Source organism: Acomys minous, assembly GCF_964271855.1.
Source record: "Acomys minous genome assembly, chromosome: 7".
NCBI lineage: Eukaryota > Metazoa > Chordata > Mammalia > Rodentia > Muridae > Acomys > Acomys minous.
The window spans coordinates 49,647,035-49,791,213 of NC_140488.1; the positions used below are offsets into that span (position 1 = coordinate 49,647,035).

A 144,179-nucleotide genomic window follows, 5' to 3' on the forward strand; every position below is an offset into this window, starting at 1 on the left:
TGAGAGTCCAAGGAGCAACCCACAAGCCCTCCTGAGGCCCCAGGCCTAGTACCTTCCTTGGACTCTAAGGTAGTTTTGAGCAGGCATCCAGTTAGGTTAGGGCATGCTTCATCAAGAAATGAGGGTAAGCACCTTGCTTCTGGTTTGGCTGCGGCTCAGTTGCCTTGTTGTTTTCTGAGCAGAGTTGCTGAGGATCATTCTGAGGATGGCTAACTGGGCAGGGCTCACACACATGCTGTCTCTCCAGTGGCACACTCCACACTTCCATTCAAATCCAAGAGCTATATCCTCAGAACTCACACCTACCACTGCATTGAACTCTTGTGTAGCCTGGGACAAAGGATTTACCTTTCTGAGCCTAGTTTCATCAGTGCTGATCACAGGCTGATGTTGAGAATGACATGAAATAAAGAGTGTGGTTAGCACAGTTCTAGGCATGAAGGGAGGAGCCCAGAAAGAGACTCTGGATTAGAAAAGGGCTGGATCAAGACCCATTTCATTCACTGACCAACTGGTCTATATTAAGAATCCTATGTTCCTTCATTCAGGCTCAGGTCTCCCAATAGATCCTTTCCCAAATGAAATGATCGACAAAGGAAGCAGTGCTGGAGCTACTCAGCCCCACATGCTGGAGACAGCCAGGCTCCACTCAAATCCAGCTCTGGGAAGGCCCCACAAAGCCTGTTGTTCTGTGAAATGCATCCAAAGCTGACTGATGCAAGGCAGTGCACTCCCCATGACCTCCAGGGTTTGGCTTTCCAAGAAGCCTATAGCTTTGGATCAGAGCCAAGACCAGGACTTGCTCGTTTGCTCCTCCTCACTTGTTCCATGTGGCTGAGCCAGTTTAAGCTCCAGGACACGTACTTCTCATTCAGGGTCATGAGCAATCTCCTGGCAGAAGAACATGGAAGAACTGCTAATAATTACGGCACCTTACACCAGAAAAAGGAAGTTGAGAGTAAGGGAGTATGGATTAAAGGGTGCATAGAAGACTAAGGTCTATAGTCCCCTGAAAGCTGATGAGGTTATTGTCCAGGAGGGAATCAAGTCAGGCCTTCATCTGGGTGGCAGAGAAGAGTTGAAGAAGAACAGAGGGCGGCCCTGGGAACCTCTGTCCTGGACACTGGCTAGAGATCAGCTCGTAGCACAAGTGAGTGTAGAGTGTGGATCTACCTGAGACACTGGAGACATGAGCAGGTGGCACAAAGACAGGGAAATGTGAGTCCACTTCCAGCACTGGGTTGATAAACTGGGTCTGTGACAGACTGAGCCTTATGATTGGTTATGATTATGTATGGTCGAGGATGTATGCCTCTCCACAACAGGATCCCAGAGCATTGTGAGTCTACAGAGAAGCCTCAGTCTGCTTTCTCCTGAGTGGACCACGATGAGAACTAGTAATGGGTTTCTATGGCAACCAAAATGTTAGTCACTCCCAAGTCTGGTTCCAAGGTGGGCAGGCATAGGAGTTCATTGTCACTTAGGAATTTAGAGCTCACATGTCCATGGCTGCTGTGGGTAACTGCTACCTCCCTATCAGGCCACCAGGAGATCTGCAGCTAACTCATCCCAGAGGAAGCAGGGTCCTCCTCCCTCTGTGGCCAAGGACAGCACCATTCATTGCCCTCTGCACTCTGCATCTATCACACAGGGTCACCTGTCCTCATACAGCAGGAACTAACCCCGAGTCCTGTCCTCCATACCTTATAACAACCCCTCAACAGCCACTGTATCCCCAGCTTTAAAAGAACTCAGTGATAAAGCTAGTTCTGGCAAAATGACCTCAAGTCTCTAGAGTTGTGTGGAGATCTGGAGCTTTCCACATGAAAATAGGGAAATTAAGGGCCCTGGTGATGCTCACAGCACTCTCCTGCACCCTTATACTTGCATGTCTCCCCAGGTCTCCTAGAATCTTCTCCCACAGGATATTAAGGTCCTTGCTTAGGAAACTCACCATTGTGCCCATGGAGAAATAGCACTCTCTGAGAAGCCTACCCCTACCCTCAGCCCCCACATCCCACCCTCTGCTCCCCCGCGCTGACCCCTGCCCCAGATTCTCTAGCCCCTTGGTATAGTGCATGAGCATTTTCCTCATCCATACACTGGCTTGCCTCTCTAACCTTTTGGTATAGTGCCTGAGGATTTTCTTTGAGAAATCACCCCCAATAAGAAGAAGACTCCCATTTTCCCCTTGTCCTAACAACTGCCAGGGCTTCCAGCTTTAAGGCATACCCCTACACTAAGCCACATCCATCCCCAGGTGTAGAGTGCATGGGGTAAGGGACCCTCAGGGTACCTCCAAGCTGTATTCTGGTTTTAGTGAGACAAAGACACAGAGCCCTCGCTGTCTTGCCCAGCTGAACATTCCTGTAGGCATCAAGTTGGGAAAAAACAGAGGACATTTGGCTAACCATTTCTTACCATTGTTGCCCTATCAAGGGCCCTTTGTGCTTGGAGATTGAAGTACAGGGCCCTGTACAAAGGCAAAGAGTATGCCTATAGGAGCCAGACACAGTGGTCAGCTATTGGGATGATTAATGCATGAGTAAGTGGAAAGGTGGATTCTCAGAAAGGTTCCCCAGGAGAGGCCTCCTTTGGAGATGTAAGAAGAAGAGCAGGAGGAAGAAAGGTAACTTAGGACACTTCTGGGTAGCTCTGTCCAGTAACATAAACATACCATACTCAACTCGGGCACAAAACAGTTACACACATCATAAACACAACACTCACCCACCAAACACAACACCCACTAGTCAACATGATAACACACACATACAACAAACAGCACATTCCATTTACCACATAATACATGTCTCTGTCATACCAACACTCAGCAAACAGAACACACACAACACTCAACCTATAACATGCACAACACACACACATATAACAAACAGAACACACAGCCCATATACATGTTTTAGACACACAACACAAACCTCACAACACATGAAAAACATAGGCACGTACAGCCTCTAGTTCTCTGGGGGACAGTAATATTGGACACTCAGTTTAAGATCAAGCTTTGCCTGTGATATCTCCAACTGTTTCCTCCTGACTCAATTTAGGGCAAGTGAGTGTGTGCTCCAGCCAGCTCTAAAATCGTCCTGTCCTAGGTGAAAGAATTCCTAGAACAAACACGGAAGAACTTACAGAGTAAGTATTGAGGAGGCATAAAGGCTCATTTGGATGAATGGGTGGGTGGGTTGGTACATAGATGGGCAGACAGAAAGCTAGATGGCTATACAAATGGATAGGCACATGCTGGCTAGATAGGTATATGTGGTGGGTGAATGCGCAAGTGGATGGATGGCTTCTGTGTAACTGAGTATGTGTTGGTGGATGCATAGATGTGTGATTTGATAGGCAGAAAGATGAGTTCAGAGATGGGTAAGTGGCTTAAACGGTGGAGTAAGTGGACAAGTCAATGCACACATACATGGGTGACTAGACAAATGGGTGTCAACCAGCCTCATGGACCGCAAGGCTGTTTCCACAGACTGAAGGATATGCCAGAGATCTGTGTGGGGAACCAGAGGACTCCAGGCCTTTGAGATCAAGAACAGTGCAAACAATCTCTTCTCGTTTTTCTTGTTCTTTCTTTCTTTCTTTCTTTCTTTCTTTCTTTCTTTCTTTCTTTCTTTCTTCTTCTTCTTCTTCTTCTTCTTCTTCTTCTTCTTCTTCTTCTTCTTCTTCTTCTTCTTCTTCTTCTTCTTCTTTTTACATTTTTCAAGACAGAGTTTCTCTGTGTAACAGTCCTGGCTGTCCTGGACTCGCTTTTGTAGACCAGGCTGGCCTCAAACTCAAAGCGATCCACCTGCCTCTGCCTCCCAAGTGCTGGGATTAAAGGCTCATTTTTCTTATTAAAGCAAGAAAAACATGAGGTCATGCTTATGGTTAGCTTAAGAAAATATAGGTACAGTGAGGAAATATACCTGATGGTATAACTTATCTTTGGTCATGTGAAAAATGCCAAGAATATTCCTTCCAGGCCTTTGCCTTTCCCACAGAGATAATATGGACATCCCAGGGCGTTCTGTTCAGGTCCTTGATTTCAAGGGCATTCACTTATCATAATTTATGCAGTTCTTTAAAGAAGGCCACCTCATGGGAAGAATACTCTGCACGGTGCCCATCCATAGTTCACAGTAAGACTACAGCTTTCTTTACACAGGCACCCACAGATGGGGAATCTGATGAAGCTATGGCTGGTGTGGATGGATGTGTAGATGGATGACCTGGGGATGGGTTGAGGAGTGGGAAGGTGGGAGATTGTGGGTGGTGGTGGATGGCTAGAGCTCGATCTGTAAGTCTTGGTTCAGTAATGAGACGCTTGGCAATGGGTTTAGTAATGGCCCAAATTGGATTAAATCCTGTTTGTCCATCTAAGAATTATGTGTGGCCAAAGAGCAGGGACAAGATCACATAGCTTGGGTATGGCTACCCAGCGACTAGAAGCATCTCCAGTCAAAGAGAGGCATGGGACAGAAGAAAAACATAGACTGGCTGAATCTCACTTGCTTTTGTTCACGTTTGTGTGGGCAGGGGGCAAGGAGCAGGTGAGTGTGAGTTCATGTATGTCTCCGACTCTGAATCTATTTGTGAATGTGTCAATGTGCTGGGGTATGTGTCTGTGTATGAGTATATCTGTGTTTGGGGAGCATGTTTGTGCCAGGTCACATAGGCTTGTGCATGTGTCTGTCTGTCTGGATGTCTTTGTGAAGTATTTAGCTGTGTGTCTCTGTGTGTTGCGCGTGTTTTCCATGCCTTGTGGCTGGGACTCTTACCTTCCTTATTTTATCCCTGCTCCCTGCCATTTGTTAAATATTTAATATATAATGTTTAACAAATGGCTCTGAGGGCAAGTTTTCCTATTTTGTCATTTCTGTGAAAGCAAAATCACCATAATTGTTTTCTTCTTTGCCAGCTCTGAAGGCAGGGCTGGTCAGAGATACATGGGCAAAGGCAACTTGCCAGAATTAGCACTAGCTAGCTCCAGACAGGATGCCTCACCTATGATTGAGTCTTCACTTGTTAAAATTCCTGCCGCCTCATTCCACCTCCATTCCTTGACCCAAGGACTGCTTCCGGTATCCTCGTCAGCCAAGTGACTGTGCAGGCTCTCCTGAGCCAGGCTGGAGAACCCTTTCTAGGCCTGCCTGGTCTGCTGAGGTGCAGGATCTGGGTAGGTGCACAGAGGCAGAGCAGGGCTCTACTGGAAAGGGGCCAGGGGCTCCCCTACGATCAGCAGCTGTCCAGCTACAGCCCTGGACTTCATCCTGCTCCCTAAGCGTAGAAGTTCTGCCAATGTCTTCCTTCCTCCTACCCTGCAGGGTGCCGTCTCTGCTACAACAGTTCCGCCTACTATCACAGACAGCAGTGTAATTACCCTCATGTCTCTCACTGCATACGAGCCACAAGGAACTGAGGATCCCCAACATGGTGGGCGATAGCATTCATCTATCCAAGTCTAAACACTGAATGGTTTCTTACCATGTGCCTCACATTCTTTGGGAGATGTTGAACATACAGAGATGGTGACACACCCCTGTTTTCTGGAACGTCCCCACAGAAGGACCAGTCCCTATTACAAACATTTGTTGCTTTGTGGCACAGTGCCTTCACTGCCTCCTAGATCTTGGGAGGAGACATGAGCTCTACCAGGGCTGAATCTTGCATCTAAACAGTCCACATCAAGTGTGTTCAAGTTCCTGCTGCATTTAACTTTGTAGTGAAAAAAAACTAGCCCTTCAGGGTACCCTAGGCTGGACTCTTCTCTCATTTCTTCCACTTTTGTCATGGGGATGTGGCAGGCAGCTCTTTGCTCCTCTACCCAGGCCTGCTCTCAGAGGTCAGGAACAGCCCTCATCTTTCAAACGGAGACATCAGGAAGCTTACTTTCAGACAACAGGTTTGGGAAATGGTGGCCCCAGGGTCTACATAGATGAAGGAAGCCTACTTCCTTCCTCTACATCCATCAGGGTGAGGTGACATTTATTATAGTCTTACCCACCCCCCGCATGTCATACCATTTGTACATCCTTAGTTACCACCTCTGCCCCTTTGATCAGGTTAGCACCAGACCCTTCATGTTCCTACCACAATTACGCCTTCTCCAGTAAGCATACTCTCCAGTATGTGTATGCCCCCCATGTGTCCTGCCTGTGGCTATCTATGGCTCTGTAGTGTCCTCAACGCCAAGCCCAGAGCCCAGAGATTGGTGCTTGTTGTACTCTCCCTGTCCATCCCTCCTCCCTCTCTCCGAGCCAGGTTCTAAGGCCCACGGGGATGCTTTATTTCCCTTGGCTATCTCCTGATTGGCAGCCCACACTTCAGCCCATCTTTGGATAGAACAGTATATATTTATCTATTCCTCTTTTCTATACACACATTTTTAAGTGGTCAATATGTGTCCAGAAGAATTAAGGGAATATGGAGTAGGAGGGATCAAAGACAGCATATCTTTCAAGAGCAGATAAACTAAGGGAAAAGGGAAGCTGGGTGCAAACAAGGACATGGAGAAGATTAAAGTGAAGCAGGATGGAGGTTAGTGCTCCAGTTGCTGTGGAGAGTTGCCAAGGGCAACTGTTCAGTAGTGGCGTCAAAGGAGGCCTTTTTCAGAAGATGGGGTGTGGCTAGAGACTGAAGGTGGGCTAAAGAGTAAACCAATCGCATGGATAGGGGAAATGTGCCCTAGGAAACAAGTGCAAAGTCTCCTTTGTTAGAGTTTTTCAACAAGATCTGAGAATAATCAGATAGATAGTGTAGCTGGATGCAGTGAGGAGGGGGCTGCAGACAGTCACACTGAGGAAATGACAGTCTGGCTGCTTTGCTGGATGGTTGAAATAGCTTGGCAGAGGTTTTAAGAAGCTGCCCTCTGGCCCTGCATGATAACAATCCCTCCCTGTGTGTGTATACTTAGATGCCACACACCATCCCCCAAATTCATATGCCACAGTTATTTAACCCTTACAAAAACTTCCTCCATAAGCCAATATTGCATATAAGTTAGTGAAAGCATACACACACACATATACACACACATGTGATATATATGTGTGTGTGTGTGTGTGTGTGTGTGTGTGTGTGTGTGTGTGTGCCCACCGTGAACCATGGCTTTATTTCCCATGACACTTCTGGGTGCTGGTGCTGAGGTGACAGCCCAGCACTGGGCGTGCCCAAGGACCAGCCAAGACTTACCTAAGCAAGGAAGCTCAATGTGCCCAGTTGCTTATTACCTCACTTATGCTTTGATTTACTCTACTGTACAGGCCAGTCACTATCACCAATTTCAGCATATTTTCCCTCATGTCTCCCACGGAATTTTCATTCACTCGCCCATTCATTTATTCATTTATCCACTCACCCATTTAATCTTTTCTGCATTACTCACTCATTACAGTCTATCTACATGTATTCCATGACCCTAGCAGATAACACTGGCATGAATCAATGCCATCCTCAGGCAGAAAAAAATCAGAGACAATTGGGAGGGAAGCCCCAAGCTTAGAGGAGGACTGTCTCATGGGCAGGAGTCACAGGGTACTCCATTCCTAAGTGGGATGACTAGATTCTTCCTCCTTAAGGTCATTGGTTCCATTCCTGCTCTAGATATCCCAGGAATGCTACAGAACATGGAATCGCCTACCTCTCACAAAGCTTATCCATAGCCTTAGCTGAAAATAGAGGAGGCCACATGATGTGACCTCATGGAGCCATGTATAGCAGCATGAAGTCCCATCCAGAACCTGAGGCTGGGCTAACACTCAGCCCCATAGGCCAGAAGATAGACACAGAGCAGCATTCAGTGGAGCCTGGTGGTCTTACAGTCAAGGCCACTAGGGAGTAGAAAATGGTCACATGTCATGGTCTCAGTGCACTAGGAAGACGAAGATGGCCAAGTGGGACAGAGGCAAGTTTCCCTCCCTGAGAGGTTCTAGACTCAAATTGTGCCAGAAGCCGAAGTCTTATTGAGCCTCACCCCACAGAAAGGTGTCCAGGTTCATGAGGAACATGTTTTTCTAGCCATCTAGAAGGTTGACTAAAAGCCATGGCCATCAAATATTTCTGCTCTCTCAGGATCACAACTTGTGAGGTCTCCCAGGTTCACACACCGTAACCCTGATTCAGAGAGTCCCCGGTTCCCCTTCAAAAAAAGCTCTAAGACTTGCGTGACTGGAGAGACAAAAGCTCCTGACACCTGCTTGGTCTAACCTTCACTGAGATGAGGTAGCCACCAAGGATAATGGAAAATAGGGGGCCCAGAGACAAATGCTTCACTGTGGGAGATATGGGCAACTTCAGCCAGGTTGGCCTTAGAGCTATCCACCCATAAACTGGCTATGTCCAGACCCATGGCTCCTGAATGCCAGCCTGGTAGGGCTGTAGGCACTCTAGATATTTCCCACCTGCCCCCTCTTCCTGCCCCAATGACTTGATCATCCAGGTACCATGTACTTCCCCATTGTTACTATCCAGAAGATTCCAGGCCTCTTGCACATATTCCATAATCCAGTTTCTGGTTCTGGGTCACAAAAAGCCCTTCATGCCCACTTATTTTTTGCAAGTGTTCCAAGGGACCCCAAAGCAGAAAAGGTTTAAGGGGACATTGTAGGTAAAGTTTCAGGCTGCTGGTGGCACTGAACAACTGCAATCATATCCCTTACCCATGAGGTGCTCTCAGCTGGCCATGGTCTCTCATGCCCAACTGCCAGTATTTGCTAACGGCCTTTGGGGAACAGCCCTTATGAGGAGAGGACAGAGAAAGCTGTGGTTCAGCCCCAAATGCAGACTTGCCTGTTCTCATTATCTTTATCCATGTATAAAAGCCAGCTTCCGCGTTCCCCAGGGGCAAGCTGCATGCTGGGTACTCAGTACAGGCAGTGACCTGAGAAAATGTAGTTCCTGCTGCAGTACCATTTGGTCAGTCCACGTCCACCATGGGACCTGGACACCTGAATGCAATGCCTGCAGAACTCACCACATTTTTTTTTCTTGTCCTAGGAGTACCTGGGTTAATTGCTCCAGGCCTTTCTTGGAGACACCTGCCAGTCCTGAGTCTTGACTTGGGGATGACCAGATGTAGTTTCTCAGTGCTGACATGGCCCTGTCATGAAGTAGGGACTTCAGCATCTAAAAAGTAAAGAAGGATATCTATGGATAAGCATAATTTTGTCTTAGGTACAACTATGACAACAGGTGAGGGTGGCCAAATGGGCCAAGCTTCACCCTTAACTGGGTTGTAGCCTGAGTCTCGTGTCCCTGGACTCCTCACTATTATGCACATGGATATGTTGACAAACATGACACTCTAGAGCTTCTGTCCGATAAGTCAAGCATATTAGAGTGAGGCACTAAGAACACAATGTCCAAGTCTCTTCCCTGAGGTTGTTAGAAGCAGTAGGAGTGCTAAAATTTTTTTAGAGGCTGGGACATACATGAGGGCACATATGGTAGACAGCTTTGCCCCCATTCTTTTGCCTCCAGGCTCAAGTAACACAGCTTCCCACAAGGCAGCAAGTGCAAATCACCATGAGAACAGAGTCCTGTGAGGGAGTTGAACTGATGAATGTGTTTCTAAACGAATATGGTTTATATCCAGCTTAGTAGGGAGTCTATGCTAGAAAGTAAAGGGCTCCTTTAGCCTGAGGGTATAGATCAGTGGTTCAGCACTTGCCCAGTATGTTCATGACCCTAGGTGCAATCCCCAAAATCACACACAGAAATTAATTAATAAGGCAGCCAGTCAGAATGCTTGCTATGGCTCTCGACTTCCAGGTATTCAGGAAGATAGGGCTACAGAGTGAGTTCAAACCCAGCCTGAGCAACTTAGTAAAACCTTGTCACAAAAAGTGGGCTCATAGTTTGGTGCCAGAGTGTTTGTGTGACATGCAAAATGTCCCGGGTTCAATTGCCAAGGCTGGAAATTAGCCCTACTTGCTGAGGTGTAGTGTGCAGCCTTGTTCCACCTGGCTGCTCTTCTTTGAGTCGCTATCAGCTCAGGTTTCTTGGGAGACTCCAAAAGGGCTAGGATCCCCATATAGCTTCTGAGCTCTGGAAAAAAAAACACACATAGGGTTAATGTTTATGAGCACCCTACTGCAGATCAAACTGAACTAAAAGAAAATAGAGGCTGTCACATGGAAAGTGTGACATTAGGAAGGCCCTGCTGGGGCTACTGACCCAAGCTGAATGCAGAGTGGCTCTGGGAGTAAGAGAAGCTCCAATTCAAATCTTGGTCCTTGACCAGCTTCTCTTCCCACTGATGTAGATGACCTGGAATGGTCCTTGTCCTCAGTCCTACCAACCTTCATATTCGAACTGTCTTCCTGTCACCCATGCCCTGTCCATGGGAAGAAAAACCCCAACATGCCTAGGGTCCTGCTAACAGGAGTATCTAAAACAATTCTACACACATGTACACACACACACACACACACACACACACACACACACACACACACACCTGTGGACACTGCATGCATGCTTCAGCCCCTGAATTTCATACCACAGCTTGTGGAGAATGACGGGCATTGGTGTCACCAATTTCACCTCTAAGCAGTGTCCTCAGCAACCTCTTACAACACATGCTCCCAGTCAGAGACTCCTAGTGTTGATATGTGGATCCCAGGACAGGTTTGAGTAGGACCCTTGAGTTCTACTGTGTAAGCTGTGCGGCCTTCCTACAGGAACCTGGTGACAACTCACCTAAATCAGTTTGGTGGGACCCAAGAATGCCACATGACTCCCTGGGAGAAAAGAAGAGGATTCTGTGAAAAAGGAAATGGAAAAGGTAATACGCAAAAAGAATACATGAAAGTGGGTGCGGGAGGCTTGTTGGGAAGAAGGATTTGAAAAGGGGAAGGAAAGGACGGGAGAGGGATATGGGGTGAAAACAACTAAAATTTTTATATAAATGTGTGAAAGTGTCGAATAGTAGTAAAATCAATCAATCAATGGCTGGCCAGGTGTGGTGGCATAGGCCTTCAATCCCAATGCTCTAGAGGCAGGCAGATCTCTGTGAGTAGGAGGCCAGCCTTATCTACACAATGAGTTCCAAGCACTACATAGTGAGAAATGTGTGTGTTCTCTCTGTCTCTTTTTCTCTGTCTCTGTCTCTCTGTCTCTCTCTATCTCTGTCTCTCTGTGTCACCCTGTCTCTGTCTCTCTCTGTGTCACTCTGTCTCTGTCTCTTTCTGTGTCACTCTGTCTCTGTCTCTCTCTGTCTCTGTCTCGCTCTCTGTCTCTTCCTCTCTGTCTCTGTGTCACTCTGTCTCTCTGTCTCTGTCTCTTTCTCTCTGTCTCTGTCTCTTTCTCTCTGTCTCTTCCTCTCTATCTCTCTGTCTCTGTCTGTCTCTGTCTCTCTGTCTCTGTCTATCTCTTTGTCTGTCTCTCTCCCTCTCTATCTGTCTCTCTGTCTATCTCTCTGTCTCTGTCTGTCTACACACACACACACACACACACACACACACACACACACACACACACACACAAGAACTTATGGTTACCAGGACAGAATGTTTTAACAAGATGTATTCTGGGGCAACTTTAGTGAGCTCCTATTTCAAACTGAAATTTTTAAAGTGTGTGTGTGTGTGTGTGTGTGTGTGTGTGTGTGTGTGTGTGTGTGAGAGAGAGAGAGAGAGAGAGAGAGAGAGAGAGAGAGAGAGAGAGAGAGAGAGAGAGAGAGATATTTTGTGGAGTTGGTCCTCTCATTCCACCTTTACATTAGTTTTGGGGATCGAACACATGCCGTTAGGTTTATGTGGAAAGACCTTTCACCTGCTAGTCCATCTTGCTATCCTCTAGACTTTTACATTTTAATTATAACTTTTCTAGAATAGATTTAGTTTAGCACTAATAATGTTTCCGGAGCCCACTACAGCTTTTAAGCTAGTTAGGATTTTTAATTTTCTGGTTGAAATACTTAAGTGGGTGGTATGGAGAGTGAAAGGCACCTTTGCTAGGGTGCTTGGTTATTACCTGGCATGAAATCCACCCACAGCTTAAGGCTTTTACCTTGCGAACAAGGAAACTGAGGACCGCTGGGTGGCGCAGGCATATCTAAAGGTGCTTGCCTGTAGGAGGGAATGTGGGACGCTCTGAGAGTCCAGGGCTCAGTGATATGTTTCCCAAATCCCCGGAAGGCCCCTGTGAGGAAAGGGCGCACAAGGATCAAGAGCCTGAGGGAGTTGAGGCTGTTGCCTCTGGCTGCCGAGATGCAGCAAGCGACTGGGTGGACGCCACGTGGGGCTACTAGGAGGTGGTTCCGGGAGCGCTCCTCCCGGATCATTGCCTTTCCCCATCTGCACACTTGCAGGCCAACCTGGACCACTCGGAGGTGCTAGAGCTGATGGCGAGCGCGGAGGCGAGAGCGGTGAGTAGCTGCGCACCCTTAAGGGAACGCACCCGCAAGGGAATGGGCCACCGGAGCCTGCCAGTAGTCTTGGAGTGCATTTACTCAGCCGGCCCAAGTAGTGTCGTCCTCCGGTGTTGAAAGCCTTGGAGCCTAGCTCCCGCTGGATGGGCGGTAGCAATAGCTGCTCGCGTTGCGCGGAGCACTGCTTTCGATCTCCTGTTTCGAAATGCGAGCAGAAACAGCTCCAGGGAGAATCCAAGGAACTCCTTGTCGCCAAATTACATACAGGAGATATACTTGCCCACATACCAGAAGATCGGAACCACCTACTCTGGCCCTGCCACTATGTAAGGTAAGCAGCTTTTAGGGTCTGCTGGGAGACACCCTGGCTAGGCTGCCTGAAGCCCCTGACCTGAGGAAAGGGCTCCTGTAATCCCATTTGCTTAGCCTCCAAGGACCAGGGGACAAACCGTTCTACAACCAGAAGAAAGCCGAGTAGTTTAATCAAGTCAGGAGCGCTTTGAGGCTGGGATTGACGCTTGTGGCTCTGGGCAGTTCAACCACTGGTCTAATCCCATGTCCGGAGGCCCTGATGACCAACATCGACCTAAGGCCATAAGGAGTGTGTATGTCTTCCCAAATATTAAAACCCTATGCCCAAAGTTCAGACCTGGCTAGGTGCAGGATGCCGCTGTGCCCCGCTCCTCTCTCCTCCACCAGTAATTTGGCTTGCTAGACAGCCTCGGCTTTATCCGTGTTTCGGAGGGGTGTGGGTGTCTGTTTACTGGTGTATACCAACTCCCTTTTTACTAGTTGTATTGAATTGGTATACAAAGTAATGGATTTCATTGTTTTTCATACGTATTTAAGTTTTTTTTTTCTCTTCTGTTTTTTTAGTTTTTCGAGACAGGGTTTTTCTGTGTAGCCTTGGCTGTCCTGGATTCTCTTTATAGACCAGGCTGACCTCGAACTCACAGCGATCCAGCTGCTTCTGCCTTCCTGCGTGCTGGGATTGCAGGCCTGTGCCACCTCACCAGGCTACATAGTTTTTGTTGATCATCTTTTCCCCACTGCCCTCTCCTAATTCCTTGCCCCCTCCTCTTGTCATCCAACCCTCCCCTCCCCACCGCTGCTCTTTTGCTTTTATGTTACATGCATTCTGTTACCCTCTTTTTTTTCCTTGTACACACTCCATATAACCTTCTCTTCCCTTAAGACCTTTTTTTTCTGCTTTTATGATCCTCTTTCTAGTTTGACTGACAGACACACACACACACACACACACACACACACACACACACACACACCCTGAAGTAATATATTTATGGATTCTACACCACTGAGGTAGATGGATAAGGGAATCTTGTAGCAAAAGCAAAGCTTCCCACATTTGAACTGACATCTGGTTCAGCAGGTAAGGGTGCTCGCTGCCAAAGCCCGAGGCCTGAATTCCATCCCTGAGACCCAGAAGTTGGAAGAAGAAAAAAAAAACCCAACTCCTAGAAGTTGTTTTCTGACCCTCCACAGGTGCCCCAGACACACAAATAAACAATTATGATTAATTTATAAAAAAAAAGTTCCATCTTCGCCTGTGCCAATGTTAAGTGCCAGGCACTGTGTGGGATCTGGAGACAGGTCACTGGAGTCAGACTGAACCTCCACTGGACTGGGCACTAGTACCTTTGCGGCCAATCAGGTCTTGGCTGTCCTGACCTGAACAGAAACTTGAATTTGTCATTTTGGCCAGATGACTAGGGCAGGCAGGTTTATTCTACAGCATTGCTTATTTGCCAGAAAGGAGAAAGGCTCGCCGTACAACTTGTGTGCCACACACTTGAGTTTGTGTTCTCAGCCAGCTGCCTCCAAACATCTCAACTGTATTAAGTGAGGACTTTCAGATTTAAGTTTGAGAAAAGGCAAAGATGGGCATGCTGGTGCATACCTGTAATGCCAACTTCCAGTATACTAAGCCAGGAAGATTGGGCATTGGAGGTGAGCCTGGGTAACACAATAAGTTTAAGTCAGAAAAAAAAAGAAAAGAAAAGAAATAAAGAAAAGATAGCAAGAGAGAGGAAAGGAAGGAGGGGTCAGTGAGGAGGGGAGAGGTGGCGTTGCACACGTTGAGAATACAAGCATAAGCATTCTAGGTATTCCGGCACTCTGCTATCAGTGCACTAATCAGATAGTGCTCTTTTGAGTTGAACTTTTGCTTGACCTTAGGCTCTTTGTCAAGTGAACTGGCTTTAGGAGTCACTACCAGCCCATCAATTAACACCTTAGATACAACTCTTTTGCATCTTTTCTAGGTGTCATCCTTTGTTCATCTGGAGTTAGAAGAATGGAGGTTGTATTACTTTTGATGCTTCCTTTTGTTCTTCACTTTGCTGCCTCAACCCAGGATCCCCAGACCTTGAATAGGAAGTGACTAAAACTTCTGGGGCTACACCTTAGTTTGAAAATTCTTGCTTACTTCTACAGAATATGAGGCAAATTTAGAGATTCATGATGTTGTTTAGTCAGAACTTCTTAAATCTGTTGTAGAAAAAATTAAATAGACTTAAGTGAAAGAAAAAATACTGTAAATCCTCTGAATTTTTCATTTAGTAAAAATTACAATATTCAAGACCAGAACATTCCAATTTTATGTAAATTTAGCATCTATCAGATCTCCTTGACTGAGGTGTATTCTTTTTGGAATAGTGTAAGAAATATATTAAATTTGTATACTTATTTCAATATATATTTTAAAAATTAAAATATCAGTTATTTTATAGTGGCGAAAGTATTACATATATAAAGTATTTCACTGATGCAAGAGTGAATAGTTCCACACTTCCATAGCAGTGAAATGCAACATAGCTCTTTTTTAAAAGTTTGCTAGTCTTTATTTTGATTGCATAGGTGTGTCTGCACATGTGTATGTGCATGTGAATGCAAGTGCTCCTGGAGGTCAGAGACATCTGATCCTCTTAGAAATGGAGTCCATGGACAGTTGTGAGCTGCACAACATGAGTGCTGAGAACTAACTCAGATCCTCTGCAAAAACAGTATGCAGAAGCGCCTTTACCCACTGTGATGTTTTGAATGAGAATGGCTCTCCTATAGGCTCATATGGTCCCCATTTGGTGCAACTGTTTGGGAGGTGTGTCACGATGGGTGAGGGGAGCTTTGAGGTTACAAAAGCACAAGCCATCCACAGTTAGCATGCTCTCTCTCCCTCCTCTCTCTCTCTCTCTCTCTCTCTCTCTCTCTCTCTCTCTCTCTCTCTCTCTTTCTCCCTCCCTCCCTCCCTCCCTCCGTCCCTCCCCCTCCCTCCCTCCCTCCCTCTCTCTCTCTCTCTCTCTCTCTCTCTCTCTCTCTCTCTCTCTCTCTCTCTCTCTCTCTCCTTTCCAATAAGGATATAAACTCTCAGCTACTGCTATAGTGCCCTGCCTGCCTGCTATGATGGTCATACTCACCTTCTAAAACTGTAAGCCCCAATTACATCTTTCTTCTCTAACTTGTTCTGGTCGTGATGTTTTGTCACAGCAATAGAATAACTAAGATACCTACTAAGCCATCTTGTGGGCCTTATGTTTTCTTTTCTTTTTTTGTTTCTTAAAGGTAAATGAAAGTGGTAGATTAAATGCTGGAGACACGGCTCAGCAGTTAAGAGCACCATCAGCTCTTCTAAAGGTCCTGGGTTCAGGTCCCAGGAAATCTAATGCCCTCTCCTCATGTGCAGGTGCACCTTTGGGCAAAATACTCTATCAATAATAATAAATAAGTAAATTTTAAAAAAGAAAGTGACAAATTAGCATCTATCATACTGCATTTTGTATGGTAGGTATTTATGAAAATGTACACCCATATACAAACAATATGGCTCTGTAGTACAGATTTAAATCAGATATGCTAGCTCCAGTATTTCTCTTTTGACTAACTCTTGATTGCTTTGAATATTCAAGAGTCTTTGATACTTTCATATATATTTTAGGACTGGTGTTCTATTTCTGTAAAGAATGTCATTAAAATTTGGAAGTGGGGTTATTGTATTGAATCTGTAGAACATTTTGGTAATATAGCCATTTTCACAGTGAAATTCTTCTTTCTATCCTATTAAGTAGAAAAGGGTTTTTTTTTAAATCACTGTAATCAGCTGATATAAAGTTTAAATTAGATAATATTTTCTCTAATATATAAGATAATGGCACATGGAATGGAATATGTGAATACTAAAACGATTGTTGTTGTTACAACAATCACCATGTAGTCAATGGCATGGAGAATGAGAGGTCTGTCCTGCTCACCTGAAGACAACCATTACTATATATTAAAGGCCACTTTTATACCCCTTGTTCATTGTGTACAATGTAAGAAACCAGAGTGCATTCAGGCTCTAGTGTAGGGCCCCACAGCAAAGTCCTGACATCTGTTTCTAAGATGTCCTGGACCAAACTCTATTTCAGCCTGGGAAAAGAAGATTCTTTTCTAATCTGACTAGCCGCATGGGCTAGATGGGTTCCTCATGAGAAGAGACTCACTTCTAAGGACACAAATAGATCCTTCAGGGCAATTAATTTATAGTCTATTACAATCTTATAAGAGAGTAGAAAGAAAGGGAGATACATTCAATTTTTTTATCCTAAGAGATCAAAATTATTTTTTTATTCAAGGTTAATTTTTTATTAAGAACTGGAATCAGGCCTTAAAATGGAAAAAAAAAGGTAACATTACGAAACATTTTATATCTTTGCTTTTTTTTATTACTCTGATTTTTTAAAAAATTCCAAGCATTATAAACTGAAAAACAAATCCAGTGAAGATGGTGTGATGTGGTGAAACATAAAGAGAATATGAATTCTAATCTTGGATTTGTTGACAATGGGCCACACAAGTCTGGGAAAGTTCATCACTTTGTTGGAAATCATTTTCAAGGAAACGATAGTGACTGGCTCATCAGTTTGGGTTAGTTTGTTTACTTGAAGTCGTTACTTAAGTTGCCTGGGCATGGATGCAGCTGGTATTTACTATTTACATCTTGTTTGGCTTAGCTTGATATTAATTCTGAAATGGCTTTGAACAGTCATCAATATGTCTTGTATTTATCTTATTTTTGCAGTACTGTGGATTGAAGCTAAGTCCTCACACATTCTCTTCTGGGGCTTTGCCACTCAGTTATTTCTTCTGCCCTCTTTTCATTTTTTATTTTGAGGTGGTCTGTTTAGGTGGCCAGATTGACCTTCAGCACACACTGAGCTCAGATAGACCTTGATTTTCTGATTTTCTTGCCTTAGCTTCATGAGTAACAAGGATTACAAACCTATTACACCAAGCCTTATGAGATGTCCCTTTAAAATTTGATACACAATTAGATGAGTAGTTGAAGTTAGGATTTAAATTATAAGCTAAAATCCAGTTGTTCTTAGAAGCCGCACTGGACCAAAAGTTGTCTCCCAACAAATTAACTGAATAATCTAATGTGCTAACACAGCCAGTCTTTGATTTCATTCATTCATTCACTCATTCACTCACTCACTCATTCATTCATTCGTTCATTCATTCATTTCTATTGAACATGCATATCGGTATTAAAGATAGATCTGGTTTACTTGGACCAAAATTTAGGTGTTCTCAAATTAAAAGTTATATGTGCTGGGAGCAGTGGCTCACGCCTTTCATCCTAGAGCTTGGGAGGCAGAGGCAGGGGGCTCTCTGTGAGTTCGAGGCCAGCCTGGTCTACAAAGAAGTCCAGGACAACCAGATCTCTGTTATATAAAGAAACCCTGTCTTGAAAAAAAATAAAGTTATATAAAAATTGGGTTAAATTTTTTGGTAATTAATATATGTTTCTGAAAGACTTGTTCCAATATTAATCAGAAATTATTCTTGTCATGTGTCATTTAGAATTGTTTATCCTTTTATTACTTAAAGATAATCAACTCCTAAATATATGTGTAGCTTAGAAAGTCCTTGTTATCACGACCAAACTATTCCTGTATCGGCTGTTTGCTTAAGGTGAGTCTGGAATAAGTGAATGTATGGCATAGATTCTTGCTAAAATAAGTCAAAGTGTCATTGACCATGAAGATTATCTATTACAACTCATCTAGGGGACTAGTAGTAGATCATTGTCTTTGGCACTGCTCTCTGCAATCTGGGAGAGTCTTTTAATTCGTGGAGTTTGAATTTCTCTCTCTTTCCCCCTTACCTTTCTACAGAATTGAGCTCTAAACCCCAGACAAGATCAGAGAGGGAGAGGCAAGCAGCTCAGAGTATCTTATATCAGCTTCTCCAAAGTCCATAGGGACTGGGAAAGCTGTTCTCATCTGACAACACATGTGAACTATCAGAAAAGATACCAGAGTATACTTGAGGTAAAAGACAACTTAAAGGTATGTGAATTTATTCTGCCTTGGTTTTTGTACCCATCTTTTCCAGGATCAAGAAGAGCATTTATTTTGCAGTTAACAGTAATTCATTTCTAAAATGTCTCAATTCTTGGGATGATACTGTGTAATGATGGACAGAGCATACGATTTAGCTCTGAAAAGGCCTAATCTGGAGTCCTGACTTCCCTGTGTACTATATATTAAGGTTTAAAGCCACTTAATATTATCATATGTAAACCAGGACTCAAATAATTACTAGATATGATTGTTATAAGAATTGAAAGGGATAATATAGGTAAAGTTGTTGATATGTATTAGAGAAACAACAAACATGGCTATCCTGGCTTCTTGCAGATTAAAATTACATTGTTTGAATTTTTGTGATGGGCATGTGGACTTCTTTTGTTAGTTCTATATCTGATATGGATACCACAGGGTGGGACAGAATGGATACCACAGGGTGGGACAGAGCAAAAGATGGGTGGGCCTGGTTGGGCATGAAGTGTTGATTTGGTTTGGGTGGGCACAGGGGGCTTTGCTAGCGCACAGGATTGTGCGTCCTGGCCAAAACCTTGAGGATGAGGGCAGCTCAGGCAGAGCTGACCAGACTAGGCTTGGCACTGGGTATGGGCATTGGGGAGGGTGCTAGGATGAGAGGATCAGGTGGACTCACCAGGCTGGACCCTAGAACAAGACATGCAGGACCTGGTTTGGCAGAGAAGAGGTTGGATGTGACATCGTGGGGATGATGTGTCGAATATTAGGGGCTCCTGCTCCTACCACAGGGTACATATTAGGGCTAAGACTTTCTTCTGTGAAGTTATTTTGTCTGGTTCTGCTATATCAGCACTATAGGTAATTAAAACAAGGTCTTAACACACAAACTCCTACAGGTATTTCTATATACTTAGCATGTGCACTTCTGAAAATAGCCATAGGAAGCTAGTTCTAGTTTTCTTCCTGCAGAGGGCAAAAGAGAACATAAGCTCCCCTGGAACTAGAGTCACAGATGGTTCTGAGCAGCCATGTGGGTGCTGGCAATCAAACCAAGGGCCTCTAGAAGAGCAGCCGGTGTCCTTAATGTCCTTAACCACTGAGCCAGCTCTTCAGCCCCTTGTTTTAATTTTCTGAGGAACCTCCAAACTGATTACAATAATAATTCCATGAATTTGTGCTCCCATCAGTGAGAATAGGAGTTCTTCTTTCCCCACATCTTCTCCATCTATTGCTAGTTTTCTTGATGATAGCCATTCTGACCGGGATGAGGTGGTAAATGTCCTACCATAGAGATATGTTCACATCCGTGCTTATTGCTACTCTATGTGCCATAGCAAGGAAATGGAACCAGCCTACATGCCCATTAATAAATGACTGTATAATGAAAATGTGGTACATTTATTAAACTGTAAGGAAAAATGAAAATTTCAGGAAAATGGGTGGACTTGGAAAGGATAACATTAAGTGAAATAACAAAGTCAGAAAGAAAAAATTTACATGTTCTCCTTCATATATGGATGTTAGCCGTGTGTGTGTGTGTGTGTGTGTGTGTGTGTGTGTGTGTGTGGTGTTTTAAGCATATGCATAACATAAAACTTAGAAAGGAGACCCAGAAAGGATAAGGTTCAGTGATGAGGAAAGGTTGCAGGCAAAAAAACACATGTGTCATGAAAGAGGATATAATGCTATGTTTTTTTCTAGTTTCAACTTCATCATGTTTCTCTCTTTTTGTGGAGAATATGAATACAAACATACACTGGATAGTTAAAGTTTAAGACCCTACAGGAAGTTCCATGGCTTCAGAATGGCCCTTCTAGCCATACAAAAGCTCACTGAGATGTATGGTGCTTCGACTAGGCAAATGTTGGAGTGGCTACCTTTGTGTGTGTGTGTGTGTTGGGTGTGTGTGGGGGGGGGGTCAAAACAAGGTTTCTCTGTGTAGCCCTGGCTGTCCTAGAACTCTCTTTGCAGACCAAGCTGGCCTTGAACTCACAGCAATCTGCCTGCCTCTGCATCCTAAGTGCTGGGGTTAAAGGTGTGTACCACCATGCCCAGCTTTTTTTTAATGACTACAGGAACTTTTGTCATTTTTGTTTTTGTTTTTGTTTCTTAAAGATTTATTTATTTAGTATTATAGATACAGTGCTCTGCCTGCATGTACACCTGCAGGCCAGAAGAGGGCACCACATCTCATTATAGATGCCTGTGAGCCACCATGTGGTTGCTGGGAACTGAACTCAGGACCTTTGGAAGAGCAGCCAGTGCTCTTAACCTCTGACCCATCTCTCCAGCCCTGGAGTGACCACCTTAACTGAAATGTGTAGTGTTTTTTAATTGTGAGTTCAGTACAGTACAGTATTTTGTTTAATAATGAAATAATTTTAGTCTTCAAGATCATTGGAGATTAGTATTAATAAAGAAAATTTGTGAGACTTGAATAATTCTTGAGTAACAAAGAAATAGTGTACTAAAAATGAACATGAGCAGATTGTAGAATATATCTGTGGTAACAACCAGTGTTGGGCATGATCCACTTGTAAATATAGGAGCCTTTTGTGGCAACTGGTCTCAACACAGATACAGCAAGAAAAGCATAAACAACCACCACCAAAATAGCTTGACTATAAGTTAGCAGAAGGCTAAATAGAACTCTAATGGGTAAAGTTACATGTTTCCTCTTTAGATTCTGTTCTAGTTTGGAGGTCAAATGTCCCCAGAGTGCCATGTGTTTGAACACTTGAGCCTTAGCTGGTGATACTCTCTGGTGATGTTGTGGAATCTTTATGAGTTGGGGTTAGCTGGAGAAGTACATCAGCTGGGACAAGCCTTGAGGGTTATAACCCGACCTTGCTCCCAGTCACATATTTGCTTCACAGAGTTATATAACAAGCAGATGCTATATGCTCTTGCCATCTTAGCTAGATCCCAAAGCACTGTGCCTTCCCTGCTATGGTGGCCTACATACACGCAAACCTCTGAGGCCAATCAAATCCGTCCTTCCTTAAGTTGCTTCTGTCAACTATTCTGTTATAGTGAGGAGACAAGTAAATAGTGTAGAAAATTGGTATCATGAGTGGGGTCACTGCTGTGACAAACCTGGCCCTCTGATTCACAGGTCTCCAGAACTGGTAAGTGAGAAGAATGTGAACGAGTTTGGAGCTACATACTAGACAAGCCCCAAAATGTAGGCAGCGGAGTATAAGAGGTCATTCTAGTGGGAGGTCAGAAGACCAAACTCCAAACAGAATGGCGGAAGTGAAGGCCTGGCACCTGAAGTTTCAGAAGGGAATAAGGATGTTACTGGTAATTTGGCCTCAGGTGATTCATGTTACATTCTGGCAAAGAATCTGGCTAATATCTTAATGTCCTGAAAATCTGAGTGAGGCTAAACCCAAAGACACTACACTAATATATCCTGTGAAGGAAATTCCAAGACTGCGTAACATTCAGCTTACAGCATAGCCACTTATCTGCACTTTTAGCCAGGCTATAGTGAGAATGGAGAGAAAAGAGCTGAGCAGAAAGATGTGAAAATTTATCATTTGGTAAGGAAAGGAGTATGAACATATTTAAAATAGTAGACATGTCATGTATATACCCTGACTATAATTATTAAAGAAATGGATATCATTAAAATGAAACCACACAATTTGCACTTAAGGGTAAGACCCCAACCACCTAAAGTTCTAAGGTATAACGGTGCAAACTCATTTTGAAAACCTTAATTTAATATCAGAGTACTAGAACTGGGGAGATGTTTCAGTAGCTAAGATTACATACTGCTCTTGCAAAGGACCTGAGTTCAGTTCACCGTTCTTCTGTTGGGTGGCTTACAACTGCCTGTAACTCCAGTTCTAGGAGATCCAGTGCCCTCTTCTTATCTCCCTGAGCATCCACATGCACATGTTCCCACCACATAGCCCATCCCACACACCAATTAAAACAAATAAAAGCAGAATGTTTGAAAAGGGAAGAACTCACCCCTGGGTACCCTGCTCAAACGGGGAAATGTATTCCCTAGTTTAGCCATTCAAGCACTTGGAGACCACTAGAGCCATTGTGAACCAAGGCCAGGCTGCACTTCAAGCTGGCAGCAAAACTTGGTAATATCATCCATATGGTGCTAGTTTAACAAGCCTACACAATGTAATAGTTATGTGACCTAGAAGGCTCGATCTAAACCATCAGAGGAAAAAGCCTGTGAAGCTAGGCAATGTAGAAGAGTCATACTCTCTGAAGACAGGCCCTGATAGACTGGTCTATGAAACTGTTAAAGTGAGTCCCAAGATTGAAATGGAGACACTAGGATGCAGGAGATGCCAGAAATGTCAAACATTCGCTGAGGAAAGTTGAAAAAGCTGGGTAGAGTCAGAGAGAGAGAGAGAGAGAGAGAGAGAGAGAGAGAGAGAGAGAGAGAGAGAGAGAGAACACATATATATTACGAGAAACAAAGGTGGAGAGTCAAGGTTCCCCAAGGCATCAGAACCTACATGATGCCATCATGAGCTGAAATGCTGGACATGGAGCTGCAGAGACTAATGATTGTCCTGAGGGGTTCTGTTCTTGCTTTTCTCTGCTCTTACCTTCTTCCTCTTCCATTCCTTACTTTTGAAATGGGAATGTTTATTCTGTGCCATTGTATATTGGAAGTATGTAACTTAGATCTCTATTTTCTTTATTTTTATTTTATGTGTATAGGCGTTTGCCTGCATGTAAATGCACCGGGTGCATGCACTACCCACAGAGGCCAGAAGAGGGTGTTATATCTACCGGAACTGGAGTTACAGATGGCTGTGAGCTGATATATAGGTGCCAGAAACTGAACCTAGGTCCTCTGCAAAATTAGCAAGTGGTCTTAAACACTGAGCCATCTCTCCAGCCCCTGGATTTATTTCATTTCATTTCATTTCATTTCACTTCATTTCATTTGGGCTTATAGCTAAGAGTTTGCCTGAGACTTTGGACTTTTAAACAGTTTGGTCCCCTTATACTGGCATTGAGAATATTAAGACTGTGGGTATTTTTTACATTGGACTGAATACATTTGTATTATGAGATAGCCATGAGCCTATGAAAGATACTGCTGTTTGGATATAAGGCTCGTGTGTTTGAACACTTGGTCCCCAGCTGGTGGTACTGTTTGGGGAAGTTTCAATACTCTGAGAAGGTTGAGCTGAGCCGAGGAAGTCCATCACTGGAGGCAGGTCTTGAGTGTTAGAACCTGGACCTGCTTCCAGTTTCATCTCTGCTTCCTGGCACAAGCTATGCACCAACAAGCTGCATCACGCTGCTGCTGGCATGGATGGAGCCCTCACTGGCATGGATGGAGCCCCCGCTGGCATGGATGGAGCCCCCGCTGGCATGGATGGAGCCCCCGCTGCTATGCCTTCCCACCCAAGATCAACCATATCTCCTTAAACTGTAAGCCAAACTAAACCTTTCCTCCTTTGAGTTGTTTCTGTCAGATATTCTCTCACAGTGAAGAGAAAACTAATACAGATGCTAAACAATTTGTAATATTTGCTCACCATTGTTTATGATTTAGATGCATGGACTGATTCTTTAGCATTGATTGAAAGCAGAATGCTTTTCAGTACCTGGTTCCCCAGTAGATTTGGAAGATAGCTTAAGAACAATCCCATATTCTGCTAGTGCACCCTAGCTAAGACCAGACAGGGAGATAAGGTCTTCTTGGACTTTGCATCTCTATGGGTGACTCCACAGACGCATTTTAGACAGTAGCCATAACTGCTCTTTGAGTCTAAAGCCCTATGGTTGGTGATAACAGAGCTACTGTAGTATTTCTACTTATAAAAGGTAAATAAACCATTTTCCCTTCCAAGATCCTTTCTTTGTGAAGCCTAATTAGCCAAGATCCTTTCCTCTAACACTTTGAATGTAAATGGCTCCTTATAAGGCTGTGGACTTCATCTATGTAAAATGTAAATTTCTAGGAAAGTCTCCCTAGCACCTTGAGAGCTTAACCAAGGTATCAACTCAAGCTGTAATCCTTTGCTTAAAGAGGGGCTGAGAAGCTCTAGTATTCCTTTGTGTGAATCCAAGGACTAAAACACCTACCTCAATTTGCAAATGAATTTAGGAAAACTGTGCCACTCTCTTACAAGAGAAACAAGATACAATGAAATCTGAAAGACATGTTCTATACCGGTTAAAAACTGCTGTATAACATGCGCCAAATGTCCTACTTTATATTAGATTAAAAAAAATTATAGGAGGCCATTGTTTTGGATTCTGAGCTCCTGCATGAAGCCCCCACAGAGCATAATAAATATCAAAATATTGTTACTCATACGAAAGCAAGTTATCTGACCTTCCAAAATGAAAGATAATAGTACAATTTCTCCAACAGGCCTGTTTCAGTAGTCATGATAATGAAGTCCTCCCTGTTTTCAATCTTTATCCCCCAAAGTAACCTGAAGTAACCTAAAGTCATCCAATCAGTGCATTTTCTTTTGTTCTCTCCGTACGTCTTCTGCCGAAGGACCTTGGAACAGCTTACCCAGCTGGTTATTTGTGTATAATTTCTTCAGTTTCTCTTCCTTTATAAATCTGCTCACTTCATTGGAATATTTATTCTGTTTCATGAAATGATGCATTGCCTGATTCACATACCAACAAATCACTTAAGACCTTTAAGATAAATTTGCTGTGCTCTGCCTTTTCTTAGCAGTCTCATTCAAAATGCCTATGTGCACATAACTTGAGTATGGTTATTAAATCATCAAACAATTATTTTCTGTGCTTCATAGGGAGTATTCTGTGTCAGCAGTATTTTTATTTCTTGAATAGGAAGGATACCCATAGATACAAAATAGGGTGAAGAATGTTAGAAGTCATTAGTCTAGGCAGTATATGTAATACCTGCTTACCTAGACTTGGAAGCAGCTAAAAATATGAGTTCCCGTGCAAATCAAATCCCAAGTAGAACACAAAGCTAGAAACCATGCTTGCAAGGAGAAGTCATTGAATTGTAAGGTATGTGGAATGGAGCAAACCTGGTAACAAGCACAGACAGATATGTCAAGGACATTAGGGGAGAATAAACCTGGAAAGACAAGGAAAAGATGGTGGTCAGATATTCAAGCATAGTCACCATTTCTTTCAGGGCCAAAGTGAATGAGGTAACACAAAAAGCAGATATATTGTTCCCTATGTTGAGAGAATAGTGTGTACAAAGATGTCCTGGCCAGAGGATTGATGCATATTCTGTGAGCAATCATAGGGCTGGCTAAGCGCACGATGAGGCAAAGAGGTTATTTCTACCAACAATGTGAAAGTATTTCTGTTCTATTAAAACTAACTCCAATTATTCTTTCACTTTTTTTTTGTAATTTTAGGATGAGATTTCACCAGGCGACATCTGCCACAAATGTGAAGAGAACTCTAGTTTACTTAATTCAACTAAAAAACAAAATAGACAAAGCAATTGGCATAAGCACAGATCTAGTTAAAATATGGTAATTGTATATAGTGAAAAAATGATGTTGCTATTTCAAAAGGATAAATATAAATTTTTGCATATATATATATCATACATAATTTTAAAAATGTGGTCACCACACCATATTTGTATATGACTTGTGTGTTTATTCTCATGATTTTCTGACTTATGCCAGTTATTAAACAATTTCAATGTCTTCTTTCTGTAAACATAGAAAATGTTCACTGAAGATATAGCTGTGATATTGCTCACTCCTGCATGTTTTAGAAATTCTACTTTATTGTCCTTTAAATAATGAACAACAAAAGCACTAAAAAAAAAAGGGGTGCCCATGTCCCTCAATGTGTAAGCCAGTGATTGTCAAATCTTACATTGCATTAGAACTATCCAGGAACCTTAAGAGCTTTTCTTTTAGTTAATCACAGTAGGTATAGACACAAATATATTGTACAAATATTCCAGGTGAGTCTAATATGCAGTCAGAACTGAGACTCCACCAGGAACACACACTAGAAACACACAGACTCCTTGAATCTGAATCTTGCCTCTGTCATTTACTCATATAGACAAAATAGCTAATGCTTTCTGTGCTTCAGATTGCTCACCTGAAAAAAAAACAACAACAACAAACTGTGACCGCTCGTGACAACTATCTCTTAGAATTTCATGAGGTTAACCATATATATATACCCCACGTGCACATATACTGTCCTATAAAGCTTCTTCTGTCATCTGGTAAGTACTGTCACCCTGGACCTGGTAGCAGTTCCTCATTCAGTGCCTGTGATACAGTACAGCCAATATCCTACTTCATTATTAGCTACAAAAATAATTTGGAAACATCTTTCTTCTCTAGAGAATGCACACACCTGAACATGTGGGATCTCCTTTCTGAAGACAGGCACTTTCAGCTAACTGAACTTTCAAATCACCATTCTGGGGAATGACAACTTTCTTAAGCTAAAACAGCACCTTGGGGTAGAAGGAGGTTCTGGATTTTCGGGGCGGGGGCTCTTTTGTTTTATTATCTGTCCTCAACACATGTGCTAACCTCTCATAATTTGATGATGGCTGATGGCAGAATGAGGAGATGTAATTAGTGGGCAGGTGTGCTACATTTGGGTATTGTATAGCTGCATTCATAAATGGGAACTACCCCTCTTATACCCTTCTTATATGATGACAAAGGTTTAAAGAACAAAAAGGCAATTTCAAAAGAAAACTAATAAATAAAAATATGTCATAAAATCCTATTTTTTAAATGTTTGATGACAACCTCAAATTTTTAAATCTTAACTCTTTTTTAAATTATATTTTTATGTTTGCATATACATTTATATTGTTATACCTATATATAATAAACTACATACAGCAAGAAGAACCACAGAACATTCAGGAAATACATTCATGTTACATTCGTAGTGTTTTGGCTGTTGTATTTGGCAGTTTTGAAGAAAACATCTCTCCTATCTTGAGTCTAAAATTGTGAATGTAACTCAATATCTATCATATCTCATCTCTATCAACTTAAAACATCTATTTAGACCTAAAGACATCTTAACCCTAAATGACTAAGCTTAATTGTAAAACTCAACTATTTGGTCTTTAACCCCATCAGAGACTTGAAAAGGAATAAAATTAGTTACCTGAGTAAACAGGAAGTGCAGGTTAGCAGCTTCCAAATTTAATTTTTAAAGATGACAGAGACATTTTGCTGTCTAAACATTCACCTATACTTTCTATAACGTTGGAGCATCATCTTCAGCCTTCTGGCCCAATAAATCTGACAGAAGTATTTGTGAGGCAACTATTGAGGATTTGCTTACCCTGTCTTGGCAGAGTTTGGCCATCGACTCTGCCTGCATCCAAGCTTGCCAAGTTTTAGGTATTTCAACATCTATAAAATAGAAACTAAATTGTACATAGGTAAAGAAACATTTAAATATACATATATTTAGAGGTTTGTGCCTAGCACTTAAGTTCTGAAATTCTCAGCACATGTTCTTTGCAAATCATTAGTCCTTCTAGCTACTCAGGAGAATGCAGATGAGTACAGACTGGGGAATTTTAATCTATTTTGTCTAACGCAATGCCCTCTCTCCTGCCATAATATGAATAGAGACTATATAGATTCTCTGATTTTGCTTAAAATGAATAGCCTAGGAAGTCTGATTGCTCTGCTCTGATAGTAAGTGGTTAACATATTGGCATTTTTGCAAGACCATTTAGGTTATCTCTAAAGACATTGAGGCTTCTTCTATACCTTTCTTCTTAGCTCTCACCAGAATGATTCTTAAAGACATGTTCACAGCAAAGCAGAGTTTTTTGTTTTGTTTTTAGTTGCCTGTTTTTTTTTCTTTTGAGACAGGGTCTCACTATTTGCTCTGACTGTCCTGCAACTCTCTCTCTGTAGACCAGGCTGGCCTCAAATTCACAGAGATCTGCCTGCCTCTGCTTCCCAAGTGCTCGGATTAAAGACACCTGCCACCATAGCTGGTTGTGAAGTAGTTTTGTTTTAATCCCATTATACTGCTTCAAATTATTCCATCTTATACCCACAAAGCAGTTTCCAAGCCCTTTCCACGTTTTAAGATATTTATTCTGTGTATGACTTTGTACCTTGGTCTCTTCAAACTGCGAACACCACAGCCTGAATAATTAATAAACAACAAAATGAAATGCCCACAGCCCTAGGGTTTCTGAAGTGGAGGTGCCAGTGGATTTGGTACTTAATGAAGGGTCATCCATCATTGAATCCACCTTCCAATGGCAGAAGGGCAAAGGGAGCAAAAAGCTATATCAAGTCTATTTTATAAGGACACTAATACCATTTGGTTTCTTGCAAAAAGTCCCAGCTTTTAATACCAGTGAGAGTTCTATTTTAGTGTATGAATTTGGAGGGACACAAACATTCAGATAAAGCATATGCTGAAGAGTCTGTGGACATAGTGTTTGCCATCACACTTCCTTCTTCATTTTGATAACATCTACCCTTTTATCCTACTAACTTTTCATAAGAAATACACAAACAAGTAGTATTACCTTAAAATTGTTTGGTTGCCATTATTAAGTTCCCATTGGTATTTGTAAGAAATGAGTAAAGTATGGTGATTGTGCTATGGGAACTCCAGGGGATGCCGGAGTTGTGCCAGGCTCTATGCTTGGTCCTTGAAAAACTTCTTCCACTTATTCTCTACAGCTTTGATGTACTACATTATTATTTCTATTCACTAGATGGCAGTCTTGGGAAACATAGTAATTGCACTGAAGGATTTATGTTGTAATCAATCCATGGCCTTGTGATACTATAGACAATCTTACTGCCTTTAGAATTGCTCATTAATCTCAAGTGTAAATATTGGAACTGACTACATAAGTCATCTATACCGTGTACTTGAATGTTGGTTATGGAAGACTATTAAGAAATAAAGAAGGTGGTGCATGTTAGTAGGATTTGCTGAAGGAGGGGGAGGTAGGAATTCGAGGCCAGATTGAACTACACATTTGAGCTGGGCATAGTAGCATGCACCTTTACTGTCAGTACTCTGGAGGCAGAGGCAGGTGGATGTCTGTGAGTTTCAGGTCAAATAAACAGATTGGGGGTGGCTGGCTGGCTGGATGATGGATATAGATAGATAGATAGATAGATAGATAGATAGACAGACAGACAGACAGACAGATAGATGTAAGGAGAGGTAATAAGTATTTGAAAGTCATTGGATTCTGGAAAACTAAAACATGGCTTCATTTTGCATTAAAGAAACAGCCGGATAGAAAGGCCGAGTTATCACCTGAGCTCTTGTGACTCTCTGTGCAGTTATGAGTTTTTGAGAAACAAAGCAGATAAAGCCTTGCTGATATGTGAAGTAAAAGAGAGAGGTGATTGGTCAGGCTTATAAAAAGTTGCTAAAGTTCCTTAGTTAGGCCTATAGAAAAAAGGTGTCCTGAATTCACCTTAGTGGCCTCTCTGGCAGTCAAAGTATTTGTTCTTTGCTAAATCCTTTCTTCACCTTCCAGAGACATTCTCTTAGTACATATGCAGGTATGCATAGCAGGGGAGAGGAGAGCGTCACGTTTTCAAAATTCAGTAGTCACAGGATTAATTACTAGAGTTTGGAAGGAAGAAAATAATGCACTTTAAACATTTTCCTTGTGTTTTTCAAACCTCTGGGCTTACTGTTATTTACTAGAAAGTTTCCTTTTGTGTTCTAAAAGTAAAAGATGATGGTTCCAAAAGATTATATAGCACAATGCTAGAATTGCCAGACAAATAAATGCATTCAGGAAACTCATGCTGTTTTTACTCAGCTATGACCTCCATGGTGACTGCTACTGCCAATTCACTTTGTGTACTTGAGTTTTTATTTCTCACACCTTAGTAGACTGCTAATAGTAAACGGATGGTGTTAATGGATTACATTATTCCTTCCATTCACTGCTTACTATCTTTTTGTAGTATATGCTCTTTAGTGAGCATTAGTATACACTACAAATAATTTCAGTGTTTACTGACCCCTATTCGTCCAGTTCCATGCCTTCTTCCCTACATCACCTCGTATCTGATACCCCACCCATTTCCTCTGAAGTACTCTGATCAACTTGATAAGCCATTTTCCACTACCTGTAAATTTACAAACATTTTAGTTTTGCTTTGGAACAAAGTAAATGATCAGATGTTCTGGCGTTAACCTTGTACTCTCATGCTGAGCACTGCCATCCATAAATCAGGTTTGTTCATTTTCCTTTACTATTCACTGAGTCCTCAGGCTCCAGTGTAAGTACTGGTAACGTGGGAATCTGGAACACCGTGCCTCCGACTCCCATAGCTTCCTTGCATATTCTAGAGCTGCATACTTCAATCTTAAAACAAAACAAAACAAAAAGCAAATCTCACAATGAATTGCCATTGGGAACATTCAAACAGATAATATTGTGGGCTTAAAAGTATTCAGTTTATGGTGGGAAATATCTGATCAATACTAATATTTTGCTAAAGGATCAGATGTTCTGTCTCTGCCTAGGCCTTATAACATGCCTTTCTAAGTTGTGTCTAATTCTTTACTGCAGACAGCATGCTCTCATTCCAGACCATCAAAGATTATGTTGTAAATTTCCTGTAAAAGTTATTACAAATTATACATGGAATCTATTTCATCAATGCATAAGAGCCCTTAGATTCATGGTTCTCAACCTGTGGGTCGCGACCCCTTTGGGGCTTGAAAGAGCTTTTCACAGGGGTCACATAATCAGATATTCTGTGTATAATATATTTACATTATGATTCATAACAGTAACAAAATTATAATTTTAAAATAACAATGAAATAATCTTATGATTAGGGTCACAAAGTGAAGACCTGTATTAAAGGGTCACACCCTTAGGAATTTTGAGAACCACTGCATTAGATCATATGACCTAATTAGCAGAATTACTTTCATCCCAATTTAGACCTGCTGAAGGGTCTCTTCTTGATTTTGGTCCTGCTAGAAGCTGGTATACTTGCATGTCACTCACACAGTAAATGTATCTGAGCAACAATTCCAACTTACAGTATTTTACCTTAAGAAAACGAGGTCCAGGTGTGGTATTTTTTACTTAGCGGTGGATAACACCAAAAATATTATAGCATGTGCTGTGGTTTTCCATGCTAGTTGTAGTATATTCTCAATACTATTGGACCCCTCAAATTTCACCTACATGAATCTCAGAGATTTATCCCTCACATATATCCATACATGATTATAACTATCAATTTTTTTTCTCACTGGGTCCAATTGTTGGTGTTATCTGCATTGTGGATCAAACAGTAGATCAAATTGCCCTTCAGAATATCCATATGATCCACTCCTTTATAACAAATTGGGAGTGTTACTATATCCCTGGGACTGAGCCAGCAATTGTTCATGCTATCAAAATAGTGTGAGTATAGCCTACTCCTGTTCGTTTTACATGGGAAATCATTTCATTGGACTGGTGGCTACAGACCCCGCAGCTGAAATCATGTTAATAGCTCCTAGCATACACACATCTAATACCGACAAGGAAGTGGTTTTGAGGTTTTGGTTATTCTCGCCTTTCTCACAATATTGTGGGATTTTTTAAAAAAATGGTCTAGACTGGCTAACTAAATAGGGAAGTGATTGGCACCAACCCCCAAGCATCATCAACTTTTTAAATGATGGCATGCATTTCTGTTGTTCTCCACAGAATTCCGTATAGGCATTTGTTTTTGCTCTGGATTGTACTGTCTTGGCTATAGTAGTAAAATCTTCACAGTTTCCACTTACAGATACTCCCAGAGTCAGAACAAAACTTTTCTTCACAGATTAAGGATGTGCAGGTTAGCATTAACTGTCAACTTGATACAACTCAGAATCACCTGGGAAGATTTGTAATGAAGAATTATCTGGGTCAGGTTGGCCTCTGGGCATGTCGCTGGGGAACTGTCTTGATGAGTACCTTGTATGGGTAGACCCAGTCCACTATGGGCAGCATCACTTCTTAATCTGGGCCCTGAACTGTAAGGACCCATGTATTTATTCGTTCCCTACACTTGACCGTGGATGTGATCCTTTAATTTTCTTCCTTGACTTCTACACCGTAATGGGCTATAACCTGAATTTGTAAGCCAAATAAGCCCTTTCTTCCCTAAGTTGCTTTCTGTCAGGGTATTTTTCACAGTAACAAAAATTGAAGAACACTGCCCTACAATCAGATTCTCAGCACCAGTAAGCTTAAGTTAAAGGAAAGGGTTTCCATATACTTGGAGTTAATGAGTAGAATTTTCTGATGTGGTGTTTACAAACACGGGAAATTTTTGGAATCGATTCATATACTAGACATGTTAAGATATTTCTCTTAAACTCTAATCTGATGTGTGAATGTGTGTGTGTGTGTATTGGGGGTAAGAGCAGAAAAAAATGAGACTATATAAAAATGCATACTATGAGAGTAATCAGGCATATGAAGATATATTTTTATAAAAAGGTCTCTAAAGGGTTGAGGGTACAGTAGATGCTCTGTGGCCAATAGCTAAGTTGGTAAAGTGCTTGCCATGCCATCATGAGAACCTGAGTTTGATCTCCAGAGCCCACATACCCAAAAGTCAGGCATGGTGGTATCTGCTTCTAATTCTAGCAGTAAGAAGGCAGGGACTGCTGGATCGCTGGGCTGCAACCAGCCTGTCCTTCTCAGTGGCTCCTGGCTAGTGAGACACTTGTCTTTAAAAAATGCTGAATGTACCTGGGGAAGGACATCTAAGGTTGTCCTCTGTCCTCTACGCATGTGTGCACACATGTGTACACACACACATGCACAGTACAACTAACTTGTTTTCTTAGTATTTGCCTGGATGTATGTATGTGCAGTAAATGTGTTCCTTTGTCCCTGTGCAGGCCAGAAGAGGGAGTCAGATCCCTGGAACTGGAGTTACAGGTGCTTGTGAGCTGCCATGTGGGTGCTGGGCATAGAACCCAGGTCCTGCAGAAGAGCAGCCAGTGCTCTTAACCGCTGAGCCATCTCCCCAGTCTACCTCCAATTTTATTTTGTAAAAATATTATTTATTATTCTGTATGTATCAGTGTTTTGCACGCATGTAGGCCTTTGTATCATGCGTGTACACAGACCAGAGGAGGATTGGATCCCCTGGAACTGGAATTACATATGTTTGTGAACCACAGTGAGGTTTCTGGGACTTGAGTCTCCATGCTCTGGAAGAGCAGCCAGTGCTATTAACTGTTGAGCCATCTCCAACCTCTCTGTATTGCTAGATTTTAATTACATATTCAAAACTGCCAATGCCAATAAATATCCCTCTAATTTCCTTTCTATAACATCAACTCCTAACCAGATACATCCTGTGACTCTATTATTTTATCTATTAATAATATTATTTTTCAAAATGAAGGAAGATAATTTTTCTCCATTTTTTCTGAACCCTAACTTACCACATATTTTTCTTTATTTTTAGACGCATTTTTGTGCATGTAATTCAAAGTATGTATAGTTCTTTTTCTTTTTGTTCAATGATGAAACATATGTAATGCTAGGTCTAAATGCCCTCCACCCAAATTCATGTGTTAAAACTTAATTGTCAAGTTGACAGTATTGAGAAGTGGCAACGTGGACTGGAGAGATGGCTCAGCAGTTAAGAGGCCTAGCTGCTCTTCCAGAGGACCTGGGTTCAAGTCCCAGGAGGCACTTATGGGCACTAGACAACATCTGCAACCCCAGTTCCTAGGGACCAAACGGTCTCCTTTGGCTTCTATAGGTATTGCACAGATGGTACAAAGATATACATGCAGGTAAAACACCCATACATATAAAAATATTTTTTAATTTAAAAAAATTAGTGGCACTTTTACAACATAATTAAATTATGAGAATATTGCTAGCAGGGCTTGGAGGCACAAGCATACAAAAACATGTGCACCTGTATACACACACACACACACACACACACACACACACACACACACACACTTTATTTTGTATGCTAATCTAAAAATCATTTTTTAAAAAGTCCTTGAAGGAGTTCATTTTCTTCTGTGAGAACATAGTATTCATCCTTTAACCCCTCTTTCATCCTTTCTGCCTGTTGATCTAGAGATCCCAGCCTTTAGAACAGCAGGAAAAAAATCTTTCCTTCCTTTCTTTGCTTTTCTTTTGAGGCAGGATATCGCACTGTATGTAGATTAGCAATCCTCCTGCCTCAGCCTCCGAGGTTCATGGATTTCAAAACTTATAGATCTGTTTTATTAATTATTTATCTGCATAAATACATATACCATTTTATGCATTTCCATTTGTGTACCTCACTATGTCTATTTGACTTCCTTTCAATGCTACTGAACAACTTTAAATGTTTCTATCACTTGAGTTTCTATCACTCTTGAGTCATTTGTTGATAAAAATTGAGCATTTCTATTCAGTGTAGTAAGACTCATTCTTGTCTTTTTAGTTGGGAGTTGTACCTGTAAAGGCTGAGACATCTCTCCAGCACTGGTTATTTTTTTATGCATACAAGTGTTTTGCTGCATGCATGTCTACACACCAAATATATACCTGGCTCCCTCAGAAGCCAGAAAAGAGTTGTTCATCCCCTGACATCAGAGTTATAGAGCCACCATGGGGGTCATGGGACCTGATCCTGAGTTCTCTGTAAAAGCAGCAGGTTTTGTGTAGAAGAGGGAAGCATTAACTAAAGAGGCATAGAATAGGTAACCTGGAAGAATGTGTGATTATCTAAGTTATAAGGAGTATGTAGATTTTATTAGGCAGTTACCTAATATGAAGGCTCTGGGACATGTCAGCAAGAGAAAGGTCAGATTTAAAAAAAAAAAAAAAGCACCACTTTGTGAAATAACATGATTTTCAGAAGGTTCACCCCCTGGGGACTATGAACTCCCCAGCCACAGGTTCTTGGAGAGATTTACAATACTGTGCTTGTGTTTCCTTTTTAAAGAGTTTTTTTATTTGTTTGTTTTTCAAGACAGGGTTTCTCAGTTTAACAGCCCTGGCTGACCTGGAACTCACTTTTTAGCCAAGGCTGGCCTCAAACTCATAGAGATCCACCTGCATCTGCTTCCCAAGTGCTCGAAAAAAAAGGCATGTGCCACCATCGCCTGGGTTTTAAAAAGACTTTTAATTTATGGACCTTTACAGTGAGAATATAAGCAGTAATTTACTTGAAAGAATCTAATACCAAGGATAAAATAGTTTCTTTTAAAATTCATTTCTGGGGTCTGAAGAGATGGTTCAGCTGCTAAGAGCACTTACTGCTTTTGCAGAGGACTTGGGTTTGGTTCTCAGCACCCACATGGCAGCTCATAACAGCCTATTTCCAGTTCCCAGGTATTTGACACCTCTCCTGATCTCCTTGAGATCCTGCATGAGTCACAGTGTCCTTACATACACTAAAACACACACACACAGTTACATATAAAATTAAATATTTTTAAATTTAAAAATAAATCTCATTGCTGGAAAACAGAATCTTTCAAATTTATTTTGGCATGATAATAAGCATTATTTGAAGTCCAAAACAAATTTTGTGCTTAAAAAAATGAAAAAAAAAATTTGCAGAGGTAGGCAGATCATCGTGAGTTTGAGGCTAGCCTGATCTACATAGTGAGTCCAGGCAGCCAGGGCTATTACACAGAGAAATTTTGTCTTGAAAAAAAAAAGAAATTGTGTTTTAAAATGAAAAAAATAATGTGGTAGTGGTGGTGCATGCCTTTAATCTCAGCACTTGTGAGGCAGACGCAGAGTTTGAGGCCAGCCTGGTCTACAGAGTGAGTTCCAGGATAGCCAGGGCTACACAGAGAAACCGTGTCTTGAAAACAAAAAGCAAAAACAAAACAAACATCATTCTATTTTTAAAACAATTTCCTTAAGAAGCACTTATAATTGTACTTACTTTAAATACTAATATGTCTGCATATGTGATCATTTTGCAAAATCTTTAAGATCTAATTCTTGGGTTCAACAAACTGAAATATTATACATGGGGATTCTAAACTACATGCCAGCCAATTAGACTATTTCCATTAAATGCGTAATTATATTCAAAATTTAAAGCAAAAATCTTATCTTGTTTACCTGGTTATAAAAGTCTGTGGGGTTGGTTATAAAAATATAACACTATTTAGGGCATATATCTGTGACACTTTTAAAGGAAGGGAAATAAACATAAAATAATTGAGTTCTGAGGGTTTGGGGTGAAAGTGATATGAGAATTAAATTGTCAGGAATATTTCAGTTCTTCTACTGAGTACCAGACTTACTGCAATTTAGATGGCAAGGGGTTGTTTAAGGGGCTATGGAAACTCAAGTACCAGTTTCTGCTTATTCCAATTCTTTGTGCTAAGGTTTGTAAAACAGGAGAAAATGTCTTTTAGAGATATTTTGGAGGTGGGATTAGGAGATATCTTGGCATTTTTAAAAAATGGTGTGAGATTAACGTTTCAGGCCCCACCATATAAGGACATTTGTTTTTACATCCCGCGCTTTTTGCCCTTTGCCCTTGGCCATCTTTTCTTCCTCTCCAGGGGGAGGTCCATGATGCGGAGCCTCAGGGGGAAGGGGGAGGCGTCCTGCGGGTGCATGGCTCTCCTATTGGCGGACAGGGCGAGCCCAGATGGAGGCACAAGCTGGAAAAGAGGAAGCTAGGGACGAAAGGCGGAGCCAGGGGGAAGGCGGTGCTAAAATAGCCTAACGGAATCCAGACGCCAGTGCAATTGTGCGCGCCAGGCTGCGACGGCGGTGGCGTAGCCGAAAGCTGTAGCTCAGCTGGCGAAGTCTTCCCCTCGGGAAGCTGCCTAGTCTGTCGCCTCCGCCGCCGCCTACGCGGCGGCAGCGGCGGCGGCCTTGCTGGTGCCTCCCTCCTCTGCCACCTCCACCCCTGCCTGCTCACTTGCCGGTGCTGTGCAGAAGGCGGCGGCGGCTTTGGCGGCTCCACTATGGCGGCGGCGGGGAGGGGGGACAGTAGTTTTAAAGTAGACACCTGCCCTTGCCTCAGAGAAGGTGAGTTCCCGTCCCGGGACGCGAAGGCGGCCTGTTCGCCTTCGCCGCCAGTCTGCAGCCGGCCCGAAACCTAGGCTGGGCGCGGTTCGACACCGCCCCACCCCCCACCTGCTGTGGCGCAGTAAAGGCCAAGCTCGCCCCGCCCCGCCCCGTCCCGCCCCGCTCTGCTGGGCTTGGTCCCGTCCCACCCCACCCTCCCCCATCCCACCCTCCCTTATTAGGCCCTAGAATGCCAGGAGGACTGAAGCTGTGAAGGGCATCCCTAACCTCCCCTTCCCCAAAGGTCCTCCCCCCCCACCCCAGGCAAAGGAATGGCAGATACTCTTGAGGCAGGAGTTTGAAAAGGAAAAAAAAATAAACATAATTTTTTGTCTTAGCCAGAGACGCTTGAGTGTGAAGTAGCACTGCGACGCTGAGGTGCTATTGCGGAAGAGGAGGCAGAACAGAAGTGCTGTGGATCTCGATGGCCAGGGAAAGGAAAGGGAGAGCAAAGAGAGACTATCAGAAATTTGACAGGAGCCCCCACCTGCCCACCCCGGTGAGACTCAGCTTATTGCAGTGTAGAAACTCAGTGAAGAAACTCGGCAGTGCGATATTTACAGAGAGATGGAGTTAGCAATTTGCATAGGTTAGCATGTGTACTCGAGCTTTCGAGGAGAATTTGTTGGACGATAGGGTCATAGGTTCCTCTGGAGCACTGAGGCCTGGACTGAAGAGAAACAGTGTTTGACAGAAGCACAGATTTCAGAAATCATTTGGAGAATTTCCTTTGGTATTTGAGGTTATGACCTAGTAAAACAGGGTTTAAAGGGCCCATCTTTAACATTTCTTTCGGTTCAAGTAAGTGCTGTTGTACTTGCCAACACTTCCTGTGCCAAACATGGAGAGATAGCTCTTGACTGTTTGAGTATAAGCGGCCTTCACACAGACTATTCTATATCTGTAAACAGCCTAATATTAGACTGTGAAATTTGCCATTGCAATGTGTTTTAAAGCAGTTTTGGAGATGTTCTTAAATGTTTAAGACGACTTCTGCTGCAGAAGCTCTCAGATTTAATAATTACTGTAAAATATTTGCTGGAGTATCGTATCTTGCTCATCCAAAGTGAAAGATTGTGAATGTGAAAATAGAGGAAGCGGTTTAAGTACTTTTTCTTGGATAAGGACACTCATTAAAATTAACCTCATAAAATAATTTCACACTCATAAATTTTGTACCCTGTGTGCAATTCCATAATATTTCACGCCTTTCACTTTAGTGGAATGGCAAAACAATAAAAAACCGTATTCGTAATAGGCACATTATATTAGTACCACCTACTAAATACAGACAATGGGAATCCACTGTGATATGGTCATGCTTTATTTATCAACAGTCTTACTGAAGACAATTTTTGAAAGACTTCAATCAGCCATGAATTATACCATTGTTTGGAAACTCCTATGCTTAAAATTTTCAAGGGGATTTTTGTGATTGCTATTTTTTTCCTTTTTTTTTTTTGTTTTGTTTTGTTTTGTTTTGAGACATAGTCCCATGTAGTTCTCACTGGCCTCAAATTCACTGTAGCAGTGAACTGATCCTCCCTTCTCCCCTCCTGAATGCTGGGATTACATGTTTATGCCACCAAGCCTGGCTTTAACTTGTATCACAAACTTTTTCCATAACCAGCAAATAGGTGAGCGTGGTTTTATAGGCATCAAACAGTTTGGCTCCGGTGACCTGTTCATAGTAAGCTTTAGATACAGTATTTCAAAGAAAAAATGACTTTTTGCCTCACTGTGTAGCTGCCTTGGTTACAGTGTCTTTGAATATATGCAAATAATAAAAGCATTATACGAGAGAGTTTCAGGGGCCTGCATGATAGCACTGTAGGAAAGGGACCTGTGCCAAGCTTCAGGACCTGAGTTCATTTCCAGGAACCCACATGATGAAAGGAGAGAACAAACTCCTGCAAGTTGTTTTCTGACCTACACACACACACACACACACTGTAGCAAATGTGTCCTTACACAAAATGAATAAATGTAAAAAATGACAATAAAGTCAAAACAATATTGGAGTATGGCACAGTCAATATAGATTATGATGCCTATAAAAACCACTAGACTTCGTGATCCTGAATTGGTCCCAAGTTTCCTTGATTTGGGCTTCCATTTCTGAAATAAGGGACTTTCAGGACAAACTCTAAGATTCATTTCTGATCAGAAAACATGAATGATGACTTTGGAGTTATATTGTTATTTCTTTTGGTGGAATTTCATAGCTGTATATGAAAATAATTCATAAATTATTTTTCTAAAAGCTTAACTGTACTTACCACTTGACACTGAGTAGCAAAATCTATGCTAAAATAGTATTGAGAACCTTTTACTAGAATATAAAAAAACAAATGAAATTGTTAAATTGTGTTTCCTTTCATTTTAGTTAAGTATCTTTCATTAACTCTGAAGTCCAAGCTAAAAATCCCTTACATTTTCACTTTAAAATGGTTAATATTTAACACATTATAATATTCAAAACACTATTAGGCTTCAGAATTTTGTTTAGATATTTATAAAACACTTATTTTTCTAGCTGTAGTGTACAAAAGACAAAAAAATTACTTGGTTGTGTGCCAATACCTTTTTTCTAAATTTTAATTAAGATAGGGCTCTGAAATATGTCAGAGTATTGCCAGGATCACAATTATCACAATTGCTACCGATAAGATCATTAATCATTAAAGTGGTTTTAAAAGGCATTTGCTGGCCCTTATACAACTTGTAGCCAACACTCACAAGGACCTTTTTCTCCCTTAGGGTGCATAATGAGCAAATGGCAATAGACATAAAAATTTTCACATAGGGAATACTAATTTTTTTCAAAAGTTTCTCTGGGATATTGAACAACAAAGTTGAAACAAACAAAAGAAATGCCAGGAAAATACTATGTAAAAATGACACAGAATTTCATGGAAAAGGGGAGTCAGGCTGCCTTTTAGGACTCTTTATATTTCATTAAGTGAAAAACTTCAAAACTATTTATGACAAAATGAATTCTGATCCAGTAATGATTCTACATGTATTTGTAGTTTCATTAACCCTCCTTGCATGTTTGGTTTCTCTTAAAAAAAAAAAAAACAAACCAACAAACCTCTGAGTTTGTATTTTAGATGGGAAAGCACTGTGGATTTCAATTTCATTGTAAAACAGGCTTTCCTTTATCTCCCTATTGTTCAGTAAAACTTTGGGTCATATGTCACTAAGTCCTCCATCAGAAAATCTAGTTAATAATCTTCCCTTCATTTACTAAGTAATTACTGAGTGCCTGTGTGTGTGTGTGTGCACACACACGCTTGTGTGCCATACTGGCTAGTACTAAGAACCTACAGTTGAATTACAAACATTTGTGATGGGCCTGGACAGATGACTCAGTCAGTGATTAAGGGCACCTACTAGTCCTCCATAGGTCCCAAGTTCAGTTCTAGGACCTACATCAGGAGCCTCACAACTGCCTGTAACTCCAATTCCAGAGAATCTGATGCCTGATAATGCATGCATATGACATACATTTATACACCTACACACAAATAAACATAAATAAAAATAAATTTCCAGTAGCTAGAAAAAGAACTCAGTAATGGTCTGTAGACACAGCTCATTTGGTAAGTGTTTGCTTCAAAAGCATAAGGATCTGAGTTCTATCCCTCAGAGTCCATGTAAAAATGTGCACAGTGGTGCACAGTTGTGATCCCAGCACTGGAGAGGCAAATGCAGGAAGACCGCTGAGGCACAGTAGCCAGCCAGTCTAGCCTAACTGGTGAGCTTCGGGCCAATAAAAGACCATGTCTCAAAGGATATGGATGGCATTCCTGAGGGAGTATCGAGCTTCAGAGATTAAGTGATTGCCAGATTCTTTCTTTCTCCTGCATTCAGACAGACATTGCTAGAATACCAGCCTTTATCTGGTAAACCAAACTAACACACACACACGCACACGCACACTCATACCAGCATACACACAAATGCATAATAAACAAGAAAAGAATAAAAAATAAGCTCAGGAGTGCTTGATAGTAAAATTATAACATAAATCAAGAAGTAGCATTTTAACAACTAGCATTCCTTAGCTCTATATGAGTGCTGTTCAAGTGTTTCTTATGTATCTCCTTCTTTGTTATCTTGTGTCTTCTAGGCACACCAAAGCACATTATACTGTGAGTATAATATTAGTGTCTGTCAAAAATGACAAGTAAACAGAATGAATTTCCATTTTCTTCATTTGGCAGCTTGGAGACATCTAGAAATTAATGTCCGTTTATTGGTGTCTGTCCCCTTGAATTATATCACTAGTCATATTCTTAGCCTAACTTAAGGACATTTCTTACTATAAATTGCAAATATACTAGGAGAGAACTTTAATTATTTTCCATCTGAAACAACCTTGCACATTGATTCACATGCATTAAACTGTTGGCATGAATAGTACATAGTTAGTGGCTATCTTATATAAAACACCTGTCATGGGATCAAGAAAATTAATATTACTCAGGGGCCTTAGCTATATTTCTGGCTTCATAAGCATAACGCCTGAGCTCCCTAGCCACAAAGGCTTTTTACAAAGGTCAAACACTTTCTGTGCATAAAGACAGCACAAATATCCATCATAAACATAGTATTCCTAATCATTTTAATTATGTTTTATTTTGGTATTGTTGAGGTACCATGGAAAACCCTGCACTGTGATGACCTGTGTAAAAATGGAAGAACTTCTCAGACAGACTCATAAGGCAGAAGCTATTTTAATCATCTTATTAAAGCCAAGGATGCAAAATAGCACTAAAGACAGGTACATATCCACATTTCTAGTAAAGTTGGTATTTCTGAGTACCCTTTAAATGGAATATGGCCATTAGAAAGAAAGGAGTCTTTAAAACACTGTGGTAAGTCTAACGTGCGTCATTTCCTTCTGCCTCAGGGATATGCTCTGCTGATTTTTTCTATGATTATGATTGTATTAAAGGAATACAAAAGTCACATCAACTCTTGTCAAAAATTCTATTTAATAAAGGATGTTTGAGGAAGATTCACAGAAAATATAGCACATATGTTCTTTGCAAACGCAAAATTGACATTTCACAGATTTCTCTGTGAGTAACAATGAGATCTGTGTATACAGTACTGCAGTTCAATCTTTTGGGATTTTTCTCTACTCTATAGCTATTAAAGGGGAATATAAGCCAAGTGTGATGGCGCACACCTTTAATCCCAGGCAGAGGCAGGTGGATCTCTCTGAGTATGAGGCCAGCCTGGTCTGCAAAGTGAGTCCAGGACAGCTATGGTGACAAAGAGAAAACCTGTCCCCCCCAAAAAAAACCCACAAAAATAAAAGTGGAATATATAAGCTCTTTATAGTGCTATGTTTCTTTACATCAAGATCATTTAGACTATTTACAATTCTGCAAAGGTTTAAAATAGCTAATATTAAGTAATCTTATAAACATCTGGATTTTCCTAAGGATAAAATTTTGGTATTTTGCACAACAAAATCAAGTTATCATTTGAGAAATGCGAAATTGGTTTTATTATATATAGCCAATTATATCTAGATTCGCCTAATTTGAATAAGTTTTAAGTTATCAGACTAACCAAAGAACATTTCATTACAGTAAACAAATTTCTTATTCCCAGAACTGAAGAAAGGAATAACTTTCCATATCCTTTCTTCAGAAATAGTCTGTGGTTTATAATACCATAAGTGAAATGGAAGCAAAACTGTTATTCTTTTCTGACTTCTGCCTTGTTAACTTTTGTTACAAAATTTTTTATTTCATCCAAAATCTCCAGGTATTTAATATTAGAAGAAAGTTTCAAATCATTTAGATTTCATATGCAGTTGCATTATTTTTTGATTCAGAAGTTAGCCAGGCGTGGTGGCACATGCCTTTAATCCCAGCACTCGGGAGGCAGAGGCAGGCAGATCTCTGTGAGTTCGAGGCCAGCCTGGTCTACAAGTCTAGGACAGCCAAGGCTACACAGAGAACCCCTGTCCCGAAAAGCAAAAACAAAAAACAAAAACAAAACAAAAAACAACAACAAAAAAACAAAAACAAAAACAGAAGTTAATGCCATTTTACCCTAACATGACAGCTTAGCTATTTGCAAAAGCCACAATCCAACAGAAAAAGTGTTTGTAGAGTGAATTAATTTTATAGCATTAAAGCATATATTCTGTTATAAACAAAATGAGTAATTCAATCAATATATAGAATTCTATTAAATCCTAAGAGTTGAATACTACCAATATTATTATTCATAATTACAAATCACCTAAAAGCACTTTATTGTGATTACCATTGTCTAGACTGTTGGAATATTTTTTTAAACCAAATCCACATAAATTTACAATCACAAATTCAACATTTTAGCTCTCCCAATACTTTATTTCTTCCATGGCCCCTAGCTTTTTGTTTTTTGAAGTAAAGTCAGAGATTGGACCGGTTCCTAACTGTAGGAGGTTCTGCCCCACAAAGATCATTTGGCAATGTTTTCAGACATACTTGGTTTTTATACTAAGGAATTCTACTGTCAGCTTACTGGTCAGAAACCAGGGATGCTGCAAAATCCCTGCAGTGCATAGGACAACCTTCCAACAATGTTATGTGCCTCAAAGTGACTATACTGTCATGGTTGAAAATTATGCATTAGATTATCTCTTATTAAGTAACATTGAAATGCTCTAGGATAATTTTATCTACTAGTAAGTAAAAATTCCAGAGCTTCTAGATGAGTAAATAATTACACTTTTATTGAGTATATAACATGTGTAATAAACATGTTTGTCAGATCCTGCAATTAAAAATTATGTATTATAGCTCTATATTATTTGATAGAAATAGTTTAGAATAGTTGAATGATTTACTCAAGGTTATAAGTCTTTTTACTAATATAACATTTTTTTTCTTGTTTTCTAACACTACAGATCAAAGTCCCTAACCTCGTTGCAAATTATTTTGAAAGCTGTATTTTCTCAAGTTACATAAACCTTCCATGTAGGAAGGAAACAAAACAGTAAACATCTTCTTGAGGTATATTCTCTCTGTGGTTCCCTAGCTGGCCTAGAACCTTCTATGTAGACCAGGCTGGCCTCAAACTCAGAGATCTGCCTGTTTTCTGGGATTAAAGGCATGAGCCACTAGATACCACTAAAACATTTTTGTTAATAGGAAAATAGTGCTGACCCGTTCTCCAAAGACTGAAGCCACATTTAAGTATAAATACATTACATTGAATGGATGAACTCTCTGATTCGATCCCATTTATGTCACAAAAGTACTGCCTTATTCCTGATAATCCTAACTGTGGAAGCGAGAATCAGTGACATCATGATACCAAAACAGAAGTTTATCAAACAAAGTCAAGTACAACATAAACTTTAGAAATAGAAATCTGAAAGGTTAGTCTTTGTAAACAACTAACTAGTTAATAGAATGAAACTAACCATGCTGTTTCTCTTGGTCTACTGCTTATTAGAACTTATTTCTTTTAAAATTAAGTATCTTTATAAGGCCCACCAACCACTACAATGTTTGTTTTTAATAGTAATGAGGAGGGAAAAGGAAGGGTATAAGGGGGGAAAGGAAAGAAAATAAGATACATAGCCCGCAGGCTTCTTCAGCCATGCCTCAGTTCCTAAATCTCAGTTCCTCTACAAACATTTCGGTTTAGGGGCCCAAGAGTTCTCCAGGAGCTAGTGCTTTCAAGGGAAGGTTTTCTCACACTATGGAGTGCTAGTCACATGGGTCACATAAGAAAGGTGACTCTTCCTCACCCAGCAACTAGCAGATGCCAATAGCCTCTCAGCCAAAGTAGCTTCTCTTCTGAGCCAGACTTGTTTTTTTTTTTTTTCCAAATGTCTAAAGAAGTCTGCCATTCAAATTTCAACCTTTTAAGAGCTAGCTCTCAGGGAACTCTTGGGCAGAATTAGATTTGACTCCTAGCTATAATCCATAATAGATGTGTGGCTTGGAGGGGATCAGTCATCTCTCCACGCTTTACATCTCACATTTGAGCAGCTATAGTCACATCCGTGATGAATATAGGGGCCATGCAGCTTAAGGGGAAATTGGACAGCATTGAATGGGCCCTAAGGAACAATACATTTGTTCTTAGTGAAAATCCAACTCTCACGGTCCTCCTGACAAATTTAAGACAACAGGTTTTGTTTGTTTGTTTTAATTTGGGGGAGAGAGAGCATGTTGACATATGCCACAGCATGCATGCGGCAGTCAGAGATCAACCAGTAGAAATCAGTTCTGCCTTTCCACCATACAGATTCTGGGAGTCCCACCCAGGTCTTTAGGTCTGGCAGCAAGCACCATTACCCACTGTACCATCTCGCCAGTCCAAAAGAGATCTTAAGAGCCTGAAGTTGATTGAATATAGCAAGACAAAATATAAATGGAATATAAATATATATTGGATCTGCATTGGGGTCCAGAAACACTTCTGTCCATATAATTGTGTTCTTAAGGAGTATAGTTAAATCAACTCCAAGTGGAATATAACCATGTGTTTGTCAGAAATCAGCTGAGTATGAGTCAGCAATATGGTATGATATTGTTTTGAACTACATTAGCAGAAGGTATGTATTCAAAATAAGGGTTTAAATATACTTAACACCATATATCTAAAAAGGTTACAATGCTAAATTTTATGTTTTCAGAATTAAAAAAAAAGGATGGAGCAGAGTGTAGTTGTCACACAGCACTGAGTACTTAGGAGGCTGAGGATATAAAGTCAAGGCCAGCCTGAGTTACATAATGAGATGCCCTCTCAAAACAGAAACAAGAACAAAAGGACAGTCCCTTTGGCTGGTCATTATTGTGACATTGTTAAGGGGATTGTGGTTAAGTTCCACACCATTTGAAAGAACTGCAATTAGCTCAAAAAAGAAGTAAAGAGAAAGGGAAAGAAGAAAGGCGTAATATTTCTAAATATTGAAGGAATGTTATACTGGACAAAAGGGGATTTCTATCTATGCTGTGTTAGGAAATCAAAGTAGACCACGGGAAGCTCTAAGTAGTATTCAAAGTATTGTTCCTGTACTAGTACCATTGGTATTACCAGGGAACTGGTGAGCAATGTTTAGCTTGAGCCCCACCCCAGAACTATTGGATTAGAAATTCTATCTGTGTGTTTTCGTGCTGTTTCTTACTATCTCTCTACCTCCTGAGTGCTAGAATCATAAACATTTACCTCCATTTCTGGTTTATTCAGTGCTTGGGATTGAACCCAAGGCAGTATACACACACTGCAGATGACTCCCATTCCCTCTCTTCAAGTCCTGAATCATAATAATTTTGTGTGAGAATGTGTTCCAGAAGATTTGATATTCAGTTACATTTGAATTGATTAGGACAACTTGCTATTTAGATAAAATTAAAGTAAATCCTAAGTATCTATTTTTGTTTGATTCTTTATTGATATTGGTAATTTTTAGTTAGAATACAAAATAATGGATCTCTTAATGACATTTTATAAAATTTATTCCATATCAGTATTTTTAAATTTAATATAATTTATTCAGATTACATCCCAATTGTTATCTCCTCTCTTGTACCTTTCCATTCCCACTCTCCCTCCCTCTTCCACCCTATTCCCCTCCCCTAGGCCTCTGACAGAAGGGGACCTCCTCCCCCACTATATGACCACAGCTATCAGGTCTCATCTGGGTAGCCTGCTTCCCCTTCCTCTGTGTGCCCACTGTGCCTCCCCACCAAGGGGAAGTGATTAAATCTGGAGCATCAGAGTCCATGTCAGAGGCAGTCCCTGCTCTCCCCACAACCATGGAGAATGAACTTTGCATTGGCTGTATCTGAACAGGGGTCTAGCTTTACTGCATGCAATGTCCTTGGTTGGTGCAACAGTTTGTGTAGGCCCCCCTGGGTCCAGATCTGCCTGCCTTAATGGTCTCCTTGTGGGGCTCCAAACATATTTTGTGATATATTCATACTCACCTTTTCTTACCTACCCTTGGTTTCATTCCTTCTTTTTCTTTGTCCCTTTCTTTCTGCCAAATATATATTTAATATTTGTATTAATATTTCCCTCATTCTCTTTTATTCTCACCTTATTATCCCCATTTAGACTCCTTCATCCCTTGACATGGTCTGCCTTTGACTTCCATTTCATACATGTGTATAAATAAAAATTAAATATATGTAGACTAAAAAATATAGAATAAAAGTATTTCAAGTAAGCCAAGTGTATGATAACGTAAGTCTTGGAGTGGAACAAATAATGATAGGTTTCATTAGGGCATTGAATTTAATTCTACATTAAATAGGGAAAAATTAATGATTTAACATGAGTCTTAAATAAAATATTAAATATATATCTGAGTGGTGGAAGTATACGTCTTTAATCCCAGCACTTAGGAGGCAGAGGCACGTGGATCTCTGGGAGTTCAAGGTCAGCTTGGTCTACAGAGCAACTTCAAGGACCTCCAAGGATACATTGAGAAACCATGTCTCAAAAAAACCAAAACAAAACAAAAATTAGATATATGACATATATATATTTAATAAATATATATAATCTAGATTCTACATAGAAGAAAAACATAATATTTGTCAGAGTCTAGCTAATTTTGCCATTCATTTTCTTGCAGAGGACAAAATTCCACTCATGTATGAATCTCTTTGTTGTGTATAAATACTGTATTTTCATTATCTTTTTATCTGTTGATGGGTATCATAATGAGTTCTGTACTTTGACGATTGTGACTAGCATTCTAATAAATACGGATGTGCAAATTTCTCTGGGGTATATTTGCTTTAAGATTATAACAAAGGATTGGGATATTAAGCTTACTTCAAGAGTGAATCATCACTCATCTTCTTTTATAATTTTTTATTTTCATGTATTTCAATTTTTATACACTAAACTCAGGACTTAACATTTTCATACTATATAAACAAAGAAAATTTGCCACTGATGATAACTGTAGCTAGATGGTGAGTTTGAGTCTCCACCTCTTAGCAGCAACAGCATTACTTAAGCTTAAATGTAATAGATATAAATGACTACCACATTAATGGCAAATGCTAAGCTCAGCCTTTAATACCCTTTGGTTTTGAGAGATGGTCCTTTTCTTTATATATCTATGGGCACTTTCTGGTTGAAGCCTCAAGCCTATGACCAACTGCTAATTGAGATACCTGTGTTGAGTCACTCATTTCTCTCTATGTAATGTAAATTCATGTGCCCTAATAGGGATTGTCATCATTTAGCTCAATTTTAAGCTTTTCACTTTTATTTATACTCTTACCTTCCTTAAAATACTTTTATTCTGTTCTTTTTATTGATTTTAAAATGTATGTATTAATATTTTTAGTTAACACACAAAGTAAGTTGTTTCATTTTTACTTTTCTGGTAGATGTATCATTATACATTATTCTATTTTGTCTCCTTTCCACACGGCCCTCCTCGGAGCCCTTGCTTCCCATGGTTTGTTCTCTGCCACCCCTGGAAAGTAATCCCTCTTCTGCTTCCTGTCTCTCTTTTCCCCCACCCTCTAAGATCTCTTCCTTCCCTTTTATTATCCCCTTTCTAGCTTAATGATCTGCACACATACATGCATGTATTTGCACACACATATATACAGGTATATACACATACGTATACTTTTAAATCTACCTTCCACATATGCCACAAAACACAGAGTATTTTTCTTTTAGAATCTTGCTTATGTTACCTAGCATGATTTCCAGTCCATCCGTTTTCCTGCAAATGTCACAATTTCATTTTTACTTATAACCTAGTGAGATTCCATTGTTTCATGTATTTTAAAGCATAGAAGAGACTTCTTATCTATAATTTTATTCCCAATCCCATCAGCAAGATATACTGTACCTTCTTACATCTTTTATCACCTGAAACATTTCAGTCTGGGCCTTATAGTTTTTCCATAGCCACCTTATCTTCCTTATTAAATTGTCATCTCCTTGGAGTTAGGAACTAATCATTTCCAACATGTATAACAGTTATGTATATGTAATGGAAAAAGCCAAGGTAAAACAAAGGTTTATGTACCACCCCCAAAGAAAGCATGGCACTCAAAATGGACAAAGTACTACTTACAGTATACATTTCTGTTAAGATCTAAGAGTTTAACATGGAAAAGTCCTCCTTATATTAATCTTTTCTCTACTTCCTTCTAGAGTATGTAACATGAAGTTAAGATTGTCTATAAAACTAAGTCATATTGGAATATATTGAGGGAATGAACTCAAGTATTATTATGTGGAATTCAAAGGGCGAAGTAGATAGGGAAAATATTGTAAGTCAGAATTGTTAGGAATAAGTGAAGAGAATGGTTGAGATTTTTGAACCCAGGTATATTATGCCATTTGATAAAGAAAAATAGATCAAATGTTGGTTGAGGAAATAAGTTAAAGACAGTAAATCTTGACAGTACTGTTCTAAAGGAAAAAAATAGTGGAGTAAACATAACTTTATTAAGGAAATGTGAAGAAAACTACCAAGAGTGGAAGAGGCTCCTAGATAGGGAATGGCGGTTTCCTCTTTAAGAAAATTTCCTTCAGTGGAAATGTTATTTTGCCACCAAAGTATTGCCTGTTCAAATTATTATGACAGCACATGGTGTGATCTTCAAGAAGGCTCGCTACTAGTGTCCTTGTGCAGCCTTTTCTGCTTAGGTCAGTTAATGCGCATGCCCAAGTTCTTAGGATTTGCCCTGAAATTTGAATCTAGTATGGTAGACTTACTAGTCAGTTATTTAGGGGGTGGACCTAGAACCTGGGTCCACATGATAGTCCTGGGTCTTGTACTTGCACTGACCACCTTGAAGTCTGGAGATTTCTTTTCCTGGTGACTTACTAATTACATCAGGGCTTCGTCTAAGACTTGGAGCTCCAGGGTCCAGTCTGGGAACTGGTTTTACAAGAGTGATGCTAGAACTTGGGTCTGTGGGGAGATGCTCAACACTAAGGACTAATAGGATAGACCTGAACTCTAGAGCATAGGACTGCAGGTTCTAGCATGGAGGGTGATGCCACAGGGAGTAGCCTAGAGGTATAAGATCCTAATTGGCACTGGGGTAAGCTAAAGATTATGTCTACAAGTACAAGCCTGGAGCTTGAATTCACACTAACTGGCTTAGAGGTTGGCTTGATGAACCAGGACTTACAAAGAATCAGCCATTTGTCAGGCTAACCTGGAACTCAAGGTTGTTGGTATCAGTCTGGTGCTAACGGGAGGCTGGCTACATATTACAGTAGCCTAGGCACTAAAATTATTGTACATCCCTAGAGTCTGAGATGCCAGGATCTAGGCAGTTCCCAGAGCTAGCTTGAAAATCCAACCTGGAGACACCTGCTTAAAGTTTGGAGCTTTCAGGGGCCTACTAGGTGCTAGATTTTTTAAAAAGTATGCCCATTATTAGGGTTCAAAGTAAAACATTATTTTCATTACCTGCTTTTTCCTTCACACACAAAAATATCTTCCTTCATTCTATGCCATTTAGGATTTGGGAAGGAATGATATAGGTAAAACAAAAGTTTACATATTATGTTATTCAATATATTTTATTTATTAAATAAAAGCCCGAGTACTATAATCTCTAGCCTGATTTTCTCAACTCTGCCAAGGTATTTTGTGAGTGGAAAATTATTTGAATTGAGGTTCTCACATTTTGGTGATATCTATCCTAACCATATATAAAAAGCCCTACATGCTTTTTACAAAATAAAAGTTATAGTGAATAAAACATTAAGTATTCATCTCTAATCTGCCTCACTTTTGAGAACGAAATGCATTTAAATTTAGTTTATGTAATTCTGTAACTTTCTATGTGTATATGTATGCTAACAGTATTAGCAATGGGGTATATTGTATTTTAATAACTTATTTATTTAGGATACCGTTCATGAACATATGTATGATACAAACTTACTTATTTAAGAAGCCAAATAATAAACAAAAATTTGGTGCTTTTGTTTAATTACCTATAGATAAGTCAGGCAGTAATGGTACACACCTTTAATCCCTGCACTCAAAGAGGCATAGGCAGTCAAATCTCTATGAGTTCCAGGCCAGCCTGGTCTACAAAGAGAGTCCAGGACAGCCAGTGCTTCACAGAGAAATCCTGTCTCAAAACAAAACAAAATAACCTATACATAAATGAATAAATACCAGCAGTAGAATACACTGAAGCTGTGAAGGACATTAGATATACATGCAGACCTAAAGTGTAGATACATAGCTATTTGTTAAGTGCTATTTATTGCTGACACGTGCGCTATATCAATATATATACTGTATTGATTGTAACATGTGAATATTATTTTATATATCTAGAGGGACACTTATGTGAGATCTGTGTGTACAAATAAGTACCTTGGTATTTTTAGAACAATAGGACAGATCTGCCTATCATAGACAATGATGATTTTTAGATAATACTGGGACTACATCTAAAATACGTGACAGTCTTGCATACCTTAGGATTGTCTTACATTTCTTAGAGTTGTTTTCTGTAAAACAAAATATCAAGACTATTTTTTTTTCATTCAGCCTTTCATTATTGATTCCTTAAATCATTCTCAGAAGTTCATCAAGTTACTGGTATCCATTTAACTATTCCTTTAGAATGTTATTGCTTAGACTTAACCATTTTAAATTGGTAACTATTGTCATATATGTTGTGGTATGTATGTATATATGTAGGTATTATATGTACATTGAATGGAATATTTGAGGAAAAAGCTGTTACTACATACTACCAAACATGAAATTTTTATAAATTCAGATATCATTGATATGATAGATCTTTTTCTTTATTGATAGATGCCACCTGTGATAGACAAGAAAAGTCTGCCCATTTTACAGATGACTTTTGTCAAGCATGTGGAGTGGTACTACAGCTTGAATCAGAAAAGATTTCACATTATGAGGTTGGTTAATACAGTGGGAATAAGGATAAGAAATCACATTTTTAAATGGAGCAAGTCAACTTCATATAAATCATCTTACTTCATTAGTATAAGAACCTGAAACATGACAGCATTTCTGTTTGACAGATGAGAATATTGGCTCAGAAAAGGATAGTCACGTACAAATTTAAGTTTAGAAAATCTAAACTAAATTCAGTGGTTTTGACTGCAAAGCTTCTCTTCTCTCCTTCACACCATTGTGCCTCCCTTTGTCTTTCCTGATATTGTAGTAAATGTAATGTAGGTGTAAGCAAGGTTGAGAGCTACTGTAGACCTCCTGGAGTCTCCCTTTATAATAAATGTGGACGACAGATTTGGTTTGACAGCATCCTGCCATTGAAGTGGAAGACACTTGTAAGCCCCCACCCCCAGATCATTGACAGTTAATAGTTGCTGGGAGGCAGGAGATGAGGAGGCCTCATCACTCCCCGTGGATCTTTTAGCAATTGATAGTTGCTGAGGAAGGGAGAGATTGTCTGCAGTTATGTTGTCCTACCATTCAGATGCTCACAGTCCTGGCAGTCTCTCTTACATCTTTGTGGAAACAGTCCTAATGAGAATCATTGTGTCACACATAAAAGGATGTGAAAGTAGAAGGGGTAATGAGTTGGAAAGAGGGAATTAGCGGGCACTGGAGAAGAAAAGAGACAATAATGGGTACTATATAATTAAATATATACATGCATGAAAATGTCATAATGAAACCCATTAAATGTATACCTAGCATGATAACAAAAATACAAAATATTGAGTTCTAAGTTATAGAATCATTTATATTTTAATGTTAACTGCAGTTTAGAGATTTGAAAGAAGTGAAACTCTTTCATAGTTGTTGCAGTCATGGATTAAGGGGGTAGAGCAACAGTATGTTACTTACCTAAGCCTGTTCAAGGCCCTGGTTTCAAACAATTTAATGCAAAGTCCGCTAACTCTCATGTCTCCTGCCCTCACATTCAGAGAGGTCTACATTTTAGGTGTCTCTATTGTTAAATAAACAAAGCCATATCTTTTTTCAGAGTGAAATGCATGCTCAAAATGTTAAGTTCTATTTTCAAGTGCATGGGGAACAAAACGAAGTGCCTGGTAGGAAAGTGAACGTGCATGTTGAGAATTCTCAGGTGAGTTGTCTATGTCGAATGTTGCAATTCTGAACTGTATGGTTTTGAATCTTTCAAAAGTAAGAGGTTGTGCTTTTTACAGGTGTACAAAAGTGGAGAAGTCAACAGAAACACATTTAGTGGTCTTTGCAACATGAGTTTTGACTCTTCAGCTGCTGCTCAGTCTCCCTATGTGGGAAGGGGCCATATGCAAAATCAGAAGCAGTTACCAGAACAATATGACCGAATGTCTCCGTCAGGATGTCAACCAAAGATGGGTAAGACTCTCTTCATCTCTATCTCAGATGCATAATATAGCTTTTTCCCACACCATATCATCCCTTTAGGGAACTAACTTTTACTACAGCTTCAACAACTTGCTTATTCTGCTTGGTGAATCTCTTTCTGTGTCCTGGTCTATGGAGATAATTGCCAACTAAATTTTAAGAAATATTTATGACCGCTATTCAGTTTACTAAATCCAAATATAAGCATGTGATTTCTGTATGTTATAAATGATATAAACAGCTAGTGAAATAAAAAATCTAATATTTTTATTTTTTATTATGTTTTCCCTCATTGACAGCATATTTTGATGTACTACTCTCTAAAACTTTTATCTCACTTGTCTATTCAGAACACTGGTTTCACTATAATATAGTTATATACTACACTATGTATATTGTATAATATGCTTATCACCAAAGGTTTCAAAACAAGCTAAATTGCTGAATTTCCTCCAATCCTGATAACATATTCTTTTATTTCTATAAATATGAAGTACCAGTTAATAATTAGAGTATGCTTAATCCCAAAAGTACTGAGATGCATAGAGCATTGCCTCTTTATTCCTTCTAGTAGTGTTCCAATGAACAAATGAAGGTGTTTCCACTGAATTACCTGGACTGGTGGAGTACATTCTGGAAAACATAGCTCATCTTTTGAAAAATGTACATGCTACCACACAATTTCTGAAAAATATTCATCAGCATTCATGTCTAGAACATCATATAGATATTGTCCAGAGCAAAGTTATTGCCTCATGATATTATTATGATTTATTTTTCTTAACAAGCTAAACTATAATTCATTTTATATTGTATTCTCTCAAATTTTCATGTTAGTGAAGAAAAATATTAACTCAGAATTTCATGCCATCTGATTTAGCCTGTGAATTGCATAGAATCATCTTGAAATTGCTCCCATGCTTCTGTTGTTTTCTTAAATGAATATGGTCAAACAAAATTAGATGTAAAATATTCCTTCCTTCCCATATCTTAAGTGTACAACTAGGAGAGCTTAGTATTTACATTTATCTCACAGAAGAGCCTTTGTGATGGTTTCCTTAATCCAGAAGCCCTGTACAGAAAAAAAGTGCAAAGATTGTAGTTTTTAGAGAATTTCTTTAAATACTTTATAATGGGTACAGTTCTAATATCTGAACACATGATAATAACTTCTCAGTATAAATTATTTCCGCAGATAAACCCAATACTACTCCAGCAGCACCAACCTTCCTGAAGTCTGTTATTGTGAAGCCTCCTCCAGGTAGGAATAAAAACAAAACTCCCCCTTTTTCCTCCAGCACCACTTTGGATCAAGACAATCTAAGCAGATAGGAAGCTCTTCCCCGCTTCTTCAATAACCTGCCAATGTTCCACAGCATTGTATTAGGGGCACAAAGAAACGAAGCTAGGAAAACACTTACAGCTGGATAGCCGAGAAATGTCTTCCAACTAAATCAAATGCAAATGGCAAACAGGGAAAGCACTCTACCCTCTTTCATAGGGAGTTTGTATTTTATAAAAGATACTAGTTTACTTATAAACCACTATCTTTTTATTGATTAGAGAGCTGATAATATTCGAGCAATCAAGAATTTGTAGTTTGATTTGCTTTTCTAGGACATAAGAGACAGAAAGTCCTTTAAGCCTTTTAATTTCAAAATCATACATGAATGTGTGTGTGTGGTGTGGCTCCATATTATTTTAAGGAAGTACTTCACATTAGTATGCTATAGTGACATTCATTTGGGGGTTAAGCTAGTCGTTCTTGGTAGTATAAATAGGAATATACTTTCTATTTCTTCTTCCCTAAAGAAGAATATATGTAAGCTAGTTAATAAGACCTCACTGCAGAAGAGTACAGGTAAATGTTTTTTATGCACACATTTTGCTACCAAAGGAAATGAAACATTATAGCCCATAGATTTCTATGATTTTAATTGATGGAAGTGTAAAGGTTAAAAAAATAACTAGATGGCTTAGAACTAAGAAAGTGTAGCAAAAATTCAGGGACAGCATAGAGACTGGCCTTTACCTGAGCAATATATCTGCTTTTCTCTCATGTTTTTTCATCCCCAGCACATCCAAGCACCTTCTCACTACTAGTGTGTCGTACTGCCCTTTATTCTCTCTTCTACCTTCTTTTCCTCAGTTCATAATGTTTCACCTCTTAATCCTAGATAGACTCTGCTCCGCATGAATATGGTCATTACTTTTGACTTCTTTTTTAATATATATATATATATATATTTCCAATTTATTAAAATATAAAACAGGATGTCTGTAGCTATCAATGTAGTCCTGTCACTGTGAACCTTGTTATTTCCAGTTTCAAGGATTTTATGAAAAGTTATTTGAAGTTATACATCTTTTGTATTATACACACTTCATTTCAAGAACTTTAAAATCACAAATTAACATAATTTGTGGGTCACCTAGTGACTTACTCTTGACTTCTTACTATTCTATTCTTTAATGCACAGCCCCTCACAGCCTGGTTCTTCTTTATGTCTGTTTATTTGCTTTTGAATATCAGCTGTCAGTTCATTGCCTAGATTTAGGTGTTCCTATGTTCCATTATTGACCTGACTCTACAAACACAGTTCTGTGTAGTCCCCTGGTTTTACCTGTCATCTAGACTCTCACAACCTATCCATCAAACTTTAGACTGTCAAAATGGTATATATTATTTGACTTGGACACCTCCAAGCCATTTTAAATCAATACTCTTCCAAAGTAAAAACCTATAGTTAACTGTCAACTCCCCAATATCACGTCATCATTAGTTTCTAAAAATAATGAAATGCCAAGTTGTGTTTGTTTTACCTCCTGAATTATTACTGTCCCCTTACCTCCATCCCTAATCTTTCTACACTGTATCTTCACATATTCCTAGAGCTTTGTTAGTCAGACTGTACTGTATGGACCAGCGTTCTTGGCATCATTTGAGAGCCTATTAGCAAAAAGAATTCAGCCCTATTTAAAGATCTACTTATTCAAAATCACTTATTTAACAAGACCTATAAATGATTTGTACTTAGGAAATTTGAAGACACAAAGTGATAGTCTTCTAAATATATTCCCTCCCACTGGTTTTGTCTCCACAAACGCACTCTCAGTTTAACTACTGGAGTGTTTTGATCAAGATACAAATATTTCCAAAGCACTGTCTAACTAGAAAATTCTTCACTCTCTTTCCAACTTCTAAGTATGAAATCTAAATGCTACAGTTCTCTCCTTTCCCCTCTTTCTTTTCTTCATGCTTGCCCTCTGCTACTGACCCACTGCTCTCTCTGTTGCAAGGTGTATGGCTTCCAAAAACCATCACCTTGCTTCTTTTATTTATGTATTTCCATAGCCTGCTTCAGAGTAAACTCATACTCATTCTTAAACATACTGCGGCTGACTGGAAGCCTTTTTACTTCCCTCAAGGTCACCTACCCACCTTCTGTATGTCTTTAACCTGTGTATCTACTTACCTCTCTATGTGATTTTTCTTCCAGTTCAGTTAGGTCTTTTTTGGTTTGTTTGTTTTGTTTTGTTTTGTTTTGAGACAAGGTCTCTGTGTTAGCCTTGGCTGTCCTGGAGTCACTTTGTAGACCAGGCCGGCCTCGAACTCACAGCGATCCGCCTGCCTCTGCGGCCTTTCTATTTCTAGTGCTAGACATCCAAGCCAGCATAGAATTACTCCTACCTCAGTAGAGACTAGTTTAATGTGTGAAACTTTATCTGAAGTGCTTTCCCTTTATTTGTGCTATTTCAGTTTCTTACACAGTGTGGTTCAAAGTGCTAAGAGATTTTGTAGGGGCATGTAGTTTTACCTAGGATTATTGACCTAAGTAAGTATAAAAGTAGAAATGGCAGCTGATTTTAAAATAAACATCTGAAGAAATGGTCAATTACCACTTTTTGGATGTTTTTCCTACTAGAGAGCTGAGGGTATCTGAACTGTGTGGCTTCTGAGTAAATTTGAGCTGAGTCTGCATGAGGAGTGCTTGGCCTGTTGTTACTGTGGGAGACAGCGTTTGAGCAAGTCTGCGGTGCCAAGGTTCTTCTTGCCGTTCCCCCAAGAGGGAAGAAGAATGTCTTAGTTTGCTTTCTGCGATAAAACACCACAACCAAAAACAACTTTGGGAGGAAAGCTTACCATTTATAGTCAACCATGAAGGGGATTCAAGGCAGGAACCTGGCTTGAAGCAGAAGGAATATTGAGTACTGGCTTGCTCGCTGTGACTGGCTCAGTCTGCTTTCTAATACCAAATAGGACCACTTGCCCAGGGGTGACACTGTCCACAGTGGGCTGGGCCCTTCCATATCAGTCAGAAATCAAGAAAATGCTCCCACGGTCCAATCTGATCAATTTTTTCAATTGAGGTTCCCTTATTCCAGAGGACCCTAGCTTGTGTCAAGATGACAAAAATTTTACCAGCAAAAAGGAATTTTGGTGAAGTTCTTATCTGATCGTAAAATGTCATCAGTATAATTTAGTCTGTTTATTGAAATGAAGCATTTAATGCTAATCTCTGAAGCTAAAAGAATAGATGTGCCCTGATATAACCCCTGTCTCCTGAGCAGTAAACATTTGAGCATTATGAAAACAGCTGGTTCAGCTGGGCATAGTGCTGCATGCCTATAATGTCAGTGCTCAGGAGGGAGAGGAAGGAGGATTACTGTATACTATATGTTTGAGGCTAGCCTGGGCTGTGGAATGAGTTCCACACCATCCAAGGCAAAACCTTTCTCAAACAAGAACAACAACAAGAAAGCCAGCAGCAACAACAAAAAAGCATGCCTAGAGAAATTAAATTAGCTAATGAGAATTTCAGAGAACACAGACAACAGAATTCTGTGTTACAAGTGAGCCAGTGTTTTTTGTTTTGTTTTGTTTTGTTTTTAAAGCAATTATGTGGTTGTAGAGATAGTTCAGGAGTTAAAAGCCCTGGCTGCTCTTGCAAAGGACCTGAGTTCAATTCCCAGCATGTACAGTGCAGCTCATGACCATCTATAACTCCATTTCCAAGGGATCCACACCCTCTTCTGGCCCCTATGGGCACTGCATATACATTGTAGACAGACATACATGCAGGCAAAGATGCGCATTACATAAAATTTTTTAAAGAAAAAGGCAGCTTAATACCATATGCCACTTTAATTATTCCACTGTTTTTATTTTCTCTTTTCTATCTATTTTACCTCTATTTGCCTTTATTTATCTACATGCATATCTACAAATATGCATGTCTCTCCATATATGATCTTTTTTCTTCATCATTATCACTGCTTGCTTCACTCCCTAATCCTGGTTAGCTCTTAAAGCACAGAATTGACTCCAATACTAACATAGAACTAAAGTGTACGTATGTATGTATGTATGTATGTATGTATGTATGTATGTATGTATGTATATACATACACTGTGTTTGTTTTAATTATCTTACTAATTCTAGCTCCAATATTGCACTTAAATGCTTCAACTTTATTTGTAAGCCAACATATCTACTATTAAATGAATGATTTCTAAATCCAACTTAAACTGTAGAACTTTTGACTTTTCCAGTATTACTGTTATTTATTAGGCACCTACACTTGAATCTTTAACTGTATGCTTTCTATAAGCAAGTATCATCAAATCTGTTTCTCTTTTCTGTACTTTCATTACATCCATTACATCTCTTCACGTGGTAACACTATTGGAACCATTAGTGCAGGCTATCTTCTGCCTTTTAAACTCCTTTGTGTATGATAATTAAAAATTAAATTGAGATTTCTTTAAAAGATTCAAACAAAGCTGAGTTTCCAGGTGAACTTAGAAACAATTTCAGCAGATGGAAGTATAGCAGAGCTAAACAGCCCCAAGGAGATAAGGAGAATATAAGAAACATTAGAGACAGGTGATAAAATTAGGCCAGGGGTCCTACCTTGGCTCATCAGGCAAAGATGCTTGTTGCTAAGCTCAACAACTTGAGTTTCCTTCCTGAAACCCACATGGTTGAAGTAGAGAACTAACTTTCCAAAGTTGCCCATGCATGCCATGGCATATGCATACACACACACACACACACACACACACACACACACACACACACACGTGATGACTAGTGATGTTCTGTAGTTTTACATACTTGTTGGACATTTGAATGTCTCCTTTTGAGAAATGACAAGAAGGTGTTTGGTTATTAAGGTTTTGGATTTCCTTATGTATTCTGAATATCAATATATAATATTTTTGTCATTTGTAGATTTCCTGTTAACTACATTGTGTGTTTCCTTTACTGTGCAGGAGCCTTAACAATTTTTAAAATCCTATTTATCTGTGTTTGCATTGGCTTCCTGAACTTTTGGAGCCTTACCCAAAAAGTCTTCATGTTTTACAGTGTCCTAAAGCATTTTACCTTTATGGTCTTCTAGTAATTTCATAGCTGCCAGTCTTTTTGCTGTTGCTTATTTTTGAGATAGTATTTTAGTTACATTTCTCCCTTCCCTTTTCTCCCACCAAGTCCTCCTATACGCCCCTCCCCACTCTCCTTGAAATTTATGCCCTCATTTTTAAAAAATTGTGATTACCTATGTACATGCCTTTGCTGTATACCAATGTTAATATTTAATCACTTACTCCGTTCTGAGTTGATCAATTTAACTAGTGAGAGACCATTATTTGAAAGACTGTTCTCTGTCTAAAGGATGCTTGAGTACCCATATCAAAGCATTCAGTCAACTTTTAATGATACCTTTTGATTGCTGGTCATTAATCGTGTGTATTAATAGTGAACATGTTGTCATTACTTTTATCCTGTAAGTAGTCTCTAGTTTCTGTAAATAATTCTTGTTCAGCAAATTTAAATACAATTAATTATGATTAACTTATCTTCCTTTAAATGATCAAACTGCTGTTTGATTTAGAAGAAGGTGATTCTGGTTATCCTTAACCTTTATATGGTACCAATATATTGTTTCATCTCTAGAAGAGTGCTGATTTTTCAGTTGTCTCATGAAAGTTGTTGATATTCTGATCAGGAAGAGAATGGAAGGATGAAAAAATTAAAAATATGTTTATCAGCTGCTTCTAATTCTAATGTAGAAGCAGGATCATTTTTAAAATTTAAATTTAGTTTTTAAAATGTATTCACTTTATATCCCAATCATAGCCCCCCTCTTTCATCCCTGTCCCACCCTCCCCTCCCCCTATTCCTCTCCCCTAGTCCTCAGAGACAGGGAGCCCTTCTCCCTACCGACTGACCCCAGCCTATTAAGTCTCATCAGGGCTGCCTACATCTTCTTCCCCTTTGGGCTAGTAAGGCACCCTGCCAGGAAGAAGTGATCAAAGAGCAGGCAACAGAGTCCATGGCAGGGACAGCCCCTGCTCCCCTTAATAGGGGATCCATATAGATACTGAGCTGCTTATCTACATGGGGGGCTTAGATCTTCTCCATGCATGGTCCTTGTTGGGTACATCAGTCTCCACCGCAGGCCCCCATTCCTTCCCCCCCCCCCACCCCGTGCCCAGATTTGTTGGCTCTGTTAGTCTTCTTGTGGAGCTCCTGCCTCCTCTGGATCCTTCTATTCCCACACTTACCCATAGGACTCCCTGCACTCTGTCCAAAGTTTGGCTGTGAGATTCAGCTTCTGTAGAAGCAGAGTAGTTAGGCAGTTGTTATTCAACTTCTTTTTTATAGGGTTTTTTTTTTTGTGCCCATTTTAAATAGCAACTATTATTTCGGAAATTTACTTTCACCTTTTAGCCTATGTGTGGGGCTCACTGGTTCTCTTTTCTAAAATTTGTGAGAACTTTTTGGGTAACTACAGTGATTGGTGAAATACAGTGATTGGTTACAGGTAAGATAATGAAATTTTGCAATTTTTTATTAGCATTTTGAGACATTTCAGTGTTTGGTAGGGTAGAAAAATAACTAACAGCAAACAAAAAGCCTGTTGAAGAACTATAAATAATAAGTATTTTAGCCATGTTAAGTTTGAGGTCCCTGCTATATAGTATGTATAGCAACAGAGAGCATGCAGATACCATATTCTTAGGAAATTAATCAAGACTATGAATATATTATATAGTATAAGGGATTCTGGGCATTAAATTTAGAGCCATGGGCATAAAGATTCTAATTCTACTATCTGCTCCTATGACTATCAGCAAATGATTTTGTCTTTTGGGACCAGTCTTTCCTGGGAAGTTTCAAGTAGATTCCTAACAAGTTCTTCCTTGTCACTGATATTATATGATTGTAAGTGTTTCTGTACTGATCTTTATAAATTCTATTATTTTTATAGCATACAGAATGAGAACCTATGTGTGCCACATCTGCAGGATCACCTTTACATCATTACATATGTTCCGGTCCCACATGCAAGGAAGTGAACATCAAATTAAGTAAGTAATTTTCTTATTTAAAAAAATACATTCTTGTGTTGTCACAGACCAAAGCTTCTAGTCACACACTCTTTAATATGTTTTATAAACTTTCTAGATAGTCATTTTCCTATGACCTGAACCTAGAAATGGTAGGTGGTATTTATAACATAGTACCAAGTATATTTTCTCACCACAGTAATGAACTGGCAGATCTGTCTGGCAAATTGGTACCCCTTCTGAATAGACAGTATTATTTTTCTTTATAGATGTTTTAAAAGATCATTTTTTTCAGGCTAGCCATACAAAGTCAAAGCATCTCAAAAAGATTTTCTTAGCTCCAAGAATTCAGTGATTCAATCATCATCTTTATAGTGATGTATAATGATTAAGAACAAAAGTCATGCTGTTATACTTAGAATACAGAACCCAGATCCATTTTTAGTAAATATTAATATATGTTTATAAGAGAAGAAATTGGTGGACAGTTGCATAAGCAAAGTGTCGTTATATCTTGCATATTCTGGTTAGCTGATTTTCAAATAAAAACATAAGATTTATTATTTTATTCTGTAAAAAATTATTTATAGTGTTTGAGTTTGATTATGTAGGAACTGTCTTATTACTTTTCTGTTGCTATGACAAAGCACCATTATCAAGACAACTTATGAAAGAAAATGCTTAATTGGGCTTAACGATTTCAGAGGGATAAGAATTCATGATGATGAAGCAAAGGTCTGGTGGCAGGAACAGCTGAGAGCTCACGTTTTGATCTGCAAGTAGGATGCAGTGAAAGAGGGACCACTGGGAATGGCCAGAGTCTTTGGAAACCTTAAATTCTTCTCTCAGTGATACACACCTGCTCCAACAAAGCCATACCTCTTGATCATTTTCATACAACTCCACCATCTGTATATCTATATAAATAACTTATTTTAAAAGCACGCCATTCAGACGAGTTATTAGGACATTGTTTACTAATTTGATTATACCAACATACATTAACATATGTGGTATTACAGTAACATGAACTATTTCTACTTTTATGTCCATCCTCCATTTTCCCAAGTCTGAAATTTTTTATTAACATCTATTTCTTATGTAAAATAATTAGTTTTGTTGTGACATTTTCATGTACTTATAAAACACACTTGGATCATATTCATTCTCCCGTTATCCTAATATGCTCCCTCTTCTGTAATGGTCCCCCTTTTACAGTGATGAGAACTTTTAAAAATATTTAGATACTATATATATATATTTAAAAATTCAATACTTGTCTTTCTTAATACCATGATCTCCAGGTCTATCCTTTTCCCCCTGGAAAACAATATGATTTTTATTTTTCTTCATAAGAAAACATTTAATATCTGCTGGTGATCATCTAAACTATTGTGTAACTCAGCTATTGTAAATGGTATTGCATTAAGTATTGCTGTATAGGCATCTCTCTTGTAGACGATGGAGGATTCTTTTGGGTATATGTCTAGGAGTAATATATTTGGATCACACCTTTAGTTTTTGAGGAACCTCCTCCATATAGATTCCCATAGTGGTTGCACTAATTTAAATTCCCACAAAAATGTATATTCATTTTTTTCTTTGCATTTTTATCAACACGTGTTGTCTTGTGTTTTCCTTTGTTTGTTAATTAGTAAATTTTGTTCTTTAACAATTTTGTGCACTATGTATTCTTTTTACTCCCTCTCCCTCTCCTAGTTCCCTTCCACCCTACTATCCCCATGTTTACTAGTTTTGGTTCTGTTTAGTGTTCCATGCAGTTTAATTAGGACTCTCTGTGTGATCTTGAGTTTAGAACTAACCATCAGAACTTTGTGGGATCGCCATTCAGTACATATCTGGATATTATGCTTACCCCTCTTCAAGAATCTGTTGGTTGACAATGGATCAACAATATGTAGTAGGACCTTGCGAATCCTTTTCCTCTCCATAGCTGACTGTTAGGAGGGCCCTACTTCTCTGAAGCCAGTGACAGTATAAACAGCTTCTGTTAAGTTCGTAATTGTCACATCTGTGTTGTGCTTAAAAGATAGAATGTTCAACCCCTCTCCTCATTCACCAGTGCTTAATCATTTTTTCTGACTCATCTTCTACAGAACTCCTTGACTCTAAAGTGGGTGGTATACATATGTGGTCTAGGGCTCAGCCTTTATTCTCAGCATCTTGTATAGCCATGAGTCTATGTATTTATCTGCAGTGGATGGGATTTTCTGTTTAAGGCAGAGAATAACCTGTGTGTGTGTAAACGTAGACATTTATAGAATTATTTGATGCTGTGTCAGTTCAATTCAACCATCTTACTGTCCCTTCCCAGGGTTCAAGACTTCTTCCATCACGGGCTTTGAAGCAGATTTATATAGGCATAGATCCCTCTTACAAAGCAAGCCCCAAGTCCAATTTAGAGAACAGCTTTTCTATTCTCTCTAATGTTTCCCTCACTATGCAATTCCAGAAGGCGTTTAATTGAATGTATATTCCGCAGCTGTTCAATCAGTTGCTATGTGCTTAGTCCATTTGGTTTATGGTGTGGTTTAACTCTAAATCTCTTCGCTGATCTTTTAAGTCTGGACAGTGTATATATTCAGGGAAGCAGTGGGACAGTTGGGATTAAGGGGTATTGAAATGCATGGATTTATTCATCCAGAAATAAGGCTAGACCACATGGTGAATTTTTAGATGGTTTCTCATTTTAGCAGTAAATGTCTTAAGCTGAGGCATACAGGAGACTTCTTTAGGGCAAGCTTACTAATATAGATCTCACATAGGCCTCTATCTTAGACTGTATTTTTTGCAAGGTGCTGGTTTCTCCTGCTTTTACCAAGAGTTTCCTTCTCTTTTCTGCTAAGAGCCCCACTGATGGGCATCTCCGCATCCCTATTTTATTGTTGTACACTCGTCATTATGGTTATTATTTTTTAATCGCTGCTTCTAACATTCAGGGTTCCCATATATCACTTTGTTATTGTCTAATGTTGTACTCTGGTACCTTTCCACAGCACTCTCTTCTGCCTGGAGCTGTGCACCTGCTGTTTTATTTCAGTATCATTGAGAAAATGAATGTGTTGTTGTCTCTACTCTGCCATCTTCTAAGAAATGTTTTTGCATAAAACTTGTGAAATTCTAGAGAGATGTCTGACTAGCCATACTATGCCTTTTGAACATCGCATTCATTTTTTATAGTTTTTTTATTTTTTATTTCAACCTTCATAGATTCAGTTAAAGTTATGTTTTAGAACAAAGAAAATATTCATGGTGATCAAGACTTTCTATTATTTTCTTTGTAGAGAGTCTCATGTTATCAATCAAGTGAAGAATTCAAAGAAGATACAAGAATCTTACCAAGGTGAAAGTGTAGATTACATTAAAGCAAAGAAATCTGGAGAACTAGAGTCCAAGACTCATTTCAGGAAGATGGAGGATAATTACATGGAAGCCCATGGATACACAGAAATGTTTGATTCCAGACCCAGACATAAAATGCCTGAACAAAGACTTTCACCTGAACATTTCTGGACACACCCAGGACCATATAATTCTCAAGCAGAAGAAGAGCAGTTACCTCATTGTTTACCAGCACATTCAAAGACATATGACTCTTTCCAGGATGAACTTGAAGATTACATCAAAGGGCAGAAGGCAAGAGGACTGGATCCCAATATTAGTTTTAGACGGATGTCAGAAAACTATAGGTATAAGGATCATAGATACAGGGAAAGGGTTGATTCTGGACATAGGCAAAGGATGTGTGAGGAAAGATTTTCATTTGAGGTGCCACAGACCTACCAACAAGAATACAATGGTTCACCAGTGGAGGGCCAGTTACCTCACTGGTTGCCACCTCATTTAAAGAGGAGAAATGATGATTTCCAAAATGAATTTGATGATCACAACAAGGTGCAGGAATCTAGAGAATTCAAGCCAAAGACTTCATTTAGAGGAACTGACAGCCCTTTTGAAACCCACAATTACAGAGAAATGGTTGACAGAAGATCCAAACATGGAATGGTTGAGCAAAGACTCCCCTGTGAGACTTTTCAGACTTACACAGATCCATACAAATACAACAGTGCACAAGCAGTAGAAAACAGGTTACCTCATTGTTTACCAGCTTATGAAAGCCAACAGAGCCTAGATTCTGATAGCTTCTATCAGCTTACCGAAGACTGTATCTCTGAAAAACCTGATCCCCTGAGCCTTAGTCAGCAAGAAAATAACCCTGGCTCATACAGTGTAGAAGATGACGACATTTACAAGCAGATGCCTCCAAGTGACAATGCCAGTGCCCATGAAACAAGTCATAAAAGGCGACATCAGAAGAGAAGACGACACCTGGGGGAAAGGAAAGAAAGGCCAGAGAAGGAACAATCTAAGCATAGACGGAAAAGGAGCTATCAGGATAAAGATTTAGATGAAGACAAGAGTATCAAGCAAAGTAAAGGAGAGGAAGATAAAGCTAGCGTTGGCTCTGAAAAAATCAAGCATCGCAAAAAGAAAAGAGAAGAGCACAGGCACAGGAAAGCAAAAAAGAAAACTGTTGAAGAAAGAACAGAAGAGGAAATCCTTTGGGATGAATCAATTCTTGGGTTCTGAACCTATAGCATATCCAAGAAGGGTTAAAAGAAAACAATATTGATTTAGATAAAGACAGGGGTAACCAACCGGTGAAGTCAAAGAAAGGTACATTGTCAGCTCAGAAAACCTTCGGGTTGTTTTGTTTGGAAAAGTTGAAATTGACCACAAGAAACGATATACAAGACTTCTAAGTACAGCCTTTAAGGAACTGTTTTGAGGTTAAACCTACTCAAGGATTTTGAGCTTTTAGTTTTACTTACAGAAGAATGAATCAAGAAAATCAATGGAAAAGAATCTGAGGAAATCAATGGAATTTAGATAAAATCATGCACTTCAAATGAAGAGAAGAGGTAAAAATCAGTGTCAGTTCAAGAAAACAGTCTCTCTCTCTTTTTCTCTCTGTGTGAACGTGTGTATGTGTGTGTGTGTGTATATGTGTCTGAATGTGCATATGTGTATATGTGTATGTATATATGTGTGAGTGTATATATATATAGGTGTGCAAATGTGTGTATGTGTCCTCTGCTCCGCTTTCCTCTCTCACCTACTTTCCTCCTTTCTTTCTGTCACTCCCTCCTTTCAAAATGTAATTGAAAGAAGAACCACAAAGTCTATACCTAGCTTTAAAAAAGCCAGAACATAATACTAAGAATGAAAGAGGAAGAAACCTACTGAAGAAAATCCAGAAGATTCAGTGCTTTCTATTTTGCAGTTGTGTTCTCTTAAGGTTGAAGAAGGCTTGAAAACTTTTGGTTCCATGCAATTTGTGTTATTTGTGTATTTGTACATGTGTACAGTTAATTGCTGAGAAAGTAAGCTTATTCAATAGGCTTTTTAAAGTTACTTTCTCTGATTTTCTAAGAAAGAAAAAACTTATTCTATTGCTTATATATGATTTTCCTAAGTAGAGGTGTTTCTACTTTGTCCATCAAGTTGCAATGAAAATGAATTGTTTGCTCATGGAAATAATGTACTTAAAATGGTGAATTATAAAACAGTATACAGCCATACCACCATGAATTTTCCCAATCTTGTTTGATTTTGGAAGAATGGTCAGTCCTGTGGGAGACCAGACTTCACAGAGTCCATTCCTTTTAGAATTTGTTTTAGGATTGGTGGTGTTTTACTACTGTTGTGTGTTTATGTTTATGTTTTTCCCAATGAAAATACATGAAGCAATTTAGACTTTTTTGTTAAAACTAATTTGCAGTGTATTTTTGTATTTTCTAGTTCTGAAAGTGGAAATTTAGTGTATAATGAATTAGATGAGATATACTTTTAAAATATTCTCCAAAAGGGCTGATAGAAATCGGTCTATATTCTGAAAAATGTTTATATTAAAGTGTTTTAATTTCTAAATAATGCATTGTGATCATTTCTATCAAAAGATGATTGTTCTCACCATGTGAGGACAAGAAATGGAGTTTGCAGCTAATTCTCTATGAAGACCACATAGTAAAGCTATGATTTCAGTTAGTCTACAGATTGCTTAGTAGAAGTTCACATTCTGTTTTGAGCTCAACTTTATGTTAGAAAAAAAGACCATAAACTTGAAACTGAAGTAGAAAAATATTATAAGTGGTTAAAGGAATATGGGAGAGTATTAACTTTAAATTGTTTGATTTTAAATTTTTTATGCTACTGCACTGTGTTTTGTGACCAGACCTTTCTGTAAGCATTTGAACATTACTTTGCCATAGGAGGAAGTGTAAAGGCCTAAGATTCCAAATCCCAGGATTATGATCTTAGTTGTACCATCAGGTTACTATATGCGTTTGCCAAGATACCACCAGAATCCAGTATGCAGCCCTGGGACAGAAAATATAAGCCATAATAGGCCCTGTATATGCTAATCCTACCAAAATCATGCCAAATATGATGGTGATATATCTTCATTTAGGCCAGCTATTTTATATTTTTCCTGAGGTTTGAATTAATTAAAAGTCATCGATAGCCAACCACCCTGAACGCACCCAATTTCATCTGAATTAATGACAAGTAGATGCTAGAACATACTGATGGTTGGCTCTATACCTAGATGAGCTAATGGTTCCAAAGCATGTTAAGATGTCATAAAATCATTTCTTCCATGAGTCTTTTAGTATAAGATGAATTTATGTCAATGCATTAACACTGTCTTTTAACAAACATGTGGTATACTGATGAAAAAATTGTAAGTCAGGTTTAGAAAGTAGAATTAATTTTCAGCCACAGTCCTGGCAAATTTTCTTTTGATCACTTGTGCCCACCCACATGTGTACACACACACACACACACACACACACACACACACACACACACACACACACGCAGTGTTCACATAAAATGTTGAAATCAGATTTTTTTAAATTAGTAGATTATTTTTGGATGTCCATTTTGTGTTCAAATCTGTTGGAGACATTTAAAATTATATCATATTTTGTAAGTGGACAGGATGCAGGTGTGGATGGGAACATGTTGGGGGAGGATGGAGGGAGAGAGTACTGGGAGAGATAACTAGAGCTGGGGAGCATTTGTGGGGTAAGGTAGAAACTTAGCACAGTGGAAACTTCCAGGAATCTAAGAGGGTGGGTGTTGGAGCCTGAACTAGCTATCTCCTGTAAGGAGGCAAGTCCTCCAGTGGAGAGACTAGGACACCTATCCAGCTATAAAACCTTCAACCTACAATTTGTCCTGCCTACAAGATGTGCTGGGGTAAAGATGGAGCAGAAATTGTGGGAGTGGCCAATGAATGACTGGTCCAGCTTGAGATCCATGTCATGAGAGGAAGCCCACCCCTGACACTGCCTGGAGGGCCAGGACCCAGAGACAGGATAGCCCAAAGACCTAGGATAGAACCAAACACAACTGGCAAAAAAAAGTTTGAACTATGTGGCACCCTGTCCCAAAATTACATGGCATTATTATAAAAATAGGCATATAATGATCAATGAAACAGAATAGAGAGCCTAGAAGTAAATGCATCTGTAGCCAATTGATTTCTCTAAGAAATGCTAAAAATATGAAGTGAAAAAATGTTATCTTTTAACAAATAGTGTTGATAAAATTGTTATTTTTTTACAGAAGAATGAAATTAGGTCTCTTTTCTGCACCCATTAAAAACACCAACTCGAATGGATTAAAGACCTGCATGTGAGGCTTAAAGATATGAAACCATGATCCAAAAATCTCAGAGAAATTGTTAAAGACATTAGAATAGGTAAAGTTTTTGAATACCCCAAGTCACAGGATGTACAAGTACAAGCAAAAACATACAAGTGTATATGTATATATATGTGTACATATACATGTATATATGTATGTATGTATCTGTATGTGTGGGTGTGTGTATATATATACATACAGATATATATATCACTTTAAGAATCCTGGATGCTCTTCAGGGAGACATGGGTTTGGTTACCAACACCCACCCACATAGCATCTTATAGCCATCTGTACCTTTAGTTCTAGACTCTTCAGGCACTGCATGCATGTGATGCACAAACATACATTCAGGCACTCAAATAAATAAAATAAAAATATAATAATACTTTTACAAAGTTAAAACCTTCTTGACCACAAATGAAACACCACACAGCATAAAAACAGCTTAATGAACAGGAGAAAGGAGTTAGAATGCATGTATCTGACAAAGGGCACATTCCTAGAACATAAAAAAAGATGGTAGAAAACTCTAATGCAAAAATAGTAACCTGATTAGGAAATTAACAATATCCCTTTTTTTCTCTCTCAGTTCTCTCCCTTGACCCTTCCCACTCTCACCATACCTGATCCCCACCCCAGTTACTGGAAATTGGTGGGGGCATGTCTTGATGGGGAGGGCTCCTGGGAGTCTATGGGGCTGAGCTTAACTGAAACCCCTACTAACTGGGGTTAAAGTGTCTGAAGTCACCACCTCCTGTAGCCAGGTGGGACTTTTAGTGCAGAGAGGGGGACACAAACACACTCAGAAAACCTTCACAAAATATACCCTGCCTATAAGAAATGTAGGAATAAAGATAGAGCAGAGATTGAGGGAATGGCAAACCAATGACTAGCCCAACTTGAGATCCATCCCATGGGAGAGAGTCAAGCCCTGTCACTATTAATGATAATCTGCTATGATTGCAGTCAGAAGCCTAGCATATCTGTCTTCTGGGAGTTGATGGAACCAGATGCAAAGACCCACAGACAAACAATAGATGAAACTTGGGGAATTTCATAGAAAAGTGGGAGGAAAGATAGAGGGAGGCAGAGAGGTCAAAGACACCACATGACCTAGAGAAAAAACTAACCTGGGCCCATGGGGGCTCACAGAGACTGAACCACCAACCAAAGAGCATGCATGGGCTGGGCCTAGATCCCCTACACATATGTATAAAATATGCAGCATGGTCAACATGTGGGTCCCTTAACAATGAATGGGAGTTGTGACTATTATGAATAAAGTTTCTGTGACATAGTTGAATAAATGCTCTTGTTGTATGGTGGAGCATATTTTAGGTATACACCTAGGACTGGAATACCTGGGTCTTGAGGTAGAGCTATTTCCGATTTTTTGAGAAAGTGCCATGTAGATGATTTTTTATTTAGAATATGGCTTCTCTGGCAAGAGATGACATCCAAAGACCTTCTAGGTCTGTGAGATCCTGCTGGAATACAAACATGCCTTTAATCTAGGAGACACAGGTGAGAAGATCTGAGTTCAAGGCCAGCCTGGTATAGAGCAATTTTCATGTAAAGAAAAGCTTAGGTACAAGCGTGGTGATACACACCTTTAATCCCAAACAGTGAAGGTAAAGATAGTTTGTAGAAGGAATCATCCATATTTGAAAGTGATGTTTAATTGAGTGTCAGAGAAAGTGATGAATCAGAGAAAGATTTGACAGAATAGGTTATACCCAACTCTTACGAGAAGAGGGAGGAAAGGGAAGTTACTTAAAGGGGTAATGTAGAGAGAGAAGAGGAATTTTTACTGGGAGAGTTTTATAGAGATAGTTTGAAGGCAGAATGAGCCAGAGAATGAGAAGGAGCCAGAAGATTAGAGCAGATTGCTGGAGCTAGTTTAAGATCAAGCAGAGCAATTCCAGGCTGAGAGAGAAGCCAGGTTGAATAAGTCAGCTGGGAGAAGAGTTTGAGCCAGAACAGCTGAGTTGAGCCAGCCATCCAAGAGCTCAGTAAGAACAAGAGAGGGTGAGCTTATTAAGCAGTAAGTCTCAGAGGCTGAAAACATTCTAGGCCTAGGCTAGATTGTATGGAGGCTACAAGGACTAGGCCTAGGTTAGCAGAAGGAGGCAGTAAGCCTCTGAGACAACAATTATAAACAGGTGGATAAAAGTTCCTTTTACAAATAGAAGAAGAAAAAAAGACCAGGGTCTTGTAGCCTTCTGTTAGATTGCTAAAATGACATAAAGAAACAGAAGGTAGAAGGAGACAGGAGTTTGATCTTTAACAAACAGGACTATATTTATTAGCACAGTGAGGGGCAGAATCTCTCCTATGGAAATTCAGGGACAAAAGCTGGCCCAACTGGGCTGCCTGCCTGTCTTGCTGTTTCATGTCCTGTTTCTAGCAGCTTCCACGTCTGTGTTTATCTTGGTTAGCTAGTCATGTTTACTGCTCTGAGAACGCGCCCCTCCCTTCCTCGAGACTTGTCCTCCTGTGTGCAATCATCTCTTGAGGGATTTCATCTGGGAGGAGGATTCCTGTTTTGCTGCCTATAAGAAAGCTCTTTGTAACTCTGGGGGATGAACGAGAAGAATAAACCACTGCTGCGGCTGCTGCTCTCTTAGCACTAAGGACCCACTGTGTTATTGTGTGTGCGCGCGCGTCTGCGTGTGTGCGTGTGTGCATGAGTTAAATCCACAGGCCCTCGCCCTCGACTCGGTACTGCGGTGGCGCGGGTGCCACAGGCTGAGACCCCTTATAGGTGTGAGATAAGGGGCTTAGAAATGAGGAAATTGTTACAGCATTGTAGCCCTCATTTCTATCCTGCAGCCTTCTTTCCTGAAGCTGTTTGTCCAAGGTGAGGCAGGATGTCCCAAGAGACAGTTCTTTTTATGATGCCCAAATAAGGTACCCTGTAATCTTGTAGAAATCCTGTTTTAGGACAGAGGTATTCTATTATTCCAAGGCCTAAAAGGGTAAAAAATAAAAACAAAAACAAAAGATAAAACAAAACAAACAAAGAAACAAAAAAAACTAGAGGACATGACCATAGCTCCTTTCTTAAGCTGCTTCCCACTAAGGAGGGACATCATCAGGAGGTGGTAGTTTAGGGCCCATTAAAGAGGAGGGCCCTCTGGGCATTTAGAAGAAGAGCTTTAACTTTATCAGCTGTGGTGGATCAGATGATTGTCGTCCTGCATTCCATTGTCCTCCTGCATTCCTGGAGACTCTTGAAAAAGAATCCTTAGAGGGCTGTACCCAGATCTGGTTACAGAGTAAGACTGAGAGATTGCCCAGGAAAGTGGAAAGGGGTGAGTAGAGGTAGGAGAAACAGAGTAAGCCAGCGAGAGGAAGTGGCTATAGAGTTGATTCCAGACCACAGTGACTAGTCTCATTGCTGGGAATGCTGAACCAAAATGGAGTAGCAGAAGCAGCAAGGAACTATAGAGCATTGAAGCAAGGGAACAGGAGAAAGGACTAATGTACCAAGTTGTATCTGGCCTGCAGTGAAAGGGATAAAGGTCCCTTGTAGCCAGAGTTTTGCCCTGGCATCTAAAGGGTGTTCTTTTTTTCAGTTGCCTTATGGACAAATGGAACCGATGGAGCTGATGTAGGGTGGGAACCATTGGAGGAACTTACATAGAACATTTTTGGGGTATATGGGGGAGTTCGGTAAGTAAAGCATTTAAAAGACAGGGTTAAATCCGTTCAGTATGAGGATAAGAAAGAGTAACGAAGAGACCAAGGGAAGGACCTGAGTGGGAGGGATCCAGAAGCCCGTACACTGACAAAGGCTGAAGTTAAACTTTGTCTGAGCCTTGTGCCTTTGGGCACCATCTGAAACTAGTTAGTCCCCCTTCCAGAGGTCACTCAAACTGCTTTCAGGGGGTTGGGGCCACCAACCTCTTTTAACTTCTTCCAGCTGAAAAAAAAATGGATGATATAAAAAAAAACATTTAGAATGCCTCAGAGGAGGGCCCATCCAAGGGGCCACTATAAAACTTAACAGATGGCAAAGGTCCTGAACACAAGTCAGGAGGTAATAATTAATTGTACAGTCTTATGGGGAGCATTAAAAGTCAAAGTCAGTGAGGAGAATTTTACAGCAAAATTAAAAATACAGTTTGTTTAGTAAGGTGGAATGCAATTGTACAATTGGCTGGACTATGTCCCAGAATTCTGTAGAAGAATAAGGTAATTGGTTGTCAGATTCCTGCATAAGTAGCAAGCACCTCGAAGCTTTGTAAAGGGAGTCAGTTAAATTCAACATCTGATTGACAGTTCTAAAGAGAAATAGAATCCTGTTGAGTCATTTTTATAGGATCATCTAGCAACGTTTCCAAAGACACTACTTGATATCATGAATGATTTTCCAAAGTGTTGAGTTTGATGACAGAGTATCTGGTAGCCTCATTATTCAAGGAACATGGGTGGTTAGGGTATGGACCCTGAAATTGGCTTTTGCTAAGAGGGACAAATGAAATCCATGGTAAAAAGCATGGCCAATTGAACTAACAATCAAGTCTCACTCCAGTAGGGTGGTATGAGTAGGTGTATAAGGTTCTTCTGTTTCCAGCATCCTCGTGTGTCAGTTTGAGAGACAGGAAGACAATTGTGATTTATCTCTCTGTTGTTCAGACTTTTAGGATGTTGGTACAGTCTCTGAGTCCCTCCACAGGGAAAAAAATCCATCCCCCTGTCATGTGAAACATGAAGAGTGATTCACCTCCCCTTTAGGTAAGGAAGAGATTTTCCTAGTCTGACCTACACAGCCAGAGACAGGATTAGCAGACTGCTAGCAAGTCTTATTTCCCCATGAATCCTTATCTGCAATGAGGTTAGGATTCAATTTTCTCCAATGGGAAAGGGTTCTATTTGAGTCTAAGGGTGTCCTACCACACAAGTGTATGTAAATTTAACCCATTTTACTTAAGCATTCCATTTTTTTGCAACCAACTTTTAAAATATTGCTTATTTTGAACATTATTTTATATTAAACAAGTTTTTTTACTTTTTTATTAATTTATTCATATTGTTATCCCATCCCTTGTATCCTCCCTTTCCTCCCTCCCTCCCATTTTCCCCTTACTCCCCTCCCCTATGACTATTCCTGAGGGGGACTACCTCCCCCTGTATATGCTCATAGGGTATCAAGTCTCTTCTTGGTAGCCTGCTATCCTTCCTCTGAGTGCCACCAGGCCTCCCCGTCCAGGAGCTGTGGTCAAATATGGGCACCAGAATACGTGTGAAAGTCATACCCCACTCTCCACTCAACTGTGGAGAAACTAGATCTGGGTAGAGGTTCAATGTTTACTGCACATATTGTCCTTGGTTGCTGCCATAGTTTGAGCAGAACCCCTGGGCCCAGATCTGCCCATCATAATGTTCTTCTTGTAGGTTTCTAGGGCCCTCTGGATCCTAAGTTACTCTAAACTTGTTTTGAATTACTTGCTTTAGGTTTAGCCTTGGCAACACAGACAAAAGTCTCTAAAATGGGAGATATAACTAGTTTTTGCCTCCATGTTTGTCTCTATAAATGAATTCATTTGTACTTAGTGTGGCTAGAAGCAGTTCTGAGCATATTAAAGATATTTAATCATTTATAAGGTGAGTGATCATTAACTTTTATTTCTTCAAACAAAGTGACCAAAACCAGAAGTGATTAGACATACATCTTTAAGTCAGTTTTTTTGCATGAATAAATCCTTATAATCCTAAGAATTTATGAATCTTAATTGTTGACAAATATATATCATATTCCAAAAACCTTACATAATTTACTCAGATCTTCTGTGGCTTGGTTGTAAGCTTCTGTGGCTTTGTCCTCATCTGTTTTTGTTTTGTTTTGTTTTTTAGCTTTTCCAGGCAGAGTTTCTCTGTGTAGCCTTGGCTGTCCTGGACTCACTTTGTAGACTAGGTTGGCCCAGAACTCACAGCGATCCGCCTGCCTCTGCCTCCTGAGTGCTGGGATTAAAGGCGTGCACCACCGCTCCTGGCCATCTGTTATTTCTTAAGACAAATTTTCATTTCATCATACAAAATCCATCCTTAGCCAAAATATTTTAACCCTTTGTAAACTTTGTATAAATTACTTGAACCTTCTGCAACTTGGATTTAAACTTTGTATTTTACATCTGACTAAACATTCCTCCTCATACCTATGCACTCTTTCTTTCTAGTTCATTAAGCAAGAGTGGAATCAAAGTTATATATATGGTATTCTGTAGCGAATTAAATGTCCCATACACAGACATTTATTTATTAGCCCTTCTTGTTGTAAGTTTTAAGCTAACTTTTTTCTTCTTGGAATGTTATGGCTTTTTAAAACCATCCCTAGATAGTCTTGCAGATCCTGAGGGAAAGTAAGTGTACATTCCAGAAAGGGCTTCAGACATATCCATGACCTTAAATGGAGGAACAATTTTGTACACCACCACCACCACCACCAACAACAACAACAACAACAACAAAGAATGTTGTGGAAAATATAAATAGCTAATAATATTTATTATTAAGAGCCTATAATTATTTACCCCATTATCATATCAATAAAAGACACAGACACCTGATAGATTTTTATACGCCTTATTTCCCCTGAGGAACAGTAGATTCTAAGCTCCTAAACTACTCTTTGCGGTAGTCCCATATCCTATGGCAATTGCTCTAATTACTCCTATCTGGGTTACTTCCCATCTATACACCATAAATACTAGCACATGTTTCTCATCTGAGCTGCTTTCCTCCATCCATGCTGAACTCGTCACATGCTTCTTCCCACACCAACCCATGGCAGCTCTGCTTCCTCTCACATCTCCTATCTCCTCCTGTCCTCAAAGCCCACAAGCCTTGGCTCCACCACTCATTCTGCCCTGCCCAGGTGTGTAAGACTTTTCTTTAACTAATCATGGGTAATTGGGCTCACATTCCTTGTGTCACACAGGTACAGGAGATGGTTCAATGTTCATAAAAATGCCTGTGGCAGGGCGGTAGCCAGATCTCAGGGCACTGAAATTATAATCTGAAAATACAGTGCATAAGACCCTCCTCTAACAAAAGAAGGGCCAAGAAGAAGGGTAAATATTCAGAGAGCTTGGCATCTGTAATTATATTTAGCCATCTTAATTTTTATATATGTATATGTAAATAATATATTATTAATAATGTATATATATATATTTCTCTTGAAAATGTTTAAATACTGTGAGACAAACAAGAATAACCTCTATTGAAAATAGATTACCTCTTAGCCATTGTCAAGGATATAATATCTTTTTCCTTTCCTGCCATTCTTCTTCTCTCTTTCAGAATCAGGTAGCCACACTGACCCAGGACAGAGGCTTTGGAGAAAGCTTTACATCACGTGGGTACAGGAGATGCTTGAATGTTCATAACAATGACCATGGCATGGCAGTAGCCAGATTTCAGGGCATGGGTCAAAAGTGGGAAGGCCAAATACTATCCCCAGGGCCAGCTTTTCAGAGAAGTAAAACAGCATGTGACAATTTCCCAATATTATCTATATACAAAAGACATTTGAATCTCTGCAAGACTGAAACCAGTGCCACATATATCTGTAACCAGTGTGTGTGTGTGTGTGTGTGTGTGTGTGTGTGTGTGTGTGTGAGAGAGAGAGAGAGAGAGAGAGAGAGAGAGAGAGAGAGAGAGAGAGAGAGAGAGAGAGAGAGCAGATGGAGGCAAGCAACCTCAAAAGTTTAACTAGTAATTTTTTATAATCTTGTAAACTAGAGGCCACCAAACAGAAAACTATAAAATATAACTGAGATTATCCAGGTTTGTAAGGCAGAAACACAGGTAAAAGAAAACTGTAAAAGTACAAGCAAGAATACCCAGACTTGGTAGGGCAGAAACAAAGGCAGACTATAGACAGAAAGACTGTCTCAGTTTAGAGAAGCAGGCTTGGAGCCCCAGTAGAAATGGCAGGGATAACATTTGACTCTTTCTGCTTCTGGGTTAGCTCACTCATTATGATCATTTCTAGTTCAATCCATTTGTCCACAAATTTTGGAAAATCCTTGTTTTTAATAGCTGAGTAGTGTTCCATAGTGTATATGTACCACAGTTTCTTTATCCATTCTTCTACTGAGGGGCACTTAGGCTGTTTCCATGTTCTGGCACCGGACACTAGCCCAAGGGACAGGTCCCATGAAAGTCTGCACCTACCAGGAAACGGGGATAGAGGTGAAGACATCCTATTGAGACTCTAGATGAGGAAAATATAGAGGATAGGCAAGTAGGGGGACCCAGAGGGTCCTAGAAACCTACAAGAAGAACATTATGATGGCTAGATCTGAGCCCAGGGATTCTGTTTGATCTAAGGCACCAACCATGGACAAAACAGGCAGTCATCATCAAACCCCTACCCAGTTCTAGCCAAGGGACAGAACATTCTCCACAGCTAAGTGGAGACTGGGGACTGACTTTCACAGGATCTCTGGTGCCCCATATTTGGCCATGTCCCTTTGTGGGGGAGGCCCAATGGCACTCGGAGGAAGGATAGCGGACTACCAAGAAAAGACTTGATACCCTAGCACCATATTCAGGGGGAGGAGGTCCCCCACAGCCACAGTCATAGGGAAGGGGGATTGGGGTGAAAGTGGGAGGGAGGGAGGAATGGGAGGATGCATGGGATGGGATAGAAAATGAGATGTAATAGGAATTATTTTTAATTTTCAATAAAAATGTGTTATTATTAAAAAAAAATAACGTGACCAACAGTGTTGTAACTAGCAGAAATAATAAAAGTGGCTATCTTGTTCCCCCCCCAAAAAAAAAGAAAAAGAAAAGGAAATGGCAGGGATTCGCCACAAAGCCAACCCCCTCCTCCCACCAATGCCTTAGAAAAGTTTGTCTTGCCTCCCACGGCCTCTCTGAGGTGGAGCACTGTGCTCAGTCTCTATCGAGGCTGCTGGAATGCTTATAAGGTCTCCACAGGGCTAGGAAAAGTAGGAGGGGCTGCCCTGTCTCTGTATACATTGCAGCTATTCCTCCATTGCCCCTGCAGCCACCACTCTCCCCCTGCAGCAGGACTTCATCCTGACCTTATGGCTCACTTTCCATCAGAAGCCAATTGGGATAAAGGGAATAGGAGATGCTTAAGTTTGGGCTCTGGGCATGGTGGTAAGAAGGAACTGAATGGTAGGAATGAGAAGGGTTCAGGTGACATGGAAGTGATATGGGATTGAGGGGTTTCACACCACTTTCCATTCCCTCTTAGGATGTATTCTAAATTAGTTTAGATAGTAAAATTATAAGTGCCAAATTCATACCAACAGTGGCCGTTGTCCAATGTATTTTGAAGACAGATTAGGACCAAGATCTTAACAAATATAGCCAGTTTAGTCTCCCAAGTGGAGCTCTTTTAGATTGGCCTGCAGCCAGGCTAAGCATGCAATTTGGCACAGCCAATTTGGAATCCATGATGGGTGTGGAGCCAAAGTAGAAATGGGTCAAATTTATCTGGAGGTGTCCCTGAAGTTTCAGATTAACAAAAGGCATGGAAGGTAGGAGGGTTATCCCCAAATGTAGTACCCTCCGGGAGCCTAGAGCCTAGAGGGCCAGTAGAAAGCCTCTCCTTCCTGAAGCTTGCCCAAGCTATTCCAACAGACATTCCTTTCAAAGATGATTGAGTAAGGTCACCTGTAATCTTGGGAGGCACTCTATTATTCTCAAGCAAGGAATCTTGGCTTTATGAAACCCCTGGGGAAGCTGAGGAATTGAAGGATGGGTGGCCTCAGAAAACAATGTCGAGGAGCTCCAGAGAATCCAGTGTGACACTCAGGTCCATGCCAAGATCTCCAGGTCTGTAGAAAACAGCCCAGTTAAAGGACATAAAAAGATGCCTGCAAACGTTGATGTTCTGGAATATATTTTAACAGGAGACAGCCTAAAGATAATGTCCAGGAAAAATGTAGAGTAGCTAGCTATCCAAGGACTGTCTGTGAAAAGAAAGAAAGCAAAAAGTCGGCTAAGAGCCGGGTAGTAGAAATCCCAGGGAAGAGGAAGAGTTGGGTACAGACTTGAAAGTGGTGCTCAAAGAGAAGGGCAGCAGAGATGAGACATGCACAGACCAGGTGACATGAAAGAGCTTGCAAAAATATTGAAAATTGGGCAAGACAGAAGCTTTTTGGAATTCAAGAAGTAGATGGGAACTCAGTTTGGCCAGAGGGATGTTGCTGACTAGGAAAACAAGAAACAGATATTGAAAACTCACAGGTGGCTTTAAGCACTTGTTCTCATTAAACACCCACCTTCTCCATTAATACACCTGAGTGGACCAACATGGTCTTCGGGCTGTGGCATTCTGCAGAAGAACCTGCAGCAGAACTGGAACGGCCATGTGGTGAACTGGAAGTACTGTCAGATGTTTGCTTTTCTGCCTCAGTAGACAAAATCTTCTATATCAAAAGGAACACATTTAGGTCTATCAAGTTGGAAGCTTAAACCCTTGAGTGTTGGTCCCCAAAAGGCCAGATTACATCTCTCGTTCAGTTTTGTAAATGAAGGCCATCTGGCCAAATTGTCTCAAATCAAATACTGGCAAAAAATAAATAAATAAATAAAAATAGAACCTCTCAATGAGCTTTAAAGAAACAGGAGGAGCAGTGTGCATGTCAAGAGATAGAATATGTAAGTGGTTAAAACCTATTTTCTGTTATATTTTCCATTCCTGCTGAGTGATGTTGGTAAGCATTAATACCTTATTTTTTGAGGTCTTAACTTACGGTGCACACACACTAATGGGTTTTCCTTATAATGCTGTATTCAGTCACATTATGAAATGGTGCTACTCTTATCCCCCATTTTATAGGTATAACGACTGGAGTTCAGCAATAAATAAAATTGCCCAAGGATGCCTATCAGTAAGTACTACCAAATGTTGTAATTTCATAACCAAGTCCTTAGTCATTGTTCATTATTATGAAAATCTCCCTAGAAAATTTCTGCCAGAGTACTCTATGAGAATCGAAGGATCAAAGAAAGAAGTTTTGTGCCATGTCTACATTGCAGGAAGTAGAATTAATTCTAAGTGGAAAATGGCAAGCTTGCTTCCCTTCCCCCATCTGAAGATAAGTAAAGTGCAACCAGGCAGATGGGGCTGGACTTCTCTTGCTGTGGGATATGCTCTTCTGAGTAAGTCTTACCTTTCCCACTGCTGTTCTTCTGTTTGACTACTATGCTCTGATTTGATATTTTTGCATTAGTTGGAACCTCAGCAACATTTTTCCTTTTGTTCCTCACGTAGCACATTCTATAGTTTCCCCTCCCTCTGCTCCTCCCAGTTCCTCCCCACCTTATCTCTCATCTGGATCCCCCCTCTTTCTGCCTCTAATTAGAAAACAAACAGGCCTTAAAGGGATAATAATAAAATAAGATATAAAACATATCTTATTATTATATTGAATTATATTATTACTATATAAAATATATGATAAATACATATAAATATAAGAAAAAACAAAAACTAACGCATAATAATTGGTCAAAACAAACAAAATTAAAAGGCCCCAAGAGCAGGAGCAAGAAATAGAGATCCACTTCTTTGCACACTCAGAAATCCCATAAAAATTCTAAACTGCAAGCCATGATATATACACAGAGCATCTAGTACAGACCTATGCCAGCTCTACCGCAACATATTTTAAACAACACTTGGTTTTGAGGGTAGAACAATCCAATGATTTTTTTCCTTCTTCTCTGAGATCACAATAAACAGACTTCAGGCAATTTCTATAGTAAGGCCAAATGTAAAGGGGATGTATTTTACGTATTTCATGTGCATTAGTGGTGTGTGTGTGTGTGTGTGTGTGTGTGTGTGTGTGTGTGTGTGTGTGTGTTGAGATCTTCTGAAACAGGGGTTACAGACAGACAGTTGTGAGCTGCCATGTGAGTGCTAGCAATTGAACCTAGTTGTAGAAAAGTGGCCTGGGGGGGCATTGTGGGCTCAAGCAAAAGTATAGCAAGGATCATTTCAAAGACCACTCAGCACAACCAAACTTCCAATTAAGAAAGACTTCCCAGTCCATGCATGGTCCTAGTTGGTGTTTCAGTCTCCACAAGTGTCTCTGGGCCTTGGTTATTTGGCTCTGTTGGTCTTCTTGTGGAACTTGTGTCACCTCCAGATCCTTCTATCCTTCCCCCTCGACTTTTCCACAAGGCTACCTATGCTTCACCCAGTGTTGAGTCTCAGCATCTGCTTTAATCCGCTGCTGGGTGTACCTCTGAGAGGACAGCGATGCTAAGCACCTATCTGTGAACATAGAAGAACATCATTAATAGTGTCAGGGGTTGGTTCTCTCCCATTGGGTAGATCTCAAATTGGGCCAGGCATTGGTTAGACATTCCCTCAATCTTTGCTCTATCTTTATCACTACATATCTTGTAGGCAGGGTAAATTTTGGGTCAAATGTTTTGGGAGTGGGCTGGTGTTCCTCTCTGTTCACTAGGAGCCCTGTCTAGTTAGAGAGTGTCCTCTTTAGTCTCCATGACCCCTGCTACTAGAAATCTCAGCTAGTATCCTTCTAGAAGCCTTCCCTGTATTAGGACTTCAGCTTGTCACAGATACCCATGCTAAAGTTTCTCTTCTCTCTGTAGTTCCTCTGTCCTCCCACCCCTATGCTTCCCAGGTCTGATCTCCACCCTCAATTCTCTCTGCTCTCTTTCCAACCTTAATCTCTCTCTTCCACTGCTTCCACTGTCTATTCTATTTCCCCTTTTGAGTGTGATTCAAGCATCCTCACTTGAGCCCTTCTTAAAACTTAGCTTCATTGGGTCTGTGGATTGTAGCATGGCTATCCTGTACTATATGGCTAAGATCTACTTATGAGTACACACCATATGTATCTTTCTGGGCCTGGGTTACCTCACTCAGGATGATCTCTTCTAGTGCCTTCACTTTGTCTGCAAATTTCATGATGTCTTTGTTTTTAGTACCTGAATAGTATTCTATTGTGTAAATGTACCACAGGGTTTTTAAAATCCATTCTTTGCTTGAGGGACATCTGGGTTGTTTCCAGATCACCTGGCCCACCACACGGACATAGCCTATGGGAAGCTTCAGCTTCACGTGGGTCCCCTAGTAAGCAGACTAGAGGCTGTCTCTGACATGGACTCTGTTGCCTGAGTTTTGGTCACTTCCTCCTAGCAGAGCTGCCTCACCAGACCACAGGGTATTAGGTTAAACTCAGTCATGGTGCAACCTGATGTTCTGGGTTGGGTTGGTCGGGGGCTCTCCTTTGCTGATGAGTAGAGGAAGGAGGAAAGTGGGAAGAAGAGGGGAGGGTGGGAGTGGAAGAAGAGAAGGGAAGGGCTATGATCAGGATATAAATTGAATAAATAAATTAATTAAATTTTAAAAAGCAAGACCTCCCACAGAGCAGCCTCAAATTTATTTACAGGGAGCTTTTATATTTATTATTAATTTATTCATATTACATCTCAATTGTTAGCCCATCTCTTGTATCCTCCCTTTCCTCCCTCCCTCCCACTTCCCCCCTACTCCCCTCCCCTATGTCTGTGACTGAGGGGGACCTCCGCCCCCTAAATATACTCTTAGGGTATGGAGTCTCTTCTTGGTAACTTGCTATCCTTCCTCTGAGTGCCACCATGCCTCCCCATCCAGGGGACGTAGTCAGAGATGGGGCACCAGAGTTTGTGTGAAAGTCAGATCTCCTTCTCCACTCAATGGTGGAGAATGTCCTGTCCATCGGCTAGTCTGGGTAGAGTTCAAAGTTTACTGCCTATATTTTCCTTGGCTGGTGTCATAGTTTGAGGAGGACCCCAGGACCCAGATCCTCCTGTCATAAAGTTCCTCTTGTAGGTTTCCAGGACCCTCTTGATCCTTCTATTTCCTCATTCTACAGGGAGTTTTTAAATGCAAAGAACACATAAAAACTATACATCTTACTTGACAGTTGCAGGAAGAAGTAAAGCAAGCAAGCAGTTTAATGGAAGCCAAACACATGCCATTAACTGGGACATTTCCCCTGAGTTTCTGGAACAGAGTTGGGTAGTTTTTCATGAGACTTTTCATGGTGGGGAGTAGAAAGGGGGGAATCAGTTTTCAGGTTAAATCAAAGATGGTTGCAGGCTGAAACAAGATGGAGGAATCTTTGCCCTGTTACATTCCCTACAGGTCTTAGTGAATGAGTCAAATTGTGGACTCATCCTGCTCTAAAGAGGTGTGGTTGGTCCTCAGGACAGTTAATTTGATTGAATTAATTTTTTCCATAAATCACCACACAATTTAAGATGCAGGACCCTATTTTTCATCCAATCAGAATGACAAAGATACAGCCAGTGTTGATAGCAGAGGAACTAGCCAGGAGGACCAAGAGAACAAAGACTGGTATGGATTTTCCGATCCATGTCTTTATCGCTTTCTCTTTTTGAAGATTTCCCAGTGATGACAAAATTTTCTCTAATTGCTTCTGATCTATTAACATAAAAAACAACCTGTTTCTCCCAAAGCTACACATATTTTCCTTTATTTCATGAGAAGTAAGACCATTGGTGGTATTTCTTTTGTTTTTGGTTTGGTTTGTTTCTTATTTTTTGAGGCTGTCCAGGAACTTCATTCTGTAGACCAGACTGGCCTCAAACTCAAGATCTGACTACCTCTGCTAGGATTAAAAGCATGACCCCCAGCCCCTCAGCTTAATTTCTTAAATTTTTTACCTTCTAAGCTAAAGGCTGATTTGTCTATAGCTGTTGAGTTGGTTTTCCAGGTCTGATCAGGAGTGAGATGAACACAGGTATAGCTCTTTTTTTTTTTTTTTTTTTTTTTTTTTTTGTCAAACCCTTAGTACATGCCGCCAAGTAGTCTCAGGGGCCCAGCAATTGCTGCTGTTGCCCAGATGATGTAACCCACAAGGCAGAATAGCAGACATCAGACTAAGAGGAAGTGCGTATGTTAAAGGTTCTGGACATTAGACAAGTGCCAGCCACTTGTAAGTCCCCTAATGTTAGTTTGGGCTGTTCCCAGTCACAGTGAGTTTTGTCAGTCAATGGGCTGACAGCCTGGATAGTTCCTCTCCCTATGCAGTACAGGGGCCAGGGGTCTAAGCCTAGCCAGCAATCCTGGCCGATTTCTGCCTAGGAATGATTAACTAAGTTGAGGATCTTATCAAAAGTAGAAAAGAGGGAAGGGGACCCTTCAAGTTTTCAGACAGTGATAAGGCAGAACTTCTGCCCCAGCTGTGTTCTTTGGAAGGGCAAGTTTGTCAGGGCCTTGGCACAGGTAGGAGATCTTTTTTAGGACCCAAAGGTCTGGGGACCTGGCAGGGGCACAGTTTTTCTGGATAACAAATCTATTCCAGAGGTTCCTCGCCATAGCATAGATTCTAGTTTCCCAGGTTCTCCCTGTTTCTCAAAGGAATTTCCTGACTTTTAATTATATGACCAATGGATCATTCTTTATTGTGTATTCCTTGGGAGAGTGTGTGTGCGTGTGTGTGTGTGTGTGTGTGTGTGTGTGTGTGTGTGTGTGTGTGTGTTCATGTGTTTCCAGGAAGCCTATTCACCCCAATTTTTGCAATGGAAAATCACTTGGTTTTGACAATTATAAGGTCCAACTGCAGGTCACGTATAGAATTGTAAGCCCTATATTGCTATCTCAAAAGAGAAACTCTCACATATTTCCTTTTACCAACACAGCCAGAACTTAATGTGAGCATCCATAAATGAAGGTCAAGATAAGATAGGGGTTCCTGTTTGTATCCATATTAGTTCCCCTGTATGTATCTTCCTCAGTTCATATCTAGGCCTGAGAGTAGTAGGGGTTGAACCATAACCCTTTATTCATACCAAACATAAGACTCAGGAGGAGGAGGAGGGCCAGGAACTGGAAAGGCCTGGGACCTGATGAAACCTTAATTTTCATAGGTTCATAGTCTGGAGACAGTACACTTAGTGACTCCATGCATGGATTCTGCTTTCTTGACTTGAATCTATGGTATAATGACAACTACTTTCATGGACATAGGAACAGAGAGAATCACCATGTAGGCTCCCTTTAAGTTAGTTTCACTGTCCATTTGGCTATATGCTTAACCCAGAAAACATCACTCTGAAAGAAGTGTCTTTGGGGAGATCCAAGATGGTGGTGGCAAACACACACAGTATCTGATCTGCAGGACAGAGACTAGGGACCTGGCTGGGAGCTACAGACTGCAAGACCTGGAGAGCGCTAGGTGAGAGAGATCCACACAGTGCAGAGAACAAGTGGGCCTAACCTCGGGCCATCCACCTGGCCCACAGATGACAGATGCCCAGTCCCCAGAGTCTGGACCAGTACCAGCCTGCAAGCTGCAGCCATGTTCTATATCATGGACTGAACTGTGGGCGGTGATGCAGAAATAACAAAAAGCCTACACACACATGGAAACTAAACAACTCTCTAAATGACTACTTGGTCAGGGAACAAATAAAGAAATAAAGAACTTCCTAAAATTGAATGAAAATGAAGGTACAACATAGCAAAATTTATGGGGACACATTGAAAACAGTACTAAAAGGAAAATTCATAGCACTAAGTTGCCTTCATAAAGAAATTGGAAACATCATATAGGCAACTTAATGACACATCTGGGAGCCCTAGAAGAAAAAAGAAGCAGAAATACCCAAGAGGAGTAGACAGCCAGAAATAATCAAACTCAGGGCTGAAATCAACAAATTAGAAACAAATAGAACAATTTAAAGAATCAACAAAACCAGGAGCTGGTTCTTTGAGAAAATCAACAAGATAGACAAACCGTTATCCAAACTAACAGGCAGAGAAACACTATCCAAATCAACAAAACCAGAAATGAAAAGGGAAACATAACAACAGACAATGAAAAATACAAATAATCATTAGGTCCTATTTCAAAAGCTTATATGCAACAAAATTTGAAAATCTAAGGTCAATTCCATTTGCCAAAGTTGAATCAAGATCAGATAAACAAATCAAATAATTCTATTTCTCCTACAGAAATAGAAAAAAGTCATTAAAAGTCTCCCAACCAACAAAAAGCCCAGGGCCAGATGGTTTCAGTGCAGAATTCTACCAGACCTTCAAGGATGAGCTAATACCGATACTCTTCAAGCTACTCCACAAAATAGAAATGGATGTAACATTACCAAACTCATTCTATGATGCCACAGTCACTTTGATACCTAAACCTCACAGAGACCCAACAAAGAAAGATAATTTCAGACCAATTTCTCTTATGAACATTGATGCAAAAATATTCAATAAAATTCTCAAAAACTGAATCCAAGAACACATCAAAGATATCATTCCCAATGACCAAGTAGGCTTCATTACAGGCATGCAGGGATGGTTAAATATATTGAAATTCATCAATGTAATCCACCATATAAACAAAATGAAAGGAAAAAAACCACATGATCATCTCTTTAGATGCCTAAAAAGCATTTGACAAAATCCAACACCTATTCATGTTTAAAGTTTTGGAGAGATCAAGGATACAAGGCTCATACCTAAGCATAATAAAGGCTATATAGAGCAAGCCAATAGCAAAAATAAAATTAAATGGAGAGATACTACAGGAAATTCCTCTAAAATCAGGGACTAGACAAGGCTGCCCACTTTCTCAATATCTCTTCAAAATAGTTCTTGAAGTTCTAGCCAGAGCAATAAGACAACAAAAAGAGATCAAGAGAATCCAAATGGGAAAGGAGGAAGTCAAATTATCCCTATTCACAGATGATATGATAGTGTACCAAAGGGACCCCCAAAATTCCACCAGAGAACTCCTACAGCTGATAAACACCTTCAGCAAGTGGCTGGATAAAAAATTAACTCAAAAAAGTCAGTAGCCTTCCTGTATACAATCGTGCTGAGAAAGAAATTAGGGAAACTATACTCTTCACGATAGCCATAAGCAATATAAAATATCTAGGAATAACTCTAACCAAGCAAGTGAAAGACTTGTTTGAAAAAACTTCAGATCTCTGAAGAAGGAGATTGAAGATGACATCAGAAGATGGAAAGAGCTCCCTTGTTCATGGATCAGGAGAATTAACATAGTAAAAATGGCCATCTTACCAAAAGCAATTTACAGATTCAATACAATCACTATCAAAATACCTACACAATTTTTTAAAGACATTGAAAGATCAATTCTAAGCTTCATATGGAAAAAGAAAAAACTCAGAATAGTTAAAGCAATCCTGTACAATAAAAGATCCTCCAGAGGAATCCCCATACCTGATCTCAAGCTGTACTGTAGAGCAACAGTAATTACAACAGCATGGTACTGGCATAGCAATAAGCTGGTTGACCAATGGAATTGAATCAAAGATCCAGAAATAAACCCACACCCCTATGGAGACTTGATTTTTGACAAAGAAGCCAAATCTATTCAATGTAAAAAGGATAGCATTTTCAACAAATGGTGCTGGTCTAACTGGATGTGCACATGTAGAAAAATGCAAGTAGATCCATATTTATCACCATGCACAAAACTCAAGTCCAAGTAGATTAAGGATCCCCACATAAAACCAGAGACACTAAATCTGTTAGGAGAAAAAGTAGGGACGAGACTTGAACTCATTGGCAGAGGAGACAACTTCCTGAACAGAACTCCAACAGCCCAGGCTCTAAGGTCAGCAGTTAATAAATGGGACCTCATGAGGCTGAGAAGCTTCTGTAAGGCATAAGACATTGTCAACAGAACAAAGAGACAGCCCACAGACGGGGAAAAGATCTTCACCAACCCTACATCTGACAAAGGACTAATATCCAAAATATATAAAGAACTCAAGAAATTAAACACCACCAAAATAAATAACCCAATTAAGAAATGGGGCTCAGAACTGAACATAGAATTCTCAACAGAGGAATATCAAATGGCTGAGAAACACTTAAAAAATGCTCAAAGTCTTTAGTCATCAGAGAAATGCAAATCAAAACGACTCTGAGATTCCATCTTACACCCATCAGAATGGCTAAAATCAAAAATTCAAGTGATACCACATGCTGGCGAGGATGTGAAGAGAGAAGAACACTCCTTCATTGCTGGTAGGAATACAAACTTGTACAACCACTTTGGAAATCTATCTGGCATTTTCTCAGAAAACTGGGAATAGGGCTTCCTCAAGACCCAGCTATTCCACTTCTTGGAATATACCCAGAAAATGCTCTACCACACAATAAGGACATATGCTCAACCATGTTCATAGCAGCCTTATTCGCAATAGCCAGAATCTGGAAACAACCTAGATGTCCTTCAGTAGAAGAATGGATAAGGAAACTGTGGTACATTTACACTATGGAATACTACTCAGCTATTAAAAACAAGGAAATCCTTAAATGTGCAGGCAAATGGATGGAACTGGAAATGATCATCCTGAGTGAGATCCAAGACCCAGAAAGATACACATAGTATATACTCACTTATAATAGGACACTAGGCCAACAGGGATGTCCCTCAAAAGTCTTCAATTAGCCAGAGATTGGAATACATGTGTGGACTTCCTATTGGAACTCTAAGTGAAAGACATAAGGAAGAATAGGGAAACAGAAGGATCCAGAGGGTCCTAGAAACCTACAAGAAGACTATTAAAGCTGGTGGAGCTGGACCCAGGGGGTGGGGTCTGCTCAAACTACTGTAACAACCAAGGGCAATGCATACAGCAAGCCTAGAACCCCTATCCAGATCTAGCCTATGGACAGAACATTCTCCACAGTTGTGTGGAGAGCAGGGACTGATTCTGACATGAACTCTGGTGCCCCATATTTGACCACTTCCCCCTTGGTGGGGAGGCCTGGTGGCACTTAGAGGAAGGGTAAGCAAGCTACCAGGATCAGACCTGATAGGCTGTGATCATGTGGTCGGGGAGGAGGTCCCCTTCTGTCACAGGACTAGGGGAGTGAAATAGGGTGAAAGAGGGAGGTAAGGGGAATGGGAAGATACAAGTGAGGGGATAACAATTGAGATGTAATCTGAATAAATTACTTAAATTTTAAAAAAGAAAACATTACTCTGCTCAAACAAGAGGAAAGTTTGGTGGCCTTGGCTGTCATCTGGAGGTTTTGGATGGATAGTCTAAGAATAACCTGCATGAAGGATTGGAGGGCCTAAGAAAGGAATGGTTAGAGATTTCTGTCAACCTCTGATCTCTGGGAAGTAGTGGGGAAGGTCTTGCAAAAATAACTTTATAAGGAGTAAATCCCTCCCTATATGGATGTGCAGCAAGCTTGAACCAAGCAAAGGAAGAGGATCTATCCAAAGTTCACTGGACTCTAATAAGGGTTTATTAGGGTTTTTAATGTCCTGTTTATAATTTTACCTGCCTACATTCTGAGGTCTATATGCACAATAAAGTTTCCCATCTATGCCTATAAATCTGAGCAGAGGAGGGGGATGCTGCAGAGGCTGATGTACCAATCAAGGACCATACATGGTGAGGACCTAGATCCTTTGCTCACATGTAGTAGATAGGCAGCACAGTCTCCTTGTGGTTCCCATAATATGGAGAGGAGGGCATAGGTCTTAAACCAAGGGGCTCTTACACCAGATAAAACTACTTAGTCAAAATAGGAAAGGGGAGGGGGGGCGGTTCAGGTCAGTTTAAGTCAAAGATGGTTCCAGCTAAAGTGGGGGAAACTTGCCCAGTCACAACCTGACACTGGTGTGTGTGTGTGTGTGTGTGTGTGTGTGTGTGTGTGTGTGTGTGTGTATTGGAGGTGGTAGTGGTGGTGAGTATATGTAAGCAACATATACAGGGCCTTAAACTGGGAATGTAGAGTGTTTGGCCTATGGAGAATTGATATACTGACCACCACTATTGAAAGAGAGACACACAGAGAGAATATGATTATTTATATGACTTGAGGGCTGAGGTCCTTTGAAAAAGTACCAAGAGGGCTGATGGGTAGTGGAAAATTGCTTGCCTAATACATGCAAGACTCTGGAACTACAAAAGAAATAAAAACAGTAAGAACAGAATATGTATTTTATATTGAAGTCTACCCCCTTTTAAATCATATTTCCTAAAAAAAATTTTTTAGACTCTTCATTTACCCCTTATTTCCTTGTGCTGATGTAATCCCACATGGACTACATTTCAGAGACTGACCTATTGATTCATTGATGAGCTGGGGAAACTCCACACAAAAACAAATAGTCCAAGCCTCTTCCAGGTCAGGTGATATTGATGCAGAAACTCTTTTTATGTTTGTTGCCTGTAGCTAGCCTATTATGGGAGGCAAATTCAGGCTCTCATACTTCAGACCTATACTAATATAGGAGCAACACAAAGTTCTTTACACACTGCCTCGAGCATTGTGCATTCCTAAATCTATAAATCCCATGGATACTGCCATTTTGTGAACACTAAAATTATATCTACTAGTTATACTGTCTCTCCTTGTGTGTTGATATAGTCATGTGGTAGATCTGTTTCTCAATCACAATATAGCACTCTGGTATTCACACTTATTTAGTCACTTCTGCATTTCGGAGTAATTGACATGTAGAAGCCTCAGACCTCAAGACATAAACAATTTCTCTCCCTCTCCCTCTCTCTCCCCCTTCTCCACCCTCTCCCTCCCTCCGTCTCTTCCTCTCTCAGTGGTGGCACTCATACAGACATGGGGCATCAGGATCAGTTATTATTATTATTATTATTATTATTATTATTATTATTATTATTATTATTATCGTTATTGTCGTTGTTGTTGTTATTGAGACAGAGTTTTACTTTGTCACCCAGGCTGGTCTCGAACTCACAGAAATCCACCTGCCTCTGCTCCCTGAGTGCTGGGATTAAAGATTCACTACCTAGGTTCAGCTTTCTTAAGGAAAAATTATGAGTTATGGTACTGATGATCTATGCCCTGCAGCCAGGGGACTCTAACAACAATATGGCTGAAAAACACGTAAAAAGCAGTCTGAGCCAAATCTACTCTATGGCTTTAAATTTTATGGTTTATGCAACAATTTATGGTCACGTGAGTTGCAACAATCGATTGCGGTGACGACAGTGGTCACGTAATACGTAGGCGTCTATGGCATAGAGCATTATTCGCAGGACACGCCCTGAACACGGGACTCCGCACGGCTAGGCTGTTTCCTAGAGACTGACTGGACTGAGTGGCTGTTCAGTCTGCTGGGGAGATGTGGTCCTCCCCAGAGGAGAATCTGGAAGACAGGTAGAATGCCAAAACCATGGCATTTATCAATCTTATAAACATCTCTAAGAATAAGTGCTATTAGTTATGTTGATGGTGGGTTTCAGCAGGTCAGAGGAGGAGCTTATCTTTAGAGCTGTGATTCCTTCCGGTTTGGCTCTGAGAAAAGTTTGAATTAAGTCGTACTGAAGTCATCAGCTCATTTCTCAGTGTTTCCACAGACGTTTCTATCCCTCCAGTGGTAGGGTAGGAGAGTTTTTGGTGGAAGACCTAGATGGCTGTACAGATTTGCTAGGGTATAGTTGGCTGAGCTGCTGAGGCGACAGGTTTCCATGGAGGCCAAGGGACAATGGGTTTCCATGGAGGCCAAGGAACGACGGGTTTCCATGGAGGCCAAGGAACGACGGGTTTCCATGGAGGCCAAGGAACGACGGGTTTCCATGGAGGCCAAGGGAAACTTTTATTAATGTGGAAATTTTTCCACGCATAACGTGTGCAGAAAGCAGGATGGGCAGGAGTCTTATGCATGAGTGACTGGACTTCTAGTTCTGTGGTGGTGAGGCTGAGGACTGAGGCTGAGGAGAGACACAGCGAGGCTGGAAAATGGCGGGAAAGCGGCCGCGGGAGGGTAGACCACAGACTAGCAGTGGAACGGAGGAAAACTGGTGGCAGAGTGCTAAAGCACCTGGGAGCCACAGCCTCAGGGGTTGAAAGCTGCAACTAGTGGGAAAAGCCCACTGGAGGCAAAGCGACGGTGGCAAAGCAGACTTTCCATGGTAACAAAGCCGCCTCGAGGTGGCAAAGCTGCAAAGCAGGAAAGCAAAGGCCACCTAAAGGCGAAGCAGCCACCTCAGGGAGGCTTGAGAAGGGTGCGGGAAGCCGCAGGGGGGAACCAAGTAGCGGGGGGCATGGTAACCATGGTGGGGAGGCAAAACGCGGCGGCATGGAGGTGGCGGCTTCAAGGGCGGTGGGCGGGAGACAGGAGGTGAGAGGCGGGGGCGGCGGCGTGTTCTGGGCCGGGGAAGAGCCTCCCTGGTGGACAGGCGAACGCCAGAGAGCCATGGTGGAGAGGTGAAGTGGGCGGGAAAGGCTAAGCAGCTGGTTTCGAGGCACCAGGGTGAGGAAGCCGAGCGGCCTCAGAAATGCCTCAGTTGAAGAGGACGGCGTGCGGGGGCGGGAAGCCATAGTGGGTAGGCGACGCAGCAGAGACGGGCAGCGAACTGAAGAGAGGCAGAGACAGGGAAGAGCCTACGTGAGGAAGGGAGTGCTCCACGAAAGGCCGGAGAGCCCCGGTGGTGAGGTGAAGTGGGCGGGGGCATCTAAGCGGCCGGTTTGGGGGCACCAGGATGAGGAAGCGGACTGGCTACAGGAACAACGCTGCTGTTGAAGGAGTGCTGTGCGGGGGCGGGAAGCCATAGTGGGTAACCAAAGCAGCGGAGGGGGGCAGCGAAGTGGCCCCTGGAGGCAGGGGCGGAGACTGGGGAAAGAGCCTAGGTCAGAAATGCCTGAAAGCCCTAGTGGAGAGGTGAAGTGGGCAGGAGATGCGAAGCAGCTGGTGTGGGGGCACCAGGATGGCGGAAGCTAAGTGGCCACGGGAAAGCCGCGGTTGGGGGGGTGGCGCGAAGGGGCAGCCTCTGTGGCGAGGCCAAGTGGCCTCAGGGAAGCCATAGTTGAAGGGGTGGGGCGAGGGGGAGGCTGAGGGTGGGCGGCAGCCGCTGTGGGGAGGCGCGGCAGCCGCTGTGGGGAGGCGCGGCAGCCGCTGTGGGGAGGCGCGGCAGCCTCTGTGGGGAGGCGCGGCAGCCGCTGTGGGGAGGCGAAGCAGCGCGCCCGAGGGAGGCGGGCATGTTCACGGGGGAGAGGGCGACCCTGCCCCCTCAGATCGTGCGTGCGTGTGTGTGCGTGTGTGTCCATGTCAGCGCCCACGTGTGCATACCCGTGCATACATATGCATGTGTTTTAATCTATATTCTGATTAAGAGAAAATGCACTATTTGTCTTTCTGGGTTTGGCTTATTTTGCTCAGCTTCATTCTGGTTTGGTTTGGTTTTTCGAGGCAAGGTTTCTTGTGTAGTCGTGGCTGTCCTGGAACTAGCTTTATAAACAAACCACGCTGGCCTCGAACTCACAGGGGTTTGCCTGCCTCTGCATCCTTAGGGCTCAGTTCCGATGAACCATTCCAAACTCAGTCATAATGTCTGTCTGCTTTTTGATTTATTTAAAAGAGGAGAGGAAGGGAAACTTTGAAAAGTATTGAAAATGTGAACGTATTTATTTGTAAACCTGTGGAGTTTATTTCTGAATATTTACTTGAAAGTCGGTCATTTTTCAAAGTGCTTGTGGAGTAGTGTGCCCTAATCTCATCGAATTGAAGAAATCCAACTATCTTTCACTCAGACCAAGCACTTTCTTTGTTCTTCCCCCAATTTTCTAACCACCATTTGTTTTACTCTCTCTTGAAAACATTCCTGATAACTTTATAAATAGTGGTTTAGTTTTTAAACATATTAAGTAAAATTATAAGACATCTTAAAATAGTACTAAATGAGTAAAGTAAATCATAGTGCTAGTTTTTAATGGGGATTTGAGATATTTAAATGTATTGATGTTGAATATGGCTGGTGTCCCATACCTGTAATTCCAACCAGAAGTATTGCTGGCAATTTGAGACCAGGCTGGTGTATATATAGTGAATTCCATGCCAGCCAGGATTACATAGTAAGGGAACATGTCTAAAAAATAACACAAAATAAATTAATATTGTATAAAATATTCTAGCTTGTGTTGTTTTATTAGCATGCAGCTTAAGTATACCACTTTTTTTCTTTTATCTCAGGTCTTCCACGGTTTTTCGAAAGAATACTAATTCTGCCAGACAGAAACAACGATGTTATTTATCATATAAGAAATTTGAGCATACAGGTAAAAGGATTTTCACATTATAAAAGCTTATACATTGTTGGTAATGTGGAATATGATGGAGTATTTTCTCAAATTTGTGTGTATTTAATATTTTTTACATAATACAGTGGTCTTCAAACACATTTTTTCATTTTACTTTAACACTTTATTTTCTTTTAGCTAAACATCCTTTAAAAAACAGCAGTAAGCAGTTATTTTTAACTAAATATTTATCATATGACTAAAATGCATAACTACTGGATAATTTCTAGTTTTTAAAACTTTGTTTTATTTAACGAAAATATAATTATCACTTTTCCCTACCTCTTCTCAAACCAACCCTGCCCATGCCCTTCTCCCTTTCATACCCAGTATAGTGGTCTTGGCTTCATGGTAAAGGTTATGATTGTTGACCAGCAATAGATTCTAAGTTAGTTGGTTTGATATTGCATTTCATTTCTGAGACCTGGACATAATTATCTTTGATCATTCAGGGGGGCCTCTCTTTTTCATGTTGGGCTTCTTGGACTTGGGGGAGAGTAGTTGCAGATAACTCTTTTATTCTGTGAATCTTTTTATTATGTTAAACTAATAGCAGACAATATGGTGTCTCACATGGTTATCTTAAATATCTGTTCAAGTAGTTTTATGCTTAACACTTGTTCAACTTGGTATGTCTGTGGGAATTGTCACTGTAAGATAATACTCAGTTGCCATATTCCTCTGCCTCCCAAAATGTCTTTTTCCCCTCTAAGAGTAGAACAAGCTGCACTCTTGGATGGTCTCAACTTAACACATTGCTGCCTTAGCATTCCAGGTGTTGAGATTATAGGCATGGGCTCTTTCCACGGGGCCCTTTTAAAATGATCTTTAAAAGAAAAAAAAAAGAAATGGATAATTAGTCAAAGTTTCTGAAATATTTTTCTTATTTTTAAGTGTATCATTATTTATTTATTATTATCCCTTTGCTCTCATCTTCCCATTCCCACCCTCCCTTCCTCTTCTGCCCTATTCCCCTCCCCTACATCTCTGATAGGTGGGGTCCTTCTCACCCACCATATGATCACAGCCTATCTATCAGGTCTCATCTAGATAGCCTGCATCCCCTACCTCTGTGTGCCCACAGGGCCTCCTCACCAAATCAGTGATCAAATCAGGGGCACTAGAGTTCATGTCAGAGGCAATCCCCACTCTCCCCACAACCAGGGAAAATGAGCTGTCCATTGGGTAGATCTGAACAGGGGGTTCTAGTTTTACTGCATGCATTGTCCTTGGTTGGTACAACAGTTTGTGCAGGGCCACCTGAGTCCAGATCTGCCGGCCTTGATGGTCCCCTTGTGGGGCTCCTTAATTTTTTCTTAATGAGGAACTTGGCATTGGAGGAAAGTAGATGACTTGTGGAAATTAAGTAAGTTTCTTAATCAGAGGGCAAACATTCTCATCTGGTTGTTGATAATAAATTGTTCCTCTTATACAAAACATGTGATGTATCTTCCAACTTGTATTGTTCCAAATTTCAGAATATAATATGGATAACAATCGTGCTTTTCGAGGAAGAAGGAGAGGCATGAACTATCGCTGGCATAAATTTGATCGGAAGAACCATTATTTTGAGCATAGTGGGTATGTGCTTCCACCTTCAAAATTCTAAGAGAATAATAAAAATATGACAATAAGGGATGTCCATGAGGATTCCAGAGTAATATAGTAAGTGGCCAAATAGCTTAATTGGCAGGTAGCAGCCCATGGGACTGTGCAACTCTTTCACTCTCTGTGATCTTCTTTCACTGGAAAACTGAAGTGATAAGAGATTAAGTACTGGATAAGCCACCCTAATTGTAGCCATAGTGTTAGCAAGGGGACAATTCATAAAATAATTTATGAGCATTTATAGAAACTTTGCTTCCCTCTCTTTCCTAGTACTCCTTATGCCACGGGAATAAAAAACAGGAGAGGAAAATACAGTGATGGTGACCAATATTTTCTTTCTGCGTGGGAAGATAGAAAATATAATGAAAGGGAAATGACTTCTGATGTTCACAGTGAAACCGTGGGGAACTGGTTCAAAGTCACAGTGAGTATCCTAATAAGGTTTGCATTAGAAAGCATATTCTTGCTCCTTAAAGAAGGACTATTTATTGATCACAACAAGTCAATTACCTGGAGATGCTATTGCATGGAGAGAGGATGAATCTGCGGCAGGATGACTGATATGCCACCCCTGTGAAAGGGTTGTCCAACCTCTAGGAGATCTGTGTTCAGCACGAAAACAACCATGTCAGTGGTCCCTTTAGAAGTTCTTTAAAGCTAGGTAGAGTATTAGGTAAGTGTTCGAGAAAGAGCACTTTGGGAGTTAAATCTGTTCTCCATCCTGATTCTGTGTTGTCTCTTTTCTCTCCTATTCTTTATTCATAAATGTAGATTCCGAGTGGAAGAAAGTATGACAAGACATGGTTAATGAAGTCAATCCAGAACCTCTGCAGTGTGCCATTCAGCCCCGTTGATGTAAGAAGACTGGTGAAGCCAACTAGGCACATAGGAATGGAGGAGGGAGGCCAAGCTCAGCAGGAGCTAGCTGATGGCTTCTGACATGTTTGTTTGTTTGTTTGTTTGTTTTTCTCTTTCACTGCCCATAGTTCCACTATGACAAACACCAAGCCCGGTTCTTTGTCCAGGATGCTAGAACTGCCTCTGCATTGAAGGATGTCAGCTACAGGATTTGTGATAACACAAACAGAAAGGTGTGTACTGACAGCGTTCTCTGTACCTAGTCCTGGAAATGGGTGGTGATTGGCCAGGAGCTGAGCATCATCTTTGTATTTTGAGGTCATAGTACTTACTTTTCTCTCCTTCTCACAGATATGTATCTTTGTCACTCCTTCTGTTGTACCTTATTCTGTGAAAAATAAATTGACATCAGAACAAATGGAACTGCTAAAGGTAATGCAGGCTCAGGGCATATTGTATGTCTATTTCCCAGAGCCGCTTCTTTTTCCTCTTCCTCCCTGGCATTCCTGACACTATGAAGCCCCGGCAGAGCCTTAGAGCCACTCTTCCTACCTCTGTCTCTGTAGGTGACTGTGATGAAACGATATGATGCTTCCCACAAAGCACTGGACCTTGAGAAACTTCGCTTTGACCAAGGTATGGCTGAATAAAGTAATTCTTGGCCATGGATGGATATCCCTAACAGGAATCTATGGCAACTTGGGGAGGGTGTGTGTTTTTACCAGGGCTTGTCCAAATGAACCCCTGACGGCCTTCTAATGCTTTTTGTTCTACTTTCTGAAGAATTAATGGACAACGATATTGACATGATGCTGAATCGAAGAAGCTGCATGGTTGCCACACTACAAATCATTCAAAGCAATATACCTGAAGTGAGGCTATAGATTCTGTGCCTTTATTTAAGTAGGGGGTTATAAGGGAGGGCATGAAGGAAAAGTTGTCACCAAGGCACCAGTATAGTAACTATGTCTCTAACTCTTCTTCCCGGAAAGCTGTTGTCCTTGAACTTGTGCAACAACAAATTGTACCAGCTGGATGGTTTGTCTGACGTGATAGAGAAGGCCCCTCAAGTAAAGATTCTGAACCTCTCCAGAAATAAAGTGAGAAGGGAAAGGGGGAGCAGATATGAATGGGGTTGAGCACAGGTGGTTGTGCACACCAAGGTTTTGGTAAGAGACAGGCAGAGACGCAAGGGGGTGGGGGGTGGCTGCAGTTACTGGGTCCTATGGTTCCTATTTTCTTGGGACAGATTTACCAATCCCTTCCCATGCTTTTCAGCTGAAGTCCGTTCTGGAATTGGAGAAGGTGAAAGAGCTGAAGTTGGAAGAACTATGGCTTGAAGGGAACCCCTTCTGCAACAAATATGCAGATCAATCTGACTATATAAGGTACGTAATGCCTGCTAAGTCTTTTGCCCCCTTCACTGCCAGTGTCTTAGCTTTGCTTCTCATTGCAGTGATAAAAATAAACTGCCAAAAGCAGCTTAAGGGAGGAACAGCTTATTTGGCTCACAATTACAGGTCTCAGTTCATCATTGCTTCGAAGTTATGAGTTAAGAAGTGGTACGCCCTTGAAGCAACTGGGCACATCACCTCCACAGTCAAGAGCAGAGAGCAGTGAATTAGTGAATGCATACTGGTGATGGGCTCAATTTCTTTTCATTCGGTCCAAAGCCCAGCTAATGAAACAGTGCCACTTATGTTCCTGGTGGGTCTTCCGATCTCAGCCCAATGAAGAAACTATGGCATGCCACAGGCCAACCTAGTCTAGATAGTTCTTCACTGGGACTCCATACTCAGGTTATTCTACTCTATGCCAAGTCCACACCAAACCATGAGAGACCCAAACTAATCATGACCGGCACTGTTACTCCCAGGTAGCTTGAGCTACTCCTGATATGTAGTTTTGCAAGAGTTAGGTACCTCTGATCCTCTGAGAGGCAAACAGGCTCTGCCTCCTCTGTATACTCAGTATACTCTCAAATCCTTTCCTCCTTACCTGTCCCTCTCCTTTTCATCTATGCTGGGCTGTTTTTCACTTGTCAGAACACCTGGATTCCTCCAGAATCCTCCCATCCCTCATGCTAGTGGCACCACCCTTCTCTCCTGTCCTGAAAGGAGCCTTCTGTTCTTGTTCCTGAACTAGCACCTTACTTGTCCGAGGCTGCCCTGAAGGCTGGCCTGCTCTAAAATCTGAGGGATGAGACCCTGGGTGATACTGACATAGATATTACTTCTGCTGGCCTATTGTTGGGAGCTCTACCCTCCTTGAAGGGAAACGTGAACTCCCTGGACCAAGGATCCAGATGTGGGCTACCATCAGGGAGCAGAGAGCAGAAGAGGTTGAAGGAATGGAAAAACGGGCCTCCTGGAGGCCTCCCTCTCTCCTTCCTTCCTTCCCTTACCTACCAAGTAACCTACCTACCTAGCTCCCTACCACTCTCATCATCCTACCTATCGTATAAGAGGGGACCTATATAGCCTAAGACAAGCAACTTGATTACTTGGATAAGACTCCCATTTAGGCAGGCACAGGTGCACAGGGATCTTTAGGAGAGAATCAAGTAACCAGAAGAAATGGCCACAAGCTCTTCGTCCTGTGCTAAGCTGAGGGCACATTTTCCATATCTTCTGCTAAGGAATGACTTCTGTCCCTGAGGAGGCTCACTGTTCCAGACAGCCCAGCATAGGAAAAACACGAGCTATAGTCAGTGGGACCCAGCACTGTAAAGTCCTTGCTTTCATTCTTGCTTTGGAGGCCAGTGGAAGCGATGATTGCTGCAAAGGAGTCCTCTTCTCCTCTATTACCCATAACTCTTGACTTCTAGCATCAGGCCAGACAAATCATCCCCATTCCCTTTGTGTGGCTTCCTCTTTTATTTGCCTCTACCTTCTTTTGTCTTCCGCATATCTTCCTCACTTTACTTTAACTCCATTTCTGTTGCTACCTCCCCACCTTCTTGTTTCTTGCATCATCAGCTGGACTCCCTCACTCCCAGTTTCAGCAGCTTGTAAAACACTGAATACCTAACAAGGTGACCAAGCCCTGGGTTCCTACCCAATGCCTTGGTCCCTGTAGATCCTTCTGTGGGTACTCTGAGGAAAAGAACACAGGCAGGGACAGGAAAGAAGACGAGGACCCTGAATCTCCAGTGGCTCTTTCTGGCCCTGAAGAAGAAGCCAGTGCAGTGTGGGTGGGGGCTATTCAGGGGGGAAGAAGAGGGAAAACAAACAGGAGCCCCAAACAGAGGAAAATCTAGCCAAACCTGAACTGACAATCGCATCTTTGGCTTTTGGTTTTTGGACAGTGCCGTACGAGACCTATTTCCCAAGTTGTTGCGCCTGGTAAGTTTCAACCTTTAACACTGTATTCATTTCTCATCAATGACCTCCACACCTGCCCTACAACTGTTTGCTTTTCATGTAGATTATATGTTTGCATCAGAACATCATGCATTTTAAATGATGTAGATTCTGGAAAACATACTAATGTATCAATATTCTCCCTAGAAAAATATCCATAAACAACACACACACACACACACACACACACACACACACACACACGGGAATGTCCCATTCAGTAGAGATTTCCACAACTTCCATCAAACAGAGGCTCACTATATCACCCCTAGAATTTCCAGGGGCAATTAAAATCCTGCTTCTGACCCTTTATTTTTCCTTTGGGTCTCAGGATCTCCTTGGATACCCAAAGTCGTTTACCCATAAACTGATAAACTCCTCTTCCTTTCCTCAGGATGGCAAAGAACTAGTAGAACCAAAAAAAATGGACGTAGAAGTGCCGCCTCAAGCAAGCAAGGTGAGAAAGGACCAAGAAAGATTCGTGGTGTTGCCAAAGACACTTTGTTAGATGCATTGTCTGAAATGACTTTCTGTTTCAGGAAACCACTAAAGAATCTGAATTCATTAAAAATCTAATAGTGCAGTTTCTAAAGGAGTAAGTACCCCTTGGACCACAGGAAATGTGGGGGAATCTGAGCCATGTTGGACTACCTTATCACCTTTGCCCATAGGCTATTTCACGTCTCTCTTAGGATTGAAAGCACAGAGATAACCTCTCCCCCTATTTTCTGCTTATTCCTACTAGATACTACTTGTTTTATGACAGTGGAGACCGACTCCGTCTCCTTGATGCTTACCATGATGAGGCTTGCTTCTCTTTGGTCATTCCTTTCAACTTCAATGACCCAAACATGTTAGTATCATAGTTCAAGCTCTGTTCTAGAGCACTGTGCCTTTCCTTAGGAAGTGCCTGTATTGGGTAGGACATGGTGCTCTGTCCCTCTATTCTCCTAGGAGCAACTTGGAAGAGTATTTCAAATACAACAGAGATATAAAGAAGATGAAAGACTCCTGTAAGTGTGATGGAGAAGGCTGAGAAGGGACTGGGAGTGAGGGGGACATTTTGTGGGGGTTGTATCATGCTTGTGATCTTTGCTTCTTCACTCCTTTATAGACATGCGACTCCGATTGCTGAAACACACAAAACGTGACATTGTAGATTCTCTTAGTTTGTTACCCAAAACTCAGCATGATTTCTGCTCTTTCTGGGTGGACATGTGTTTCCACACCGTGAGTACCTGGCTCTTCTGTAGGTCATATCCAGAAAGCTGGAGGTATGTGGGATCCTGAGGTCATATCCCATGCTGTCTTCCCTTTCAGGATATGATGCTCTGTTTTTCTGTCAATGGACTGTTCAAGGAAGGTGAGTGTCTGTAGGATTCCCTCTCTGGATCCCTCTTTGCTTCCTCCACTAGGTGGGCACCTCTGAGAAGCCTTCCAGCTTCTCATTCTATACCTTTCCTTCTTGTCCTCCTCCACGTTCTACTGCCCACAAACCATCCTATTCTGACTTGGACCCATGCCTTTCTGTCCCATAGCTCATAGGTAAGGGATGTACAGGCCATGGGGTTTGTTGAGTCTCCTTCCAATTTCATTCTCTGTAGTTTTGGGCCAGTTTTATAGGATCTCCAGTTCTCTATTTGTAAAACATGGCTAATTAAACTCATCTCTGTGACAGATGCGAAAAAGGTCAAACACTGGAGTTTTCACAGGGGCTAAAATGTGGTAGGGGGCACATCAAATGGGACTGGATTATTACTGTTGTTGCCCTCCCCATTAGTGCCATACCCTCCTGACTCTATGCCAATAACTGACTGCTTCTGGCCTCTTCAGCATAAGAACCTGGCTTGAGAATGCTGTGTGAGTGTGTAAATAAGGCCCTAGTCTAAGGAAACATTATTGTTTCTTGTCCTTGAAGTGGAAGGAAAATGCCAAGGCTGTATTCGTGCCTTCACGAGGATCTTCATTGCTGTCCCGGGCATGAATTCAAGGTCAGTGTTATGTTTCTTCTGGAAATTCCTGCCCCTGCCTAAATCCAGCAGTGTGACAATATGACGGTGCAGTTCTCAGGATATTCTCAATACTGTGAAAAGCCAACGGGGAAATCTAATGGTTAAGCTTGCTGGTTGAGAGTGTGCAGCTTTGGGATCAGAACACTTTCCTGGTAGGATATTTACATGCTGTGTCTTTGGCCAAGATACAGGGGTTATCTCTGATTCAAGGTCTTCCTTTGTTGTGCAGGGTAAGTACATTGGGGTAAACATTTTATATTTAGTCAAGTTGGTCTTTAAAAACCTGAACTTTATATGGGATGTATAGAGCAAGCCAAACAAGAATGTGGGGAGTGAGGTATCGACGGGATGTGGGAACAGTCTGGTTAGTGATTGGCAGTTATTGTAAGATTGCCATTGGTAATGTAGGCTTGTCTGTTTCTTTACTTGTCTGAATGTCCATTTGGCCTCCAGAATATGCATCATAAATGATGAGCTGATTGTGAGGAATGCCACCCCCAGTGAAATAAAGAAAGCCTTCAATTCACAGTCCACACCTAACTCTTCTGTAAAGACTCTCTCCGAAGAGCAGCAAGAGATGGTGAAATCTTTTTCTGTGCAGTCTGGAATGAAACTTGAATGGTCTCAGAAGTGAGTATGGGGTGTGCACAGAAATGGGTGTGATGGGAAATCAAGTGAATAATGGTATTTTGCAGGCAATTTTAAAAAGAATTAGGATAATAGCTGGGTTCCGTGACACAAACCTGTAATCTCAGCACTCAGGGAGGCAGACACAGACGGATTGCTGTGAGTTCGAGGCCAGCCTGGTCTACAAAGCGAGTCCAGGACAGCCAAGTTAACACAGAGAAACCCTGTCTTTAAAAAAAGAAAGAAAGAAAAAGAAAAAGAAAGAAAGAAAAAGAATTAAGATATTTTACTTGTGGACAAATGGATTGAACTAGAAATGATCATAATGAATGAGCTAACCTAGAAGCAGAGAGACTCAAATGGTATTTACTCATTTATATCTACACACTAGGCCAAGGAGCATGTCCCATGAACGTCTTCATTTATCAGGAAAGTGAGACAGAGGGGAGGGCATCCAATTGGGACTCTAGGTGAGAGAAGTATGGGAGAATTGGGAAATAGATGGATCCAGAGGGTCCTAGAAACCTACAAGAAGAACACTATGATGGGCGGATCTGGGCCCAGGGGTTCTGCTCGATCTATGGCACCAGCCAAGGACAATACATGCAGTCATCATCAAACACCCCTACCCAGATCTAGCCAAGGGACAGGACATTCTCCACAGTTAAGTGGAGACTGGGGACTGACTTTCACACGAACTCTGGTGCCCCATATTTGATCACGTCCCCTAGATGGGGAGGCCCGATGACACTCGGTGAAAGGACAGCAGACTACCAAGAAGAGACTTGATACCCTAGCATCATATTCAGGGGGAGGAAAGCCTCCTCAGTCACGGTCATAGGGAAGGGGAATGGGATGAAAGTGGGAGGGAGAGGGGAATGGGAGGATGCATGGGATGGCATAGCAAATGAGATGGATTATGAATGATTTTACTTCTCAATTAAAAAAACAAAAAACAAAAAGATTTTAAAAAGTATTAAACATTGAACTAATAAAAAAGATATTTTACAACCCCTCCCCAAGGTGGGTTCAGGAAAATATGTCCTAATCTATACTGAGATTTTTAAAAGTATTTTAAGCACTATTATATTCATGTAGCATATATTGTATATGGACAATCATAAGGAATCCACTAAGAAACTACTAGAACTGAAAAACAAACTGAACAAGTTTTTAGGATATAAGATCAATCTATAAATAATTATTTGCATTTCTGTGTATTAATATTAAATATACAAAAAATTAAATTAAGAAAACAGATGCATTTATAGAAGCATAAAGAGGAACAAGTACTTAAAAACTGTAAGGGGGAGCAGGGGAGTATAAAAGATGAGTAAAGTCTTCCCAGCAAGATCTACTCACACATACATGCTGAACAGTATTGCTGCACAAACTTACCAAGATAAAAGCTTGGGATATCAGTGGGAAAGCATCATATTTGCCTTTACTATAATGAAATGATGAAAAGAAGGCTCATGTAAGACAGAAAATAAAGAGCCTATGCATCTTCATTATTTGTTCTATTGCTATAAAGAGGTATCATGAACAGGGTAACTCTTATCAAAGAAAGCATTTACTTGGGGTCTTGCTTACAGTTTCAGAAGGTTAGTCCATGATCATGGCAGCAAGCAGACAGGCATGGCTTTGGAACAGTAGCCGAGAGCATCAACACCTGATTTGCAGGTTACAGAAAGAAACTTTGAAGCTCACTCTCAGTGACACACCTCCTCCAAAAAGGCTGCACTTCTTAATGTTTTTCAGTTTCACTCCCTGGGAGACTAAGCATTAAAATGTATGAGCTTATGGAATCCATTTTCTTTCAAGACACCATACTATGTCATATATGCCATCTATAGAACTGCCTCTCACTTTTGAGTAAAGGAGAGTCCAGAACTGAGATTTGAAAACCAGTATAGGCCTTCCTCAGTAAAACTCAGTGCTGACTAGAGCTCCCTTACGCCTTAACACCATGTGAATACCTCATGATCGGACAAAGGGAACGGCATTAATTCTGGAGTAAAAGAGACAGCTACGGCCACCACTCCTCTGCTGTGCAGTAATCACTATAGGATAACTTCCAGATAGAAAAAATTTTTAACACTTGCTTTAAGGAAGCTCAGTGATAATCAAGTCAGAAATATTTCAATACCCTTACGAATAACTCAACAAATGTTTGTTTGGGGGTCATTTTTTTTGCATCTCTCTGCTAAATGCCTTCAGCAAAATTTAAAATGTGCTAGATGGTGTAAGTTTGAGGGTAAAGCATACAGAACAATTAGTAAACTTGAAAAGTAGAGCTGGAGAAAGAGAAAGTGAAAATGGCAAAAGTTATGGGAACTTTTAGACGGTAGTAAAGAGCAAATATGTGAGTTATTGGTGTTTAGGAAGGCATCTTCTCCTCTGACAATGGAGTAAAAAGCTTATAAATAATAATGGAAAACGTACTAAACCTAGAGGAAGATATGAATATACAGAGACAAGCAGAACATTATGATAGGCAGATTTGGGTCCAGGGGTCCCGCTCAAACTATGGCACCAGCCAAGGACAATACAGGCCGTAAACTTCAAACCCCTACCCAGATCTAGCCAATGGACAGGACATTCTCCACAGTTGACTGGAGAATGGGGTATGACTTTCACACATACTCTGGTGCCTCATATTTGACCATGTCCCCTGGAGGGGGAGACCTGGTGGCACTCAGAGGAAGGATAGCAGGTTACCAAGAAGAGACTTGATAGCCTATGAGCATATACAGGGGGAGGAGGTCCCCTTCAGTCACAGTCACAGGGGAGGGGAGTAAGGGGAAATGGGAGGGAGGGAGGAATGGGAGGATACAAGGGATGGGATAACCATCGAGATGTAATATGAATAAATTAATAATTTTTTAAAAGAGATGCAAACAAAACAAAACAAAACAAAAAACCAAAATGGTATTAATGGCTTACAATAAACAACATAAAAAACTGTAAATTATGATATCAAAAACTCAAAGTGTGAGGAAATGTCTTAGTTACACCTTGATTGCTATGAAGAGACGCCATGACAAAAGCAACTCTTATAAAATAAAGCATTTAATTAAGGGATTGCTTACAGTTTCATTATTCTCATGGCAGGAAGTATGGTACCATACAAGCAGTCACTGAAGAAGTAGCTGAGAGCTACATCCTGATCTGCAGGCATAGAGAGTGGGAGGGCTGGGCCTGGGCCAGCTGTTTGCTTTTGAAACTTCAAAACCTATCCCCCAGTGACACACTTCCTCCAACAAAGCCACACCTACTCCAACAAGTCCACACTACCTAATCCTTTTAATCCTTTCAAAGAGTTCCCTAGTGACTAAACATTTAAATATAAGAGCCATTCTCATTCAAACCACCACAGAGCACATGGTAACTAGTGAATATCAACATGAAATGTATTTCTTATTCTCTTGATCCTTTATTTTTATTCTTACCTTCATGAGCATGCTAATATATTTCAGAATATCCTGTTGTGATTAAATATATTTGTAATTCTCATGATATCCAAAAAAAGCAAACATATATAACAGATCAACCCAAACTTAAGCCAATGGAATGAAAACTTCAGTATTAGTAATTCATTTAACTATCAAGGAAGACTAAGAGAAGGATAAAGAATGCAGCTACAATAAATCTATTTACAAAAATTTATAAATGAAGCAAGATATTACCTATCAATAATTACCATAAATGTAAATGGGTCTAGTCCTCCAATAAAAAGTCATACAATAATTGAATTGATTTTAAAATACCCTATTATTATTGCTTATGAGAAATACACTTGAAATCTAAGTACATACATAAGCACTAAGTGAAGGAATTAGAATATGATATTTATGGAAATCAAAAAGTGAGATTGAACACCTAATATGTGAGAAAATGAACTTTAAATTGAAAGCAAAAATAAAAGTATAAGGGGAGTCATTATATAAGGAGTACAGACATAAATATATACATCCAGAATTGAAGTACCTTAAATAAGTAAAGTGAATATCATGAAACACAAGGGGAGAAAAAGACTCACTTCAGTTCAGTAGTAGTCGGGAAGATGGCTTTAGTCTATGAAGTGGAAGAATGAGGTTGTGGAGAAATGAAGTCTGTTTTACCCAGAACTGCTCAGTTTTCTTCTCCAGCAATCTGCATTGCACCTCCCTGCAGTGTGACTGCTAGCCAGCAGGGAGGGAGATTTCATTTGAGTTCTGTCTTCATTTCTCTGTGTCTTCTAAGCAAAATATATGATGTCTTCAGTAATAGGTCCCTGCCATCTGTTTATGGTGGGCAACTGTCAGGCCGAGACCTGTGCAGGTACTGGGCATTGCTGCCAATCTCTTTGAGTTCCTATAAGCATCAGTCCTGCTGTGTTTAGGAGGCTTTGTTTCCTGGGTGTCCTCCATCCTCTCTGGCTCTTACAGTCTTTCCACTTCCTCTTCCACAGGGTTTCCTGAGCCCTGAGGGGAGGGATTTGATGGAGACATTCCATTTAGGATTCAGTGGCCCGAGATCTCATTCTGCACATTGTTCAGCTGCGGGTCTCTGTATTTAGTTCCTTCAACTGCAGGAGGAAACCGATGTGATAACGGCTATGAGTATTGCAGAATGTTCTTAAGTAGCCTGTATTCTTTTGGGTACCTCGAAGATTTTTCTGGCCGACAATTTATAGGTGATATCATGCACCTGTCACCAGAGTTTTTAGCTAAAATTCTATGACTTCTGGGAGGAGCTGTCTGTTTTATGAGACTATTTCTGGAGAGCTGTAAACAAATGGCACACACTCCAGTAGGGAATTGGTGACAGACTATGATACCACAAAAGTCCAACTTGGCAAAAGGTTTATTAGCATTGCTTAAGTAGGAATAAGTTGAATATTTACCCCCAGAATAAGTGACTCTAAGACAGCTGCATTGCCAAAACCCATGGGAGCGTAGGTGACAGTCCACAAAAGCTGGAAACCTAGGTTGCGCTGCCCAATCTGTAAGCAGCAGGAGAGGCTGAAGAATATCTTTTGTAAGTCAGGGAGCATCTTCTAGGCAGTTGGGCTCCTCCCTACTTCTTCAGGCTACTCGGCTAGTCTCAGTGACTTCTAGGCAGCTCAGTTTGTCTCAGAGTGTCCCTGAGCTATCCTTACTGCTTATATAGGCTTGGGGAGGAAGAGACCTGGTGAATCTAGTGGGTTTCTGTGACTTTCTGAAGCTATTGAGTTGTTTAACAAATGTTTCACATTTTAAGACATTAATTTTATTTTTTGAGATTATAATATAATTACATCACTTCCTCCATCCCTTTCTTCCCTCCAAACCCCCTCACATACCCCTCCTTGCTCTCTTTCAAATTCATGAGCTTCTTTTTCATTAATTGTTGTTGATACATGTTTGTTTGTGCGCACATATGTGTGTGTGTGTATTCCTAAATACGTAAATATGATCTATTCATTCTGTATAATGTTACTTGAATGTTTATTTTCCCGGGTCTGACCATTTGGTATTGTGGAACAAAACTGCTGTGCTCATCCCTGAAAAAGACTATTTCTCCCTTTCTCACCAATTCTTAGTTGCCTGCACAGTAGGCTCAGGGATCATTGCAGAAATGGGGGCAGAAAGACTTGAAGAGCCAACAACATGGGGGTTTTCAGTGTGAAATTGTGTCTTCTAGGAACGGCAGAGCTACACCCATAATATCTCACCACATGACTGCCTAAGCATGAGCTGAACAAGGACAACAACAGCCACCCTGCTAACATGGACTTGGGGGGGGGGCAGGGCGGAGTGGTCCACAAGGTCACCTTCTCCTCTTAAAAATTCCCTTTAACATTCTGTGTCTTAATGACCTTCCCTCCAAAAAAGGAAATTGCTTCTTTTAAAAACTTTCTGTTCCACCCCATGACATATTTTTATTGGGATTGGGTTGTTTTCTTGATGTTCAGAGGTTTTTGTTGTTGCTGTTGTTATTGATCTTTGTGTACTTTTGATACAGCTGAGACATATTTTCACCTATTCTACAGGTTGCCCTTCCTTCAGTTGACAGGCTTCTTTCTCCACAGAAACTTTTAATTTTATAACATTCCATTTTTTTATTGTTGGTTGAGCTACTGGAGTCCCAGTCAGAAAGTCCTTACCCATACCTATATCCTGTAGTGTTACTCCTACTTTTCCCTCTAGGCCTTTCGGGATTTCAGGATGTATGTTGAGGTCCTTCATCCATTTGGAGTTGGTTTTTGTGCAGACTGAGAGAAGAGGAATTTGATTTCGTACTCCTACAAGTGGATATCCAGTTTTTTTCTGGATGTTAACCATTTGTTGGAGAAAACTTTATCTGTATTTTTTACCTTTGGTAAAAATCAGGTAGCTGTAGCTGCATGGCTTTATATCTTCACGCCCTCATGTTTTTATTACTATGGCAATAGCTCCAGGAGTCTTATTATTGTTCAGAATTGCTTTGTCTGTGCAGGGGCTTTTGTTTTTTCATATAAATTTTTTGGATTGCTTTACCTATTTTGATAAAGAATAGAGTTGTGAGTTTTACTGCAAATTGGTAGATTGTTTTGTAGAATATATATTTTTGCAATACTATTTTCTCTAGCTCATAACTATAGAAAGTCTTTCTAACTTCCAGTTCCTTCCACTGACTTTTTTCTGTAATGTTCTTAACTTTTCATTGTACAGGCATTTCACTTCCTTGGTTAGGTACATTCCAACTTATTTTTGAGTCTGTTATTAATGGAAGTATTTTCATAATTTTTTCTCTCGGTATGCTTGTTGTTGGTATGTTGGAAGGCTAAGATTTTTGAATGCTGGTTTGGTATCCTGCCTCTTTGCTGAATGTACTTACTGCTTTTAAGAATGTTTGTAGATGAGTCATTAAGGTATACCCTTAGGTATAGAATCATATCATCTACAAATAAGGAGACACTTTTCCCTTTCCCTTTCCTAATTGTATCCCTTTACCTCTTTTTTTTTTTTTTTTTTTTTACAGCTCTAGGTAAGACTTCAAGCACTGTGTTGAAAAGAGGTGGGAGGAGTGGACACCCTTATCTTATCCCACTCATCTTCCTGAAGATGATGCCTTGAGTTTTTCACTGTTTAGTATGATGTTAGCTATAAGGTTATTTATTGTTTAAAGTGTTTACTATGCTGATATATGTTCCCTTGATTTCTACTCTGTTTAGGGCAATTATCAGGAAACAGTGTTGGATTTTTTTGTCAAAGGTCTTTTCTGCATCTATTGAGCTGAGTATGTTATTTCTGTCACCCCAGGTGCCTTGACGATAATGAGTGGAACTACACCAAAGCTGGTGAAGTCTTCACCATCCTCAAGGTGAGGTCTGAGAATCACGTGGGTAAAAGATGGATGTCACTATGCCTTCAGCAAGATGGGGCTCAAATTCAGGGCTCTTCTGATATCTTAATTCTCTTTCCCTGCAGAATGAGGGAAAAATCCCAAAGGAATTCTTCAAATAAGTGCCCTAAGGAGCTTGTGTGGATATGGTGGTATCCTTCCTCGTCCACATTATTTCTGTTTATAGGGCCTTTCCCATACCTGGTAGTAAAGGCCCAGATGACGAAAAAAACCAAAGCTAATATGAAGGCCAGATAAAATAGTCCCCTTTCTCCTGGCAATTTCTTTCTTTTGCTCTCAATATGTCTGTTTATTTTCAAAATAAAGAAAAATGTTTTACTTTGCTCATTGCATCCTGAATTGCTTTTCTTCTGTCTCAGCCAAGAGCCAGGGCTGCCAGGAGCTCCCGAAGGAGCTTCATTCCCAAACTTCTCCCATGTTCACCATGGGAGATCCAAAAGGGTTGCTTTAGTGGAAACTTTGTGAATAATCCTCATGCGAAGGACATGTGCTCCTTGCAATGATTAGCTCTCCCCATGTTTCCTTCTGTTTTTCTGCTCTCTTGCATTCTGGGAAGGAGCTGTACAAGGAAGCTATAAAAACTATTAGCCCCTGCTGAAGATCAGGAAAGTCAGCCTGTCTATGGAAGCATGGCTCACTGTAGACACAAACAGGCACACATTTTGAAATTCAACTAATAGTAGTACAGAGCTTTCCAGTTACAGGACTGTACATGTGACAGTCTTGTATACTGACAAGTTATGCTTGTGCTTTATTGTGTTTGGTGTAATTGCCTACTACTTAACGGTGCAGTTTTTACCTGCATCTCCTGAGTTGTGCTGATGGAGCATGAAAATGTGACCTGAGGGGATAGTTTTCATTGCATAAAGATCAGTGCCAACTTTGTTCTTACATGGAAGAACTCAGACACAAGTTTCTGTAACTCAATCCTCAGTCGTACCATGTAGGGAACAGCGTTCCATTGCACATTTGTTAGTCTCCTTGTAAGAAATGGAGGTGATCCCACATGAGACTGAGTCAGTGAATCATTTATCTCAATTCCGAGTCTCTGAGCTGCTAGATGTTCTTCTGAACAGTGACCATGGAATTCATGTCACGGCCTAATCAGTTCACCTGTCTATATCACAATTAACTTAGCCAGCTTGGACACCACTACTTTCTATCAATTCTCACAGTTCCATTTCTCCTCTCCCACCCATTCTCAGAGAAATATTTATATACACCGTTTTCCCCTTTGTTTTTAATTTTATGAGTGTGGGTGTTTTGTCTACATGTATGCCTATGTACCAGGAATATGAAATTCCCAAAGAAGCCAAAAGAGAGCCTAGAATCTCGTAGTACTCAAGCTACACATGGTTGTGAGCCGACTATGTGGATGCTGGAAATTAACCCAGGTCCTCTGGAAGATCAGGTAGTACTGTTAACTGCTGAGCCCTGTACAGTATTTTTAAGCAGATCAGTCAAAGTACCTATTACATTCATGTGTATATTTCATATAAATTGAATCATAATACAGGTGACACCTTTTAATACCCATTTCATTTCAGTTGTGCCAGTTATTGAAATAAGTCTATATATAACCACTACTTATGCCATACTTTTTTTATTTTATTCTTCTCTCATACATTACATCCTGACTGCAGTTTTCCCTCTCTGCACTCCTCCCAGTCTCTCCCTCCACATCCTTTCTCACTCCATCCACCCCTCCTCTGTTTCCCTTCAACAAAAAAACAAAAAAGAAAAAAGAAAAAAGAAAAAAGAAGAAGAGCATGCCTTCCAGAGATGCTCATGGAACATGGCCTAACAAGTTACAATAAGACTGGGCACAAATCCTCATATCAAAGTTGGACAAGGCAAACCAGTAGGAGGAAAGGGGTTCCAAGCACAGGCAAAAGAGTCAGAGACATCCCCCACTCCCACTGTTAGGAATTCCACAAGAACACCAAGCTAGCTACATAGCCATAAGTTATATGCAAAGAACCTGTCTCAGAGGCATACAGGGTCCATGTTTGTCACTTCATTCTTTGAGCTCCTATGAGTCCTGCTGTGGGCTGTGTTGTTGTGGTAGCCTTTACCCCTGTGGATCCTACAATCCTTCTTGGAAGAAAATGGGGAATGAAGGATTGCCATACATTTGTGCAGGATGTCCAGTGGCCATTTTCTTTCATTCTAGACAATTTTGTCTTGGTTAGGGTTTATCGCTGGAATAAAGCACCGTGACCAAAAGCAACTTGGTAAGTAATGAGATTATTTGGTTTGCACTTTTCTCATCACAGTCCATCATGAAAAGGAAGTGAAGGCAGGAACCATGAGGCAGGAATTGAAGCTGAGACAATGTAAGAATGTTTCTTATGGGCCTGTTTTCTTACAGCACCCCAGCGTAGGTGCGGCACCACCCATGATGAACTGGGCACTCTTAGATCATCAATCAAGAAAATATCCCCACAGGCCAGTTTGATGGAGACATTTCTCCTATTGAGTTTCCCTCTTCCAAAGTGCCTCTAGCTTGTTTCAAATAGACATTAAGCTACTCAGCACAATGTTGTTGGTTGACATGATTCTGAGTGTAGAGTCATCCGAAAGTAGAAGAGAGCAGCCATAGCCAGGCAAGTCTAGCCATATTTCCTCTGTTCATTTTCCTGGGCTTGGGCCCATACCAGTTCAGGAGAATGTGAGAGTTGGTGGGGCTAGAGCTAATGAAACTCACATGGGCATACTTCTAAGAAAATACTTCCCAGTGTTTCACCCAGTATGTCACCCCAGTACCTTCCTGCTCATCACATGCAAAAGCATCAAGGTCATAGGCACCTTGAATTGGGAGCATGTCTTACAAGGCTTTCATGTGTGAGTAAGATATGGACTAGCCCCTGCCTCATCATGGCCTAGGAATCTGTATGGAAGGAGCCCCAGAAGCAACTATGGGAACTCTGGGGAAGTGGCCTTTGTGATATCCTTTTCTAGATGGGATCTCCAGCTAATGTGTGAATTTCCAGAAAATGCTTGAGGCTCTTCATCTCCAGTCTCAACCAAATTACTCTCCAAATTTTGTTTCTTACCTGAGCCTCTTACTCCTGGGATACCTGCTTATGCTCCTCTTGGCACTACACAATTGCTACTTTTGCAAATGTGGATTCCATTTGTCCTATTTGACTGCATAGAAGGCTTTAAGAATCATTCCCAGAGTGACCACAGAATTCGCCTCCATGCCCTGATCCTTGTGATGCCACTGCCCTGTGAGCTGTGTACTGTACTGTACTGTAGAAAGCTAGCGCCTGCAGGTGAACACTTTGCCCCCTCAGTGATCACAACCAGGAGCAGAAACTTTAAACCTAAGCTATGCTAAGCTCAACACTGTCCAGTAAATGAAGAAAAAAATAGTATCTCAGTCCTTAGTATTCTAGCTTCTACCCAAAATGCATTCAATCCTATGAGGTCAGGAGGATGGACTTGTAGCCAACCGTGACCTAGATTTAGAAAGGCTTTCTTCTCACAGTGACTCCCCAGGAGCTCTTGCACCACCACAGTGAAGCAAGTTCACAATCCTCCAGCAGTCTTATCTAGAAGGATGTAGAATTTGGGGTGTCCAGTCAGTTATCTCAAGGTCCTGCCTGTTCCCCCTGGAAGGCCCCAGTTCCTCCCTCTAATCAAGATGTGCTCCCTGCCCCCTTCCTCTTCTTTAGTAAAGGCCTTTGTAGAAATCACTCAGTTCCACAAGATCATGTGGAACTCCCAACTCCCTGAGTCGCTGCCGGAAAGGGAGGAACAGATGGTTAGTGAACATCTGTGTGCTGTGTCCTTACATGGCTTGAATCCCAGAATCCCAGAACACTGACTCGAGGCAGGGAGGAAGCAAGGGATGTGAACATAGAAACCTAGAACATAGAGGCAGACTGTAATCACTGATGTCTGAGAGCCCTCAGCACTACAGAAATTAGTGTGTTTGTTATATATAGCTTAACAGGGAGGCAAGGATTATTGCATGAAGATAAACAAGGAAGGAGAGTTATTGTATATAACTAAACAGGGACCCAGGGTAGAAAATTTCACTAGGAACATTCTGTGAGTAAGCAATCTTCAGGCTGTAAGCATCAGAGGGGGAACGCTGAGTAGATAGTTTCTGAACACACTATCAACAGCCAAACTCTAACCAGAGGAATGCTTCGCCATCCCTCTGAGTCTGACCTGGAAGTCTTCTTCACTCCCATAGGCCTGAGACTTTGCGTTCCTTGACACGTGTGTGGCCCTCTCAAACAATACACACTGATTTGGGACTTTCCCGCCCCCTACACGTGTTTGAATGTACAAGTCAAAACAGGAGATGCAGCCAGGCAGTGGTGGTGCATGCCTTTAATCCTAGCACTCCTGGGAGGCAGAGGCAGGTGGATTGCTGTGAGTTCGAGGCCAGCCTGGTCTACAAAGCGAGTCCAGAACAGCCAAGGCTACACAGAGAAACCCTGTCTCAAAAAACCAAAAACCAAAACCAAACCAAAAAAAAAACCCAAAAAACAAAAAACCAAACCAAAGCAAGAGATGCAGCTCACCCTGTGTTGGCTCTGGCATTGGGGCTTGGAAGAGTGCCTACCTTTCTACTCCAGTGTCCTTCTCTAAAGACCCACAGTCACCACTTTCTGGACCTTCTGGAATGAAGGGCCAAGGGGACCCCCCCCCGAACCTATGGCTGTCTGACATGAGTACAAAATGATGTGGCAGAGTGCAAGGAAGGCACAATTAGTGCATAAGAACACTACCCCAACTCCACTATACAGTACCACAGATGGCACCAAGTGTCCTCCATAATAGAGATGCGTATGTGTTTCCTTCTTACATTCTTCATACTCACTAAGCTTTAGAGATGCTATTCAAATTTTAAAAAATACATTCCTGTTAAACATGAAGGTGCTAGACTGGGAAGGAGGCAAAGATGGGCAAAGTGAATGGTGGACCACAAACTGAAGTGGAGAGAAAGTGTCCAGGGCTTCTTCACACCCTAGCCTGTGTCAAAAAAAACAAAACAAGAAAGAAAGAAGAAAGAGAAAAGGAAAGGAGAGGAAAAAAGTGGTGCATGATTTCTGGAGTTTGGAAGTGCTGAATGGCACAGTCTTTAAAACCTGTATTTGTAACAGGATCTAAGCCTGATGGTTGGTTTTATATGTCAAATTGGGTGGGATACAATAATAAGATATTTGATCCAACATTTTAAATACTTCCCTACAAGGGTATTTTCAGATGAGATTAGCATTTAAATCACTAGGAGTTAAGTATATCAGCCTCTACAATATGTATGTGAACTGATCTACCAATTATCGGCTATCAGAGGGAAAAAGAAAAAACTGAGACTGCCTGACCTCTGTTAAGAAAAGAGCAGTAAGCCAGCAGGTGCAGCTCTGGGTTGGCTCTTTGCCCAGTCATCTTTCCCTATAGATTTTGTCCAGGCCCTACTGTTGCAGTGGTTCTCAACCTGTGAGTAGCATATCAACTATCCTGCATATCAGATATTTACATTACAATTTATAACCGTAGCAAAAGTACAGTTATGAAGTGGCAACAGACTAATTTTATGTTTGGGAGTCACCAGACCACGAGGAACTGTTTCAAAGGGTCATCACTTTTGGAAGGTTGAGAACCACTGCACTGTTATCTAAGCAGAGACCTTAAAATACATAATTGTGTGAATGCACATACGTGCTCCTTGGTTATCTGCTACTCTGGAAAATCCTGGCAAAAACACTATGGGCTAAGGTTCAAATTTCTAATTGATGGGTGACACTTAGAGTAGCATGAAACATGTTTAACATGATGGGCACATGGACTCATCTGTAATAATGTTAATTTTAATATTATTCTTGAAAGAAACACTAGTGAAAATCCAAATCTCCAGCAAGTTATCAAAAAAAAAAATACATGCAGCGTGGGGGAGGGGAGAGAGCTCTATGGGTAAGAGCACTTAGGCATGAGGATCTGAAATCAATCTCCAACGCTTGTATTAAAAACACTGGGTGCATGTCCCCTGGAGGGGGAGACCTGGTGGCACTCAGAGGAAGGATAGCAGGCTACCAAGAAGAGACTTGATACCCTATGAACATATACAGGGGGAGGTAGTCCCCCTCAGGCACAGTTATAGGGGAGGGGAATAAGGGGAAAACGGGAGGGAGGGAAGAATGGGAGGATACAAGGGATGAGATAACAATCTAGATGTAATATGAATAAATTAATAAAATATTTAAAAAACACTGGGTGCATCTGTGCTAGTTTATAACAACAGTAGTGGCTGAAGACATGGAGACAAGAGTATTGCTATGGGTTGCTGGCCACCAGCCAATTAGAAAAACAACTCCAGATTCAGTGAAGAGATCCTGTCTCAAGGGAATAAAATAGTCAACAATACATCTGATGTCTTCCCCCTGGAATTATGTGTGCGTGCATGTGCGTGCACACACACACACACACACACACACACACACACACACACACACACACACACACACACACACCTACTACTACTACTACTACTACTACTCAGAAAAAGATGGACACAGAGATACACGTACAGAAAGAATTTTTTAAAAACAAAATGGTATACTTTAAGCAGATGGGTTACATGAGTCAATCAATGGTTTGCCCAATTCTAAGGACCTGAGTTTGAGTCCCAAGGGCCACATAGTGGACAGAAAGAACTGACTCCTCCAAGTTGTTCTCTGACCTCTACACACCTACTATGATGTGCCCACCCCCACCTTTACACTTAAGTAATGTAATAAATTTTTAAAATGTAGAAATATATCATGGTTCATTCTTACAAGGGAGTGATTTGTAGCAGAGAAAACTAATACCTTAAACCTTAAAAATCAAGTTACATATAAGTCTTAGAGTGCAATGTTAAGTCATTAAGTGGTGAATCAGAGCACTAACAGTAGAACATAGATATTTGTGGATGCTTTTATTCATAGTGTAAATATTAAGCAAAACCTGAACACCTTGTTCTACTTTTGAGTTACATCTGTATGTAAAAGAAAGGCAATTCAGAGCATTTGTCAAGTTTATTGTCCTAAGGACTAAGCACTTGCAACTTACACTGTTCTGTAACATTTGTATGTTTAGTATGTCTGGGATTTTAAGGACTAAGCTTTTTTCCCATAAATCTAGTATATACCCATCTAAGCAATGATTGAAATGCAGTTGATCACAAAGATGGAAGTATCAACAACCAGAAATCTCACCCAAACCGAGGAAAATAAAAATATTGTGCTGTTCAACTCTCTTGGGTTTTTTGGTTGCTTGAATGTATACTAATATCTCATGTGCAAGCTATATGAGCTGTTTGTAGAATGGTGATTTGTATGCTACCTTGTCCTCTATATTTTAATGTTAAATCATTTGACATGAGTAAGCACTGATGTCTGGTTTTGTCAAGCACTTTATAGCTAGCTGTACCTGTCCCATTTCCTGAAGCAAGCATTTGAAGGCACTGGTGGGCAAATGCCACATCTATTTCAGATTAAATGATGTTATCAGAGTCTGCTAAATGGCTTTCTGTGCTCTTTCTTTAATCTGTATTCTATCCAGTCTGTTCCAAACAGCAATTTCAGCAGCACAGACAGAATAATTACATTGCCTGGCAAGGCAAGCCCAACCCATATGACTCACCTTTTGAATGGCTTCAAGATGTAATGATGATCACAGCGAATGATGAAAATATGTAATACTCTTTAGTAGGTGCCAGGCAATGCTCCAAATGCTTTTAATGTCATCATTCAGTTCCCCACCACCACCAATGTTCAAAGGGCAGATACTATTCCAATTGCTACTTAGAACAAAGTGGAGTTTTTGTGGTTTTTCTTTATCGTAAATACAATACATACATACTTTACAGAGTTTAATGAGACTCCGAGAAGGAAAGTTGATTCTTCAAGACTGTGAAATCCACAAGTAGTCTGTGTATCTCTAGGACAAATCCACACTGATCTCATGTTAAAGCCTGTGTGCCCTAAGTGTGCTTTCTATGTTTACTGTCTTCCAGTGCATTGGGGAGGCATTACAGGAAAAGGGACTCCTTCACGGTTCTATGCTTGTTCAACATTGGCATGGATACAATTTTGAAGTCAGTTTCTATTGTAAAGGCTTATTTGGAAGCTAGAAAGGAAATAAGGGGACTGGGGACCATCTAAAATAAAATTAAACTTGTTTCTTCTTTTCTGAAATTCCTCAGTTCATCTCACAACAACACAGAAATAACTACTATTAGTGTTGCTTAGCTCATCTGAGTTTCAAATCTACCAGATACCATCTGTGTCAGAAATCAGACCTAAAAGTACAGTCAGAAAAGGCAGATACAGGTATTTGCATAGTACAAGAGTTGGGACATTGCAGCATCACAGAGCATAGTACAGGTTTTCACTGATTCAATAATACAACACTCCTCAACCTCCCATTTTAGATGATGGGTTTGCAAGGCACAGGGTCAGGCATTTCTAACTCTCCTCGGATCACATCCACATTGATACTCTCAAAATGATACTGACTGTAGGGAGGACGTTTTGTGCCAGGAGGCCCGCATGTATGTACTGCAGAGTTGAAATGATCCCTGAAAAGATAAGAAAGGCTTAGGAAAAATAAGATATTTTGCTGTCTCCGGAAGGTAACTTACCAAGATAAAAAAAAAAAAAAACCAGTTATGGACGTTTACACAGGACTTTAACCAGTACGCAGTTTATCGAAATTAATAGTCATGGGTGTTCATGATACTCTTCATTGTTGACATTATTCAAATCGAGATCCAGGAACTATGAAGTAAAGTTAAACAAGGGCTAGGGATGTAGCTCAGTGGTAGAGTGCTTGTCTAGCATACACGAAAACCTGGGTTCAAGTCCAGGACCCAAAGAGGGAAACAGGAAGTTAAGCCATTTTCCCAGAGGAGGAGCCTCATAAATGAACGCTTGGAACCTAAAACCTGTGATCAAAAAGTCCCAGGAGTTTTTGTTCTGTTGTCTGGGAAGATGGTCAGTGAGCCCTAGGCGTGTATGATTAGGGCTTCTCCCAAACCATCGCCTGGACTTCTTATCTACTTATCAAGATTTTAACTTAAGTTTAGATCGCAAAAATTTTATAAAGTATGGGAAAAGCTTGGAGAAAATAGTCACAACTGCCTTTGCAGATATGGGTTAGTAGTTCTACATCTCTTAACAGAGAAATTGGCCAAGAATCACGATGTAAATGTTTGAAAACATACCAAATATTGTAAGTGATAAAATGCTAACTGAGCCCTAATACTACAAGGATCAGATTTTTAAAAATCATATGCAGACTTTAACCACAAGTTTGTAGGGAAAAAAATTGCCCTCGCATCTAAGTAAATATATCTCCATTATTTTTGTCATTACACGCAATATCCAGTGAATGTAACCAATCCAGCATTAATCACAAGTGACGTGTATTAGGCACGGGGGCAGCCCCTGGCATGGTCCCTAAGGAGCTGCTGAAGCTAGACTGCAATCCAGGATGGGCGTGGCTGCTGGCGCTCAGCTTTGTGTTTGGATACAATGTCCTTAGTATTGCCTTCTCATACATCATGTCCACAGTGTTTCAGGTGGCCACAGAACAGGCACCACAAAAAGCAGACACCTAAGGCACGTGGGGACTTCCCTAGGTCAGTGTCCTGGCCTAGTTTTGCCAGATGTACCAGGATGGAGAGCTCCTGTGAAAACATGGAGAGTTCGATTAGCCAAGGTATCACGATATGACTGCCATCGTCTACATATTGCAATCAAGCTTGGTATCTTGCTTATCCCCTAATCACCTTTCCTGCAGAGGAGGATGAGAGAATAACAGTAAGTGGCACTGCTTGTGCTTTTTCTTCCTGATCTAAAATGTCATGTGTTGGACAAGCATTTGTACAAAGTACTTTGACAGCGGCACTGCTATTTCAACGTGTTTTCATGGCACTGCTCCTGAGACCAGAATGCACTGCCTGCTCTTGGTTTGTAATTTTTATTTAAAGCATTTCAAATGAAGTGGGTTTTTAATCACTTAGTGATCGTGGTCTGTAGAATGGACCAGAGTGACAAAACAAAGCAGAGGACTACTGATGAATCTAAATTGATGCTTGCTTGCACTGAGAAGTATGGCTCAGCTAAATCTATTTTCAAAGCATGTTTTCTCATTAAAATATTTTCAAGTGCTTGTATGGCCTTCTTCCTGGCAGCCACTTATTTGCTGTGAGTTGTCCATTATCGACAAGTGGCTAGAGGCTTAGGCCTTTAACTCTGGGTAACAGTATCATAGTATCATGAAAAAGGTAAATACTATCGCTCAGTTATGAGAGGTCATATTGCTGTTCTTATGCTCCCTAATGATTTAATGAGTAGCTCACCATTATTAGATTATTTTTGACTGTGAAAAAAAACCAAGTGGCCCATGGCATTGGTTTGTCATCAAAATGAATAGCACCACAGTGAATGTGAAGTTTGCTGTATTGTAACTCACTAGACACTAGATTTACCAGGCTCCAAAGGTACTTAGCTTTATACAGGGCACCGAGCAGGAAATGGTGTGGTAAGCGTAACAAGGAAAACCAGGACACCAGCTCCTGCTGTCTTCTCATGCAGGAAATATTTCCGCCAGAAAGGATGAGACGCGAACCTGAGGACTGTAGAACACTGTGGTGAAGCTGCTTTAAACTAGCAATTGGGTGCTGTTGGCTCAGGGCTTAGACGAGATGGACCTCACTACCCTTCAGGGAGCTCCAGAAGAGCATCCAGGTATGACATGACCGGGGACCATCCAGATGAGAAAACAGGACAAAGTAGCTCTGATCAGACCATTCTGTTCTAAGAGTGTGTGCTTTCAGATGGCCGTGCAGGGAGAAAAACAAAACAAAACAAAACAGATCTCATTGAGTCGAGGGAAAACATTCAGAGCTGTTATTGTCTCCATGTCCCTTATTATTTATGATGATTACGTAGGAGAAATCCAAATGTCCTTTATTTCACATCATAGTGAGGTTTTTTTTCTCCTCAAGTTATATACTCTTGAAAACAGAGAAACACTGACTGAATTAACAAGGCAAAAGGCTATAATGGAAGGTGAGTCTTCTCTCCTGCCGCTGTCTTCTCCCACCATTCCCAGTCTCTGTGGCAAGATTCCCCTACAATAGTCCATGTATTTACGAATGTAGATGTATGTCTTTTTTTGTTTTTGTTTTTTCAAGACAGGGTTTCTCTGTGTAGCCTTGGCTGTCCTGGACTCACTTTGTAGACCAGGCTGGACTCTAACTCACAGAGATCTGCCTGCCTCTGCCTCCCGGAGTGCTGGGATTTAAGGCTTGTGCTACCATGCCCAGCTTTGTGTGTGTGCTTTTAAAATACTTCCGTTAGTTATAAAACTAAACCCTGGCACTCCTGCCCCCCACCCCAAAAAATATACCTTCTGCTTATGATGCAAGAGCAGGTAACACAATTAATAGCTTAATGTGCAAATTTAAAAAAAATAGTAACCTCCTTAATTTTATTTTCAAATATTGTGAAATGTGCTTTTCAATAAAATAACACAAAAACAAGGAATCTCCGATATTTGTGGACAAATGGATGGGACTAGAAATGATGATAATGAGTGAGTTAACCCAGAAGCAGAAAGACTCACATGGGATATACTGACTTATAATTGGGCACTAGCCCAAAAGGGACGTCCCATGAAAGTTTTCACTTACCAGGAGATTGTGACAGATGTGAGGACATCCTACTGGGACTCTAGGTAAGAGAAATATAGGAGATGGGGAAATAGAAGGATCCAGAGGGTCCTAGAAACTTACAAGAAGAACATCGTGATAGGTGTATCGGAGCCCAGGGGGGTCTGCTCAAACTATTGCACTAACCAAGAACAATACAAGCATTAAACATTGAACCCCTACTCTGATCTAGCCAATGGACAGGACATTCTCCACAGTTATGTGGAGAGTGGTGACTGACTCTGATATGAACTCTGGTGCCTCATATTTGACCGCCTCCTCTTGGTGGAGAGGCCTGAGGGCACTCAAAGAAAGGATAAGCAGGCTACCAAGATGAAACTTGATAGCCTATGACCATATAGTGGGGGAGGAGGTCCCCCTCAGTCATAGACCTAGAGGAGGGGAGTAGGGTGAAAGTGGGAGGGAGGGTGGAATGGAAGGATACAAGGGATGGGATAAAAATTTAGTTGTAATCTGAATAAATTAATAAATAAAATAAAATAACACTCTACTATGAAATGAACATTTCTTTTTAAAGTTTTCATACATATAATTCATACTAAGAAGTACCATATTTGGACTGAGGAGACAAGTTAGTTGCTAAAGTGCTTGCTGGCAAAGTATGAGGACTTGAGTTTGATACCCAGAACACATGTTTTGTTTCGTTTTAACACAAAACACTGGGCTTAGTGGCATGTCCTTTTAATTCCAGAAGTGAGTAGGCAGAGACATGTGGATCCTGGGACCTCACTGGCTGGCTGGCCAGCCCAATTGCAAGCCCCTAGCCTGAAAAACTTTGTTTCAAAAAACAAGGTAGATGGCTCCCAAAGAATGTCACCAAAGGTTGGCCTCAGGTCTCCTTTCCTATGCACATCTACATACACTTGTGCACACACACAAATGTGCACAACATATAAATACTCTATTTAAGGTTCTACAATCTTGTTAGATATGTCATGGAGTTAGATGATGAAACAATGTGCTCAGGGCAAAGAGGTCACCATGTGAATGAATGTAATGCTCCTATGGCCATAGCTACAACCTGATAGCATAAATAAACAAATAAGTGTGAGTACGTGTCTCTTCCTGAAGGCATTAAGGGTCAGTCACTGCTCAGCAGTAGTAAGTCCAGTATGGGGACCAGAACAACCCTTCCCACGAGATCACACATAAAGTGTCTGCTCATGTTAGGATTTCAAAGGGAGGGCCTTGCATTGGATCAAATATACAAGAAGTACTATTTTTAGACATAATTAATCTGCCTGACACAGAATTCTGATTGTCTGAAAGAGACATGTTCATCTATACCAACAGGTAACTTAAACAAACAAACAAAAAGAATGGCCATTGACATATATAAAATTGCTTGAACAAACAAACATTAAAGAAATATAATCAAAAGTACTGAGGCATATGGGTATATAAACAATATGTAAAATCTTGTATTCAACATGATTTTTAAGGAAGACATACTTATTTGCATACAAAGATACATATGTTTTGTTTTTAAAGTATTCACAAGACCACACATAGTTGGAGAACATTTCCACATTATTGAGTGGTTATCTTGAGGAAGTACACAGTGAGAAAGAATCCACAAGTTAATGCCTATATTAATTTTTCTAGGGTTTTCAAAGGTTGGAGTCCTTAATTAGCAAAATCAGCAGGATAAAACTATGACAACAGAAGACAAATGTATTGCAGTTTACTTATAAAGCTAATATGGCAAGAGGTTGGGAAGACAGCCCAATGGCTCGATGGGTAAAAGTTTTGCTGCTCAAGCATAAGGATTTAAGTTTGAATCTCTAGCACAGCATAAAAATGCAGGTATTCTGTCTGTACCTGTAACACCAGCATTGGGAGAGGTGCAGAGACAGAACCGCAGTATTCCAAAGTAGATACAGGTGCATTTGGAGACATCACCTAGCCAGATTGGCCAGTTTCTGGTTTAGTGGGAGAACTTATGTCAAGACAATACGTGTAGAGTGATAGAGAAAGACGCTAATGTTCCGCTCTGGCCTCTGCATACACCACGCACATTCACCACACTCACAAAGTTAGTGCTCCAGAAATATTTCTGTACATTAAGCTATGTTAAATATACTGTAATGTAAAAAGGACTTACAAAAATATTATATTTATAGTCATGTGTATTTCCTAATTGTTTAAGAGGGTGACATAAAATATTCTATCATGTAATTGAATGTACCTAGACACTGTGTAAATCAGCACTTCATTTGCTACATGACATGCTGAAAGCATCTCCTGTAGGGTTCCAGGGAACTAGGAGTATTCTCCACTCTCCCTGCTTTTTTTAAAAGGAGAAATATAATTTATTCTCGGCTGTATCAGTCTATGGTGAAATACTGATATATTATGAGAAGTCTCACCACTTTTATAGAATAATTTTGTTATGTAGGTCTTTCAGTAGCATTCTGAAGTTGATGAAAACTTGCAATATTTTACAGAACATATGAAAGGGTTCTATCATCAGGTAAAACTATGCTTCTAATCAGGTAATACTATGACCACGTCCCCTGGATGGGGAGGCCTGGTGGCACTCAGAGGAAGGATAGCAGGCTACCAAGAAGAGATTTGATCTCCCTGCTTTTTAAATGACTCAAAGTATAAAAGGAACAGCAATGGTGCAATTCTAAATATGGCCACCAGAGGGCGCAAACAGCTAATATTGCAAAAATACTCTTTGGGTAAAAGCTGCAAATCTGATTTTTTAAAAGGTATGTAGAATGAAATTATGGTTAATTTATTAACTAAAAATTAACTACCTGAATTCACTATATAATTTTTAAATTCTGAAAAGACCAGATCTCCAACTTCAGTTGCCATCAAATCACCAGAGAGGTTTGTTAAGCCTGCTACAACCCACCCCAGGAATTTCTGGTTCAGCGCAGGGCATGGATTTCAAGAATTAGCATTTTCAATAAGTTCCTAGATGATTCTGACACTGCCTGTCTGGGAGACGTACTTTGATAACCATCAGCAAAAGCAAAGCACATCACGTCTTAGCTTTTCCAGGGTACTTAGAGAGCTACACTGTGCTGACAGATTCGGTGGAGATAGGTAACTGATGCTCAAGGCAATGAAATTATGGGGAGTAGTAGAAGCACAGGATCACAGACTAGCTGCCACAATGCCATCCTCCCCAAAGGGCAAGGGGACTGATCAGCAATGAATATCAGAACAGAAATCTCTCAAGGGGCCGTTGCTGCCTTCATTTCAATTGTCATACTGGGGGAGTATGTGGGTAAATAATTGAGCTACAAGCTCTGTGAACAAGACCTTGTTCAATTACGTGGCCCAGCATATGCCAATGTCTAACATCTACTCTTTCTCCCAACCTAGTACTCCTCATCAATTAAGACACAAACCTGACACGATGGTGCATGTCAAAAAAGTACAAATAGAATTAACCAGCAGTCCTGCCATCTCATTGTTGACATTTGATATGTTTTACTATGCTATCTTTTCTATACTTTGATATAGACGCAAAAGCAGGGAATTCTATTCTTGAGGAAGTGAATTCTCCACAGGCAGTGATGAGATGTCTATCAGTGCCCAGGTTACGAGCGCAGTCTTATGTCTTCCAGACCTGCTATTAAGATCAGTTCTCCTGTGTTGTCCCTTGGTTTAAATAAACTCTTCTATTCACTTCTTTAGAGTCTTCATCTCTTATGAAATATTAGATAAGACAAAATAACAAGGACAGGAAAGAGTAGAAAATGGTAGAAAATGGTGTGCAGATCTTCTGTTCTCCTCCCAGCCCTGCCCCAGGTGACTTACCCTTACAAGATAGTTGCTCCGGCTAATACATCAAGAAACTCTGCAGGCCCCCCGCTTCCTGTTGCTGTACACCCTCTTCTCGCTCTTGCTCTTCGTATTACTTTTTAGTGCACCCATCTCAGCTGCAAGAAATAGAATGCAGAGTGAAGCAGAGATATCCCCGCTGAAGTCTCCCATTTCCTCAAACAGCTCCGTGAAGAAAGCACTCTACTTCCATGTTGTTGATACTCAGCCCTAGGCCTGTAAAAGGTAATTCTTATTTTAATGTGTGATCATAAATCTTGCTTGTCAACTTGACTACGTTTGGAATCAACTAAAACCCAGGTTGTGCCTGTGAGGGATTTTTTTTGGTTTTTCGAGACAGGGTTTCTCTGTGTAGCCTTGGCTGTCCTGAACTTGCTTTGTAGACCAGGCTGGCCTTGAACTCACAGTGATACGCCTGCCTCTGCTTCCTGAGTGCTGGGATTATTGGATTATTTGAAGTGGAATGATCAGACCTAAATCGGAACCACACTTTCTGCTGGCAGCCCACATAAAAAGACATAGAAGAAACTTTTGCTTTTTGCCTGCTTGTCCTCACACTCACTGGTGAGTTTATCTACCCTGTTGCTGAAGCATTCCTTCACTTGTGTCAGAACCTACGTCTTCAGGATTCTGACATAGACCACAGCCCAACAGTTCTTTTAGGCTCCAGCACCGGATCAGAACTCCCAATTCAGTCTCACAAGCTGAACAACTACTGGATTCTTGCTTGACCTTTCTGCCGGGAGACAGCCTTTGTTAGACTACCTGGAAGTCATCCTGGAACCTACTCTAACAAATCCATCTTCTATTTATTCTGCCAGTTCTCTTCTATGGATGTCTCTGTGACCACTACAGCCAGCAAAGTAACAATCCTCGGGAGGCAAGAAGGCAGTTTAGTTCAACAAGACTCAATAGCTGGTGTTGGTTCAACCATCAAGAGTCTGACACTGAGTAGTTTATTTTAGGTATATGTAAACACAATATAATTTGGTGAAAACTTGCCTGATGATAATTAACTCAATCCTGTGTGCACAATAATGCTTAAGGTGTGACTTCACTGAAATACTTTGTAACATATATGTGATATCACCCATAATATAGTTTGACTGCAAGTGACAACTTTCATAAAGATACAGTCTGTGGATTAACAAGCTCATGATAAGGGCCTAGGAAGGAGCCAGAGTCCTTTGGGCTACACAGATAGTTCCAAAAGCCACTAAGCTATTCACCATGCCCAATTCCAGCCTTCTGAACGTTCATGGATAGTGTCACTGCCTGGTGTGGTGGACAATCCAAGCACAAGTACTGGTTGCAGACACTGGGGACACAACATGGAAAAAAAGAAATGCTCAGTTGTCTGAGGTAGCCTTAGTATCTGGAGAACCTTACACTGCATTTTCTCTAATCATGACAATAAACATACAAGGCAAGGATTCTTTTTTTAATATTTACTTATTTATTTATTATGTATACAGTGCTCTGCCTGCCCGCCAGAAGAGGGCATGAGATCACATTAGAGATGGCTGTGAGCCACCATGTGGTTGCTGGGAATTGAACTCAAGACCTCTCGAAGAACAATCAGTGCTCTTAACCTCTAAGCCATCTCTCCAGCCCCAAGGATTCATAATTAGAAATGAGAAACCTAAAGCCACAGAAAGTAAGAAAGCTGCCCCTTTTGCCAGGAACAAATCTGTGAAAACAGGCCGGGGACTTTGTAATTCAATCTTTTTCTACTGTGTTGTCTTCATGGTATTTGGATGGTTAAAAACCAAATCTTCCCGTTAGATAGCAATCTCTACCTCCTATAATTCTTCAAAGTTTTTACAATAAGCTGTATTGACTTCATCATAAAAATAGTTGAGAAGGGGCCAGGCGTGGTGGTACATGCCTGTAATCCCAGCACTTGGGAGGCAGAGGCAGGAGGATTGATGTGAGTTCAAGGTCATCCTAGTCTACAAAGTGAGTCTAGGACAGCCAAAGCCACACAGAGAAACCCTGTCTTGAAAAACCAAAAAAATAAAATAAATAAATAAATAAATAAATAAAATAGTTGACAAAAATCTAAAAGATCTATAGAAATAGAGGGTTCTTATCTACATATGTCATATCCACATCAAAAGATATGACATGACATGTATGTGAAGTGCCAGAAAACACTTCATTTATAAAGAGAGAGAAAACAGAAAATTTAAGTTTCATAGAAAACTATAAGGATGCTAGTATACACATGATACTAAGTGAACAAAAGTAAGCATAAGTTAAACTGTCAATGATTTTATTCCCTAAGCAATAAATTACATGTAAGGTTTAATGTTGCTACATCTTCACAAAACTATATGCACATATTCCTATGTGTATTCACAGAAATGTATTTGTGAAGAAAAATCATTTTACAGAACATGCTTCAGCAGGGAGGGGGAAGAAGTAGACAAGGTATTTTCATTTTCACATAATGCCTTTATTGTTTGAAATTTGCCTAAAATAGAAATACAATATGATCCAACTATACCACTTCTAAACATATGCCCAAAGAATTCCAAGCCTTACCACAGAAATACTTGCATGCCCATGTTTATTATTTCACTGTCCACAATAGCTAAGAAATTAAAGCAGCCTAGGAACTCACAAACAAGTGAAGGGAGGAAGAAACTGTGAATACATTCACACACTGCCATTTTATTCAGCCACGAAAGAAGCTGAAATCGTGCCCTTTGCAGGAAAATGAAAGAATCAGGAATCATTTTGTTAAACAAAATAATCAAGAATCAGAAACACAAATACCACACGCTATCTCCCAAATATGAACCCTAGATTTAAATGAACATATATTGAGGTTGTCAGTCATAAAATTAGAAAGGAGATCATGGAACAAAATAAGAGATCTTATCCATATGATATGAAAGCATAGAAGAGACACTTGCAGGGGAGAGGAACAGCAAGGTAAAAGTAGGAGAGATGAGGGAGGAGCATACATAAACAAACTGCATATGAAAATGTCATAATGAAAACCATTAGTCTGAAAGCTACTTGAATTTTTTAATTTAAATGTACTAGATTGGTGATTTAAAGGAGTAAGAGAGATAATTTTGGGAAGGTTTTGTTGAGAGTTTATCCAATTTTTAGAAAATTTTATTTTTTATGTGTGTAAGTAGTTTGCCTGTATGTAATTGCACTACATGGGTAGAGTACTCATGTTGGCCAGAAGAGGGCAAAAGATGCCTTGAAACTGGTGTTACTTAGCCATGAGCCGCCATGCGAATGCTGGGAATTGAACCTGGAAGAGCAGTAAAAGCTCTTAAACTCTGAGCCATCTCTTCAGGCTTTATCCAATTTCATACACATCTACAGTCTTAGTAAAAATAATCTATAGTACCTCAGCTAAAGGAGGAGGAGGAGGGGGGGAGAAGGGGGGTGAGGAGGAGGAGGAAGAGGAGGAAAATTAGCCTACCAACATGTGAACATCCACATGTTGACTTTCTCTCAGAGGCATGCACTGTCCTGATCTCTTCAGCAAAAAATGGTTGGCTATGCCACTCAGGTTTTTAGAAAACTGGTGGATCAAGGCCCAGACCCCTTCTTCCTAAAATCTTTCCATTGCAGGCATTCAGCGATGTAGTTTTAGATTTGACCAGCAGATGGCAATGATCTCAATAGGCTGCCTTGGCGACAATGGAAAAGCATAATCTTATAAACAGATGTATGGAATGAATAAACCTAAAAACATATGAGATGTTTCATGTGGACAGAAAAGACAGAAAGTGTTCGCGATGTTTCATTTTTTAGTAAATAGTAGCTCCCGAGGCTAAATCTTTTACCTTTAGGTTGCTGTTCAGGGGCTCATTTGCCCCTTCCTCCTTTTCCTCTTTGAGGCACACACTCCCATTTCCAGATACCTACAGGCATGGGAACTTGTAAAATGTGTTTTTTCCATATGTAGGAAATGAGTGCGTGTTCTCCAATACTAAACTGAGGGGAAAAGAATCAGATGAGATAACTAATCATATAATAAAAGAGAATGGCTCAAGGGCTCTTTCTTCTTCCAAACCTCTGCAGGAAACACCTGCTACAGAAAGAGCACAAAAGCTTGTAAATTGCATAAATGTTTATGGATGGCATTTTTTGTGTGCGTATTTTCAAATGCTCTTTAGCAGATGTGGTATTTATCTTCTGTCACCACCACCCCCTTCCTTATTATTTTAGACAGGGGCCCACGAAGCCCAGGATGGCCTCCACCCCACAAGTCCTGGAATTACAGGAAAGTGCTGCCAGGACCAGATAGGAAAGTTTTTAAAGGCTGTGTGTTCTGAACACATTGTTCGGTTCATCTGATAATCCCCTTTTACAATCACTTTAGGCAAGACTTTTGCTCCTTGGCACTAATCTCTTTTTATGTGTTAATTTAGTATTCATTTGTACATATAATAAGTGCTAGATGCGTACATATATGATCATAAAGCATATACTATACAATCTATGAAAACACTATGCTGAGAAAGGACTGAATACAAAGCAAAATGGCCACGGTCAAGACTGGTTCTACTTGCAGTCAGGAGTGCAGGAAGCACCTTGTTGCCACTGAACAGAAAAGCTACCAGTGCCCCTTGCCTCCTGTCCCCACAGTCACAAAGATTCCCAGAACTTCATGATGCAAAGTGACCAGATGGAGGCCAAAGTAGATTATACTGTCGGCAAAACTGGGTATTCTCAAGAGGACCACAGTGCAGATGGAGATGGAGCTTGTGAGCAAAATGTGACAGAGTAGAGATAGAGCCCCTCAAGGTTTTGAATGCCTGAGTGCATAGTGAGAGAACGTGGGCACCATCGTGCTAAAAGGTAATCAAATCAAAATTCTCCGTCTTTCTCTCGGTGTATAACCTCATCTTTTATAAATGACAGAGTCAATTGCGTTTCCATGCACACGCTCACCTCTTCACTTTAAAATAACAGCCTGTACTCATGCCTTCTGCCAAGTCATTTCTTTTCCCAGTATGTGAAAATGGATTGTCTCAACAGGGAACAAAGATTTCTTTGTCTTCAGGCTTATTTATTTTGAGAACTTAGTAGAGAGTATTTATACATGGACTGGGAATTTTATCAAATATTTCTTGAACAGGAAACCAGGCAACCTAATGTTCTCAGTTTGTATGGTTTGAATATATATAATCCATAAGTAAAAATATTGTTACATATGAAAATAGTCTTCAGTTGGCGGATGCATTAAACTTAAATATTGAGCTTGGAGAAAAACGAACCAGAAATCGTATTGCCGGCTTAATTTTGGCAGCATGATCTCTGCACTTCTGGAAAATTTTCAGAGTCAAGTGATCAATAAATTTCTTTTGGTATATACACTGTCCACATATTTAAAAGTCAAAATCTGTAAACAAGGTTAAATGTAGCCCTAGTCTTTCATGTTAATACAGATGTGAAGACAGCATTTATTCAAGGCTCTGCAAAGCCTAGTCCTGACTTGTGTATCCCAAACATCAGCTTGACATTTCCTTCTTCACTGTGTAAAGTCAGAGCTGAGACGTGCACCAAATAAAAGGTTACCTGTTCCTAATCCATGTTTGGCGCTCTTGGTTTCTTGATCTATAGAATACAGATTATCACCCCTTGCCAATAGGAAGAATCCAACAAAATTCCAAGAGAATCTCTGTACAATGTAAGAAAGTGACTGTACACTGGCATGCCAAAATAACTGTTGTCATTTTATGAAGACTCTTGGGAGCTGACCATAGTATCTCCATTTTTTATTGAATATTATATTTACCCCTGATATCTATGTCTTTTTGGTAAATATTTTCATTAACATCTCTTATAACTTGAGCATTAAAACATCACTTGACATTGTCTATGTGTGGACAACACAGGAAAGGTTAAGTTCCTCATGCCTCTACTCTTAATGTTCCCTCTTTTGTTTCTACTTATAGTTTTAGTTGTACTTTTGGTTACGTGGATCTCATTATGAAATATGGAACATGTCTGTCTTTGAATTACAACCTATTTGTCTTCCATCATAAATTCCTTCAATAAATACTGGTTTACAATAGAAAATAAAAAGTGTTTATTTGAGGAACACAAACAGATGGTAAGGGCCTCTCTTAGTTAAGGTTTCTATTGTTGTGATGAAACACCATGACCCAAAAATAACTCGGAGAGGAAAGGGTTTATTTGGCTTGAAGAGACTTAGGGGAAAACCAAATACTATTGTTCTGCTAAAGAAATGTAGCAATAAAATTATCTGTAACGTCACTGAGGGTTTTTTGTTTTGATTTGTTTTGCATTGTTTTTTTTGTGGCTTTTTTTTTTTTTTTTTTTTTTTTTTTTGCTTTTGAGATGACAGTTTAATTGCAATGTTTCCCTCTTCACTCTCCCCCTCCAAACTTTTCATGTACTTCATCCTGTAGTCTTCTAATTCATAGCCTTTTTATTAATTGTTGTTGCATGAATGATATTTTCCTCAAATCTAGTGAGAAGTATACAACTATGTTTCTATTGGACTGTCTCATATTGGTTGGGGAGGGGGGAGAAAGTGAGAGACAGACAGACAGACAGACAGACAGAGACAGAGACAGAGACAGAGACAGAGAGACAGAGACACACAGACAGACACAGAGAGACAGAGACAGAGTGAGAGACAGAGAGAGGGAGGGAGATTGGGCTGGGAAGCTTTTGCCTGTTTTCAAAAACAGTTTGCTTTATGCCCTTATAAGAATTATATCAGAAATATTCAACATAACTCTAAGTGCCTAAAAGCACAGGGAATGGATTTAATGGCTTTGGATTGCAGGTAACAGAAGCAACTCCTGATGCTGTCTCCATTTGTAATTTTGACTTGTGGCCCACAGAAAAACATTAACTTAAGTGCTAAATGCTGCTTTCAAAATCATAGGTGTTTCACTTGAGTGTTATTTCTTGCTTGTCCTTGCTCACACACAGCAGTTTGGGGGGAAAAAGGTCTTTTTGTACATTTGGTTCTTTAAGTTTCATTCTGTTTTTAATGGGCATGTAACAAGTGAACATATTTATAGGGTATGGTGTGACATTTCTAAATGTGCACACAGGGTGCAGTGCTCTATCAGGATAACCAGCATACATCACCTCAGATATTTAACATCCATTTGTTATGAGAACATTTAGGGCCTTTTCTTCTTGTTTTGAAGTATACTCTAATGTTATTAACTGTAGTTACCCTGCTGAGATGTAGAATGCTAAAAATCATTCCTCTTATCTAACAGTAATTTTGTACCTGTCAACTAATTTTTCCCTGTTATTGCCTCCGCACTCAGCTTCTAAGAGAGCAAATCTCAGGTGGGAATCTACTATTTTGGATTCCAATTCCATGTTTCTAATGGCACTGAGCTCCCCCCTCCAAATTTCTCCATTTCTCACACTCCATATTTTATTATTTGTTTATTAGCTTTTTCTAATCTCACAGTAACATGAGCTATGGAATGGAAAGAAATGTGTTTGTTTCGTGGTTATGTCCTCAAGCCACAGACCCACTACAGTCTTTAAAATATAATTACACCATTTCTCCCCTTCACTTTCCTCTATCTAACCCTTCTCATGTAATGCCCCCTCTTTATCTCAAATTCATGGCCTCTGTTCTTTGTTTTTACATATATGCATAATACATAAGCCCATACATACAACCCGCTCAGTCTGTATACTGTTACTTGTATGTATGTTTTCAAGGCTGGCCATTTAGTATTGGATAATCAGTTTGGGAGCTTTTCCCTGGAGAAGACGTTCCCCCACTTTCAGCATCCCTTAACTAGCTGGAGTTCTCTGTCTGGAGTTGAGGCCCCTTAAAATGGACACCTTCCATGTTAGCATATCTATTGGTTTTGTCATTGTTCAGGACTTGTTTAAGCAGCCACCTAGAACTCTATTATTGCACCTTCATCTTTACCAAACACACATCCCCTGATGTCTCCTATGTGCCTTTTTCTGTGTGGGACTGTCTGTAGGGGAAGTAGAGATGGAATATCTTAATGTGCTGATGGGAGTTTAGTGTGAATGAATGGATTCCACCTCAGGAGTCCTTCCTTTGGTTTCTTTAATTGTTAAGAGGTTTGAAAAACTTTTCATGAAACTGCCATTGTTTCCTCCTTGAATATTCAGGTTGTATTCGTTATCAATTGCTTTATCTTCATGTATTTTTCTCTCCCTCCATTTTCCATGTGTGCAAATATTGAACACACTAGTTTTGGAAGAAACAGTATATTGATTTAAGAAATGCTGAGTTCCTTTATTGTGCTAGACACTGCACAAGATCAAGAGAAAACAGCATTGAAGAAAACAGATGAAATTCACATCATGCTGAAGCTTACATCCTACTGGATACTTTTGTGAATCCCGAAGAGTTTCTTATGGGAATGTAGCGAGTTTACTAAATTACAAGTATGATAGCAGCCCTGAGGATCAATTCGAAAACTTTACCATGCTGAACCCAGGAAGTCCTTGTATTGAAGATTTATGGAATCATAAATAATTTTTGTCTCAAAAATTACATTTTATAACCATTTTAATACATATTTCATAAACTATACACTTTATAATATACCTGTTTAAAGTTTACAAAGTCAAGGTTTTTAATATGTCACATAAATGTGCACCCATCACTACACAGTTCATTTGGAACACATTCATCATCAAAAGGAGACACTGTTGCTCTTTAGCTAGCCCCTGCAGCTATTTATCTAATCGATGTCAATTTATTTTAATTATTTATTTTCTGTGTGGATATGGATATTTTCTATGTATGTATATCTGTATACCACGTGAATAATTGGTGCCCAAAGAAACCAGAAGGGGCTGTCAGATTCCTTGACACTGGAGCTACAGGTGGTTTGTGAGCTGCAATGTGGGTGCTGGGAACTGAACCCAGATCCTCTAGAAGAGCAGCCAGTGCTCTTAATCACTGAGCCACCTCTCGAACTCCCTGTCTCTCCATCTATTGAAGACATTTCATGTCAATAGAACTATGTAATAACAGTTTCAGGACTTATCCATGTTATGGTATACATTAATAATTTTATAGCTGAATCACATTCTATTGTGTAGCTATATCATGTTGTTTTTGTATGTTTATCCACTGTTTGACATTTGGTTGTTTCTGCCTGTCGGCTAAAATTACAAATAATGTTGTGTAAATATTCATGAACAACCTTTGTCTTAAACAACTGTTTTCAACTCTCTGTATATACTCAGACGTAGGATTTTAAACCAAATATTTATTTTTTAAATAAAGCAGTGTTTCTTAATAAAGCAGTGTTTATCTGTGTAAAATTATAATCAAAGCACAGAAAGAAAAATGCTTTATGATCCTGCATATCTGAGGAATCTAAAACAACTGATCTGCAGACGTTTAGCGCACAGTAGTGGTAGCTAGAGGCTTGTATGGAGAGGCAGGGAGAACGATAATCAATGATAGGAGGAGTAATTTCCGGCATTCCATAGTAGAGGACAATTGCAACATTGTAGTTAATAATATAGTGTATATTTCACAATAACTAGACGAGAGGATTCAAAACGCTCTCATGGCAAAGAAGCAAATGTTTGAGGTGATGGATATGCTAAAAATCACTCGTCTTTAAAAATGTTTAATATAGCACACTTTGAACCATAATATCCATAATTATTATGTATTAGCTAAAAGTGAATTAATGTTTAAAATAACATATGATGAAATACGCAGCTTTCATTTAACTTTAAGCCTCTCACTGCCTTCCATTCTCGTCTCAAAGGTAAAGCTAGTAATTATAATAACAACAATAATACTATATCTTAATGTTCATGTAAGGAAATAAATTATTAGTACATGGGGAGCATTGAAAACAGTACATGGTAATAAAAAACAAAAACAAACAAATGAGCAAAAAAGAAAACAGTACATGGATAAGAGTGAAAACTGTCACTTAAATCATAGAAAATATAAAACATGGAAGAGGGGCAGGGAGTACCTAGGAGTGATGGGAACTTTCTATGTGAACATAGTCAATAAAGTTATCCCTGACAGGGGTGATACTCAGGAAAGACCTATCTCTATACACAGAATATGTTCTCTATTACAGCAGAGGCCAGCACCAGGAAATTGACTGGATGAAAGTCCTATGATTTGTAATCAATTTGGTATTGGGGTTTAGGGATCTAAACTTCAAGTTTTTATCAAGTAAATACAGAATTGATGTTTCTTTCTCAAACATGTGGGAAATTGCTTCTTCAATACTGAAAGAAACAGTGAAATTGGGTCATTGGTTCAGTGAGTAAAGGTGCTTGCAGCCAAGCCTGATGACCTGAGTTTGATTCCCAGGAATGGTAGAAGGAGAGAGAACTCTCACTTCCATAGGAACACAATGGTACATACACATAAACACACACTAAATAAATTAAATTAATAAATATTTTCAAATGATGAAATTTCAGAGACAGAACAGCACACAGGACAGGAAGTTTCAAAGATGAATTCTCTTTCTTAAAAGATTTTAACATTTCATTCTTTATTTTAACTTCTTTCTCCTGATCATTCTTAGAAACATCTTTATTTCCATACTTGATTCTAAAAACCAGTCTTACACACATCCCAGGCAAAACCCTTCATTCATGAACATTATTAGCAAAGCTATAATTTTTTATAGTAATCATAAAGTGATAAATATACATAACAAGTGCCAATTTTATAGTATATTAGATTATGACTTAGACTAGAAACATTAAGGGAAAGTGAAAAAGAGACTTTATTAAAAACCCAGACAATAACCATAAGGAAATATGAAATTTTTCCAGAATATTCTGCAGGCAGATAATTTATATTCAGAATATATAAATAAATCAGAAGGTTTTAAAATGTATTGAAACTTTACAGCAAAATGATTCAGCAACAATCTTGTATCATAATCAAACACAGAAAAAGAGAAAAAACTATCATGTACATAAATTAAAACACATGGTCTCTTAGGAGTTGTGGTTACTGGCACAAAGTCAAGACAACCAAAAGTCTGGCAATAACAGCGTCAAGAATCCCCAGGCTCCATCCCTTACCAATGAGCCACTAGCAGTAGACAATTGCTGGCAAGAGAGAATCATTCTTTAGTGAGGATGTGGTCACTGATAGGTTTCCCATGCTCTGCTGGAGGTTCCCACATTTATGCACATATGGTCAGCACAGACTGGACATCGTGGGTTATCAAAAATAAAAAGACATGAGGCTCATATTTCCCCTATACACAGGTGTGAATTTCTCAAGAATAAAGAAAAATTTTAAAAAAAGAATACACACACAAATACATTATCATATATAATTATTTAACACTTGAAAACATATAAATTTATGTGAATTACTTGTGTAACAACATACACGGAGAAATAAATGCGGAAAATATGAGCAGAATTATCTTTCTATTTAACAGGTTAAAAAACAACACAAAGATTTTCTCTAGTAAATGATTATTTCTCCATGGAGGCTATTTTTAAAACAAAAAGTTAGTGTTGGAAATCAGAAGGAAAAACCATAACATTTTATGATATTGTTGTGCATTCCTAATTGGATTTGATGACAGAAAAGTTTGGCAACATGAATATCTGGATGTAAACATGTCCATATTCAATACATACATGTATACACATAATCCTTGAAGGGACAAAGACATTTTAGAAGTCTCTTTATCTCCATCCACTTATGTATGTGTCTCAGTGGATGGCTACCTACCTCACACATGCTCAAATTACTGAACACAATCTCTCATTATCATGGAAAAGGGTGAGTAAAACCTCCTACCACATAGTTTAGAATAATTTAATATCTATAGGTGCTGAATCACTTCATTTACCATAGAAATTTCCAGAAAAGTCCTGCTACTGGTAAGAGGGTGATATTATCCAAAGCTTCCTGCTAAGTGACAAACAAGTAGTCATTCCAGATGTGATCACTAGGTGGTACTGATCTTCAGCTTCTGACTTGCCTCAGTGGAAAAAAATATTGTTTATGAAAATGAAAGAAATGTCTCTTAAGAGTTACTGTGCATTACAAGATGTGCACGAACGTAAAACAAAATGGTGATTGATTTTTTTTTTATCTCATGGTTTTTCTTCTTTTCTCTAATTCTCCAGCTGTGAATCCTAGTGACAATGGTAACAGTCTTCTGTGAAGGCTGACTTGGGGCCAGAGCAAAGCAGAGAATGAGTTAGAACGGTTTCTACAATTGTCTTGAGAATCTTCACACAGTTTTCGAGGCATGCCCAACTGCAGAGTAGTGGATTTCCACACAGGATTTCCCCAGGGACGAACTGGGTCATAGAGCATTTCCTGCCTGTTATAGCTGGCTATTATCTCTGAATAGCTCCTCCTTCCACTCTTCCTTGACTAAAATGTTCTTAGTCCTCAAGCCTCAGATGAAACATCACTCCCTGTGGGAAGTCTTCCCAACATACTCCAATGACCCTAGGAACTTCAGCTCCCTTATAGTGACCCCACCAGCTTCACCATTTTGAGACAAATATTTTTGTCTAAAAAAGAATTCAGTGAATGGGAGTTCATAACTTCTCATGACCGGGGCCTCACACAGGGGAAGAGTCGGAGACTTCCAAGTGTCTGAAGATGGGCCCCAGGCTTTCTACTTTTGAGAGGGATTACTGGGTCACAGATCAAGTAAGCAATGGAAATCCAGATTTATTCCATACAAGGCAGCTGGGAATGTTTGTCAGGGAGACTTCTGGAAGTGAAGAGGGCTGTGAGTTGATGCTTTCTCTCGGAAGATTCCGTGGGAGATTGACATGGCAGTCTCTTCCTTGCAGCAATTCGGTAGAGTCGAGTTCACTGCAGCTTTCTAGAGGCAGGATACCACGCACAAGCACGCTAAGCACCTTGACATGTAGAAAATACTTTGAAATATATGTCCAAGACACTGTAGTTTTGAAGATAGGAAACACATTAAAAACAAGGAAAGATTTTGAAGTCCTACAATATAGTTTCTAATTAACTGCATGTATAACAAGACCTTGAGTTGTATTTGAAATTATGAAACATTTCATTCCTATCACTCCCTGAAGTGTCAACACACTACTTTTCTTTTCACAGAATAGACAGACATACAAGGCAGATAAAAGCATTGATAGATGAAAGATAGCCAGATGATAGGTAGATAGATGATAGATAGATGATAGATAGATAGATAGATAGATAGATAGATAGATAGATAGATAGATAGATAGATAGAGATAGTTTCATGTCCAATGCACGATTGATTAAGTCACCTATGTAATCTTCAAGACATTTAATATTAATCAGAGCCCACCAAAAGACCTGTAAGAGAAGGAATTTCTTGGATGGAAAAGCATGCTCTCAATCACTGGCAAAGCCCAGACTGAATGCCAAATTTCTGACTCTAAAATCCTTAATCTTCCCCCCTGCTCCCCTCAGCATTGTGATGATTGTGGGACATGCTTTTATGGTCTTTGTTTCTTAGTATAATTGACATTTGTGCTCGGTTTAAACAATATGGAAAAGGCCTTCCCAGGTTGAGGAGTATATGCAAATAACTGGCAAATCCACACCCCAGTGACAAATACAGTTCACTTTTTCAGCTTCCTTTCTGACACTTGGAAACTGTTTACTACTTTCAATACATTGTGATGATTTGGGGTAAGTCTGTGTTTATTCTTACCACTATAAATCATATTACATTACATTCTACATTTCATTGGAAGCATACTTTTCCATGTAAGGAATTCCTTCTCTGTGAGCACTGGTAATCATCTCATGAGAATGGAGAGTGGCTCACGAGGCAATAACTGGATGTTAGCAGAGGAGCTGTCATTTTCTTCAGTGGTGTAGCCATTAGTAAATTGTCTGTGCTCTTGCAACTACTGCCCCACTTATCTTCATGTAAGTGACCTCAGCAGACCATAAAAATAAAACGTGAAGGTAAGAGGGTGTGCTCGTTTTGTCTCCTATTGTTGTGATAAAGTATCCTGCCTCCCACCCAACCACAAATAGGGGAAAGAGGGTTTATTCGGCTGACATGTTATATTCCATAACTACAGTAAAGTCAAAGCAACAGGAACTGAATCAGCTAGGCATGTTACATGCGCTGCCCACATCAGACAGCAATGGATCAATGCATGCATGCCAAGGCCCAGCTCACACTCTCCACTCTTTTATAGTCCACAATCCCCCGCCTAAAAAATGGTGCCACCCATAATAGACAGATCTTTCTGCTTTAGTTGATGTAATAAAGTCATCTCCCCACAGACACAGGCATAGACAATGTCTCATCGAGACTCACTTTCTAGGTGATTGTAGATAGTATCAAATGGACAACTGCAACTGTCACAGAGGGAAGAGAAAGCATTCCAGCAAAAGACAGAGCTATATGAGGCAGGGTGAAAAGGATGAAAGTTCATTATATTTATGTATGTAAAATTGTCTACATACATACATTCATGCATACATGAAATAAAAAACTATAGGGGAAAAAAAAGAAGATAAGGCTGCCAGACTGGGGGTGTTGGTAAACGACAAGAGAACACAACAAAACTTGACTTGGGACAGAATGTTCAGAATGTTTATGCCTCTCTTCTGGTTGTGTTTTGCCAGCTGTGCTCACCTCTCAAAAATATATTCTGAAAGCTTGAATTTGGATAAATCCAGCATATTTAAGAGCAATTCAGAGTTGAAGAGTCTGGTACAACACACAAGGGAATACTTACCAGAAGGCACGAAGAAACACTTAAAAATAGCCAAGACAGCAAATGTTCACATTATTTCACTTCTTTCACTCCTGTGCAAACTCTCTAAGTGTGCAAATTCATTAAAAATTAGTGCTTTCCCTATATTGCAACAATAAACCTGCTGTGATAGAAATCAAGAAAATGATGCCATTAATAAACATCTTCAAAACAAATAAAATACCTAGTAATAGACTTAAACAAGTTGATGAAAGACCTTTACAATGAAGACCTTAAAACACTCAAAAATGCATACTTAACTACCAATAAAATTCACACTCTAGTTCTGTGTGCCATGTCATAGAGATTTTACTGGGGGTTGTGATGCGCTCGTACAACCCTGAAATTCATTTTGATGAACAAAAGTCAAGATGTAAGTATAAGCAGGGGCTTTTTGAAATATTTTAGTAATTTGGGAAATAACAAGGATTGCCAAATGGGGCTGCACAAAAGGGAAAAGCTTATGCACAGCACACAGAACAATTAGCAAAACCAAGAGATAACCTACAAAATGGGATAAAGTATTTGCTACCTATATACTTGACAGCTTCTTAATACCTAGAATACATAAAGAATTCTAAAACTACCCCCAAAACAAGTGGACTAATTAGATGAGCAGATAATTATCAAGAGATGAAGCATTGTCAATTAGCATATGAAGTGTTAAACATACTTAACTACTGATAAAATTCAAAATGAAACTACATAAAGATTCCAACTCACCCTAGTCAGACTATCACTAAGAATATGTATATGTTTCGTGTAGGTGGGAAAGGGAACACACACAGCTGTGAGAAACGTATGGTAGCAACTCCCAGCAACTATGGGAGTTAGTATGGAGGCTTCTGTAAAAACTGAAGTTAAAACTACCACATGGTCCCACTATTATCATTCCTGGGAGTATATTTCCAAAGAAAATAAAATCAACATCATGCTTATTATAGCAGCATCTGCAGTAGTCAAGTTGTGGAATCAAATTAACTGTCTGTCAATAGATAAATTGGTCAATGGAAAAAGAAAATGACACACACACACACACACACACACACACACACACACACACTGCATGAAGAGTGACATTATGTTATTTGCAGTAAAATTGATGCAACTGGAGATGACATTAGGAGAAATATGCCAAGGTGAAAAATGCAAATATTGTATGTTTCATGTCTTATGTATGTGTGTACAAAATAAATTTTATATATAATGCAGAAGCAGAACTGATAGTATTTGAGAAAGGAAAGGAGAGTTGCAGGAAGAGAGGAAAGAAAGAATAGTCGAGGGTGATGAGTTATGGTCAAAGTATACTAACCTATTACTAACCTATACTAACCTATACTAACCTATTACTTTGAATGATGAATACACACCAATAAAAATAACAAATAAAACCACTTTTTAAGATATTTAATATAAGTAAAGCATGTGATAAATAAAACATATGGTAAAACAAATTCTTCTTAGGTTTTGTTTTTGTTATGTTTTGTTTTTCAAGACATAGTTTCATTGTGTAACTCTCGTTGGCCTGGACTCACTTTGTAGACGAGGCTGGCCTTGAACTCACAGAGACCCACCTGCCTCTGCTCCGCTGAATGCTAGGATTGAAGGCACTTGCCACCACTCGCTGGTTGATTTTTTTCTTTTTGCAAATTTTTAATCATAATTATTAAAATAGTACTAAATGTTCTAGAGAAATGGAAGTAATATAAAGGATTCAAAAGGGAAAGAAAACTTAAAGGACCTTTAAAAATGCCAGAAAGGTTTTAAAAAGCCAGAAGATTAAGCAAAAACAGCAGAAAAATATAAGTACAAAATGGCAAAATGGATTATAATACATAAGAAATCATACTATCTATAAACTAATTTATCTATGTTTTAAATGCAGTGTACAATTGACCCTTTAAGTCCAGTTACACACAATTTACAAGAGTCTCAACTAAAATTCAATAACATGCTTAATGAGAAAAGGCCATATATATGTATGCATATATATATATATATATATATATATATATATATATATATAGTGTGTGTGTGTGTGAGTGTGTGTGTGTGTGTGTGTGTGTGTGTGTGTGTAGTAAGCAAGATTCACAACTAAAATATAACAGCTTAGAAATGTCTAAAGTAAAGGTATAGAAAAAGACATGGTGGGAAAATTTGTGGAAATCTACTGTAGTGGTATATATTTATCAGAAAAAATTGGCCTTTAAGGCAAAAGACATTATTAAGGATAATATGCCTCAGAACAGAATGCTGGAAGGTATAATTCTCCAGGAAAGTATTTCACATTTATGCTTTCATGCCGCCTAAAAACATGGCTTCAAAAGCTACAGCAAAACATCAACAAATTATACAAAGAAATTGACAAATCTACCATTACAGTAAGAGTTCTTAACATTCCTCTCTCAGTAATTGATAGATCAAGTAGGCAAGAAAAACCAGTAAAGATCCAGAAGGTTTGAAAAACAAAACTAACAAGCTTGATTTACTAGATGGCATTCTACAATGAAAATTGAAGAAGTGAAATGCTCCTCGAGTACCTTGCAAATGAAGTGGTTATAAAAATTGGCATTGCACTAGTCCCTAAGACAAGGGTTAAAATATTCACCAGCTAATTCAAAAGTATGCAGTCAGCCTTCTGTCTGCAGACTCTGCCGTGGATCAAAATATTCAAAAATAAACTTGCATCTATATTAAGCACGTACGGACTTCTTGTCATTATTCCCTAAACCATGTAGTGGCGTCAACTATTTGCATGGTATTTACATTACACCAAG

At 40.2% G+C, this 144,179-nt stretch overlaps 2 protein-coding genes across 13 annotated transcripts; both read left to right on the plus strand.

The window, feature by feature from the left end:
- The first annotated feature begins 12,130 nt into the window (after window positions 1–12,130).
- On the plus strand, window positions 12,131–68,397 carry ZMAT1 (zinc finger matrin-type 1). Of its 8 annotated transcripts, none has more exons than XM_084788432.1 (9): window positions 12,131–12,376; window positions 18,559–18,732; window positions 23,425–24,147; window positions 52,563–52,669; window positions 53,725–53,826; window positions 53,909–54,083; window positions 55,288–55,353; window positions 62,370–62,469; window positions 65,754–68,397. In XM_084788432.1, exons 3-9 carry the CDS (start codon window positions 23,991–23,993, stop codon window positions 67,057–67,059), a joined length of 2,013 nt encoding a protein of 670 aa, XP_084644558.1. In that variant the 5' UTR covers window positions 12,131–12,376; window positions 18,559–18,732; window positions 23,425–23,990; the 3' UTR covers window positions 67,060–68,397. The 8 variants fall into 8 exon arrangements, with proteins under 8 accessions (XP_084644558.1, XP_084644560.1, XP_084644564.1 ...); XM_084788435.1 differs by lacking the exons at window positions 12,131–12,376; window positions 18,559–18,732; window positions 23,425–24,147 and adding exons at window positions 36,232–37,711; window positions 38,089–38,249; window positions 42,411–42,539; XM_084788437.1 differs by lacking the exons at window positions 12,131–12,376; window positions 18,559–18,732; window positions 23,425–24,147 and adding exons at window positions 36,232–37,711; window positions 38,093–38,249; window positions 42,411–42,539.
- A 23,844-nt stretch (window positions 68,398–92,241) lies between these two features.
- On the plus strand, window positions 92,242–111,450 carry LOC311601084 (nuclear RNA export factor 2-like). 5 transcript variants are annotated; one of them, XM_084788440.1, is made up of 22 exons: window positions 92,242–92,368; window positions 95,181–95,266; window positions 96,766–96,868; window positions 97,166–97,319; window positions 97,667–97,750; window positions 97,882–97,986; window positions 98,105–98,185; window positions 98,320–98,389; window positions 98,537–98,625; window positions 98,746–98,853; window positions 99,032–99,141; window positions 101,061–101,097; window positions 101,510–101,572; window positions 101,655–101,710; window positions 101,861–101,968; window positions 102,070–102,128; window positions 102,230–102,345; window positions 102,436–102,478; window positions 103,034–103,106; window positions 103,581–103,757; window positions 111,023–111,083; window positions 111,191–111,450. In XM_084788440.1, exons 1-22 carry the CDS (start codon window positions 92,334–92,336, stop codon window positions 111,224–111,226), a joined length of 1,854 nt encoding a protein of 617 aa, XP_084644566.1. In that variant the 5' UTR covers window positions 92,242–92,333; the 3' UTR covers window positions 111,227–111,450. The 5 variants fall into 5 exon arrangements, with proteins under 5 accessions (XP_084644566.1, XP_084644569.1, XP_084644570.1 ...); XM_084788443.1 differs by lacking the exon at window positions 92,242–92,368 and adding an exon at window positions 92,984–93,123; XM_084788444.1 differs by lacking the exon at window positions 92,242–92,368 and adding an exon at window positions 93,193–93,216.
- The last annotated feature ends 32,729 nt before the right edge of the window (window positions 111,451–144,179 follow it).

Coding starts and splice junctions, on each gene's coding strand:
- LOC311601084 (XM_084788440.1), top strand. CDS start 92,334: ATGTGGTCCTCCCCAGAGGAGAATCTGGAAGACAG. Junction 101,969..102,069: donor AACTTCAATGACCCAAACAT/GTTAGTATCATA, acceptor CTATTCTCCTAG/GAGCAACTTGGAAGAGTATT. Junction 103,107..103,580: donor GTCCCGGGCATGAATTCAAG/GTCAGTGTTATG, acceptor TTTGGCCTCCAG/AATATGCATCATAAATGATG.
- ZMAT1 (XM_084788432.1), top strand. CDS start 23,991: ATGCACCAACAAGCTGCATCACGCTGCTGCTGGCATGGATGGAGCCCT. Junction 24,148..52,562: donor CAACCATATCTCCTTAAACT/GTAAGCCAAACT, acceptor CTTTATTGATAG/ATGCCACCTGTGATAGACAA. Junction 62,470..65,753: donor GGAAGTGAACATCAAATTAA/GTAAGTAATTTT, acceptor TTTTCTTTGTAG/AGAGTCTCATGTTATCAATC.